This window comes from Kogia breviceps, chromosome 8 (genome assembly GCF_026419965.1).
Source record: "Kogia breviceps isolate mKogBre1 chromosome 8, mKogBre1 haplotype 1, whole genome shotgun sequence".
Classification (NCBI taxonomy): Eukaryota; Metazoa; Chordata; class Mammalia; order Artiodactyla; family Physeteridae; genus Kogia; species Kogia breviceps.
The window spans coordinates 58,097,169-58,241,347 of record NC_081317.1 but is presented as its reverse complement, the minus strand read 5'-3'; the positions used below and the strand labels follow the sequence as shown (position 1 = coordinate 58,241,347).

Below are 144,179 nucleotides of genomic sequence, written 5' to 3'. Positions count from 1 at the left end.
TTTTTAAAAGAAGCAGATGACCTTGATTTCTATGACCTTTCCCATCCCTCCTCCTAATCACACACTTTCATCAACAAACATAAAAACATATACACATTGCAGCTCAAATGGAGTAGTACTATTATATATGCCAACCTCAAAAATAGTAAGAAAGTGATTTCTGCTTCTCAACAAGATAGAGTAAGAAGGCTTAGATTTATCCATTTGTCTGAAATGACTGAAAAATCATGTGTGTAACAATTATGTGTGAAAACAATGGTTTTTCAGACATTGTTCATCAGGCAATGCAAGACAGTGGTCCCTGAAAAATAGGAAACAAACCAAGTAAGCCCTATAGTTGGCCAACCTTACTATCCAGAAAGAGTTTCCAGGCTGCAGCTTAGGGTTAGGGAAACTGGAGGAAGCCCAATAGCCTCCCTGAATTGAGGAGAAAGATGAAAGCACAGGGAGGCCAAAGTAGCTTAAGTTCACAGAGCAGAGGATTGGAGAAAAGAGAGTTGCAGAGAGAGAGAATTCTGGAAATCTGCAGAAGAACCCGCTTGAGTCCACAGCTAATTAATCATCACTGTATTAGTGATTAGAAGGAGCAATCCTGGGAGATCATACAGTGCCAGTAATTGTTCATGTTACACTATACAGAGTAAAATATCTCATAATTCATAGGACATCAAGTAGAGTACTTAAAAGGGAATTGGCTCAGTTGTGGGGCAGATTTAGCCCTTGATCGAATGCTGCTCTGGTCCTGCTTAACAAAGCTTAAAAGCAAGACCCAGAAGTATACCAGTGTTTCCAAGTAGCTTAACTGTGTCCCAGAACAAAACTCAACAATATTTATAGGAATACTAATATATACAGCACTCAACAGGTTAAATACAAAATGCCTGTTGTGTAAGTCAAATCATGATGCTGTACACCTTAAACTTACACAGTACCGTATGTCAATTATATCTCAATAAAACCAGAAGGGAAAATTGTCTGTCATGTTGCCATGGAAAATTACCAGGCATGTAAAGAAGTAGGAAAAAAATAACCCATAATGCAGAGAAAAAAAAAACAATACATAGAAACAGATCCAGAAATGATAGATACGACAGAATTCATAGACAAGAACATTAAAACGGTTATTATGATATTCCATATATCTAAGAAGGTAGAGGAAAGATCAAGCATGTTAAATAGACACATAGAAGACATAACAAAAGACCCAAATGAGATTCTAAAGATGAAAAATGTAATGTTTGAGATAAAAACTACTCTAGATGATAGTAACAGCAGATTAGATACTGCAGAAGGCAATATTAGTGAACTTTAAGACACAATTAAAAATGATATACAACAAACAGAAAAAGAAAAAAAAATAGTAAATAGAGCAACAGTGAACAGTAGGACAATGTCAAGCACCCTAATATATGTGTAATTGGAGTCACAGGAGGAGAGGAAGGAGAGGGGAGAATAGAGAAAATACTTGAAGAAATGGCCAAAATTTTTACAAATTTGGAGAAAACTATAAACCCATATATCTAAGAAGGTTAAACTTCTTAGGTTAAACAAATCACAAAAATAATAAGAAACTTCTCATGGTTTGACTAAATAATACAGATATCCCCTACTTTCAGAAACTTAATATGTTCATTATTTATTGCTAGTTAACAAGTCATCCCCAAACTTCATGGCTTAAAACAATAGTAATTATTTATTTTCTCTCACAATTTCTATGAGTCAGGAATTCAGAAGTATCTCCCTCTGCAGTTCTGGTTCACTCTCCCAGGTGGTTGTAGTCAGATGAGAGCTGGAACAATTCCCTGAAGACCTGACTGGGACTCACTCATGTGACTGGCAAGTCGGTACTGACTGTTGTTTAGGAGCATCGGTTCCTCTCCACACTGACCTCTCCACAGGGCTGCTTGAGTGTCCTCGTGACATGATGGCTGGCTTTCTGCTGAGCAAGTGGTCCAGGAGAGTAAGGCAAAAGCTACAATGCCTTTTATTACCCAGCGTCAGAAGTCACACAGGGGCAGGCCTAATTCAGTGTGAGGGGAGACTATATAAGATGTGAATACCAGAAGGCAAAGGTCACTAGGAGCCATCTTAGACTTGGCTACTGGACTCAATATTTTAAAAAATTAAAATTACCGGAAAGGTAAAGCATAAAAATTGTTATAATAGGAGCAGTCACTAAAAGTTTCCTTAAAATAACAAGGAAACTTTTTTTGAAACATGATTCAATTTGTTAAATTCAGTATCTGACTAACTTGGAAAGCATCAAGCAGAGCACACCTGTAACTGACCATGGGTTACATATAGCGAGACTGATGTTCAGTTATGTGAAGGAACTCCACTATAAGCATTATGGTCTGAATGTGTCATCTCAAAATCCTGGTGCCCAATGTGAAGGTATTAGGAGGTAGGGTCTTTGGGAGGTGTTTGGTCACGAGGGTGGAGCCCTCATGACTGGGACTAGCGCTCTTATAAAAGAGATCCAAAAGAGCTCCCATGCTCCTTCTACCATGTGAGAAATCTGCAACCCAGGAAAGCATCCCTGATGGCATCCTGATCTCAGACTTCCAGCCTCCAGATATGTGAGAAACAAATTTCTGTTGTTTGTAAACCACCTGTCAGGTATTTTGTTATAGCAGTCTGAAGGGATGAAGACAGCAGCCTTCGAGTGCTTTTTTTTTTTTTTTTTGTGGTACGCGGGCCTCTCACTGTTGTGGCCTCTCCCGCCGCGGAGCACAGGCTCCGGACGCGCAGGCTCAGCGGCCATGGCTCACGGGCCCAGCCGCTCCGCGGCATGTGGGATCCTCCCGGACCGGGGCACGAACCCGTGTCCCCTGCATCGGCAGGCGGACTCTCAACCACTGCGCCACCAGGGAAGCCCCTTCGAGTGTTTTTGACTTAGTACATTCATCCTGGAAAAACATCTCTCTGGATTTAGTCTTCCTACGTCAGCTGGCCAATGATAACTGACCATCATTTATAAGCTACTTTCATGGTGGAGCGTCAGTCTTAGGCAAGATATCAGAGAAAGTTGTCTTCACTTGTGATCATTCAGGTCAGCATGACACCCCTTCTTCGGGTCTTATCATGATCATGTTCCTGTAACCGAACAGGACCCTGTGGGGCCTTCCCCCATATCCTCTGCTTTAGCTCCTCTCTGAAGTACCTGGAAAACAGTATTTGATGCACATTTCCTGAGTTGTTTTACTGATGTGAAAAACCCCCACCAAGTGGAAGATGTTAACTACTTGATGACCATGAGCACATCACCCCAGGCCTCCTGGAGCTTAAGGACTAATAATGTTAACCCCTGTGGCACCACCTTGTTACCTCACCATCAGCCAATCAGATAACTGGGCATGAGCTGATCACTTACCTGGTGACCCCCCTCCCTCACCTGGCTTTTAAAAATGCTTTGCCGAAACCTTTGGGGAGCTCGGGGCTTTTTAGGGCATGAGCCACCCGCGTCCTTGCATGGCCCTGCCATAAACCTTTCTCTGTGCCAAACTCTGAATTTACGGTTTGTTTGGCCTCACTGTGTGTCAGGCACACAAACTTGCTCTAACATTCCTGTCCCTCCCTTACCTGAAGGGACCTGCACACCCTGACATCTGGAACCCTGGCACTTACTCTCCCCACCCCTACCCCACCGTGCTCTGGGGGGGGTCCGTCTAGAATCACCTGACAGAGCCCAATGTCTCCCTTCCACCTTCTGCCGTCCCTCCCCTCACCCCAGGGCCAGGTGCCCCTGCATAAACTTGACATGTTTTGAATCTCTGGGAATAGAACGCTCTTTATAACAAGTGAGTCTGACACTTTGCTTTCAGGTACTCAACTTAGAAACACATTTCCAAGAACATGTGATGTACGAAAGTAGAGACAGCCTGTACTAGAAATGACAAAAACTGACCAAGAGTAACATAATGAACACATTGTGTTTGTTTGTTAGGAGGAACCATCCCTGAAAATATAAGAAGCAAATTAGAAGAAAAAAAATCCGTGAACATTATTTATAATGTTTAGTGCCAGTCCGATTTATACCTCTGAGGTTTGGAAGGAAGAAGGTATGACTGGAAGAGTAGTTACACCTACTCTTTTGATCATCCCTCTGACCAACACACTCACAAAATACCAACACATTCGTAAACTTTTAGCCAGGAAACATAGAATGTCATACACATGCACATACCACCCACAAGCATTTATACACTCACCATTCATTTTGCTGTTCTAAAATTTCCACACAGTTCTGTGAGTGGGGTTTGGAATGGTAGTGGAAAAAAGCACTGATCTGAGAAAAAGAAAAGTAACAGCCATCACTGTGCAGCAGTAGGAGTTTGACTGCTAACTGAAATTTAGTCATCCTCTCTAAAAGTGCTTCTTGCTCATTATAAATGACAAGGCAATATGTATTTTCTGTGCTGAGTTAAGCTGGAGACCCCTGTGAAAATCCCAGTGGAAGCAGCAATCGGTCTCATGCACGCGGTCTGGGCCAGCATGGTGGCAGATGCGGTGGCAGGTGAAAAGAGAGTGAAGCTCAGTCCCTGACCTCGTTACCAAACCACACTTGGGTCCTCTCACCCAATGCATAGTAAAGCCAATTTACTGACAATGGGTTGTGGTAAAGGAGGGTACAGCACTTATTGCAAGGCGCCCAACGAGGGGCCAAGCAAGGAGAATGGGCAATTTGTGCTGAAAAGACATGAACTCCCTGATGGCTTTCACAGAAGGGTTTTTTTTTTTTAACTTATTTTATTTTTATTTTATTTTATTTATTTATTTTTTATAGAGCAGGTTCTTATTAGTTATCTATTTTATACATATTAGTGTATATATGTCAATCCCAGTCTCCCAATTCATCCCACCACCACCCCGCCTCCCCCTTTCCCCCCTTGGTGTCCATACATTTGTTCTCTACATCTGTGTCTCTATTTCTGCCTTGCAAACCAGTTCATCTGTACCATTTTTCTAGATTCCACATATATGTGTTAATATACAATATTTGTTTTTCTCTTTCTGACTTAACTTCACTCTGTATGACAGTCTCTAGGTCCACCTACATCTCCATAAATGACCCAATTTCATTCCTTTTTATGGCTGAGTAATACTCTATTGTATATATATACCACATCTTCTTTATCCATTAGTCTGTCGATGGGCATTTAGGTTGCTTCCATGACCTGGCTATTGTAAATAGTGCTGCAATGAACATTGGGGTGTATGTGTCTTTTTGAATTATGGTTTTCTCTGGGTATATGCCCAGTAGTGGGATTGCTGGGTCATATAGTAATTCTATTTTTAGTTTTTTAAGGAACCTCCATGCTGTTCTCCATAATGGCTGTATCAATTCACATTCCCACCAGCAGGGCAAGAGGGTTCCCTTTTCTCCACACCCTCTCCAGCACTTACTGTTTGTAGATTTTCTGATGATGCCCATCCTAACTGGTATGAGGTGATACCTCATTGTAGTTTTGATTTGCATTTCTCTAATGACTAGTGATGTTGAGCAGCTTTTCATGTGCCTCTTGGCCATCTGTGTGTCTTCTTTGGAGAGGTGTCTATTTAGGTCTTCTGCCCATTTTTGGATTGGGTTGTTTGTTTTTTTAACATTGAGATGCATGAGCTGTTTATATATTTTGGAGATTAATCCTTTGTCCGTTGATTCGTTTGCAAATATTTTCTCCTATTCTGAGGGTTGTCTTTTCATCTTGTTTACAGTTCACAGAAGGGTTTTTAAAGGCAACATTAGGGGTGAGGGTTGTATGGTGCCTGATTAGCTTGTGGACATTCTTGTGATTGGTTGATGATGAGGTAATAGGGTGGTATTTTGAGAATTAACACCATCAGCCGGTCTGGGGTCTTCATGCTTGTGGTCAGCATGCAGTTAACTCCTTCCACCTGGTGAGGGTTTTAGTTTCTGCAAAACAACTCAAGGATATGGCTCAGGATATTATCTATAGCCCTTGAGGAGGAACTAAAGATCCTTGACTTTGTTTTATGGCTAACCTATTATTATTTTGTCTTGTTTTGATAATAATAATAACCTATTATTATTTTGACTGTTTTCCTTTGTTTCTTCATTTTCTCACTTCTCTGATTAAAATTGCTCTTTGGAACTTGGGGAAGGCCTAGAAGGCTAAAGCTTTTCTACAAACAAGAGGTGGGGGATAGGGGGTGTGGTAGGAGTGGTGGTCTGTCCCTGGGAAGGCCCTACAGGGTCCTGCTCAGTTTCAGCCTCAAGGCTCTTGAACACTAATGAGAATCCAAGAGGCAAAAGGGGGAAGGAGGAAAGCCCAGTGGCCCCTCCCCTAAAAATGTGCTTGGGATGTGGACATAGACTATAAACCACTTGGAAATACCTGGAGTTGGATCAGTACAAATTGTGACATAAATGATCTTATTTTAAAGATAAGGACAATCAGGCCATAGTGGAAGTTTGTCACAAGTCATACTGGGTGCCCAGGTGGAGTAGTGAAATTATTTCCAATAGCTACCTTTAAATGAGCTACAATTACTCAGATATTTTTTGCCCCATGGCAGGCACCTGGATCAGGCATCCATCAGAGGACCATGGGCTTCTGTCATTCTGGGGTGACTTGGTGGTAGAGCACAGGGCTTGTCACCATCAATTGAAAACTGAAAAAAAATACACAACCTAAAAGTTGAGAGTTATGTTTTTTTCGGCAAACATTCTTAGGACTTCAAGCTCAGGAGACAGCATCTCAAATAACTCTGAGAGACCGCTCCAAAGAGGCAAAGGGCTCAGGGAGCCAGGATATATAGGAGATTTAGCAACAAAAGACCAGGTATTGGGAACATCAAAAGATTACTGTTACTAAAAGAAAACCAGACATCTCAAGTTAATGAAATTAGCACTTTTCTATGTATGGGAAGATGCAAAGTCTAGGCCTATTGAAATTATTCCTTTAATATGCACCTCAGCTATTGGCAGGGGGTTGGGGGGCAGTATCTTGTGTTTTCTCATCCATAGTCTCCTCAGTGTGCACCACTGGGGGTGGCTGCAGTCGTTGACTGCTAGAGGTAGGCATTCTTTGTTTCCATCCTGAGTTCCCTCAGGACTCACTGTCAGGGTGGCTGTAATGTGGTGGCTTGATGGCTGCAACATCCTTTGCTTACGATACAGCAGACGGCATTCTTAGTTCACATCACCAATATGAATTCACAGAAGGAAAGTATGACTGACAATCTGCATCATGCCCTTTAGAGGTACAAACTGTGTCCGAGGGGAACAGTGTCCTGAACATTTTCTTTTTACTTTCTTTCCCCCAGAAGCAAACAAAGACGGGCTTTCCTCCTAGTGCCTTCTCTATCCCAGCTCCTGGGCATATGTCCTTAAAATTGCTTTGGAAATACAAGATGGTCTTATGAGTTTGTGAGAGGTGGCCATAGCCATAAACTCAGCAAACTAAGCTTCAGTAATTCCACCAGATATACATTTCTCTACTCAGCCTTCAAGACCTCCGTAATCTGACCTTATTTCCCAGTACCCCACACCCCGCCTCTCAGGTTGTCTCACCAATCACCCAAACACACTAAGTCAGAACCTGGGAACTCTGCCCAAAATGGTCCCCTTCTTCTGGAAAGTCCTATTCGCCCCACTCTTCTACACTTTCTTTAATCACCCTTAATCAATATTACAGGGCTTCCCTGGTGGTGCAGTGGTTGAGAGTCCGCCTGCTGATGCAGGGGACGCGGATTCGTGCCCTGGACCGGGAAGATCCCACATGCCGCGGAGCAGCTGGGCCCGTGAGCCATGGCTGCTGAGCCTGCGCGTCCGGAGCCTGTGCTCAGCAAAGGGAGAGGCCACAACAGTGAGAGGCCCACGTACCACACACAAAAAAATTACAGAATATCTGTGTTCTAGAGAACACGACATCCATCAGTCACCCACTGTTTTCCAAACCCATCTTTCAAAGTGATGTTTAGGGAGAGTGATAATTGATCTATTCACCCATTTAACAATAGCTGCCATTACTGATTCTCAACCTTGACCAGCCATGTGTTAAGTGCCTGCCTGCACTATCACATTTCATCCTCACAATAACCCTTCAAGGTTCCCTGATCCTCATATGTTGTCCCTTTTATTGTTACTTAATATTATACATGGACTCAAATAATTTGTAGAAAAAGAAGAATAAACAAATAGTTTAAAATCAAACACAAATCATGTTTTCCACATGAGGTTAAAAATAACCAGTCATCAGACCATGAATGAATCTCATAGATCATCTAGTCCATGGCTCTGAACACACACGTTCTGACTGATCAGTTTCTTTCTTCTTTTTATTTTTTTTTATTTTTTATTTTTTTTGCGGTACACGGGCTTCTCACTGTTGTGGCCTCTCCCGTTGTGGAGCACAGGCTCCGGATGTGCAGACTCAGCAGCCATGGCTCACGGGCCCAGCCGCTTCGTGGCATGTGGGATCTTCCCAGACCGGGGCACGAACCCGTGTCCCCTGCATCGGCAGGTGGACTCTCAACCACTGCACCACCAAGGAAGCCCTCTTTCTTCTTTTTTTAAGCTCCGAAGATTATTCTGTTAACTAGCCAGGTGGTAAAGCAGTAACCCATTCCAATTATCTCATTTTATAAGAGATTGGAAGGAGAAAGATGGCGCTAACATTTACTGAATGCCTACCACACTGTTACCTGCTTACCAAACTTAGTTAACAAGGGGTGAACTGAAAGTAAGGATGTCAGGGAATTTGCCCAAAGAAAATGAGCTAGGTCATGGCAGACCCATGTTTCTTCTGTCCTAGCTTCAAATTCTTTCCTGTACCTAACTAAAACCAACTATTTAATTAGCATAAGTCTTTTACATAGATGATCACATTTAATTTTTGTAAAAAAAAAAGATATCACAAAATAAGTACTGTTATTATACAAGTGAAGAAATTGAGGCCACTACAGATGTAATTAGCCTAAAGTCAGTTAGCTAGTACATGGTGAAGGTAGGGCTTGAATCCAGATTTTTTTTTTTCCATTTTAGGGGTAAATTTTAATAGAACATGGAAGTTTTAACTCTTATACCTTAAACAAAACTTTAAAGTTCCTGCTTGTTTCAGAATGATTTTATGGGGAACCTAATTTGTAACAAAAAGTTGGCATTCAGTGCAAAGGTGGCAACGTTTTTCAGCAAAGTGTACAAAAGTTCTCAGGGGCATGGGGCAAGGAGTGAGGTGCTCAGACATTTTCAACAGCAGGCGTTCTCTCATCCTCTTGACGGGAGATGAGAGAGAACCACTGGAGGAGCTTCATCAAACACCATGTAGCAATCTCGCTGTGTCAGAGCCCAGCATTCTTGGTGTGGCACAGCACAGATTTCCTCAACCATGGCTACACATTGAGGATACCTGAGGGCAGTCAGCCTTTCCTTCAGTTTCAGTCATGTCTTTATCATCCCTAAGGTCAAGTTTAGCTCCCATCAGGACCAGGAGCGTGTTGAGACAATGGTGTCACACTTCAGGATACCACTTTGCACGGACACTTTCACAAGATGCAGGACTCCCAAGAGAAAAGCAAATTAAGAATACATCAGCTTGTGGAGAGGACAGGGTTGTGATCTGTCATCATCTTCTTGTCCAGCTGCATCCATAAGCCCAGATTCACCAGTTTTCCATCTGCCATAACATGGGAAGAATAGTTGTCAAAGACAGTGGGGATCTATTCTCCAGGAAATGCATTGGTGGCATCAGTAGGCAAGTTTTACTTACCACTCCGTCTCCCACCACCACCCACTCGACGACCTCCATCTGGGCATCAGAGGTGGGGCACAGGGTGCCAGGGTCTCTGCCACCTTGGCCTCACAACTGGAAGCTGAAGCCCAGTGGCGGCCACCACCCAAACCTCCAGATTTTTTATTTCTCAGTCTTGTGCTTCACACTCACTGGCTTCCTTTGCTGAGTAAAAATGTGCAGATCTCATGCTCTTTCCTCTACCTGCCTTTGACACTTCATTGTGTTTTGCACCTATTGCAACTTCATATTGCAGTATCGTGGCATTATTGTTAAATCCCCACCAGTGCTGCAAGGTAGAGAGGAAAGTTCATGGTTCTGGAATCAGATAGCCCTGGCTTTTAATCCCCTCTCTTGCCAGTTTTGAGATCTTGGGCAATGACAATAATTTCCAACATTCATTGAGAGCTTATATGTTCCAGTGATGCTGAGAGCTTAATATGCATTAATTCATTCACTCTTCAAGAAAGGAGGTAAATGGGAGGGAGACGCAAGAGGGAGGAGATATTGGCATATATGTATATGTATAGCTGATTCACTTTGTTATACAGCAGAAACTAACACCATTGTAAAGCAATTATACTCCAATGAAGATGTTTAAAAAAATAAAATAAAATAAAGCTTATGGACTTAAAATATGAAAAAAAATAAATGTTATCTGAACTGTCAAAAAAAAGGAGGTAAAAACCATTAATATTCCCATTTTGTGGAAGAAGAAACTAAGAGAATCAGTTTTCTTATGTGTAAAGTGATGATAGTCACATCTAATGTGCCAGGTTGTCATGAGGCTTACATGCGATGAGCTATAAAAAATGCCTAGAACACACACATAAATCTTTGTCACCATTCTTCCCCTCCCCTTCACCTTTCTCCATTGAGCACAGAGACCTCATCTCTACTGCTTGTGCTTCCACCCAGAGTGGAAGTGGTGAGCATATAGCAGAGACATGTAAGTATTATCAACAGTCAATTTGGTAGATTGGAAGTCTCCTAAAATTTGATCTTAACACCTCTTTCACCAAAGATACCAAATAAACCCATGCTGACCTTTGTCATTTTCTCTGACTTTCACTAGTCATGCAATAAACACAGCTGGTGAAACAGCTACACTTCACTGGTAATAACAGCGACTTGACATGTTCCATCATCATGTTCTGGACGCAATTCTGGACTAAGAAAAACCCACATCTGATTACGACAAGATGCAAACGATGTAACTCAGTGTTTTGCCACTCTGGCCATGAAAATCACCTGGGAAGCTCTTTAAAAATGTTGATTCCTGGCTCTGCTCCAGAGATTCTGATTTGTTTGGTCTGAAGTGGGGCCCAGACTTTAAAAATACTTAAGTTCTTTGGATGACTCTAACGGGTAGCCAGGGTGTCAAGTAACTAATTTACCTATGCACATGAATGAGAAATTCATTTTAGCCAGTCAAATTACTATTTAGGGTGAAAAATCTGTCTCCCTGTGTAGGATATCATTTGGACTAAAGCCACATATTTTAGCATTGTTCAGTAACCACAGAGGGAAACTGAAAAAAATCCAATCTAGACCAGGATCAGTAAATACATGGCTGCCCCCTTGTGCCCATAATCACAGTTCCCTTCCCCACTCAGTCATGGTCTTGCATCCCTTCCCAAGAGAGCATCTTGGTTGTCACATGAGATGGAGCTTAGTCTTGCACAAGATATACATACACTTAAAAAGCTATTATAAGGACTTCCCTGGTGGCTGTGGTTACGAATCCTCCTGCCAGTGCAGGGGACATGGGTTCAAGCCCTGGTCCGGGAACATCCCACATGCTGCGGAGCAACTAAGCCCGTGTGCTACAACTACTGAGCCTGCACTCTAGAGCCCACAAGCCACAACTACTGAAGCCCGTGCACCTAGAGCCCGTGCTCCACAACAAGAGAAGCCACTGCAATGAGAGGCCCGCACACTGCAATGAAGAGTAGCTCCCACTCGCAGCAACTAGAGAAAGCCCTTGTGCAGCAACGAAGACCCAACGCAGCCAAAATTAATAAATTTATTTTTTAAAAAAGTTATCATAAGACAAACAGTATTTATCAATAAACCTCGATCAAGAACTTATGTGCCAGGAGGTGGGCTCTCTGCTAGCAATACGAAGATGGGTACGATGTGGTTCCTGCCCTCATGAATTCAGTCTACCAGAGAAGAGAGGATGTGGAAAGCGCACTAATGTAAACAGAGTTTTTGGAAGAAACAGAACAAAGCACCTGTCTATGCCTGGGAGAATCAGGAAAGACAAGGAGAGTTGTCAAGTGTGTTAGATCACAAAGGATTGAGTAAGAGGAATTCATCAGGCCCTGTTCAATGGAAAGGGCCCTGTTCTGTGGAAAGGAACTCACCAGGCCCTGTTCCACTGAGGGAACAGCATGTACAAATGCAGTGACATATGAACAGCTGTTGGGTTTAGATATATAAGTGGTACACTCTTAGTGTGACTTCAGCCTAGAGGGAGCATGAAGGACTGACAGAAGGTCAGGCTGGAAAGAAAAGCATTATGGCTTTTGCATGGCATTTTGGTATTTGGATGACAGCCAGCACTGTCCAATAGAACTTGGTGTTGGTGGAAATTAAGAGGGTGGTTCAAGTAAGAAAGTGGATGGTAATTCCAAGAGCAGGCCTAAAAGGGAAAATCTTAAATCTATCAAGAGTTTGAGAAATCAAGATATGATTGTATGTTTTATTTTAAATAGAGCATTCCAATTATGCATATGTCTTTAATCCACTTGACAGTGACATTTGAAGATATCAAATCAACAGTCAGCTTTATGTCATTAGCCTTTTTAAAAATTAAAATAACCCTTTTTCTTATTACAAAAGCAATGCTTTGCATTATAAAAAAAATCTGAAAATGCAGATAAGGAAAGAGAAGAAAGTTACCACTGAGGTAACTGGACTTCCTGCTAATAGGTTAATTGGGACTTGAGGGTTTAAATAAAAAATAGAGAAAAACATCTAGTGATGTTTTATAACTACTACTTAATCGCACAGTATATATTAGTGATTAGCACATTTTTCAAATTTCCAAAACCTTTTCTTCAAATGAATCTTATGTAGGAGGTCAATATGTAAAACAGATTAAAAAATGGAGAGTGGTGGCCTGAAAGCCCAAGGGGTTGGCCCTCAAACAACCACCAAGTTGAGCCCTGAAGCACCTCTTGGCATCTTAGAGTTCTTCAGAGCAAAGTTTAAAGTCCATTGGAATTTATCATTACAGACCTTTTTCCATGAATGATATTCATATGTATTAATTTATAAAATGAGGTTCATAGGAAATATGCATTTTTATCACCTAGTTTCATCTCACAGTATTATAAATCATGAACAGCTTTCCCACGTCAAAATATTTCCTTCTATAACATCATTTTAAACAGCTGCATTGTATTCCTTTGTTTTGATTTACCATATTTATTTAACAATCCCCAGATATTAGACATGTCATATGTACCCAGTTTTTCCTATTTTTAAGCAACACTGTGACTGGCATCTTTGTAAGAAGTTAAATATGTGTGTGAATTCTTCTTTATTTAATAAAGATTCACATTTTAATGTGTTTTTCAAAATGCCTTTTAAAACATGTACATTGACAAGTATTGCTCTGGTGAACCCGTATATATGACCTGGAATAGTGGTCCATGGAGAGACAAACTGACGAAATAGGGATAGAGAAGTACTGCTGACTGGCATAGACAAGAAATGGTTGTCAAGAAACACTGGGGATAAAGATCCAGCAATGGCTGTGTGCCTGAAACATGTGTTAGGAATCTAGTCCTGGCTGACACGTCAGGGTGGCTGTGGGTCCCAAGACCAGTTTTGCTACATACTAGTGGTTAAGAGACATCCAAATGAGTGTTCATCTCTTCCAGAACTTTGCAATTTGCTCCATACAGGGGATACTCAAAAAATGTTCAGTGAATGTTAGGCCCCCGTTTTGTTTTAGGAGGCAATACACTACTTCTCATAACCTTATCACTACTACACATATAATTTTAATAATTCCTCATCAAGATAACTCCCTTCAAATTTTGTCTTTTATTTGCTAAGGATTATTATTTAAGGATTATTCATTTTGGAAAAAGCCAGAAGTCACTTACAGCTGATTTTAGAAAAGCTGGGGAGGGTCCAAAACAATTTTAGAAAAGCCAGGTTATGAGCCTGGATGCCACTGTGGGTTTTTTTTTTTTTCCCCTCACTATTACTCATAAAACCATTGGGTCGAACCATTAAGATGTTCTGACTGATAACTTTTGCTTACAGGATGTATTCTTTTTTTTTTTTTTTTTTTTTTTTTTTTTGCGGTATGCGGGCCTCTCACTGTTGTGGCCTCTCCCGTTGCGGAGCACAGGCTCCGGACGCACAGGCTCAGCGGCCATGGCTCACGGGCTTAGTTGCTCCGCGGCATGTGGGATCTTCCCGGACCAGGGCACGAACCCGTATCTCCTGCATCGGCAGGCGGACTCCCAACCACTGCGCCACCAGGGAAGCCCTACAGGATGTATTCTTGATTGTCATAGAAGCTTTTCAACATAGATTCTGCCTATGATTTTTTTTTTTTATTCTCTGCTTTTTATTGAAGTATAGTTGATTTACAGTGTTGTGCTAATTTCTGCTGTATAGCAGAGTCACTCAGTTATACATGTATATACATTCTTTTTTTATTCTTTTCCATTATGGTTTATCCCAGGAGATTGGATATAGTTCCCTGTGCTATACAGTAGGACCTTGCTGTTTATCCATTCTGAATGTAATAGTTTGTGTCTACTAACCCCAGACTCCCAGTCCATCCCTCTCCCTCCCACCCTCCCCCTTGGCAACCACAAGTCTGTTCTGTGTGTCTGTGATTTGGTTTCTGTTTTGTAGATAGGTTCATTTGTGCCATATATTTCTTTTTATTATTATTATTTAAAAATTCATTTATTTTATTTACTTTTTTGGCTGTGTTGGGTCTTTGTTGCTGAGTAAGGGCCTTCTCTAGTTGTGGTGAGCGGGGGCTACTCTTTGTTGCAGTGCACGGGCTTCTCATTGCTGTAGCTTCTCTTGCTGTGGAGCATGGGCTCTAGGTGCACAGGCGTCAGTAGTTGCAGCACACGGGCTCAGTAGTTGTGTTTCATAGGCTCTAGAGCACAGGCTCAGCAGTTGTGGTGCATGGACTTAGTTGCTCCGCAGCATGTGGGATCTTCCCAGACCAGGGCTTGAACCCATGTCCCCTGCATTGACAGGCAGATTCTCAACCACTGTGCCACCAGGGAAGCCTTGTGCAATATTTTAGATTCCACATATAAGTGATATCATATGGTATTTGTCTTTCTCATTCTGACTTACTTCACTTAGTATGATAATCTCTTGGTTTCCATAAACCACATAGGAAGCTTATTTCTTTAGAGATATACCCTGAGTTGAGAAACTCCCAACTATGTCAACAACTTTCAAAAGTCTTTACTTTCAAAATATCTTCATTCCATTTTATTCCTACTAAATAACATTATGGGACAAAAATAGCTATGAAGGATAAAATAACAAGTCTATCCTGGGATAAATTTGCATATAGCAAATTAGTTTGTAAGCAAATTTTAGTAGAAGCAACAGTTCCTGATTGCAATGATCATTTGTCGGTGGACATTGTTCAGAATACGACATGCAGTAACTGCTCTCTCTGTTTTTTTTTTTAATAACAACTAATGCCACATTTTTAAAAACTTAATTAATTTATTTGTTTACTTATTTTTGGCTGTGTTGGGTCTCCGTTTCTGTGCGAGGGCTTTCTCTAGTTGCGGCAAGCGGGGACCACTCTTCATCGTGGTGCGCAGGCCTCTCACTATTGCGGCCTCTCTTGTTGCAGAGCACAGGCTCCAGATGCGCAGGCTCAGTACTTGTGGCTCATGGGCCTAGTTGCTCCATGGCATGTGGGATCTTCCCAGACCGGGGCTCGAACCTGTGTCCCCTGCATTGGCAGGCGGATTCTCAACCACTGCGCCACCAGGGAAGCCCAGTAACTGCTCTTTAGTTGGGAACTTTAATAGGTGTGCTCAGAGGGTGGCAAAGAGTAGAACAAGACTCGTAAGTCAGACTTGTAAGTCAAAAGGCCTATAAAAATCTCCTAAGTTAAAAGAGAAAATCAGGATAGTGGTTACTTCTGTAGGGGTAGGAGGGCTACATAAAAGCTTCAGATGCATTATTAACTTTTATTTATTAAACTTCATGAAAAGAAAGAGGAGGAAGAGGAAGAGACAGGAGTTTGATATAGGGATTTTAAAGAAAGCCCAAATTGACCCTATCTCAGAGATTCTGATTTAATTTTTCTGGATTGAAGCTGGACTGGGCTTTTCTTTTTTAACTATCCAAGGGAAGCCAGCGTTGATACAGCTCATTCACAGAACAGAAGAGTTATTAAGTTAGGAGGGGAAAAAAATCGGTCAGTGGTGCCACCATTTAAGTCATTTTAACCATCTGTCATTTTTGCAAAACAAAGGCAGTCAGTGTAATATTTGTATTTCTCAGTATTGTTTTAAACAAAGTGGCCCTAGAGGCCTGCATCAGGCAAAAAAAAAGGTCTAAAATGAATGCTTTATAGATTCAAAAATGTGATTTAGTACAATCAAAGCTAAGATGTACCCTTTTGACAAAAAGACTTCAACCGATGACACATTAATCAGTGGGAATAGCTGTTGTTCAAGCAGTACTTTATGCTTGGGAGGCTCCCAAACTGGGAAAGGAGGAGGAATGATCATTTTGGTGGACAGTAGATTCAAAGGAAGACATTTTACAAAGGTTTTAAACATGTAGTTACCTATAATGAGGTTACCAAACATAGAGAAAAAATTATAGGGAATAATGTAGGAGATATCTGTGGATCCAACTCAAAGGTTTATCAGATCTTTCCCTTATGCCATATTTGCTTCAGATATTAAAAATGAAACATTACAGATACTCTTAAGGCCCGCTGTGTACTAAAAATGTAACTATTATCATGAATTTGATGTTTATACTTCTCATGCAGGTTCTTATTCTTTTACTATATCTGTGTATCCATAAACAATATATAGAATTATTTTGTGAGTTTTAAACTTTATGTAAAGGGTAACATGTGCCACATGTACATGATTTTTCATAACATTGTTTTGAGATTTACCCATGTAGATACATGTAGCTATAGGCCATTTTTTTTTTTTTTTTTTTTGCAGTACGCGGGCCTCTCATTGCTGCGGCCTCTGCTGCCGCAGAGCACAGGCTCCGGACGCGCAGGCCCAGCGGCCATGGCTCACAGCCCCAGCCGCTCCGCGGCACGTGGGATCCTCCCGGACCGGGGCACGAACCCATATCCCCTGCATCAGCAGGCGGACTCCCAACCACTGCGCCACCAGGGAAGCCCCTGCTCAGTATTCTTTTAAATGAATGTATAAAAGAGGGCCAGCAATGAAGATCCCACACGCCAAAATGAAAGATCCCGTGTGCTGCAACTAAGACCCGACACAGCCCAATAAATAAATAAATACTGAAAAAAAAGAAATGTTAAAGGTACTTCTCTAAGTGGAAAAGACCATTTCTTCTAAGATCAGAACAAGACAATGATTCCCACACTTGCCACTTTTATTCAACATACTATTGGTAGTCCTAGTCACAGCAATCAGTCAAAAAAAAAAGAAATAAAAGGAATCCAAATTGGAAAGGAAGAAGTAAAACTGTTAGTATTTGCAGATGACATGATACTATATACAGAAAACCATAAAAATGCAACAAAAACTATTAGAACTAATAAATGAAATAAATAAATTTGTAGGATACAAAATTAATGTACAGAAATCTGTTGTGTTTCTATCCATTAATTACAAGCTATCAGAAAGAGAAATTAAGAAAATAATCCCATTTACAATTGCATCAAAAAGAATAAAATACCTATTTTATTCTTTTTAACCAGAGATAAAAGACATGTACTCTGAAAACTATAAGACGTTGATGAAAGAAAATGAAGATGACCCAAAGAAATAGAAGGATAATCTGTGCTCATGGATTAGAAGAATAAATGTTGTTTAAATATCCATATTACCTAAAGTAATCTATAGACTCAATGCAATCCCTACCAAAATTCCAATGATATTTTTAATGGAAATAAAACATATAATTCTAAAATTTGTTTGGAAACAGAAAAGACCCCTAATAGCAAGAAAGAAGAAGAGCACTGGAGGTATCGTGGACCCTGATTTCAAACTGTACTGAAAAGCTACAGTAATGAAAACAGTATGGTACTGGCACAAAAACAGATACATAAATCAATGGAACAGAACAGAGAGCCTAGAGATAAACCCACACTTATAAGGTCAATTAATCTATGACAGAGGAAGCAAGAATATACAATGGAGAAAAGATGGCCTCTTCAATAAGTGGTGGTAGGAAAACTGGACTACTTTCTCACACCATATAAAAAATAAACTAAAAATGAACTAAAGATTTGAATGTAAGACTGAAAATTATAAAAATCCTAGAAGAAAACATAGGCAGTATGCTCTTTGAGATCAGCCTTAGCACTATTTTTTGGATATGTCTCCTTAGACAAGGGGAAAAAAAGCAAAATAAACAAATGGGACTACATCAAACCGAAAAGCTTTTTGCACACACACAAAAAGCTTTTGCACAGTGAAGTAAAATATCAACAAAAAGAAAAGGCAGCCTATTGAAAAGAAAAGATATTTGCAAAAGATATGTCAGATAAAAGATTAACATCCAAGATATACAAAAAACTCGTACAACTCAACATAAAAAAAAAAAACCCATTGACCAAATGGTCCAAGTACCCGATTAGACATTTTTCCAAAGAGGACATATGAATGGTCAACAGACACATGAAAATATGCTCAACATCACTAACCATCAGGCAAATGCAAATCAAAAGCATGATGAAATGCTACTTCACACTTGTCAGAATGGCTAGCATCAAAAAGACAATAACAGAAAAAGTTTTGGCAAGGATATGAAGATTTTACTTCTGGATATTTTCCCAAATAAAACAAAAACACTAATTCAAAAAGATACTGTCTCCAGTGTTCACTGCTGCATTATTTACAATAGCCAAGATATGGAAGCAACCTTCCATAAGTGTTCATTGATAGATGAATGAATAAAGAATATGTGGTATATACATACATATATACATATATATACACACATATATATACATTGGAATATTATTCAGCCTTAAAGAAAATGAAATCTTGCCATTTGAGACAACATGAATGTCACTAGAGAGTATTATGTATGCTAAGTGAAATAAGTCAGAAAGACAAATGCTGCTTGATCTCACTTATATGTGGAATCTAAAAACCAAAACAAACAAACACAACAAAGCAAAACAAAAACAGACTCATAGATACAGAGAACAGTCGTGTAGTTGACAGAAGGGTAGGGGTTGGGGGATAGAGAGGGAATAGGTGAAGAGGATTAAGATGTATAAACCTCCAGTTATATAATAAATAAGGCACAGGGATGTAACATACAGTATAAGGAATATGATCAATAGTACTGTAATAACCTTGTGTAGGGACAGATGGTTGCTAGACCTATAATGATGATCATTTCATAGTATCGTATATGCAGACATCAGATCATTATGTGGTTGCTATTGTAAATGGGGTTTTCCTCATTTTGTCTGATTGTGATTTGTACATATATGTTAAGTATTAAGCTTGTACCTAACATTTACTATAGCAGGTAGTTTCTTGTTCAATTATTTTGGGTTTCCTAAGTTTTACAATAATAACATCTGCTTTACTTTCTCCTCTCCAATTTTTATACCTCTAATTTCTTCTCTTATCTAATTGCATTAGCTAAAATTCTAGCACCCTGTTAAATAATAGTAGTGATGATGGACATCATTATCTTGTTCCTGACTTTATTGGAAATATTTTGAAGTTCTGTCATTAAGCATGACATTGGTTTTAAGCTGAAATTAATTTATTTCACCATGTTATCTATATTTTATTCAGTATTTTTATCAAGCATAGTTGTTGAATTTGGTCAGATGTACTTTCAGGACCTATGGAGATAATTATATGATTTTCCTCCTCCAATCTATTAATATGATAAAAATTGTTAATATATTTCCAATATTCAAATTTCTAGAAAAAACTCCAGCCCATATTTCATTTCCTCCTGCTTTCTGGCCATGTTCTCCTTTTTTTCGCCATCTCTTTCATAAGTTCGTATATTCCTGCTTTTGTGTCTTCCTTAGAGAAGCAATGTTTTATGATTTTTGAAAACTCAGCACAATGTCTGGTGATTTTCTTCACCACTATTTTCAACTGAATCTTCTCTGGTTAGTTTTGCTGCTCTTTCCCACTTTTTATATTTTAGGATCTTGGTATTGGTGTCATGACAGCTCTCTCGTTATTACTCATTACAGAATAAGTTGAGTTTTCCTGGCCTTGCTATTTGCAGTATTTACTTCCACAGAGTATATTTTTGCTAGCATTTTTCTGAGGTCACTGAGCCACTGTGCTATTTTTACATATCTTTGTTGCATGCCCTGAAAACTTGTACCCCTCTCCAATTTTTTCCTTCAGTCTTATATATTTCGTATTTATAAAGGCTAAACTGCCTGGATTAGCTATGTTTACATAAATAAAACTGTAATTATTTTCATGTTTTTAATGATTTGGTGATGTGTGGGGAACAGTAGACAAGTTTTGTTTCTTTTACAAAGTAGAAATAGATTTGTTTTTCTAATTATAAAGTATTTTAATTGTTTAAATGCAAACAATATGGAAAGTGTTGGCTCTGTAATCCCACCATAAGTAACTAATTTATCACTGTTCATAGTCTGTTGTTCTGAGCTTCCAAACTTTTTTCCAAATACACTCACAAAATAAACATACATTCACATACATTTTTTTTTTTTTTTGGGGATGTGTTCGGTCTCCATTTCTGTGCAAGGGCCTTCTCCAGTTGTGGCGAGCGGGGGCCACTCCTCATCACGGTGCACGGGCCTCTCACTGCCACGACCTCTACCGTTGCAGAGCACAGGCTCCAGAAGCGCAGGCTCAGCAGCTGTGGCTCACGGGCCTAGTTGCTCCACGGCAAGTGGGATCTTCCCAGACCAGGGCTCGAACCCATGTCCCCTGCATTGGCAGGCAGACTCTCAACCATTGCGCCACCAGGGAAGCCCCTCACATGCATTTTTTAAAAAATGAAATCATAGCATATATTCTGCTTTGTGGCCTGTTTTTTCACTTATTATATCATACCTTTCTGTATTAATAAATATAGGCCTATAGCTTTTTAATGAGTACAACATTACTTATGTCACCAATCTTTTATTGATGATCATTTAGGTTATTCCTCATTTTTCACTGCTATAAGCAAAACTCCATGAATGTCCCATACTCTTGTCTAATTGTCTTCTCAGAATATACTACTAAGTAGGAAATCACTAGGTCAAAGGATATAGCTATTTAAAAAGCAAATGTCTGTTTACTAAACATAACTTCAGTTAGCTTAAAAATAACCTACCAATCATGCATTGGTTTTTTTCCACTACATTAGTTACAAAATGTTCCTATTCTAAAATAATCTATAAATAAATGTCATATAAATGAGAATTTCTAGTTCACATAAAATTTTTGTTATCCCAGAAAAAAATGTTTTATGTTATAGTCCATCAAGTATCAATACTTCTGTCTCCCTGAAAAATGCAATGATTTATTAGAATTAATTTTTTTACCATGTCTTCCCACAGAATAAGAGATTACAAGAATGACCATAAAAGGACTGAGGTATTTTTTTAATGTCAGAGTCAATAAGGTATAATTTGTGTACAGTAAAATTACCCTTCTTAGTGTATAGATTTATAAGTTTTGACAAGTACATATGGTCATGTAACCACAATCAAGATGTAGAACAACAACAACAACAAATGATGTAGAACAGTTCCATCACCTCAACAAATTCCCTCATTCTTTTTTTTTTTTTTTTTTTTTTTTTTTGTGGTACGCGGGCCTCTCACTGTCGTGGCCTCTCCCGTTGCGGAGCACAGGCTCCGGACGCACAGCCTCAGCGGCCATGGCTCACGGGCCCAGCCACTCCGCGGCATGTGGGATCCTCCCGGACCGGGGCACAAACCCGTGACCGCTGCATCAGCAGGCAGATTCTCAACCACTGCACCACCAGGGAAGCCCCCTCATTCTTCTTTGTTGGCAATCCCACCCCCAACTCCAGGCCCTGACGACCACTGACCTGTTTTCTATTCATATAGTTTTGCCTTTTCCAGAATTTCATTTAAATACACTCATGCCAAAAAGAAAAAAAAATAGACTCATGCACACTTTTTAAGTTTACTTCTGTTGTTCAGCATGATGCCTTTGAGATTTATCCAAGTTGTGTGTAGCAATAGTCTTTTCCTTTCTGTTGCCAAGTAATATTGCATTGCATGGATGAAACACAGTGTGTCTCTTCATTCACCAGTTGGAGGATATTTGGTTTGTGTTTCCATTTTTGGCGATTATGAATGAAGCATATAGAAACATTCACATACAGGTCTTTATTTTACCATATTTTTTCATTTCTCATAAGCCTAGGATTGATGAATTGTATGGTGTATTAGGTTCTCCAGAGAAACAGAACCAATAGGAAATTCTATCTACATCTATACCTACTGATACTTTTTGAGAGAGAGAGAGATAAGAGTTGATGTTGCAATCCTGAGTCCAAAATCTGCAGGGCAGGCACTGGCAAACAGGAGACTCAGGGAGGGTTTCTGTGTTGCAATCTTTTTTTTAAAAATAAATAAATAAATTTATTTATTTATTTTTGGCTGTGTTGGGTCTTCATTGCTGTGCGTGGGCTGTCTCTAGTTGCGGTGAGCGGGGGCTGCTCTTCGTTGCAGTGTGCGGGCTTCTCATTGTTGTGGCTTCTCTTGTTGCAGAGCACGGGCTCTAGGTGTGCAGGCTTCAGTAGTTGTGGCACGTGGGCTCAGTAGTTGTGGCTTGTGGTCTATAGAGCTCAGGTTCAGTAGTTGTGGTGCACAGGCTTCATTGGTCCGCGGCATGTGAGATCTTCCTGGGCCAGGGCTCAAACCCGTGTCCCCTGCATTGGCAGGCGGATTCTTAACCACTGCACCACCAGGGACAACCTTCTGTGTTGCAATCTTGAGGCAGAATTACTTTATCTTCAGGAAACCCCATCCTTTGCTTCTAAGGCTTTCAACTGATCAGATGAGGCCCACCCACTTTATGGAGGGTAACTGGCTTTACTCAAAGTTTACTAGTTATACATATGAATCACATCTAAAAAATGTCTTCATGGCAACATCTAGACTGGTGTTTGACCAAATAATTGGGCCTTATTACCTAATCAAATTACCAAACTGTTTTCCAAAGTGGCTGTACCCTTTTGTATGCCCACTAGCAAGGTATGAGTGTTCATGTGAGTGATTTATTAAAAGCATTCATTTAATCAATGCTTATACATATACTATTTGCCACAAGTACTGGGGATATAAAGAAAATGTCAGTACTATCCTCAGGACTTTGTAAACAAATGTCCAAAAGAGTGTTTTCTACTTCCAAGTATCAACCTTAGGAGGAAATACATGTATTCTTATACAAGTTTAAAAGGTAGAGTATGCTGTTCAGTGTGACATAGCTGATAACCTAGTTTACTAACCAGTTTATCCCATCCTTCAAATTTTGGCTGACATTTTAAAATTTAACCACTTTATACATGCCCTCAGCAGAAACCAATATCTTTTTTTTTTCTTTTTGGCCATGCCACGTTGCTTGCGGGATTAGTTCCCCGACCAGAGATTGTACCTGGTTACCCCCTACCTACAGTGGAAGTGTGGAGTCCTAACCACTGGACTGCCAGGGAATTCCCATCAATATGTTAATTAGAAGCTTAAACCAGAAAACCAAGATGGTGTTGGTTGAAGAGGCAACCCTTTCCCACCTTGACCATTGTTCTGACTTTCTTTCCCAGTAGATGTCAGCTTTTAATGAAAAATGAAGGGGTTATGTAAATCAGCTATGACTCATGGGGAGAGAGTAAGGAATGACTTCTTCCTGCCCTTCTATAGGAGGGTGCTTAGCCTTGTGCTCAGCCAGTCATCTCATCACCACGGTAACACCATCCCTTCCCACTCTGGGGAGCTCTGCCTGCCTCAGCTGATGGAAAGGGCACTGCTGCATTTGCATTAGAAATCAAATAATACTTTCCAGTAAAAACCTCAATGACTAATGCTTGCACAAGGACCAAGGCACAGGGATCATGGGCAGTAGCCTGGATGGAAATGAGCAGAATTAGCCCAATGTCTATAATATTCATCTTAGCATCATTTCACCCTTTAGTAGCATGGGAAATCAGTGACTCAGAACTCAGGAAGCTCATAGATGAGCAGAGGTTAGTACCAAGTAGGAGAATTCCCTCTTGTCCAAGGAAATAACAGAGAACTGGAGCTTTCCCCAGCAAGCCTGCCAGGTTTGTAGGACTGCTCCCAGCTGACTTGGCCCCCAACACCTTGCCTCAGTGCTTGTTCAGGACCTCTCTCTCTCTCTCCCCATCTCTCTCCCTCTCTCCTCTCTTTTCTTGCCTTCATTCTCTTCTGTTCGCTTCTGTTTCCTTTCAGGTTTGATTTTGAGTGACTGCTCGCCTGGATGATTCATACATCCTGCTGGGGAACTTGGTCCCAGGACATCCCCCCACCCCAGCTCACTGCCCCTCCCCTCCCACTGAGTCCCTGGGGGTGGGAACTGCAGTGTCTGGAAAGGGAACCTGCTTATTCCTCATCCTGGCATTTGTTTTCACAGTTTATCCTTTGCTCCTGTCCTCGTCCTCATCCCCTACTCCCACAGTTCCTTTCTCTTTTCTCTCTCCCGTTTTACCTTTGCTGCCCTACTTCTCACACTAAGCCTTAGCTGCCCTACTTCTCACACTAAGCCTTAGCGCCCTTACAAAGAGTTTTGCTCCATGGGGGATGCTGAGGTCTCTTGTGGATGGCCAGCCACCAACTCCACGCCATACCACACTGGCCCCAATATACAATCCTGGTGACTAGATATCCATAGTCCAAAGGTGTACCTTCTTCACAGACACAGCCATGTGTTACAGAGCCATACGAGTCACTGAGTCAGAATAATTAGCTACACTACCCTGGTCTGGCCAGATCATTCACATATCCATTTCCTCTTCTTCACCAACGCAAACCCAAGTTTAGTAAGTGAAGCAGCCATGTGTCAAGTCATAGAAAACTACATTTCCCACCTTTTCATGAAGAACGACCTGACAGGTGAGAGTGACAGGTTTTGGGTCGCGGCTTCATGGAAAACCCATTAAAGGAGGGCTGCCAGCTGAGACCCACCCTTTTGCCTTTCCCCGCCTTGTTACGGGCTGAATTGTGCTCCCTTCCAAAATCATATGTGAAAGTCCTAATCCCTAGAATGTGATTGTATTTGGACATAGGGCCCTTAAAGAGGGAATTAAGTTAAAATGGGAATTAAGTTATAAAGTGGGTCCTAATCCAATATGACTGGTGTCTTTGTAAGAAGAGATCAGGACACAGACAAAGAGGAACACAGAGGGAAGACCGTGTAAGGACAAGAGAAGGGGGCCATCTACAAGCCAAGGAGACAGGCCTCAGAAGAAGCTAACCTTGCCAACACTTTGATCTCTGGCTTCTAGCCTTCAGAACTGTGATACGATAAATTTCTGTTGTTTAAGCCACCCAGACTATGGTACTTTTTTTATGGTAGCACTAGTAAACTAGTAATATCTGTTCCTCCATCTTTCTGCCTCAAAGTGGATGTGGTAGGAGGAGCTGCATTTCCCATCTTGAAACCACGAAAGACCTTGTGCCCCCTGTTAAGGGTGTGGAGCAGAAAGTTAGAATAAACCCAGGACACGGATGACACTCTGGAGCCACTCTAGCCCACCTTGTAAAGGCCTCTGTTGTTTCGGTTCTCTGTGTTGGCAGGCAAATGCAATTCCTAAGGAAAGTACCTGGTTACTAATTTGGCACTTTTTACTCAGACAGGCTCTCTAACCTTCCTTGCAAAATCCTCTCTCCACCTCCTCTCTAATTTTCTGGGCAATATGCTGGCTTCCTCTCCTTGTCTTCCTCCTCGGACAGCCCCTGCCTTTTATGCCACTTGGAATATCTCCGCCAGGGCCACTGCTAATGGTATCTTTGGGAGATCTCCAAAGCCAGCCCCAAATGTGCTATCTCACACATCTAACCTCAGTGCCCAAGAAGGCTGGCATCTGCCCTGGCTCTGTGCCATCATGTGTCACCAGCTCTGAAGGACCAGGGTCCCAAGACCCTGAAGTTTCTCAACAAATCAGCTCCTCCAGCTTCCAGCTTAACCCCTGCAGAGAGCTCGGCTAGAAGCATACACCACACCATCCTCCAATATTAAAGTCCCTGTCTTCAGTTACTTCAAAGTCAGGTTATCGTGTATTCACTTGTCCCTTTCCCAAAATGTTTGCACCAGTAGAAGCATTCATGGAAATCAGTTGCACTTAAATCAAAAATATCTCCCCCCAAAGCCCTTAAATTCCAAATTCCGGAGCTCTACTGTAATATTCAGGAGTATGCCTAATTGTGAAATAATCTAATGAAGTTGACATTGGACTGGTATTGCTCATTAATGTAGCCGCGCTAGTGAAAAGATTGTATCTGTGAGAGCCTGAAAGCATTTTGCAGCAATCTCAAAGTTTACACTGACCTCTGTTACTAAGAAATGATTATATCAGAGCAAAGGTAGAAGCATTAAATGATTACCCAACCAGTTCACCTTTCTTCCTTGAATTTTGAACAATCACCTCACTGATTATTTGGCAGCAGGATTCTTTTCATCTGAAAAAACCTCTTTGCCAGACTGAGGGGAAGCATACACTACAAGGTTCACAGTGGCACTTTCACGGAGGAAGAATTTTGAATTGTTATTTCTTCTTTATATTTTCCCGTAATTTTCGAAGTTTCCGTAACGAGACAGCATGGATGCTATATGTATAAAAAGATGCTCTTTACCTTTCAGACTTATATATACATATATATTTTTTAATAAGTTTATTTATTTATTTTTTTTGGCTGTGTTGGGTCTTCGTTGCTGCACAAGGGCTTTCTCTAGTTGCTGCGAGCAGGGGCTACTCTTCGTTGCGGTGCACAGTCTTCTCATTGCGGTGGCTTCTCTTGTTGCGGAGCATGGGCTCCAGGTCCTTGGGCTTCAGTACTTGTGGTATGCGAGCTCAGTAGTTGTGGCATGTGGGCTCAGTAGTTGTGGCTCGTGGGCTCTAGAGTGCAGGCTCAGTAGTTGTGGCACACGGGCTTAGTTGCTCTGCAGCATGTGGGATCTGCCCAGACCAGGGCTCAAACCCGTGTTCCCTGCATTGGCAGGCGGATTAACCACTGTGCCACCAGGGAAGTCCCCAGACTTATCTTTAAAAAAAAAAATAATAATTCAAACTGTTAGGCATTTCTATTGTTTCCTTCCTGGATGGAAAAATTGATGGGCCAGCAGCTTGCATTCATGAACCCTATTAACATGACTATTAGATTCTACCCTCTGTAGGTCAGAAGAGATTTTCCCCCATTTTGCATCCTTGTTCAATAGGATTTTTTAGAGAATGTGAACATAACCTCAATAATAGAAATCATACAATTAATAATAAATATTCTAGGACCAGAAAAAACAATTGGCAATTGTGTAAGAAAGTCAGTCTGAAAAGTAGTACTTACACAGTGTCCTGGGGAAGCTGAGTGTGTGACAACATGAAACAGAATGTGCTTTTGTGAGACTGCCCAGGCAATCATTTTTTTATTACAAGAGAATTTTTGAAATCGAGAAGAGACATGTACCGAGAGCCAGCTGTCTATGTACTGAATGGCATTCTTAACAACTAGTGGGAAATAGCACTTGACTTAATTGGAATCATTTTTTAAAAATTGTCTAATCTCTTCTCCCCTTGGTTTCCTTCTCTATAGAGCAGGGATGGTAACATCAACAGAGGCATCACAAGAATTACATATGTTCTCATGCATTTATCTAATTAGTGATAATTTGATTTCAGTGTGACAAGTTGAAGAGCTGATAATAGTTTCAATATTTCTCCACCCTTTTGTTTCTGTTTCTTCTTCCTCTGTGTGACTTTTGAGAACTTCAGTTCTCCATCTGTGTGTGCACATAGGGGTGTAACAGTAGGAAAATCAGTCACTGTTGCTTCTGCTTCCACAGCTTCATGTCGGGGAGGGCTACGGAACAAATAAGGACTTTTATCCACCAGTTCCCCATTCATTTTTCCATGCTCTCTTAGTCTTTTCAACACTGAGATTCTTTTTACTAAGTGTACTGAACCAGGATATTTTGGAGGAAAAACCCCAAGGTCTTGTTAAAGACTCAGCCTCACCCACTGGAGCCCAGCGCTGGGCTTCCTCATGCTGCCTGCCCACCTCAGGGGCTGAGTTAACTTTGGCTCCTCTAGACCAGGGCCCACCTCAGCCTCCAGCCCAAGCCTCATGACAAAGATGAGAGTTAGTAGTTACTGATCACTTATAATGGACCTCTACTCCTCACTTAATAGCTTATCTCTTTGGCTGAGTCACATGTCCATTTCTGGCATCCAGAAGTAGTTGGACATTAGTAATTTCATATGGCTCAGCCTAATATTTGTCATTATTATTATGCCCATTTTATAGATGAGGAAACTTTTTTTTTCTGTAAAAGCCCTGAATCTTTCCACTCTTGCCTCCTGGGCTACTTACAGGAAAGAGTCCAGCCTGGGAAATACCATTTTATGAAGGGAGGCTCTGTCCAGGCAGGACCCCTAACCACTGGCCCTCAGTTCCACTCCTTCCTGCACCCTGTTGGTTTAACAACTTAGTCAAAACCTGGAGATGCACGGGGAGGGAGAAGGGTAAGCTGGGAGGAAGTGAGAGAGTGGCATGGACTTATATGTACTACCAAATGTAAAATAGCTAGCTAGTGGGAAGCAGCTGTATAGCACAGGGAGATCAGCTAGGTGCTTTGTGACCCCCTAGAAGGGTGGGATAGGGAGGGTGGGAGGGAAACGCTAGAGGGAGGGGATATGGGGATATATGCATATGTATAGTTGATTCACTTTGTTATAAAGAAGAAGCTAACACACCATCGTAAAGCAATTATACTCCAATAAAGATGTTAAAAAAAACAAACAAATCCTGGAGATGACACTCTTGAATTCATCATTTTCAGTCTGTACAAAGAACCACTTTAAAGCATTCTTGTTTGCCTCTGAGAGTGTTTTCTTTGGTGCCACAGCAATTAATGGTAAAATAAATAATTTTGATCAAAGTTTATTAAAGCCATATTGCCACCATGTAGAATTAAAGTAAGTGGATGGATGTATTGCCTGTGTCTACGTACATAGATTGGTCTGATTCACAGCAGATGTACGTATTCTCTCTCTCTCCCTCTCTCTCTGTCTTTTGCGGGGTTCTGATGGCTACCTGCTCAATGAACAAATATGATTATTTTATCACTTGAGAACATTGTAAGTTTGGAAATCTGTGCCAAAGCCCATTGTTCTCTTCTCTCGACTTCCGGAAGACTTATTAGACATCTGTTTAATTTTTGCAATAAATGTGTATTGAGTACTGGCATGGTTAACTTTATGTGACAACTTGGCGAGGTTATGGTGACAATTGTTTGGTCAAAGGCTAGTCTAGATGTTGCTGTGAAGGTATTTGTGGATTAACATTTATAATCAGTTGACTTTAAGTAGATTACCTGCATGAAGCCTCATCTAACCAGCTGCTGAGAAGAAGCAATTCGACCTCAAGACTGCTACAGAGAAACTTGGCTTGAGTTTCTAGCCTGCAGGCCTGCCCTATGGATTTCAGACTCAAGACTGCAACACCAACTGTTAGCTGAATTTCCATTCTATAAATTTCAGACTTGCCAGCCCCCACAATCATGTAAGCCAATTCTTTAAAATAAATCTATGTATCTGTGTATCCGTGTATTTATGTATCTATGCATCTATGTATCTGTGTATCTGTGTAACTATGTATCTGTGTATTTGTGTATCTGTGTTTCTGTGTATCTATGTATCTATGTATGTGTGTATCTGTGTATCTATGTATCTATCTACTATCTATCCATCTCTATCTATCTATGTAATTGGTCCTATTTCTCTGGAAAACCCTGATGAAAACAAGCACCTACTGTGTGCTGGGCACTGTGCTAATCAGTGAGGACCCAGATAAACCCATCGATGAGATGGCCTTTCTTAACTGCAGAAGAAACCTGTTCAGAGAGAAATTAGATCTCACGGTAAGGTCTGTTAGAGTGAGAATAAAGTGCTGTGTAAGTCAAAAAGGAGGTGACTAATTGTGCCCGAGGGGATGAAGAAGTTGACCTCGTAGAGGTGACCTGGGTGTCAAAGGGTAAGGAGGCATCCCAGGGCTGATTAGGGCTAGAGGAGGTGTCATCCAGGGAGAGGCACTGTAGGAACCATTCACCAAGCCCAGGGGCTTGTGACTCAAGGTCACATCTTAAAGCTTGGATACTGCAGGTGCACGTTACGAAGTGCTGTGATCACGAGGTAGAAGTCTGAGAGCAAGCTGTGGAGGCTGTATTGAAACTGAGATGCCCAGTGCTGAACATTGCTAAGCCAAGGCTGGCAGTGAAATGAAGTTTAGAATGAAGTGCTAGCTGGGACTTTGAGGTAAAAGGCAACATAAATGTCATTTCAGTATAGGAAAAGCCTCTCCATTCTACAAATAGAAAAGAATGAGTCAAGAGACTGCAGCTCTTCATTCAACAAACATTTAAGGAGTACTTACCCTAGGCCAAGAAATGTTCCAGGAGCTAGAAATAAAGCCACGTGGAAGATATAGTTTTTAGGCTTCGTAGTCAAGGAGGGGAGGGGGCAGAAAGTAGTTACGTATTTCCCAGCCCATCCAACCCAGAGTTGATCAAATGGCGGTCACGATCTCAGTGTCAACCATCTCCTTGCAAAGTCTCCCAGTTATTTTCAGGAACCCTGGTAGCATATGTTACTACCTTCATGCTCTGCTGTGGCTCCTTTCAAAGATGTCTGCTGCCGGGGCATCTGCTGTCAGGGGATCTGCCTCAGGCCACTTGCACTGCTCCCACTCCACCTCTTCAAGGCACACACCTCCAACCTCTACGTTGGAGAGGTGGTTTCACAGATGTATACTTAATGTAAAAAACAAATCATCAGGGCTTCCCTGGTGGCACAGTGGTTGAGAATCCGCCTGCCGATGTAGGGGGGCACGGGTTCGTGCCCCGGTCCGGGAAGATCCCACATGCCGCGGAGCGGCTGGGCCTGTGAGCCATGGCCACTGAGCCTGCGCATCCAGAACCTGTGCTCCGCAACGGGAGAGGCCACAACAGTGAGAGGCCCGCATACCACACACACACACACAAAATCATCAAGCGGTTTGTATTCGTTTTCTATGGCAGCTGTTTAAAAAATTATGACATACAACTGGTCATTAAGAATTAGAATGATAGATACTAAGTTTTGGTAAGGATGTGAGGAATGGGAATACAGTTGGTAGTGAAGGAGTTCAGGATACACTACCCCAAAATATGGCACCTTGGCATATTGAATCTCTTCAGGTGAAGGAATCTGAGAAAACAGCAAAAGCAAAAACGTCACTCTGACCCCCATTCTCCCTTGCTCTTCTTTCCTGAAACAAGGCATAAAACTCCCACGTGAGAGGTACTCTCCCTGCACCAGGAAGAAGACATTCTTAACACCAGACAGGAAATCTGGGGCCAAGAAACCTGTACAAACAATTCTTGTTAAACTAACCCTTATCTTCCCAGTTACTGCTTCAATGTGTACTACTCCCAGCCCAAAACCCTTTATCTTGTCAATTCTTCACAGTTTTTTTTGTTTCTTTGTCTAAAAGGTATAAAAGTATCCTGCTCTTGTTACTTCTTCGGGTCTTCATTTTCTTGTGACGTTTCCCATGTACATGTGAAAATTCAATAAGATGTGTATGCTCCTCTCCTGTTCATCTGTCTTTGTCCGTTTACTTCTCAGACCCAGCCAGGGACCCTAAGAGAGCCAAGGAAAACTGTTTCTTCCCCTGTAGTAGATGACTCCTGTGACCATTCTAGGAGGCGATATGACAGTACTTACATTGAATCAGTGTATTCTGTATGTCCCAGCAATCCCACTCCTCATAAACCATACCAGAGCCATTCACCACAGGTGAGCGTAAGGCCACATGTACAAAGGGGTTCATTGCAACATTTATGTGTTAGAAGGAAGTTTTAAGCCAGAGACCTAGTGTGGAAACAGCTCCATGCATCAGTTAAATACAACACACTAGATATACAAAACAGATTTTTAAAACTTGGTGCTGAGTATTTTTAAAGGTACAAAAGAAAAAAAGCTCCTAGCAAAATACCATTTATGTGAACTAAAACACATGCATACAAAACATTACACATTATATGAGAACACATTCAAGTTCAAAGATATAGTTAATACATTAGAATGGTCGCGGATTGGAGGAAGAAGGAAGTGGGAGTGGAGAATTCATCAATCAAAGGTGGTATTCAGTTCAAAAATGAAATTGCGATGGTCAGAGCTCTTAGCTGCAAAGAGCAGAAACCAACTCTGATTGATATAAACATAAGGGGGAAAAGATCTAAGGCTGTTGGGTAGCACATTAAATCACCTGGAAGGCCTAGAGGCTACGCAGTCAGAATCACATCCACAAATCGCACCACAGAATTGGTTGGGTGAGGCCACCACCAGTCTCTGCAGACTAGGCTACTTGCAGTGCCTGAATGAAAAGACACTGAATACTGCAGGCATGTTCTCCACGATCAGTGAGAAGTCTACTCTCTCTGTTCTTTGCATCACTAGCTGGAATAAGTGTCTGAAGCAGATGCATCAGAATAGCCAAGCCTACCTCACGAGCTGTGCCCTCTATCAAAGAAGCTGGCAATGACTCTATTTTTAGCATCCATCTCGAGATGTAGTATCTACCTCCCCCAAGGTTCATGGAGTGAAGAAATCATTCAGCAGAGGAGGGTTCTAAGTTGGGCAGCCGAAATAATTAGAAAAGCCCTCTAATGAAAGTGCGACCAGCTTTCAACAACAACAGTATGTATTGAGATCAAATAAGAGTTCATTGACTTCTCCAGAAAGGCCACTGATAACATTTTCCAGAACAGTTTCAATGGAATACTGCAGGCAGGAGACAGATGGTAGAAAACTGGAGAATGAATGGGAGATGAAAGCATAGAGATAAGGAGTGTAGACCTGTAAGGAGCTTCACTGTGAATGGAAGGTTAGAGGGGCTCATGTGTAGAGGAAAATGTAGAATTAATGAAGAACTTTGGTTTTATTTTTTTTGAGATAGAAGAGATTTGATCACATTTTTAGGCTGAGAAGAAGGAGGTAGCAGAGAAAGGTCAGAAAGAAAACAGATGATTTTTTAAAAGCCACAACCTAATCAGAGCCCAGGTGGAAGGATTAGCCTGAAATCGCTGTAGGGAGAAACAGCTGCTCCTGTGAGTGAGAGAAAAGAAGTAAGGATGCACGTGTCTGGGTATAAATGCTGATGTGGGGAAGCACAGGTAGTAAGTAAATGTCTGTGGGACAGACCCTATTTTATCTATGAAATAAATAAGCAGGAACAACTGAGGGAGGCAGAGCTGGGGATGAGTTAGAAGCCTGGAGAAGAATGGTGAAATTTTCTAACTGCTAAATAAGAGAGGAGCTTGTTGTTATCAGGTAAAGAAATTATTGAAACATGAGTACAGGGAATTCCCTGGCAGTCCAATGGTTAGGGCTTGGTGCTTTCACTGCCGGGGCCCAGGTTCAATCCCTGGTGGAAGAACTAAGATCCCACAAGCCTCCGGGCCAAGAAAGAAAAAAAAAAAAAAGGTGAGTACAGTTAAAATTGAAGATTATGAACCTGAAGTGGTTCCAATCTGCTTAATGAGTGTTCTTCCTTCAGCAAAACTGCTGCCTTTGTGTGGAAGCGAAGAAGGCCAAGGTCTGGTTCATGGAAGTTCAGGGCAAGTACGGAAGAGCACTAGGATGTGAGTCTTGAGCCTCCTAGTGAGAGAGCGGTTACGTGTTAATCCACCAGGCTATGGATTAGGTGAGGGAAGTAAGGCCAGGAGTGGGTAGATAAAGGGATTAAGGTATTTCAGAGTTCCTTTGAGATTGAGGGTTAGGGGTTAGAGCTGGAATGAGAGCTGGAAGGATGGGAGTTTATGGTCAGAGCATGGACTTTTAGAGTTTTCGATTTTAGAGATGGTAGCTCATAAGGTCCAAGATGTGCCCATTAAAAAGCAGTAACCTAGGGCTTCCCTAGTGGCGCAGTGGTTAAGAATCTGCCTGCCAATGCAGGGGGCCCGGGTTCGAGCCCTGGTCTGGGAAGATCCCACATGCCGTGGAGCAACTAAGCCCGTGCACCACAACTACTGAGCCTGTGCAGCAAAGAAGACCCAACACAGCCAAAAATTAATTAAATAAATATATGTTTTTAAAAAGCAATAACCTTTGATATGATGTCCCGAGGGCAGAAACTATTTAGAGAAACATCTACAGACAGATAACCATCTGGCCCTCTGCTTGGAAGCCTGAAATTAAGAAGCATAGCACTCAGTGAAAACTAGTCCTAGAGATCAGGCATTCCCATCTGGTAGCTGTAGGTGGTAGACATGGCCCAAAGTGAGGATTCGATAAGAAATTGGAGATAAAGGGAAAAATAAACGCCCTCTGTGAGCTGGATTATATCATAAGCAAAGAAAGAATTGTATCAGAGGTTGGCAATCTTATGGTAAAGAGAAGGATGCCAAGATTTCTAGGCCAGCCAAGGTAACCATAACTTGAAGTATCTTTGTTAACACACCTAAAGAAAGAGTGTCTCTCTGGTTGTGGTTGGGTTGGTAAATGAAACATGAAAGAGAGTCAGAGACACAGACACGGACTTGATGCATCTAGCACGGGGCCAGGGTGCACACTGCTGTCCCCACCCTTGGGTCAAGATAGCCTAACAGCCAGATTCTTGCCATTTATCATTCCTAGATGAAATTAGCCATTAAAGTCATCAAGTTGTTTTCCTTTCCGCTTATTCTGTGCTCCCTGAGTAATCTTCTTATTGGATTCTGGCTTCCCACATAGATTTTGCAAATAGGACAAGAACATGTTGATCAGCAACATAACTCTTTGGTCGTGATCAGTATAGATCTAGTGGTTAATTAACAAATAGGCATTTTAGGTTTATATATGTGTGTTTGGTCAAAGGGAGTCAGGCCCCCAAGCCCAAACACTTTAGGATGCCTTAACAATTGCATTTCAGATGCTAAAACGCTAAGTATCATCCCTTGGAAAGTAGCACAAAATATGGCCATGATATGAAGTTGGATTCGGTGATGACAGTCCTTTCCTAGGTCGTGCTTCTGTGATCCACCGCCCTCCTGCAAGTCCACCACGGATTTCTGCATGCAGTCTAAACAGGAACAACACTCATCTTCTCTTTCCATCTAACCAGAGAGTATAGATTAATAGTTAAACTAATCAAGCCATGGTGATTTGTTATATGGTGCTATATAAGTATATAAATATTATACATCTTCATGTCAGTGTGGCATTTGTAAAAGATTATACCAGGGCAAAGAAATAGGAAGGAAATGTCCTCTGCTCATAAAATAAGGAAATGAACAGGTTGCCATGCCAGCATAAAGTTGATGATTTAGCAACAGGTCTAGAGCTAAGTAGATAGGCAAGCAAAATCCAGGTTGGGACCCAACTCCATGACCTGTGCTGTGTAAATAAGTCTTTCTAGAGCTGTGATTATGTAAGCATTATATTGAATAGCATGCCGTTAGTGTATAAGAATTAACAAATTTATCTCCCACTCTCCTTTGAAATATACTCACTGGGGCTTGTTCTTCCTCTTCCCCTGCATAAAAATGGAAGCAGATCCTATGGCTTTTCTAATTATTGTCAGGTAATTCAAGATTCCCTGGTCAATTTTCAGTATTTCAAGTCTCATGTAATAGTCAAACTTTGAACTTCATGTTCAGCTTGGGCCTCTCCTCCCATCGCCCAGCTCTGGCTTATTGCCAGATGTTATCAGCTTCTTTCCTTCTCTCACTTTGGGCTTTTACTCCTTCGCCTCTCTTTTACTACCTGTGTTTCTTGTATTTCCAGGAAAAATATTACTTGCACTGTTACAGTTAACTAGTTGGCACTCTTTGAAACTGCCTGATAATCAAAGCTTTATCTTTCTCTAGAGAGTGCATTTATGAGTTTTGGGGAGACCCCTGATCTAGCAGACAATAACATTTGCCCCAGATGGTTCAAACAAAGAGACTCTAATGAAAGGCCTGCTTATAGAGGTGAGCCCAGGATTAATGGAACACAGAAGGGATGATGTCACATACAGATTTGTAACAGTGAAAGCCATTACCACTCCAGGTAGGAGAGGGCAAGGGAAGGGAACAGCACCAGAGCCCAGTGAAGGCTGAGATTGCAAAAGAGGAGACGCCTCGCTGTAGTGTAGTCTTGGAAGGATGCAAACATTGCCAAAGACACAATACCTATGCAAGGAGGCAGTGGGAAGAAATGCCTAGAACTCCCTCCTCTTGCTCAGTGATTTCCTACCAATGCTTCACATTGGCCAAACCCACCTGGTAGCTAGCCAGCAACGGAGCTCAAGTAATAGAGTTCTCAGGGGTTAGCATCCTGGGGAGAATAATGGATCTAGGAGGATATACAGCATAACCAAGACACCCCCGCCACTGGGGATCTCTCCGCATCCCCTGATAAAGGCAAGCGCATCTCTATTGTGATGAGTTGCTTACTCTTTCCTAACCATCTGGGAATTTAATCCTGCAATGTCACCACTTCCCCATATGGAGAGCCACAGAAAATGCATACATCCTTTACATAGCATATTAACGATTTAATCTGCAACGTGTGACATTTAACATCCTGTTACATATAATATTTAGTACTCACTGAACTACTTGGAGCCAGACATTGTGCTAAGGTGCCCTGCATGTGTTCTCTAAACCTCACAATTGCTCATCAAGACAGATATTATTAACCTTAAACAGAGTGGGGGAGAGAGGACAGGGAGAGAGAGGCCAACCCAGAGTGGTGAGTGACTTAAACCACAAAACCATCTTTCTGTACCAGGTTGCCTCTAAGAACAGCAAAACACGTATTATCATCCTTTGTTTAGCTTTTTGCTGCCGCTCCACCTCATCCTTGAAGTTGGTATCAGTATATTTAGCTTAGATTTTGCAAACAACTGAGCTTAGCTCTGAGATTTTTGCTGGGGATTGCTTTATGTCAAGCTGGTTAAAGAAACTGAATCCTGTGTGTCCTTTTCCTCCATAATTGCTGACTCCTGCTTTTTAGCTCATTGGCTCTTTTATTCGGAGTCCTTTATTTCTTTTTTAAATTTTTTTTGTTTGTTTTTTGCTGTACGCGGGCCTCTCACTGCTGTGGCCTCTCCCGTTGTGGAGCACAGGCTCTGGACGCGCAGGCTCAGCGGCCATGGCTTACTGGCCCAGCTGCTCCGCGGCATGTGGGATCTTCCCGGACCGGGGCACGAACCCGTGTCCCCTGCATCGGCAGGCAGACTCTCAACCACTGGGCCACCAGGGAAGCCCCGGAGTCCTTTATAGGAACGACTGCCTTTCTTGTTCTCCCTTGAGTAAAGGTTCTTTCATGCATTAAGACATAATTTAAAGGGCATCTCCCAAGGGCTATGAACAACATATGGTATAGTTATTTCGTGCTAGAAAATTCTGAAATGGTAATTTGTAGCTTTTGCCAAGAGATTGGTTTTCATCACAAGCTGTCTTCTTTCCAGATCAGACATTTAAAGGAGCTGAATGTGGGCCTATGTTCAGCCCTGCAGGAACCCTCCAGAGCCATCCCAGGACAGAACACAGCCTGTGTTTCCATTTCCAAGTATGTTCCCTTCAGGCTGAGTGTGGAGTGAAGATACCTAGCAACCCTCTTCTGATACCTGAATTTAAGCAAGGTGTGCTGAACATGAGCAAGGCAGCCTCACCTTGACTGCCAGGTGTTAATAAGGAAGCCTCTATTGAAAATTCAGGGAACACAGATCTATTGTGAGATGTGGTTAAACCTAGTGAATCAATTCCCAGGGAACTCTCTCTAAGCAGCCTCTTTGTCTCTTTTTTTCTAGTAAGTCTTATAGAGTTTCACTCTCAGTATTATTAAACACAAATTGAAGCTTCTGAACTTGATATTGTATTCAATTGCTATACTTTAAGAAAAGCTATAAGGGCTTTATTTGATTTAATAAGTAAATAAAATTACTCCTTTCTGTAAAGGCAATATTTTTTTCCTAAATATGAGTTTTACTGAGATGTAATTTACATGCAATAAAATTCACACATTTTAAGTGGAGTTTGATAAGTTTTGACAAACATAGACAGTCCTATAATCATGACCCCAAACAAGATACAGAACATTCCATACCCTTAAAAAGTGACCCATGCCAGTTTGCAGTCATTCCCCTCCCCCAACTCTCAGGCTCAGGCAACAACCAGTCAATTTTCTGTCACAGTGATTTTAGAAATATAAGTTCTTTTACTCAGCATAATCTTTTGAGATTTATCTCTGTGTTGGTGTATATCAGCAGTCTATTCCATCTTATTGATGAGTAATATTTCATTGTATGGAATCGAATTGGTTTTCGTGATTATTTTTTCACATTACAATATGTTTATCCATTCAACAGTTGCTGGACATTCGAATTATTTCCAGTTTTTGCTATTGTGAATAAAGCTGCTATGAACATCTGAGTAGAAGTTTTGAGTGGACAAATGTTTTCATATCTCTTGGGAAAATATCTAGCAAGATTGCTGGGATGTATGGTAAGTGTATTTTAACTTTTTTTTAAAAAAGTCCAACTGTTTTTCAGAGTGGCAGTTGCTTCATATCCTTGCCAGAAATTGTCATTTATTGAATTTTATCATTCCAGTGGTTTGTAGTGTTGTCTTATTGTGGTTTTAATTTACATTTCTCTAGTGAATAATGATGTTCAGCATCTTTTCATGTGCTTATTTGCCAGTTTTTAAAATATTCTTCAGTGAAATGTCAGTTCTACTCTTTCGCCCATTTTTAATTGCATTGCTTATTATTGAATTGTAAAGTATATATTTTAGATACATGTTTTTAATAAGATATGAATTTTGCAAATATTTTCCCTACATGGCTTGCCATTAATTTTCTTAATAGTGTCTTTGGAAGAGCAAAATTTTTCATTTTGGGGCTTCCCTGGTGGCGCAGTGGTTGAGAGTCCACCTGCCAATGCAGGGGGACACGGGTTCGTGCCCCGGTCCGGGAAGATCCCACATGCCCTGGAGTGGCTGGGCCCGTGAACCATGGCCGCGTCCAGAGCCTGTGCTCCGCAGCGGGAGAGGCCGCAGCAGTGAGAGGCCCGCGTACCGCAAAAAAAAAAAAAAGTTCATTTTGATGAAGTCAAATTTATTAATTTTTCTTTTATGGTTATGCTTTTGTTCCCTACCTAAGAAACCATTGCCTAACCCAACACCACAAAGATTTTCTCCTTTATTTTCATGTATAAACGTTACAGTTTGGGCTCTTATGTTTTTATCTATGATGAATTTCAAGATAATTCTTATAAAGGATGTGAGGTAAAGTTCTAGGTTCTTTTTTTTAATACATATATATTTTCTTGTTGATCCAACACCCTTAAGACTATGCTTTCCTGCATTGAACCTTGGCACCTTTGTTAAAAATCAGTGGCCATATATGTGTGAGTCTATTTCTGAACTTGATATTCTATTCAATTGCTACCATTTTATAAATATTACACGGCAGGTGAATTGTAAGCCTTTAAATCAGGAAGTACAAGTCCTCCGATTTTTTCCCACTTTTTCAGGATTACTTTGGCTATTCTAGGTCCTTTGCATTTCTCTATAAATTGGAGAATCAGCTGATTATTGTCTACAAAAAAAACTGTGGGGATTTTGATTAGGATTTCATTCAATCCACAGATAATTTGAGGGGGTGGGATTAACATTTTAATAATATTGAGTCTACCAATCCCTGAACATGTATACATCTCCTAAATAGGTATTCTTAAATTTCTCTCAGTATTGTTTTGTAGTTTTCAGTGTACAGTTATTTCATTAAATTCATCCCTAAGTGTTTCAGTTTTTAATGACATTTTAAATCCTTTTGATTTTTGATTTTAAATTCCAATTGTTCTGTGCTGTAATACAGAAACACAGTTTATTTTTTATTATTCAACTTGTGTCCTACAATCATGCTAACTCATTTATTATTTCTAGTAGATTTTTCACAGTTTCTGTAGGAATTCCTATGTAGACAGTCATGTTGTTTGTGACATTTTTACTTCTTCTGTTCCACTCTTTATATTTTTTATTCCATTTTCTTGCTTTATTAAACTAGCTGTGACCTCCAATACAATATCAAATAAAAGTGGTAAGAGTAGACATCTGTCTTAGTCAGTTTGAGCTGCTATACCAAGTTACCATAAGTGGATGGCTTATCAACAACAGAAGCTTATTTCTCACTGTTCTGGAGGCTAGAAGTCCAAGATCATGGTGCCAGCATGGTTGGGTTCTGGTGAAAGCCCACTTTTGTGTGGCAGATGACTGACTTTTTGTGTCCTCACATGGCAGAAAGAAAGAGGAAGCAAGCTCTCTCATGACTCTAATAAGGACACTAATCCCATTCATGGGGACTCAACTCTCATGACCTCATCAATCCTGATTACCTTCCAAAGGCCTCACCTCCTAATACCATCACATTGGAGGGTAAGGTTTCAACATATGATTTTGAGGGGAGACAAACATTCAGTCCTTTACAGCATCCTTGCCTTGTTCACAGCCTTAGGGGGAAAGCATTGTCTTTCATCATTAAGTATAAAGTTAGCTATAATTTTTTGTAGGTGATCTTTATCAGATTAAGGAAATTCCCTTCTTTTTGTAGTCCGCTGAAATTTTTCATACATGGATGTTGAGTTTTGTGAAATGTTTTTTCTGTATCTATTGAGATGCTGTAACATTTTTTACCTTTATTCTGTTAATGCAATGAATTATACTGATTGATTTTCGGATGTTAAACCAATCAAACTTCCATTTGTAGATAAATTCTGCATGGTCATGATGTATTATCCTCATATATATATTTCTTGATTCAATTTCCTCATATTTAGTTAAGGTTTTTGTGTCTCTATTCATGAGAGATACTAGTCTGTGGTTTCTGTTTCTTGTGATAATCATGTCAGGTTTTGTGATCAGGGTTTTGTCGGCCTCATAAAACAATCTGGAAGTGTTGTATTTTCCCTTTTCCTGAGTTTGTGTAAGATTGGTATTATTTCTTTTTAAAATTTTTGATAGAATCACAAGTAAAATCATCTGGGCCTGAGTTTTCTTCTTGAGAAGGTTTTTTAAATTGCAAATACAATTTATTTAGCAGTTATAGGGTTATACAGGTATTCTATTTCTTCTTGTATTGGTTTTGGTAAGTTAGGTTTTTCCAAGAATTTGCATGTTTTATCTAATTTGTCAAATTCATTGACATAAAGCTGATCATAATATTCCTTAATTATCCTTCTTTATATAAGATTTATAGTGATAGCTTTCATTTTTTATTCTTTTTTTAAAAATTGAAATATAGTTGATTTATAATGTGCTAGTTTCTGGTGTCAGCAAAGTGATTCAGAGAATATATTATATATATTCATATTCATATCTTTTTCATATTCTTTTCCATTATGGTTTATTACAGGATATTGAATATATTTCCCTGTGCTATACAGTAGGACCTTATTGTTTCTCCATTCTATATACAATAGTTTGCATCTGCTAATCCCAGACTCCCAATCCACCCCTCCTCCCCCTTGGCAACCACAAATCTGTTCTCTATGTCTGTGAGTCTGTTTCTGTCTTGTAGATAAGTTCATTTGTGTCATATTTTAGATTCCACATGTAAGTGATGTCATATGGCATTTGTCTTTCTTTTTCTGACTTACTTCACTTAGTATGATCATCTCTTATGTCCATTCATGTTGCTGCAAATGGCATTATTTCATTCTTTTTATGGCTGAGTAATATTCCATTGTATATATATATACCACATTTTTATCCATTCATCTGTCGATGGACATTTAGGTTGTTTCCATGTCTTGGTTATTGTAAATAGTGCTACTATGAACATAAGCGTGCATGTATCTTTTTTTAAAATACATCTTTACTGGAGTGTAATTGCTTCACAATACCGTGTTAGTTTCTGTTGCACAACAAAGCAAATCAGCCATATGCGTACGCATGTCCCCATATCCCCTCCCTCTTGAGCCTCCCTCCCATCCTCCCTATCCCACCCCCCTAGGTCATTGCAAAACACCTAGCCGGTCTCGCAGTGCTATGCTGCCACTTCCCACCAGCCAACTATTTTACATTCAGTAGTGTATATATGTCAATGCTACTCTCACTTTGCCCCAGCTTCGGCCTCCCACCCCATGTCATCAAGTCCATTCTCTATGTCTACCTCTTTATACCTGCCCTGAAACTAGGTTCATCAGTACCATTTATTATTTTTTTTTAGATTCCATATATATGCGTTAGCATACGGTATTTGTTTTTCTCTTTCTGACTTACTTCACTCTGTATGACAGTCTCTAGGTCCGTCCACCTCACTACAAATAACTCAATTTCATTTCTTTTTCTGGCTGAGTAATATTCCATTGTATATATGTACCACATCTTCTTTATCCATGCATCTGTCAATGGACATTCAGGTGGTTCCATGTCCTGGCTATTGTAAATAGTGCTGCAGTGAACATTGTGGTACATGTATCTTTTTGAATTATGGTTTTCTCAGGGTAAATGCCCAGTAGTGGGATTGCTCAGTCACATGGTAGTTACATTTCTAGTTTTTTGAGGAACCTCCATACTGTTTTCCATAGTGGTTGTTTCAATTTACATTCCCACCAACAGTGTAGGAGGGTTCCTTTCTCATTACACCCTTTACAGCATTTATTGTTTCTAGCTTTTTTGATAATAGTCATTCTGACTGGTGTGAGATGATACCTCATTGTAGTTTTTGTTTGTTTGTTTGTTTGTTTTTGTGGTATGCAGGCCTCTCACTGTTGTGGCCTCTCCTGTTGCGGAGCACAGGCTCCAGACGTGCAGGCTCAGCAGCCATGGCTCACGGGCCCAGCTGCTCCGCAGCATGTGGTATCTTCCCAGATGAGGGCACAAACCCGTGTCCCCTGCATTGGCAGGAGGACTCGCAACCACTGCTCCACCAGGGAAGCCCCTCATTGTAGATTTGATTTGCATTTCTCTAATAATTAGTGATGTTGAGCATCTTTTCATGTGCTTCTTGGCTATCTGTATGTCTTCCTTGGTGAAATGTCTATTTAGCTCTTCTGCCCATTTTTAAACTATTGTTTGTTTTTTTGATATTGAGCTCCATGAGCTGTTTGTATATGTTGGAGATTAAACCTTTGTTGTTTCATGTGCAAATATTTTCTCCCATTCTGAGAGTTATCTTTTTGTCTTGTTTATGGTTTCCTTTGCTGTGCAAAAGCTTTTAAGTTTCATTAGGTCCCATTTGTTTCTTTTTGTTTTTATTTCTGCTACTCTAGGAGGTGGGTCAAAAAAGATCTTGCTGTGGTTTATGTCAAAAAGTGTTTCTCCTGTGTTTTCCTCTAAAAGTTTTGTAGTGTCTGGTCTTACATTTAAGTCTTTAATCCATTTTGAGTTTATTTTTGTGTATGATGTTAGGTAGTGTTCTAATTTCATTCTTTTACATGTAGCTGTCCAGATTTCCCAGCACCCCATGTTGAAAAGGCTGTCTTTTCTCCATTGTATGTTCTTGCCTCCTTTGTCGTAAATTAGGTGCCCATATGTGCATGGGCTTATCTCTGGGCTTTCTATCCTGTTCCACTGACCTATTTCTGTTTTTGTTCCAGTACCATACTGTCCTGATTACTGTAGCTTTGTGGTATAGTTTGAAGTCGGGGAGCCTGATTCCTCCAACTCCATTTTTCTTTCTCAGGATTGCTTTGATATTAGGGGTATTTTGTGTTTCCATACGAATTGTAAGATTTTTTGTTCTAATTCTGTGAAGAATTCCATTGGTACTTTGATAGGGATTACATTTAATCTGTAGATTGCTTTGGGCAGTATAATCATTTACACAGTATTGATTCTTCATATCCAAGAACAGGGTATATTTCTCCATCTGTTTATGTCTTCTTTGATTTCTTTCATCAGTGTTTTATACTTTTCTGAGTACAAGTCTTTTTCCTCCTTAGGCAAGTTTATTCCTAGGTATTTTATTTTTGTTGCAATGGTAAATGGGAGTGTTTCCTTAATTTCTCTTTCTGATTTTTCATTGTTGGTGTATAGGAATGCCAGAGATTTCTGTGCATTAATTTTGTATCCTGCAACCTTACCAAATTCATTCATTAGTTCTAGTAGTTTTCTGGTGGCATCTTTAGGATGTTCTATGTATAGTATCATGTCATCTGCAAACAGTGACAGTTTTACTTCTTCTTTTCCAATTTGTATTCCTTTTCTTTTTCTTCTCTGATTACTGTGGCTAGGACTTACAAAACTATGTTGAATAAGAGTGGCGAGAGTGGACATCCTTGTCCTGTTCCTGATCTTAGTGGAAATGCTTTCAGTTTTTCACCATTGAATATGATGCTTGCTGTGGGTTTATCATATATGGCCTTTATTATGTTGAGGGAGGTTCCCTCTATGCCCATTTTCTGGAGATTTTTTTTATCATAAATGGGTGTTCAATTTTGTCAAAAGCTTTTTCTGCATCTATTGAGATGACCATATGGTTTTTATTCTTCAATTTGTTAATGTGGTGTATCAGGTTGATTGATTTGAGTATATTGAAGAATCCTTGAATTCCTGGGATAAACCCTACATGGATTCTGTTTGCTAGTATTTTGTTCAGGATTTTTGCATCTATGTTTATCAGTGATAATGGCTATAATTTTCTTTTTTTGTGATATCTTTTTCTGGTTTTAGTATCAGGGTGATGGTGGCTTTGTAGAATGAATTTGTGTTTCTCCCTCTGCAATTTTTTGGAAGAGTTTGAGAAGGATCAGTGTTAGTTCTTCTCTAAATGTTTGATAGAATTCTCCTCTGAAGTCATCTGGTCCTGGACTTTCGTTTGTTGGAAGATTTTAAATTATAGTTTCAATTTCATTACTTGTGATAGGTCTGTTTCTATTTTCTAATTCTTCCTGGTTCAGTCTTAGAAAATTGTACCTTTCCAAGAACTGTCCATTTCTTCGTGGTTGTCCATTTTATTGGCATATAGTTGTTTGTAGTAGTCTCTTATAATCCTTTATATTTCTGCAGTGTCAGTTGTGATTTCTCCTTTTTCATTTCTAATTTTATTGATTTGTGTCCTCTCCCTTTTTTTCCTGATGAGTCTGGCTAAGGGTTTATCAATTTTGTTTATCTTCTCAAAGAACCAGCTTTTAGTTTTATTGATCTTTGCTCTTGTTTTCTTCATTTCTATTTCATTTATTTCTGCTCTCATCTTTATGATTTCTTTCCTTCTACTGACTTTGGGTTTTCTTTGTTTTTCTTTCTCTAGTTGTTTTAAGTATAGGGTTATATTGTTTATTTGAGATATTTATTGTTTCTTAAGGTGAAATTGAATTGCTATAAACTTCCCTCTTAGAACTGCTTTTTGCGTCCCATAGGTTTGGGGTTGTCGTGTTTTTGTTGTCATTTGTTTCTATGTATTTTTAAATTTCTTCTTTGATTTCTTCAGTGATCTCTTGGTTATTTAGTAGCACACTGTTTAGCCTCCATGTATTTGTGTTTTTTATAGTTTTTTTCTTGTAATTGGTTTCCAAAACCATAGCATTGTGGTCAGAAAAGATGCTTGATATAATTTCAATTTTCTTAAATTTTCCAAGTCTTGATTTATGACCCACGATGTGATCTATCCTGGAGAATGTTCATGTGCACTTGAGTAGAAAGTGTATTCTACCACTTCTGGGTGGAATATTCTATAAATATCAGTTAGATCTATCTGGCCTATTGTGTCATTTAAAGCTTGTGTTTATTTATTTATTTTCTGTTTGGATGATCTGTCCATTGGTGTAAGTGGGGTGTTAAAGTCCCCTACTATTATTGTGTTACTGTCGATTTCTCCTTTCATGGTTGTTAGCATGTGCCTTATGTATTGAGGTGCTGCTATGTTGGGTTCATAAACATTTATAATTGTTACAGCTTCTTCTTGGATTGATCCTTTGATCATTATGTAGTTTTCCTCCTTATCTCTTATAACAGTCTTTATTTTAAAGTCTATTTTATATCATATGAATATTGCTACTCCAGCTTTCTTTTGATTTCTATTTGCATGGAGTATCTTCTTCCATTCCCTCACTCTCAGTCTGTATGTGTCCCTAGGTCTGAAGTGGTTGTCTTGTAGACAGCATATATATGGCTGTTGTTTTTGTATCCGTTCAGCCAGTCTGTGTCTTTTGGTTGGGGCATTTAATCCATTTACATTCAAGGTTATTATTGATATGTATGTTCCTATGACCATTTTCTTAATTGTTTTGGGTTTGTTTTTGTGAGTCTTTTTCTTCTCTTGTGTTTCCCACTTAGAGAAGTTCCTTTAGCATTTGTTGTAGAGCTGGTTTGATGGTGCTGAATTGTCTTAGCTTTTGCTTCTCTGAAAAGCTTTTGATTTCTCCATCGAATCTGAATGAGATCCTTGCTGGGTAGAGTAATCTTGGTTGTAGGTTTTTTTTCTTTCATCACTTTAAGTATATCCTGCCACTCCCTTCTAGCCTGCAGAGTTTCCACTGAAAAATCATCTGATAACCTTATGGGGATTCCTTTGTATGTAATTTTTTGTTTTTCCTTTGCTGCTTTTAATATTTTTTCTTTGAATTTAATTTTTGTTAATTTGATTAATATGTGTTTTGGTCTGTTTTTCCTAGGGTTTATCCTGTATAGGACTCTGTGCTTCCTGGACTTGGGTGACTATTTCCTTTCCCATGTTAGGGAAGTTTTCTACTATAATCTCTTTATATATTTTCTCAGACCCTTTCTTTTTCTCTTCTTCTTCTGGGACCCCTATAGTTTGAATGTTGGTGTGTTTAGTGTTATCCCAGAGGTCTCTGAGATTGTCTTTGATTCTTTTCATTCTTTTTTGTTTATTTTGCTCCTTGACAGTTATTTCCATCATTTTGTCTTCCATCTCACTTATTCGTTCTTCTGCCTCTGTTATTCTGTTATTGATTCCTTCTAGTGTGTTTTTCATTGCAGTTATTGTATTGTTCATCTCTGTTTATTTGTTCTTTAGTTCTTCTGGATCTTTGTTAAACAATTCTTGTATTTTCTCAATCCATGCCTCCATTCCATTTCTGAGAATCTGGATCATCTTTACCATCATTACTCTGAATTCTTTTTCAGGTAGATTGCCTATTTCCTCTTCATTTATTTGGTCTTGTAGGTTTTTACCTTGCTCATTCATCGGTGACATATTTTTTGCTGTTTCATTTTTTTTTTTTTTATTAGTGGGATTGTGTTCCTGTTTTACTGGTTGTTTGGCCTGAGGCTTCCAACATTGGAGTCTGTAGGCTATTGCGTAGAGCTGGGTCTTAGTGCTGAAATGAGGAACTCTGTGAGAATCACTCTGATGAATATTCCCCAGGGTCTGAGGTTCTCTGTTAGTCCAGTGTTTTGGACTCGGAGCTCCCACTGCAGGAGCTTCTGCCTGACCCCGGGCTTGCCAGTCAAGATCCCGCAAGCCATGTGGGGCAGCAAAAAAAAAAGAAAAGAACAATGACAAAGTAAAAAATGAAATTAGACTAGGAAACTAACAGATATGTTAGAAAGAATGTAAAAATAAAAATATAGATGAATCAACAACTGGAAGGTACATCAGTATCACAATAGTGAAAAAGAAGAGGAGGGAAAAGAAAAAAAAAAGGTGGGATGGGGGAACGGGGGAGGCCTTGGCTGTGGAGAGCAGGGCCTAAGCAAGGGTGAGGTTTGGGCAGTGGGTGGGGCCAATGCTCAGGACCCACAGGGCTGGAAAAGGCCCTGGGAGCTGTGGGGCATGGGGCTTAGGCTCAAGGAACAGAACGGGCCCAGGCGTGCCTTCCACCCCTGGTCTCAGAGGGCAGGGGACCTCACCTGGGCACCCAGCAGGCTTCCTGGGTTTGATTGGGTGGGGCAAACACCCTCCTCTCCTTTCCTGCTCCTCCAGTCTGGGGTCTGGGAGGGCCATTCCCTTCTGCATCTCCTGCCTGGTCTTCTGGGCCTCCCTCCTATGCCCCCAGGACCAATGTGGGCAGGGGAGGCTGAAACGGGGTGCCTTGGAGGGCAGGGGACTGGCCTGGGAGCTCAACAGGCTCCCTGTGCCCGAGTAGGTGGGGCAATTGCCCTCTGTTCCTCTCCCACTCCTCCCTGAGGGCCCCTCCCACATGACTCTCCTGATCCCCCTGGCCTCCTTCCTATGCCCCTAAGGACCCACGCAGCCTGGAGGGGCCTTGGAGTGTAGGGGATCGGCTTGGGAGCTCAGCAAGCTCCCCAGCCAAGTGGGCCAGGTGATTGCCCTCTGCTCCTCTCCTGCTCTTCCTGGAGAGTCCCTCTTGTCTGCCTCTCTTGATCTCCCCAGCCTCAGGGACTCCAATCTTGTCTGGCCTCCACTTCTCCTACCCCCTTGGTCCCCCTACATGCTACCGGTTCACTCTGGGGTTCCTTCCATCTCCTAGGGGGTCAGAGTTCCCCACCAGCAGCCGGCAGGCACCCCAGGCTAACTCCATGTCTTCCCACACCGCCATCTTGACTCTGTCTTTTTTAATTACAGTTTTGTCCAGATATATGCCCAGGAATGGAATTTCTGGATCATATGGCAACTCTAGTTTTAGTTTTTACAGGAACCTCCATACTGTTCTCCATAGTGGCTGCACCAATTTATATTCCCACCAATAGTGTAGAAGGGTTCCCTTTTCTCCACACTCTCTCCAGCCTTTATTATTTGTAGACTTTTAATGATGGCCATTCTGACCAGTGTGAGGTGTACCACATTATAGTTTTAATTTGCATTTCTCTAATAATTAGTGACGTTGAAAATCTTTTCATGGCCCAGTGGCCATCTGTATGTTTTCTTTGGAGAAATGTCTATTTAGGTCTTCTGCCCATTTTTTGACTGGGTTATTTGTTTATTTGTTATTGAGTTGTATGAGCTGTTGTACATTTCGGAAATTAAGCCCTTGTCGGTCACATCATTTGCAAATATTTTCTCCCAGGGTGTAGGTTGTCTTTTCATTTTGTTGATTGTTTCCTTTGCTGTGTAAAAGCTTATAAGTTTGATTAGGTCCCACTTGTTTATTTTTGCTTTTATTTCTATTGCCTTGGTAGATGGTTTTTTTAGGTCACTAAGAAAACATTGGTATGATTTATGTCAGAGAATGTTTTGCCAATGTTCTGTTCTAGGAGTCTTATGGTGTCATGTCTTACATTTAAGTCTTTAAGCCATTTTGAGTTTATTTTTGTGTATGCTGTGAGAGTGTGTTCTAGCTTCATTGATTTATATGCAGCTGTCCAACTTTCCCAATACCACTTTCTAAAGAGACTCTTTTTTGTTCCTGATATTTATAATTTTGCCTCTCCTGTTTTTTCTTTATCATTCCTCCTCAATTCCATTAATATTTCCAATAATCAACTGTTTGTTTTAATAATTTAATATACTACTTCTGTAACTTATCTTTCTCACTTCTCTTTTATTAGTTCTTTCCTTCTATTCACGTTTTGTTTAATTTGCTCTACCTGCAGGCTCTAGAATATAGGTTCTTTGTGTTTTAACTGGATCATGGATGGTATCTGACTGAGCCAAACCAGTGAAGTCTGGGTATGAACTTAGGAACAAAGCTAGGGGTCAGTTAGTTTAGGGAAACCTGAATCTGGCAATTGGTTATTATAGAAACAAGAGACAGGACTTGAATGCTGCTGGCTAATATCCAAATAGGAAGATGGTCCAGGACATCTAAGCTGGGAAGAGGCAGCCTATTGGCAAATTCCAAAAGAAGTAAGAAACATCACAGGTAGAGCTAAATAGATAGTAGACAAGGTGGGTGGGGGTGGGTGACAAAAGGAAAAAGACTCCCAGGCTCTGGGAACGTTGGATATCTGTAAGGATTTAGTTATTAGGGAAAATAAGAACCACATCTCTAAACTTGGTCAACCCTAATCTTTTGTGGCTTATTCCTACTGTGCCCATGCTAATTACCTGGGGACTCATTTTTGTCCATCTTTCAGTGGGTGTCACACTGGGGTCTCAACTGTTCAGATGCAGATGCCCACAAGTGGAAAGTGTGTGTGATTTCTATTTTATAATACTTGAGATAATAATAAAGTTATACCATCCCACTAAAAATTACCTTCATAGGAAACTCTATGCTCAATTAGATACTATTACTAGATGTAGTTTAAAATTTCTACAACAGACTTGCTTTCAGAAGTTTTTTTATTAGTTGTTGTTTTATCTGTAATTATCCCAATTATTTTATGAAGATTTTCATGTATTTGGGATAAGCTGAAAATCATTAAGATCCAAGTCTGGAGAAAAAAAAATCAATGACAAAGTGGGGTGATTCAGTTTAGGTCAAAAATGAAAGTGCAGCTATATAAAGCAATAACACTAGCCTGTAAACTCCGTTTTATAGGGGAGACAATGAAAATACATATAAGTAATTAGCCTGGTTTCATATAGCCAGGATGTGTCTACACTAAGAAATCAGACCTGCGCTCTTAACTGCTATGTTCTACTACTTTCTAAGATTTGACTATCTATCAACCTTACAAAGCACAATGCTGGCAGTATGTTTATTCAAGATGGATATCTTTGAAATGGATGCCTCGGCAATCAAAAGCTTAATGTCAGGCACTTACACTCAGATTTCCATCACAGAAACCCAAGAATTAAAACTTGAATATTAGACACATCCCACTCCTAGAAAAGATCCTTCCATCAGTTTCAGGGGCCTTGAGTTCCAGCCTACCACTGTACGGCCGGGCCCTTTCTCTACTCTTTTGTGCAATCCTTCCACCTCCAAATTTCCATTCACTTCTAGTGCTCAAAAGTTTGTCTCACTTTCTTTACATAGAAGCCTTTTCCAATCGAAAAACTACTTTTCCCCCAGCAGGAATTTTTTTTCTCAGCTGTTGATGTAATGACTTTTTTTCACACCCAGTTACATTTGCTTTACAGTTAGGAGTTCTAAATAAGAATTATATTTGAAAAACAATTTTCACCACTAAAAATGGGGGAGAAAGTTTTAAAATAACTTTTATGGGCCAATCCTGAAACTGAAAATGGCAATGTACCTTATCCCTGAGAAACTATATAGGTAAGTTCAAAGACTCCTTGGGAATGCCAGAGCACAGTGCTGTGGTATACAAGTCTGCTTCACTGAATCATATATGATATCATATGGAAAAAATTAGCAAAGGAATAAAGAAAAATGTCAAGAATACAACATATCTTTGCAGCGGCTAACAAAACGTAGCACCAGCATGGCGTATAGCTACAGACCAAATTAAAGTCCTCTAAAACAGAAGTGATCTTTAATTGCCTCAAAGGCTATGAAACCAGAGGCATGGCATTTTTAGAGCAGTAAAAGAGCCTTGATGTCGTCTAGTTCAACCCACTCACTTTACAGATGAGAAAACTAAGCCACCAGCTAACTGATAACACAGCTGAGCCCAGAGTTGAGGTTTCCTGATTCCAAGTACATTCCATTGCCTGTGGCAGTATGGCTGTCATACAGTCACTATCAAGAAAACAGGCCCCAGTGTGCATGTGATGAGGCCCAAGAGCCTAGAGAGTGCTGTGAAGAAGGTAATATGAGCATTGGAGTCTGAGAGAACTTTGTTCAAGTTATTAGACCTTCTGCTCTGGTCTGAATGTTTGTGTTCCCCTGGTATTCATATGTTGAAACCTAACCTCCCAGGTGATTGTGTGAGGTGACAGGGCCTCTGGGAGGTGACTAGGTCATGAAAATAGAGCCCTTAGGAGTGGAATTAGTGCTCTTTTAAGAGAAGCCTCAGAGAGAAAGCTCCCTAGCCCTTCTGCCATGTGAAATTACAACAAAAAATAGCCATCTACGAAGTGGGCCCTTTCCAGACACCAAAGTTGCCAGTGCCATGATCTTGGACTTCCAAGCCTCTAGAACTGTAAAAAATAAATATTTGTGGTTTATAAGCTGCCCAGTCTGTGGTATTTCATTATAGCAGCCTGAACAGACAAAGACACATTCCTTGCCTCAGTTAATTTATCTGTAAAAAGGGGCCTAGTCCTTCCCTCAAAGAGCTATTTTGAGGATATTTTTTAAATGTAATAATGCATATGAGATCTCTATCACTGTGTCTAGAACATAGTAGACACAAAATGAACACTAATATCCTCCCTTTTCTCAGCCACACCAGCATATAAGTTGGATTCAAGGCCAAGTAACAACAACTAGAAAAAAACAATAAACACCAATAACTGAGAGACAATGACATACATGAGCACTGTTGTTGGTACCCTTTGTTGGGACTGAGGCATGCTGGGCCAGTCCTTCACACTGCCAGCTGGCCAGTGAGTGAAGGGAAATACGTATGAATGAAGAGCTCTGCTCCAAATTCTGCGTCAAGGAATGGTCCATGCCAGGCCCAGCCTGCACATCCTTCCTACTGGCTCCCCAACTCATTTCCCAAGGGCAGGCTTGGCCTCTTCTAGTTCCCAGAGCCAATCTTGACCTGGGGCCAGATGTGCTCAGATGACTCCAACTCCACATTTGGCTGCCTGTCAGTCCACTTCAGACCTATTGTCCAAGTCTTGATGTCTAGGCTTCTGCTTGCTCTCCTATCCTATTCCTTACCCCACTGACCTGGTTTCTAGGTTTCCCTGGCTTCCTTGTCATTCTGACATACACACCTGATAAGAAACCCACTACCTCGTCACCTTGGTTCCTCTGTAGTCAAAAATTACAATGGCAGCCTGGCACATAATGGTTTCCCAAAAGGCTATGCCTATGTTACCCATTCTGTCCTTTAGTTATGCCTGAATGATCCAAGGGAAGAGACTCCTGACCCATCCGGTACTTTCCTGGGAACTCTGAGAACTTAAACAGAGACAGAAAGTGGTAAGAGCTGAGTCATCTCTGGCAATGTTCAGGAGAGAAACCCACAAGCTCTTCTTGTTTCTAAAGGACTGACCCTGTTACCAACCCTTCCTGAGGCTTGGCTGTTTACAGTAGCTCTGCCTTCTATTGTAAACTTCCACAATAAATCTAATTTTTGCTTAAGTGATAGAAGATCTGTTTCTGGTTCTTGCATCCATATGAACCTTATCCAGTACAGATCTCAACTGTTGACTACTTATCTGAGCTCAATGTATCCTGCTCCTGGTTCAGAACCTCTCTTTCTCAGTCAACTCACCTAGCCAAGCGAAATCTTAATGCATAATCATGCACACTTGTATTTAACATTGATATTTGTCCTAGGTTTTCTATAGGATAATTTTTGGAACTTTTTTCCAGTAATAGTAATTTCTTTGGTCATATTTATTTAGTCATCAATATATGCATCCATCCATCTGTATTGAGCATCTGCTGCACACTAGGCACTGTCCATGGTCCTAGAATTATAAAAATGTACAGGCAGCATCCCTGCTTTTGAACATCATAGACCAGTGAAAGTAACTGCCATACCAATAAATAATCTCAGTACAAAATCTAAGAGCTATAATGAGGGTACAAATATGAGGCAGTGAGAGCACTGATGTGGAAGCAAATAACAATCTTTAGAAAGGGGATCAGAGAGTCTTTGCAAAGTAGCTAAAGTTTAAAATGAATTTTGGAGAATAAGGATGAATTCATGAAGGGAAGAATGGTAGGACTGCTTTAGGAAAACTGCAAGAATGACAATTTGTCAACTATTCAACCTTGCAATCTTATTTCTGAGATTTGTCCTACAGATGTATTTGTACATGTAACAAATAACTTATGTATAAGATTAATCATTGCGGCATTTTTTGTAAGAGACTGAAAAAAACCCACGTGTAAATTAATGAGCACTGATTACATAAATATGGTGTAGCCATTTGATGGAAGACTATGCAACTTTAAAAAGACTGAGAAAGTTCTTTATTTACCGATGTGAAAGATCTTTAAGATACAATGCTAATTCTGAAGAACCTAGGGGCAGGACAGGAATAAAGATGCAGATGTAGAGAATGGATTTGAGGACCCGGGGAGGGGGAAGGGCAAACTGGGATGAAGTGAGAGATTGGCATGGATTTATATATACTACCAAATGTAAAATAGATAGCTAGTGGGAAGCAGCCACATAGCACAGGGAGATTAGCTCAGTGCTTTGTGACCACCTCGACGGGTGGGATAGGAAGGGTGGGAGGGAGTTGCAAGAGGGAGGAGATATGGGGATATATGTATATGTATAGCTGATTCACTTTGTTATAAAGCAGAAACTAACACACCATTGTAAAGCAATTATACTGCAATAAAGATGTTAAAAGAAAAAAAAAAGATACAATGCTGAGTAAAAAAGTAATGTTTAGGGCTTCCCTGGTGGCGCAGTGGTTGGGAGTCTGCCTGCAGATGCAAGGGACACAGGTTCGTGCCCCGGTCTGGGAAGATCCCACATGCCGCAGAGCGGCTGGGCCCGTGAGCCATGGCCACTGAGCCTGCGCGTCCAGAGCCTGTGCTCGGCAACGGGAGAGGCCACAACAGTGAGAGGCCTGCGTACCGCAAAAAAAAAAAAAAAAAAAAAAAAAAAAAAAAAAAAAAAAAAAAGTAGGTTTTATTATTATTCATCTGTGGTGAAGGCTAGCAGGTCAAGAGATGACTGCCAGTGTAAAGATGGTTTGTTGTTACTCACGGTTCCTAAAAGGGGGCATGCCACACAGCAGGGGCCACAGGAGGGAGCACCAGGATTGATCAGGAGGCAGAGGAAGCAAGAGGGAAATGCGGGCAAGAGCCCTTATTGTAGCTTCTGCAGGAAGAACCAGGCGAGGCAAGGTAAGCAGGTTTAGGATTGGCTGATTTAAATAATTTCAGTGGTTCTGGGGCATAGGGGCTGCCTGTAGTTGGCTGGTACCTGGACCTGGCTAATTAGGGCAGAGGAATAGTACCCCTGAGAATGAGAACCTGATAGAGGAGGTGGGTGGGGGGATGCCCATTCTGGGTAGGTTGGTTTGCATTTGAAAGGCACACCCAAAGGACCGTCCTTTACTATCTCTAGAAATTGGCTATCCCTGGGAGGGGCAATCTCTCCAGGCTCAGCAAGACCCCAATGTCAAATCATCTGAAGCATGTGATTAATACATAGTAATGGATGATAATCCAAAACATAAAATAAATATCCATGAGTCCATACTGATATAAATACAATATTGAATAATTAAATACGTGAAGGAGAAGAGACAAATCTCCCTAATAGGATTTCAAATAACTTATCAATATGTAACTACTGCCTGCTCCAGGAGATGAAACTTAATTCCCACTCCTTCCCCACTCCACACCCCCATGAGTATGAACTGTGCTTAGTGACTTGCTTCCAAGGAGTATGGAAAGAAAGAAAGAAACTTTACAGTGGAAAGATGCTTTCCTTCTGAGATAAGGGCAAAATCTAATATCAGAGAGTATTTCATTACCTGGTCCCACAGCTTCTAACCTTCAATCATTTTATACCATTTCCAGGATCTTTTCCTCTTACATCAGTGAATGTGTCTTATAGAGGTAGTAGGTGAACTTCAACAGATTTTTTTAAAGTATGCTTGGTTGCAGAATCTTAGGATGATACCAGCCTCACATCATGGGTGTCAGACAATGTCCTGGTTCAAGCCTCCCTCCAAAAAATGATAGCTTCTTCCAAATCTCTCCATGTCCACGGTCTCTATAATCAAAAGGGACTACAGTGTTTTCTGATACTTCTTTTCTCTGATTCTATTCTTTTCTACCAGTAGACTCTCTCACTCTCTTTGCTAATCCAAGATTTTAAATACCTTCCAATAAATTTGGCATTGTTCTTGGAAAAAGCTAATTGCCTAATTTGTACTTATCAGTGGAACAGAGGTGGGGATGGTGGGAGAACAGCAAACAATAGAGGTATCCTAAAACAATTAGTTGGAGGCAATTTAGAGAATTTTTTAAAAAATCATTATCCAGGGCTTCCCTGGTGGTGCAGTGGTTAAGAATCCACCTGCCAGTGCAGGGGATACGGGTTCCATCCCTGGTCCAGGAAGATCCCAAAGGCTTCGGAGCAACTAAGCCCGTGAGCCACAACTACTGAGCCTGCTCTCTAGAGCCTGTGCACCACAACTACTGAGCCCTCGTGCCACAACTACTGAAGCCCGCGCGCCTAGAGCCTGTGCTCCGCATCAAGAGAAGCCACTGCAATGAGAAGCCCACGCACCACAACGAAGAGTAGCCCCCGCTCACCGCAACTAGAGAAAACCCGCGCGCAGCACCGAAGACCCAACGCAGCCAAAAAAAACCACACAATGATTATTTTTTAAAATTCATTATGCAAATATATATCTATTAACAGTTATTCAGCTTTGAAAAGTATCATTGCTTAGAATTTGAAGAGGACACTCAATTCAGGTTTTCCACCTTGGTTGTTAAAATTCCTTATAATTCATATCAGGCCTCTGCAAGGTTATAAATCTTACTTCTCACTAAATTGTTATTATTATTCTACCAACCGCCTTTATGACTAAGGGTACTTCAGCTGTCTTTCCCGTCACACATCCCCTTTCCGTCCTTCTGCTACTTCTTTCTTTGGCAGAGAGAAACTCCCACATGGTTCCCTGGCTTCAGGAAAGCAATCCTCCACATGAACATGTAATCTGTTGAAGCAGAGAATCCAGGAACAGCACCAAGCGAAAGATTTTCTCCTTTTGGTTTCTTTAAGGTGTCCTGCTGAGGAAAGAGCTGGCTAGTTCTTATTTCCCTAAAGCCTCGCGATGCCTAAGGGGTGAATCAGAATTGGGCATTTGGCTCCATCCCTCTCAGTAGAAATACCAAAGAAGAGGTGGCTTTGGCCGAAGCTGTTCCACAGTTGCTCTTGCCGGGCCTTTCTTTGAACCTGTTGGGAATGCCTGTCCCACAGAACCCAAAACTAAGAAAGATCCAGCACACTGTAATTGCCACTTAAATTTAGGTGTGCTCCCTGCTAATCGTGGGTCAGATGTAAATGACTGAAAAACCAATTGGTTTAGAATATGGCCACAGCAGTGTTGCTTTGGTAATTGATCAATAGAGATTTGTGCTTAGTCAAGATAAGGTTGGATTGCAAAAGAGTATTTGTAAATTTAGAGACATCATTTCTATTTTTAGATAAAACTCATCAGTGCTTTGAAACACAAACAATGCTTAACCAATAGAATCCTTTATATGTGTATGTGTCTGTGTGTGTGTATTTCACAATGGTAAAAGCAAAGGAAAGAACAGACAAAACAAGACATAATCTTGATTATCCAGATTTTTCCCAAACAAGATGTCAGCACCTCAAGGCAAGAATGTTCCCCAAATGGTGTCCCACAATTGGAAATGCTATTCAACAAGATACGATCAACAGAGAGTCAAAAGACGATGACTAGGAGAAGGAAGTCACCATTCAATACGAAGAGCCCATTCTGACCAAGGTCAGAGTTGAAAGGTAATTTCAATGGGTGCAATAGCATTTAATACTCCCAGAATCAGTCATTTTTAGAAATATTGCTGTTCAAGTAGATGAATCTTCATGCATTTTTATTATCGAAACCAAGGCCCCCTAAAACCAAGTTGCCTTACTGAGTTGATGATTAATCTCTCTATCCAAAACTTTATTCCCTTTCTTGTCCCCTCTAACCTCAATCCTGTGCCAGCTGAACACTAATCAACCAGAGTCAGATGACTAAAATTGCTGTTGTCGATAACATCGTTAATGTACTAAAATTGCTATTATAGAATATCATCATTCATGTACAAACTCAGGTTGTTTCTCCAGGGCTGGATGAGCTGATCCTTGTCTCTTTTCATAGACCCTCCATTGCCTCTTAACTGGATTATTGCAAATGTTTCCTTAATTATTTCCCTACTTCTTGCCTCTCTGGCAAGGTCCCCTGTATAGATTTACCCTCTTAATGCATGGCTGTGTTCACCTCACTCCCTCTATGAGTTATCTATTGCTGTGTAACAGGTTACCCCAAAATGTGGCAGCTTAAATATTTATTATCTCACACAGTTTCTGTGGGTCAGGAATCTGGGAACAGATGAGCTAGTGTTGGCAGGGATGCAATTCTCTTAGGCTTGACTGGGCTGGAGGGTCTGCTTCAAATGTGGTTCCCTCAGCTACCTGACAGGTTAGTGTTGATCAACGGTAAGAGGCCTCTTCTCAGTTCCTCATCATATTAGCTTCTCCATAGTGACATTTGAGTGTCCTCATGACATACAGCCAGCTTCTCCCAGGGTGAATAATCCAAGAGAGTGCAAAAGAATACTTTTTAAATAGAGTTTTTAATTGGGGCCTGAGGACAGATAGTAATCAGCAAAATGACTGCCTGTAAGATTATTCATTGCTGCATTAATTGTACAAGCAGAAGACTACCAACAGCTTAAATGTACTTCAAGGGAGAACTAGTTAAAGAAATTTGACAGATACAGTGGAAGAAATGGGATGCTTTTTATATTTATATAAAAGGATGTCTAAGATATAACCTCACATGAAAAACATGAGGTATAGAATATAGAACAGCATGTATTGTATGCAAAATATGTGTACATGCATACATATGTGTGTGTGCAATATGTATACATACATACATATATATTTATATAAAATATATGATTTCTCTGGAAAGGTACACAAGAAATTGCTAACTGGAGGCTATGGTTGCCTCCAGAAATCTAGGAAGGGGCTCTACATGACTGGGGGAAAGATAGAAAGGGAGACTTTCACTGCATGATATTTGTATCTTTTTGTTCTTCCACTTTTATTGAGATATAATTGACATACAGCACTGTATAAGTTTAAGATGTACAGCATAATGATTACATACATCAATGAAGAGATTATCACAATAAGTTTAGGGAATATCCATCATCTTATATAGATACAAAGTAAGAGAAAAAGAAAGACTATTTTCTTCCTTGTGAAGAGAACTCGTAGGATTTACTCTCTTAACTTTCATGTATAATATATAGCAGCAATAATTATGTTCATCATGTTGTACATTATTACATCCCTTGTACTCATTTATCTTATCACTGTAAGTTTCTACTTTTTGACCACTTTCATCCAATCTCCCTCTACCCACCCCTTGCCCCTGGAAACCACAGTCTGATCTCTTTTTCTACGAGTTTGTTTTTTGAAGTATCATTGACCTTCAACACTATGGTAGTTCCTGGTGCACAACATAGTGATATGATATTTCTATACATTACAAAATGATTACCATAAGTGTAGTTACCATCTCTCACCATACAAAGATATTACATTGTTATTGACTATATTGGAATATAGTCAATAATAATACAGTTGATATTTCTACCTTTTAAATTAAGTGCTTATTCAAAAATTATTTTTAAAAATCCAGACCAGTTGTCCACTCAGAGGGAAAAAAGCCAAAGCCAGAGGAGAAGAATAAAATAAATGACTTAGCTACATGAAACATTTAGACATCAGAGAGAACTAGATGGAAATACAACTTGGACAGTTACTATTGAAATGTGGGAAACATATGGTTTCAACCCCAAGTGAGACTCCCAGTTACCTATAGTCTAATCCTGAGAAAGGAGGCCTTGGGGCAGTGGTAGAATTACTTTGGAAACCAAGATGAAAGAAGTTCACTTTTGGAATTACATAAATTGGGAGCTGGGTGAATTTTAGAGATACAATAGATCAGAGATCACAAACAGGCAGGCCACTGGCCAGATGCCTATGTGTGTTGTGTTTGGTTTGAATACTGTTTTTAAATGTTATGTGAACTGTTAAAGGATAAACTGAGGTATGTTAAAATTTTTGACTCTCTTTGAGCAAAAATCAATTCAAATAGGGCAGCGCCAAACAGGAAGAGGTTAGGAGAACTCCACTGACTGGAGCCTGGGGAGAGAATCTTATAGAGAAAAGGCAGAAGCAAAGCAATTATTGAATGGTTATAGCTTGGCTGTTTGTGATTGGTTGTCCTTAGCATTTTGATTTTGTAACCTTGAGGCATTTACAGACTTAGACTTTGGTTTTCTGAGGCAGGCTGACATTGAATTAGAGCCACCTCAATCTAATGGCCTCCTTGTTTAAGTAATTTAACAAAATTAATTGCCCATATTTGAAGATCAGGAGATTTCACTTTTTTTGTTGTTGTTGTTAAAAAGCTAAATATCTGACTTCTTTAGAAATGTTGGAAGCTGTGGTGGAAAAATCCTGCATTCCTACATGGCAGCCATGGTAGCTTTGTAGACAGAGGCTGGTACTCCCCAGTTTGCCACGGCTCCACCCAGCAAGCCAGTTTTCATCACCTGATGAGCTCATGTAAGCATCTCAAGTGAGGAAACTAATGCTCAGAGGCAAACTTTGAGAGCTCATGTCTCCCTGTTCCTACTCTCCAATCAAGAGTCATAATCTTGGTTTGTGCCACTACTCAGAATCCTGTCTCTAAATTAATGCCATGACCTCAACCCAGTGGTTGGTTCCAACATCCACAATTAGGAAACCTTTGTTTTTGTTTTTGTTTTGTTTTCCTCCCTCAGGAATCATACAAAAGTCACCCAGAATTACAAGGACTATATCTATCCTGGGATCTTAGAATCTTTCTATCTCCTTTCTGTTGTTGTCTGGTCCTACTGCCAGGTCTAAGAATGCTCCCATTTTCTGCCAAGCTTGCAACAGGGCCAGAAGCTTCCTTTGCCATGGCTGAAGAGGAAAAACTTCCTCTACACTCTTATATTGTCATTTGGGAACTGTGAATTAAACTGACAAAAGGCAGACTAATGAGAGTTCACAGAAAATGTTGACTCAAGGAGGCGGTTAGAATTTGGGCTTATGTACTATCTTAATGAGATAAGGGGAAGGGGAGTGCAGCAGTTACAGGAAAACAAATGACGTAACAGGGGAAGGGGAGAAATGGCACTTATTGGAAAACAAATGACTTTCAGGAAAGATAAATAGGTCCTTAGGAGAACAGATGGGAGATACAGCTTTGTGACAATGTGTAAGTGTGATGCCCACTTCTAGTCAATCTACTCTAGTTGTGGGAGGGAATTTATGACAATTGAGTTCTTTGGGGAGGCTCCACATTTAGGAAGATAATGGAGTTCAGGAAAAAAAGCCAATTCTCAAATGCCTTCAGCTCAAAATAATTTTTATGTTGCAGTGGTTATTCTGGACCTCTTTAGACTTATGCTAAGGAGTGGCCGCTGGCGCTAAGACTCAAAGGAGTTCCGCTGGTGCCAACCACTAACCCTTCTTTCCCCCCTGATCCCTGCGATCCACACATCTCAAGATGCTGTTCTGAAATGCCACACCTCATAGTGAACCACCTTCCCCTGCTGTGTTCTTTCTGGTCCTGACCCTTCCCACTGCTTCTCAGGAACCACTGTGGTCTCCATTCGTGAAGACAATGTTAATCTCCAGATATATGTAAGAGTTCTTACATCTGAAACGTGACTTCATTCTCTGGAGTGAGAGCTCCCCTGTTAAGGGATTTAGAGCAAGGTTTACAGGCACTGGGAAGACTTAATTGTTCTCAGGTTGTGAGAATTCAACTCAAACTAGCTGAAGATTAAATAAATTACTGGCTTAACATAATGGCAAGTCTAGGGGAGAAGATGGCCTCAGTCCCACTATTCCAAGTCACCGTGACTTCTCTATTTTCTGCCTTTGCTTATTTAAACTCTTGGCTTTTTCCCTCTAACCCTTCCACTGTCTGACACAAGCTATGTCTAAGGGCATAATCCTCAGACCCAAGGACCTGAGGATTATTGGTCCAAGGACCAATCCTCAGGTCCTCAGATTGGAGGGAGTTTCTTAGTTTACATTTAAAATCTCAGAGTTCCGACCTTGCTTCTGTTTGCTAGCAGTTAACTCCTTCCTCAACAGCACAACTGGGATGATAATACCTGCCTGGAAAAGCTGTTGTGATTTTTAAAAATATACGTTAGGGATAATACTGTACAGCGTCTGATATACAGTAGGCGCTCAATAAACATTATTCTGTGCGTGTACAGCAATGATACGTATATATATACTAACATGGGGCCGTTGAAGAGGTTCTAAACGAACCGGACCTGGAGGGCCAGTCGTGCCCCGGGTCTCAGCCTTCGACCCTCAAGTCTCTCCTTGGGGCAGTGAGGCAGCAGCTCTCGAACCCTGGACTCAAGGAAAAGTTCCGCACCTCAGGGCCGAGAGGAAAACAACGAGGGGGACCAAAGGACGTGCCCAAACCGCCCTATCCCGCATAGAGCGATGCTGCGTAACTGAGCGGGCTGAGAACCCACCCAGACAAGCTGCGGTGAAAAGAAAGCCGCAGCCGCTGTCCTGTGAGCCGAGACCAGAGAACAATGAGTTCAAGCCTTGCACGCGGAGGCTCGGGTTGCCGCGCCCGGGGGCGGGCCCAACTCGGGGCCTGACGGGAAACGTAGTGTCTAAAGCTGCGCCAGTGCAGCCCAGTTGCTCGCCGGCCCGGGCTATGCGTAACTACAAGTCCCAGCAAGCCCCGCAAGGCCTTGATCAGCCGCTTTTCGCCGGGAAGGGAGAGGGGCGAACATGGCTGAAAGCAGCAGGGGCGGCTCAACGTGTGGCGGCGGGGTGGGTGGCAGGCAGGACCCGGTCCCCAGCAGTGGCGGCTGCAACTTCCCGGAGTACGAGCTTCCTGAGATGAATACGCGCGTTTTCCATGTGGCAGCTTTCGGGGAGTTGTGGCTTGGCCGGCTGCGCGGGGAAGGGGACTTGTCGCTGAAGGAGCCGCCAGCACCGGCGCTGCCTGGGGGCTGCGGGGTTGCCGACTCCGGCCAGGAGGATGCGGCCGTTGCCCGGGATCTGGGCTGCAGCCTGGAAGCGGCAGCCGAGCTGAGGGCGGTGTGCGGGTGAGTGCGGGGCCGAGGGGCTCTTGCGGCTTGGAGTCAACCCGGGTGCAGCCTTGTTCCTGCGCGCCCCTGGGCCTCATGGGGGCGGGCCTGTGGTTTACTCCCCGGTGTAGAAGGGCCGCCCTATCAAAGCTTTCCCGGAACAACGGGAGAAGTCCCGTAATGGGAATGTACAATTTCTGCTAGTGGGATTGAACGGACGAGAGAGCTGCATGAAAGATTAATTTTAATGTTCACTAGTTTTTAAAGTGCTTATTAATGTAGGAAGGCAGTCAGAGTAACAGCGACGTGTATCTGTCTTTGACAAGACACTTTGACGACGGGGGAACCTTAGTTTGTGATGAGGCTGGAAGGAGATTTAACCACAGCAGTGTCAAAACCTTGATTATCTGTGGTCTCTTTTGGGGACCTCCTGGGTATGCTATTACTGAGATAGTCTTCAAAGTGCCTTATTTTAAATGAAAATATGAAAATAACGGTATCTTTCTCCTTTTAACAGTATTGGCCGCCTTCACCCAGCCATATATCCCTTTCTTTATAGAATATCGGCACAGAATTCGCCTTTAATTCTGGTTATCTGATTGCTTAATTATTCAGTGATGTATTTAGGACACAACCCCTGCTTGCTAAGGACAGGATGCGGTGATAGCTTTGTTTGTTTTTGTTTTAGTCTTGATAAACTGAAGTGCCTTGAGGAAGGGGAGGATCCAGAAGTCATCCCAGAAAATACTGACCTAGTGACTTTGGGGTATGGAGGACTTTTCTTTTGTTACTTGCTACTTATTTAAATATTTTTTTCAACATTATATTTTTCGGAAGTTGACAGGATGGTATTGTTATCCCACCTCCTAAATTCAACCATTGTTGACATATGGCCGTATTGGCTTTAGCTGTATGTGTTTGAGATACCTCGTGTGTCTTTTTCTATTGCTGAACCATTCAGTAAGTTGCAGACATGATAATTTACCGCTAAGTACATCAGTGTATAGCTTCTAAAAGTATGATCCTACCACTTAATCAGAGTGGTTTTATTATACCTAAGAAAATTAACAGTAACAGCATTATCCCTACTATTCAGTCCATATTCAAATTTGTGTTTATTTTTAAGTGTTTACAAAAGTACAGTTAATCCGCTTAGATTTTGGGGTGGCAAGCTAAATACTCTGATAATGTGGTAAAGGACTCGTTTTTTAAAATTTTCTGTCAGATCCATACTTTTGTAAAATAGGATAAAAATGAATTACTAGAAAAATGAAATTAAAAGCAAACGTAATAAAACTCCAAGTTTTTTATCATTAAATTCAACAATAATATTACTGTCATATAGGTGTGAACATTTCTAAACGCTTACTCTCATTGTCTGTATTAATTGGATATCAATTCCGGTCGGCCAACCACATTTTGAGAAAGGCTGCTCTATGGTAATACTATTATAGAGAAACTGCATGTAATAGTGAAATTTGTAATTTCCAATTTGTAGCCCGCTTATTTTGCACCATCTCAGCTATGTTGTCATCCTTTATCCTACCCTGTCTGTTGTCCCCCTCAAAAATTTAGGCAGGCCTTTCGACCCTACCTTGTTGTTGGGTTATTTTTGTAATTGCCAAACCTGTTTATCTTATCTCTGTTGCTAACACTTACATTAGCAACACTTGGAGCACTATAAAAGGTTCCTGTCTTTCCTAGGTCCTGTGTTTTCTTCTGACTTATCCATCCTGCTATCATCTAAGCATGCTCATTTGCTGAGAAATTGTCAATGACTCAACCTCTCCTCTATGGGAAAATTTCAGATTTTTTTACTTAGACATTTGAAACCTTCCACATAGCCCAGATCTGCCTTTCTTGACTTGTTTTCAACCATTTTCTCTTTCAGTGCCTCAGGATGCATATGGCCCCTCTTCCAACTGAACCCTAACCAGTCTTTGAGTCCCTAACATTCATATCCATATCTCTACAACCCATCTATCTCCCTTTGGAAATAGATACACTTATAATGTCTAGAATCCTTCTAACACTTTTAAAGTTCTTGAAGGCTCATTGAGAGTCCAAGCTCCTTCATCTGTGAATTCCCCTTAAGCCTGTCAGACTGCTTTACTCCATTTGGTACCCTTTAACTATTGTTGATTGATTATTTGGATTTTTTTTCTAAAATGCACATCTGATTGTCTCATTCTCTTACATAAAATCTTTCAATGGTTCTTAGGCAAAGTCCTGAGTTCTTAAATGGATCACAGGTTCTCTGTAGAATGGATCTTGCTGATCATTTCGGCCCTACATCCCTGCAGTGCTCCAGCCATGTTATACTGTTTCTCAGTTCCTAGAATGTGCTCTCTCTCATCCTAGGCCTTTGCCTAGAACACTCACACTTCCTTATCCCCCGGTCTGGCTGACTTCTACTCATCTTTCAAGTTTTAGCTGAAGGACTAAGGACTCCATCTAGCTCCCCTTTTATGCTCGTGTAGCTGCTTATACTTCTCTGTTGAAATACTCTTCACACTTATATTGTACTTATTTAATTTTCTGTTTTCTAGCTAGACTTAAAAGTTCCATAAGTTGTGTCTCTGTCACACCCACTGCCATGTCCCTCATTCCTAGAATTTTGGCATATAATAATAGGGAGTCAGTAGATATTTGTAGAATGAGTGGAATAAATGAAATTTGCATAAACCTAAGGAAGCGACTTTTTAGACATTGGCTAAAAGAAGAAAGTTGATGATATTTATAAAGCAGACTTTTTTCTTCTATAGTCAATTACATGCTAATTGGCATATAATGATGTTATTGAGCTATGTGAAATAGTAATTTTCAGACTGCTTTACGCAGCGCTTGACTGCTTTACACAGTGCTTCCCCTGGCTATTTTCTGTTACTAGATCAACTGGATCTCCTTGGTTGTCTTCTAGTCCCTTCCATAGGAGAAATGTGAATAGAATTATATGTATAATCTAATGTAAAAGGAGTTAGTGCAGCATTCCTTAGCTGGGATTATTTTGATGTACTTTAAAACTATTATATTTAAAATAAGATTAATCTTAACAGTACCACAAGTGAATTAGGCTTGTGCCAAAAGCCAAAAATCTGTATCTCTCTGCTTTCTCTTTCACTAAACCTTCCTTTCTTTTCCCTACCAATAACTTAAAAACGTAAAGTAAAAACAAAACCTAATTACATGACCCCTTTATTGTGGCATAAAATACATTTCTGTCACTTCTTCTTTTCTCCAAAGGTTAAGCAACATTGTTTTTAATATAATAGCTTGTAAATAGAATATTTAAGAATATACTCTAAGGGGGCTTCCCTGGTGGCGCAGTGGTTGAGAGTCCGCCTGCTGATGCAGGGGACACGAGTTCGTGCCCCGGTCCGGGAGGATCCCACTGCCACATGCCGTGGAGTGGCTGGGCCCGTGAGCCATGGCCGCTGAGCCTGCGTGTCCGGAGCCTGTGCTCCACAACGGGAGAGGCCACAACAGTGAAAGGCCCACGTACCGCAAAAAATAAAAATAAAAAAAGAATATAATCTAAGAAAAATTTCCAGAATGGGGAAGAAAACCCAAACAGAATTTCCAGAATGGGGAAGAAAACCCTAACAAATTAAAAGGGCTCACTGGTTACCTGGGAAAATTAACTCAGAATTATCAACTCTGAGATGTATCCTAGTAAAACAATTATATTTCAGAGAGAAAATGGGTAAAAGGGGACATTTTAAAATATATAAATACAAAGGTAACCACTGGAACAAAAATGCAAATACCAAACCTCCCTCTGCAATTTCTAAAAAAATAGACAAGCAGAAAGACATGTCTCATAATGAATAAAACAGGTAATATAACAAAATACATACAATTGAAAATGTAATAGAATTGAGGCCAAAGGCATCAGTTTTTCTGCAGTCTCATAAAAGGGTTTAGATTAGGCTCACAAAACAAAAACCTTGCAGAGACAACAGACACATCTAAAAAAAAGCAATTCAGAGAGGCCAAAAATAAATAGTGGGACAAAAGTATACCAGATAAATGGAAAGAAAAATTGAGCAGATGTAATGGTCCTGATAACAGACTAATAAAATTCAAGTCCCCAGACATTAAATGTGACAAAGGAAACATTTTAGTGCTAAAAACCACAAACCACAGTTAGGATAGAATACTTATAAATATATATACCCCAAAGAATACAGCAACCAACTTTATAGAACAAAACTATAGGGGATACAAGGAAACATAGCTAGAAACACACTAACAATAGGGCACTTTAATACACCAATCTCAGCACAAGACAGATCAACTCGCTAAAAAAGTGAGGTAAGAGCTCTAAACAACATAACCAGTAGGATATGTCTTATGGAGATACATATATATACATAAAATTTATAACCCAGTGTTAGAGACTGCGTGGCACATTCATAAAAGTTGGTTATATATTAGGTCACAGAGGAAACATCATAACATCCATTGAGTCTAAATAAAACAAACCACTCTCTGATCACACGTAATACAATTAGAATTTACTAACAAAAACAAAAATCAGGCCATTCTAACATGGAACTTTTCTAACAGGGCTACTGTTACAACATGGTAAAATATATATACCTTAGTTGTAAAGCTAGTATCTTATTTAATAGAGAAGCAGTACATGTATTTCTGCTAAGATCTGGAATAAGCAAGCATGCCTAGTATCTCACTGCTTTGCAGCATTGTATTATAGGATTAGCCATGCAGTTTGACAAGAGGAATCAATTAGAAGCATAAGAGTAGATAAAGAAGAAAAACTAGCTCTATTTGTGAATGATTTAATGGTATTACCTGGAAAAGAAATCAATGCTAAAACACACAAAAAACAAAAAAGAATTTAGTGTAAGAGCAGGATACAAAATTGATAAATTAAAAAAATAGCCTTCATAGATACAAACAGTAAACAGTCGGAGGACATAATGATGGAGGAAAATCCCATTTACAATTGTCAAAAAGGTTAAATGCTTAAGAATAAATTTAACAAGAAATGTGTAAAACTGAGGTAAGGGAAAATTTTAAACCCTCCTGAAAGACTCAGAAAAAATCTTGAAAACTTTGAAAGATATCCTCTGTTCTTGAATAGCAATACTAAGCATTATAATGTTGTTAGTTCTAAGTTAATTACAGATTAAGTGCAATCCCAATAAAAATACTAAAAGTATTGGTTATTTTATGGAGTTAGTTGATAATAAAGTTCATATGGAATATATTCAAGAATAACTAGGAAAAAACTGGGTGAGGAGGAGAAAATTGTGAGTGCCTTGTAATTTTACCATATATTAAAATATACTACAAAGTCTTTATAATTAAAACAGTGGGTACTAGCTCATGAATAGACAAATACACCAGTGGAATAGAAGAGAAAGCCCAGTTAGATTCAAAATGCATATGGAAATTTAGTATGTTGCTATACACAAGAATAAACTCCAGAGGGATTAGTATCAAAATGTAGAAAATGAAACATACCTACCTTGGTGTAGTGAAAGGCTTTCTAACTATGGTTTAAATCCAGAGGTAATAAAAGGAAAAGATTGATAAAATTGACTACATATAAAAATTTAAAATTTTGCATGACAAAACCCACGATAAACAAAGTCAAAAGACAGCTGCCAGACTTGGAGAAAATATAACATATACACAAAGAGCCGGTAACCCAAATATATAATACCTTAAAAGTTGAGGGACAAAGACCAAAAACCCAAAGGGAAAATGGGGAAAAGATATGAACCAATAACTCACAAAAAAAAGATATAAAAATGACTCACAAACATGAAAAAATGTTCATGCAGATTCATTATTAGAGAAATGCAAGTTAAAATAACAGGTACCTTTTTTCCCCTATCAGACTGGCACAAATTTTAAAATATACATTCTTTTGATGAGGCTGAGGGAAGCAGGCATTTTCAGACATTCCTGATGGAAACGTAAATTGGTAACAGCCCTCCTCTAGGGAAATTTGGTAATGCCCAACACAAAAGTACATAGGCACTTAGCAGTCCCACTTCTAGCAATCTCTACTGAAGATATACCTCCAACAGTATGAAAATTTATTATGCATAAGGTTATTTGTTGCAGCATTGTTTGTAATAGCAAATATTTGAAATATCCTAAATATACATACATAGGAGAGTGTTGAAGAAATTATAGGACATCCACACAGTGCAGTATTGTGTAGCTGTGCTAAAGGTTAAGGAAGGATGAACCAATAGAGAGATTTCTAGGAAATACTGTTACATGACAAAAGCAAAGCTCAGAAGCATACGTTACCCTTCATGTAAAAAAGAAGTTTCACTGGGTATCAGTTTATTGGCTCTCATCTAAAAGTATACCCTTTTTGCCCACTCTGTAAAAGAGTCTCAGCTCTTTAAATATTTTTCCTTTCCCACCTGGCACAGTATTAAGCTTTGTCAGTAAAGGGCACAGGAGAGACTTTGCATGAGGAAGGAGTTCTGCTTCTTGGTGCCATGTGCTGGCTCAGCAGGGTCCTGCAGCACACACAGCTTCACCAGCATCCAGCTCCTGCAGTACCCGGCAGTCAGTAACACAGAGCTTTCCCTGCCTCTCCACTCCCCTTGAAACCTCCCTGGAAAAGCTTTTCCTGGCACCCTTGAGGGCATATTTCCAGCAGGTTCCACTGATGCACCCTAGCAACTTCTCTGCCATTCAGCGAGTCACAACCATTCCCTCTCCAACAAGGTCTGGCTCTCAGTCCTGGGGGAAGAAAAGGGAGCCTTCCTTGGGTATTCTTTCTTAGCGCAAGGGGTAGGGTTCCTTGTATGCTCTTTCTGTATTCTCTAGCGTTCTCTACTTCTTACTTGCCAGTCCCTCATTACTCCACTCCTCTGTTAAAAGTTAATAATTCTTGGGCTTCCCTGGTGGCGCACTGGTTGAGAGTCCACCTGCTGATGCAGGGGACACGGGTTCGTGCCCTGGTCCGGGAAGATCCCACATGCCGCGGAGTGGCTGGGCCCGTGAGCCATGGCCGCTGAGCCTGCGCATCCGGAGCCTGTGCTCCACAATGGGAGAGGCCACAACAGTGTGAGGCCTGCGTACTGCAAAAAAAAAAAAAAAAAAAAGTTAATAATTCTTTAGATTAAGTTTTCTCTGTTCAAATTACTGTTTAGTTTTTTTCTCCTAATTGAACTCAGACTGCCACAAAAAGGAATATAAGAAAATACATTGGTATCTGTGTATTTGAACAAAAGAAATGGAGAGGGTAAACCAGAACTGTAGAGATTGGTGGCTTGCGGTGGGTGGGTAGGACAGGTGTGGAAAGAAAGGAGGAAATAGGTACAGGTTAGTACCTGTACTTCTCTGAAGTAATGATACTTCTCTGAATATGTATACTTTTTATAACTCTCTTAGAATCATAGTAGTGTTTCATATATCTTTTACACAACCCAAAAGTAATCAATTAAAACCAGCAAAGATGTAGGGAGAGACCCAGAATAGAATGTGAAAACTAACAAATGAGTCTAATTGTGTTACAAATGAATAGGATAACAACACTGAAGAGAATTAGTAAGAAAGATCTAATCTGATTCTGTATAAAAGTGTACTTGGATTCAGTGTTGTAAGGCTGAAGACAAAAAGAACTACTAATTTTTAGTGTCTTTCACAAGGGGGGTAGGTTAGCAATTCTGAAACCATGTTTTTTAAAGAACCGAACATGTAAGTGAATAGATTATAGACAAAGGGAGCTGGGTTTCTTGCTTGTGGAGAAAAGTTATAAACAAGGAAAGGTTGAAGGCTAAAATGAATCCTGATTTTAGTTTGGGATTAGAAGTATTAGTATAAACTCAATGGCTTTAAAAATACTTAACAGAGTATTGGGTTAAATAAACTACATTATTGAAGTTAAAAAATATATAAACAGAAAAATACAGAAACACAGATACTTGTACATGTGTGGTTTAGTATATATATGTATGTTTCATACCTCTCCCTGCTGAGAGTCCTGGAAGCAGTGACTGCAGTAACAATGAGAACACCTCATGCTGAGGTACAGGTGTCTAAACTTCTCTCCAGTGAAGGAGCTAGGGCTCCTAGAAGTGGTTGGTTCCAGGGCTGAGACGAAAATACAGGGTGAGCCTTGAGCATCTTCTGTGGTGCCAGAAAGTAAGGAAATGCTTAACAAGAAAAAAAAAAAAAAAAAAAAGATGACTTGTTGAAAGAACAGAGCCAAATTGAAGGAGCTCCTAGTGGCCAAAACTGGAATAATTTGAGCAACAGAATAACAATACTATTAGATTTTAATCTATAGAATAAAGTAAATATTTATGAATTCATAGTAATAATATAAATAACCAAATAAATAAATAAATAGGAAGAAAGAGGCAGGTCTTCCTCATAATACCAATGAATAAATGTTAAAGGAGGAAAATAGAGAATCACTGTTAGGTATAAACCACAGTAATAAGTGTTGTAGACAAAATCTACTGGTGAATGCTAAAATTCCTGTATGAAAGTTTGAGGAGAAACAAGATTTGCGTAGTCTCAAAGTATCTCCCCACAAACACTTATCAGGGACAAAGGAAAAGAAAGTATCTTTCTAGTGTAGGAGCCTGGCAGACAGGAGCTTAACTAAGGTAAATATCTACAGGACTAAGACATACTAATATTAACATTATGAACATCAGGATGATACAGTGAGAAGGAAAACATCATTCTTGTGGTATTCTTGTCAAAAGTTTATAAGCTTACTCCAATTATGAGGCAACAGCAATTAAACCCCAATTGAAGGACTTTCTATAAAAACACTGATTAGGGCTCTTTGAAAAGTGTCAAGGTCATGAAAGACAGAGACTGAGGAACTGTAAAAGACTGGAGGGGAAAGGAGAAATAAATACAATGTGGTGTCTGAATAGGATCCTGGGACAAAAAAAAAGAGGCACTAAAGTTAAAAACTTGTGAAATTCAAAAAAGTTCTTTAATTAATAATACTGTATTAATGTTAATTTCCTGGTCTTGATAATTATTCTATGAACATGTAAGATGTTAACAGGGAAAGTCAGGTAAGAAGTATAAGGGAATTCTTTGTACTATTTTTGCAGCCTTTCTTTAAGTCTAAAATTAGTTCAGAATAAAAAGCTAAATATTGAAGATATTTTTGAAGTCCCAGTAAAGAATGTTGAAGTTTGATTTTTCTTGTAACAGGGTTAGAAAGAGACTTCTGGAACACCGGGAAGAAACCATAATGATAGACCGGGTCTGCAGACAAGAAACATTTGCTTATGAGATGGTAAAAGTCTTATCTTTTCCACCTTTTCCCATGAAACAAACAACTCCTCGTTGATGTTAGTGATGACTGTATGGTGGCTTTGTATTGGGTGTGCTTAGTTGGAAACAAATTAGAGAAACTTCACTGGGACTGGGAACTAGTAGAAAAAGAGATAAAATTCAAGTGATGGGGAACTCCCTGGCAGTCCAGTGGTTAGAACTCCACTTTCACTGCTGAGGGCGCACATTCGATACCTGGTCGGGGAACTAAGATCTGCGAACCATGCAGTGCAGCCAGAAAAAAAAAAGAAAAAAAAAATTCAAGTGATGGCACATTTTCCTGTCAGATCTCAGCCTTTATTTTTGATTTTACTTTGGTCTTGCCCTCTATATTAGGCTAATTTCATGCCTTTCACCACCCTCTTTCTGATATTTTTGTTCTGCTCCTGATTTTGGTTTAACTATATTTTCTAATCCATTATTTCTTAGCTAAAACCCTCAGAACAATTTAAGATGGTGAATAATGAGGAATTAAGTGTTAGTAGACATGATAGGTTCATTCAGTACATGTTCTTGACAACTTATTATGAGCCAAATGCTGTTTTAGGCACTTAATAGTGCAGAAGGGCATCTGTTTTCTCTCTCACTCATTTTTATAATTGTGGTAAAATTTACACAACATAAAATTTAACATTTTAACCATTTTAAATGTTCATTTAAGTGGCATTAAGTACATTCACAATGCTGTGTAAGCATCACCACTATTTTCTGAACTTTTTCATCATCCCAAACAGAAATTCTATACCCATTAGCACCAACTCCCCATTCTCTCTTCCTCCAGCCCCTGGTAACCTCTGTTCTACTTTCCATTTCTGTGGAAATGGAAATGCCTATTATAAATATTTCATATAAGTAGAATCATGCAGTATTTGTTCTTTTGTATCTGGCCTATTTTACTTACTATAATGTTTTAATAGTTTTAATAGTTTAATAGTTAAAAGTTTTAAGTACTGTAATGTTTTAATAGTTTTAATAGTTTAATAGTTAAAAGTTTTAAGTTCCTCCATGCTGTAGCATGCATGAGAACTTCATTCCTTTTTATGGCTGAATAATATTCCATTGTATGGATATACCACATTTTGTTTATTCATCCATCTGTTGTTGGACATTTGGGTAATTGCTGCCTTTTGGCTATTGTAAATAATGCTATAATGAACATTAGTGTTACAGGTATCTATTTGAGTCCATTTTCAACTCTTTTCAGTATATACCAAAGGAGTGGAATTGCTTGGTCATATGGTAATTCTAGGTTTAACATTTTGAGGAACTACCAAACTGTTTTCCACAGGGGTTGAATTATTTTATATTCCCACCAGCAATGCGGGAGTGTTTCAGTTTCTCCACATTCTTGTCAACATTTGTTATTTTTTAGGCTTTGATAATAGCCATCTTAATGGGTGTGAAGTGGTATTCATTATGGTTTTGATTTGCATTTCCCTAATGATTATTGATATTGGGCATCTTTTCATGTGCTCTTTGGCCATTTGTTTATTTTCTTTGGAGAAAGGTCTATTAAAGTCCTTTGAGTTCTTTGCCAGTATTTAAATTGGCTTGTTTGTCTCTGTTTTTGAGTTGTGAGTTCTTTGTATGTTCTGGCTACTAGATGCTTACCATATGTATAACTTTAAAATATTTTCTTCCATTCTGTGGATTGTCTTTTTACTCTCTTGATAGTGTCCTTTGATGTACAAAAGTTTTAAAATTTGATAAAATACAATTTATCTGTTTTTTTTCTTTCGTTATTTGTGCTTTCGGTGTCATACTTAAGAAACAATTGCCAAAACCATTGTCATGAAGATTTTATTTTACCCTGTTTCGTATAAGAGTTTTATAGTTTTAGCTCTTAAGTTGTTGATCCATTTTTAGTTAATTTTAATGTATGGTATAAGGTAAAGGTTCAGCTTCAGTCTTCTGCATGTGGATATTCAGTTTTCCCAGCACAAAAGACTGTCCTTTCCCTATTGAGTGGTTTTGGTACCTTTGTTAAAAGTCAGTTGACCAAATAAGGTTTATTTCTGAGTTCTCTATTCTATTTCATTGGTCTCTATGTCTGTCCATATCCTGGTACCACATTGTTTTGATTACTGTGGCTTTGTGGTCATTTTTGAAATTTGGAAATCTTAGTCTTCCAATTTTGTTATTTTTCAAAATTGTTTTCACTATTCATGGTCCCTTGAAATTCCATATGAATTTTAGGATGAGTCTTTCTATTTCTGTAATAAGAACAAAAAAAAGCACTGAGGTTTTGATAGGGATTGCATCAAATCTTTATATTGTTTTGGGTAGCATTGTCACCTTAACAATATTGTTTTCCAATCCATGAACAAAAGATGTCTTTCAGTTTGTTTAGGTTGTCTTTAATTTTGTTCAGCAACATTTTGTAGTTTTTTTGTGTGTACACGTCTTTCATCTCCTTTGTTAAATTGTTTACTAAGTATTTTATTTCTTTCCTTGCTATTTTAAATGGAATTGTTTCCTTAATATTCTTTTCAAATTGTTCATTGCTATTGTATAGAAATACAACTGATTTTTGTGTTGGTTTTATATCCTGCAACTTTGCTAAATTTATTAGCTCTAACAGGATTTCTTGTGTGTGTGAGTTCTTTAGGATTTTTTACATAGAAGATCATGCATGTCATCTGCAGAGATAACTTTATTCTTTTCCAATTTGGTTGCTCACTTGACCTGTCTTCCTTCCTTCCTCCATCCCTCCCTCCCTCTCTTCCTTCCTTCCTTCCATCCTTTTCTCCCTAATTTCTCTGGCTAGAATTTCTCTAGTACTTTGTTGAATAGAAGTGGCAGAAGTGTACATTCTTATCAATCTTTAACTATTGAGTATTAGTTTAGCTGTGGGTTTTTCATATATGACTTTTATCATATTGAGTAAGTTCCCTTCGATTCCTATTTTATTTAATGTTTTTATCAAGAAAGGGTATTGGATTTTGTCAAATGTTTTTTCTGCATCAGTTGAGATGATGTGTTTTTTTCCATCATTCTATTAGTGTGGTATATTGCATTGATTTGCATTTGTTGAACTACCCTTGCATCCTGAGGATGCATCCCCTTTGGTTGTGATATGTGATCCCTTTTATATATATGCTGTTGAACTTGTTTTGCTAGTATTTTGTTGAGAATTTTTTTTCTTTTTTTGTGGTACACGGGCCTCTCACTGCCGTGGCCTCTCCCGTTGCGGAGCAGAGGCTCCGGACGCGCAGGCTCAGCGGCCATGGCTCATGGGCCCAGCCGCTCCGCGGCACGTGGGATCCTCCCGGACCGGGGCACGAACCCGCGTCTCCTGCATCGGCAGGTGGACTCTCAACCACTGCGCCACCAGGGAAGCCCGAGAATTTTTATATTTGTATTTATAAGGGATGTTGGCCTGTAGTTTCTTTGTCTGACTTTGGTATCAGAGTATGCTGATCTCATAGAATGAGTTAAGAAGTATTCCATCCTCTTCAGATTTTTTGGAGGACTTCAGGAAGGATTGATAAATTCACCAGTGAAGCCATTTGGTCCCGGGCTTTTCTTTGTTAGGAGGCTTTTAATTTCTGATTTAATTTTCTTACTTGTTACAGGTCTATTCGTATTTTCTATTTCTTCTTGAGTTAGTTGTTTTTTTTTTTTTTTTTCTTGCGTTACGCGGGCCTCTCCCTGCCGTGGCCTCTCCCGTTGCGGAGCACAGGCTCCAGACGCGCAGGCTCAGCGGCCATGGCTCACGGGCCCAGCCGCTCCGTGGCACGTGGGATCCTCCCGGACCGGGGCACGAACCCGCGTCTCCTGCATCGGCAGGCGGACTCTCAACCACTGTGCCACCAGGGAAGCCCTTGAGTTAGTTTTGATTATTTCCTTCCTTCTGCTAGCTTTGGGTTTAGTTTTCTTTTTCTGGTTCCTTAGGTTATTGGTTTGAGATTGTTCTTTTCTAATGTAGATGTTTAGAGCTGTAAGTTTCCCTCTTTGTACTGCTTTTGCTGCATCCCATAAGTTTCTTATGTTGTGTTTTTGTTTTCATTTGTTTCAAAGTATTTTGTAATTTCCCTTGTGATTTTTTGACCCATTGGTTGTTTAAAAGCACGCTGTTTAATTTCTACGTGAAATTTTTCAGTTTTCCTCCTGTTACTGATTTCTGGTTTCATTCCATTGTGATCAGAAATAATACTGTTTTGTTTTTTTTTTTTTAAGAAATGATACTTTTTTTAAAAAAATTATTTATTTATTTTTGGCTGCGTTGGGTCTTCGTTGCTGAATGCGGGCTTTCTCTAGTAGCAGCGAGTGGGGGCTACTCTTTGTTGCGGCGTGCAGGCTTTTCATTGTGGTGGCTTCTCTTGTTGCGGAGCACAGGCTCTAGGCCCTCGGGCTTCAGTAGTTGTGGCTCAGTAGTTGTGGCTCATGGGCTCTAGAGCTCAGGCTCAGTAGTTGTGGCGCATGGGCTTCGTTGCTCCATGGCATGTGGGATCTTCCTGGACCAGGGCTTGAACCCCTGTCCCCTGCATTGGCAGGTGGATTCTTAACCACTGCACCACCAGGGAGGTCTCAGAAATGATACTTTTAATGATTTTAATTTTTTTAATTTATTAAGACTTGGTGGTCTATCCTAGAGAATGGTCCCTGTGCCCTTGAAAAGAGTGTATATTCTGCTGTTGTTGGATAGAGTGCTCTATATATGTCTGTTAATTCTAACTGGTTTCTAGCCTTGTGCTATCTTCTTATTGATTTTCCATATGGATGTTCTACTTATTGTTGAGAGTGAGGTATTGAAATCTCCAAGTATTATTGTAGAAACCATCTGTTTTCCCTTCATTTCTGTCAGTTTTCCCTTTATATCTTGTGAAGTTCTATTGTTAGCTGCATATATTTGTAAGTATTGTATCTTGCTGGATTGTATCTTTTATCAATATATAATGCCCTTATTTGTCTCTTGTAACCTTTCTTTGACTTAAAGTCTATTTTGTCTAACAGTAATGTAGCCCCCTCAGCTTTCTTTTGGTTACTATTTGTATGGAATATCTTTTTCCATCTTTTACTTTCAGTCTCTTTGTGTCTTCATATCTAAATTGAATCTGTTGTAGAGAGTGCACAGATGGATCTAGTTTTATCCAACCTGCCAATCTTCTGCCTTTTTAATAGGAGAGTTTAGTCCATTTACATTTAGAGTAATTACTGATGAGGATTTACCTCTGCTGTTTAGCTATTTGTATGTCATATATGTTTTTTGTTCTTCAGTTCTTCCATTACGTCCATTCAGTTTGTATTTAACTGAATTTTTGTGGTGTATCCTTTTGATTCTGTTCTGTTTTCCTTCTGTATGTGTTCTTATTTTCTTAGTTGTTACCTTGCAGATTAAAAGTAATGTCTTAAACATAGAACAACCTAGTTTTAGTAATACCAACTTTTTCAGTAGTGTGTGTATATATATATATATACACACCCACACACACACACACACACACACACATATATTGTCTTATACTTCTCTGTCTCTTCCCTTTATATTGTGATTGTCACAGATAACATCTTTATATATTATGTGTCTGTTAACATAATTTATAAATATTGTTTTAGGCATTTGCTTTTGAAATCACATAGGGAAAAAAAGAAGTTACAAACCAAAAGTACAGTAATTCTGACTTTTATATTTACTTATGTTTTTACCTTTACCAGTGTTCCTTATTTCTTATAGATTCAAGTTACTGACTAGTGTCTTCATCTCAGGCTGAAGAATTCTCTTTAACATTTCTTATAGGGCAGGTCTACTGGTAATGAACTCCCTCAGCTTTTGTTTATCTGAAAATGGCTTAGTTTCTCCTTCATTCCTGAAGGCTAGTTTTGCAGGGTGTAGAATTCTTGGTTGACTGTTTTGGTTTTTTTTCCACAACTTTAAATATATCACTGCACTGCCTTATGTACATGGTTACTGGTGAGAGACCATCTTTTAAAAAAATATATTTGTTTGTTTGCTTATTTATTTATTTATTATTTTGGCTGTGCTGGGTCTTAGTTGTGGCATGAGGACTCTTAGTTGCGACATGCAGAATCTTAGTTGCGGCATGTGGACTTCTTAGTTGTGGCATGTGGACTTTTTAGTCATGGCATCCCTGTGGGATCTAGTTCCCTGACCAGGGATCGTACTCAGGCCCCCTGCATTGGGACCATGGAGTCTTACCCACTGGACCACCAGGGAAGTCCCGAGAAATCATCTTTTAATCTTATTGAGGAACCTGATTTCCTTTATTTCTTTGCTTATGGTTTCCTTTAGCTAATTGAGTGCATTTAAGATAGCTGATTTAATGTCTTAGACTAGTAATTTCAATGTTTGGGCTTCCTCAATGGTAGTTTCTGTCAAATTCTTTTTTTTCTGGTGAATGGGCAATATTTTCCTGTCTGTGTATTTTATAAGTTTTTGTTGAGAGCTAGACATTCTGAGTGTGTTTTTCACTTGTTGAGAGCTGGACCTGTTTGTGACGTTTCCAAAATATTTTTCCAATGTGTAGTCCGTGTTGTGTACAGGCATACCATATTTTATTGCACTTTACTTGATTATACTTCACAGATATTGCTTTTTTTTTACAAAATGAAGGTTTGTGGTAACCCTCCATTGAGCAAATCTATTGGCACCATTTTTCCAACAGCATTTGCTCACTTGATGTCTCTGTCACATTTTGGTAATTCCCACAATATTTCCAGCGTTTTCATTATTATATTTATTTTCGTGATCTATGATCAGTGAACATTGACATTATTACTACAACTTGTTGAGGCTCAGAAGATAGCATTTTTTAGCAAAAAGTGTTTGAAATTACAGTCTGTACATTGTTTTGGGGGGCATAATGCTATTATTGCACACTTAATAGAGTTCAGTGTAGTGTTAATATAACTTATGTGCATTGGGAAACCAAAAAATTCATATGATTCACTTTATTGCAGTATTTGTTACTGTGGTGGTCTGGAGGTGAACCTGTGATATCTCCAAGGTATGCCCATATGGTCACTGATGTTTCTGATTAATTATCACTTTGGTCAGCCAGTGACCTGACCAAGATTTCCTTAAATGTCTGACTCCACAAAGGGTCCTATGTCTTTAAATTTTCCAGTAGATGCTGCTGGGGGAGGCCACTGCTGGTAAAACTGAAGGCAAGTATCTGCACCAGGCCCTCAGGGCACTGCCAGACCAACCAAAACACACTACTCCTAGCTTTTGGAGAACAAGATCCCACTGCTCGTCCTGGTGTCAGCCACCTTTTCCAAGACCACAGGCTGCTGTCTCCACATCTGCAACAGGGCTAAATAATGGTAGTTCTTAGCCCATCGTAGTTAGTTTACACCCTCTGCTTACCTAGGAAAGATCAGCAGCTTGCTCCTTCATCAGGCACTCACTTGGTTGATACAAGTGTCTGATGAGGTTCCAGAGTGCCAAAATAGTTGATTCCAGTCTCTTTCCATCTTAATGGTTGCTTTGCTGGAGGGACTGATCCCCTAGAGCTTCCTGCTGTGCCATTTTGCACAATGTCACTACCACCTGTTTTTAAAACATCTTTTGCACCTTTACTTATTAACCAGTCCTCCCTGCTGGCCTGTATTTTATAGTTATTAAGCACATATAGAAGAGAGTGTGATGTATTGATGGATTAAAGATGTGACAGTGTAAAAAAATGGGTTTTAGAGTCAAACAGATTTGTATTTGCATTCTAACTCTGATTTACCTTGGGTAAATTGGTGAACCTAAGCTTCATCTGTCAAATAGCTTTCATGATAATATGAGAGGAGGTATGTAAAAGTGTTAGTAACTGCCAGTATTATACCAACATTAGGTGATACTCCTGTTTTATCATCAGTTGCTAAGCACTTAGTGCCGAATGTCTTATTAGATGCTTTATTATACATTTCCAGCAACCATTCTGTAAAATAAGTATTTTCTGTTTTTTATAGATGATGAAACTAAAGCTTAGAGAGGTTTTTGACAATTTTCTTGAAATGGAATTAGGAGTCAAAACCAGGGCTGACTCAAGCCCTTGCTTATAGCCCTTATTCTACACTGCCTCTGATCTGGGTCACAGTGTCTGATTTTAATGTCTTATTAACTTGTTTTCCTTCTTCAGGAGTCACATGCCATAGGAAAAAAGCCTGAAAATCCAGCAGACATGATTGAAGAAGGAGAGCTTATCCTATCTGTGAATATCTTGTACCCTGTTATATTTCATAAGGTCAGTAGTAAAACCTTCTGGATTCACAGATAATATGAGTGACTTTTGTCAGAGAATTTAATTATTTGAAGTTTAATTATTTGAACCTTATTTGAGCCAAAATAAATGCAAGCATATGCTGTCTCATATGACATTCTGTCTATATTCTTGGGTTCTTTTTTATATAAGGAATATGGTAAATAAGGTCAGATTTCAAATTATCTCTTGAGTAATAGGATTACAGTTACAGTGTTGGAATGTATACCTGATTTCTGTATTAGTAGCAACTGGAAGTGATGTAAATCCACAGTGATTCTGAAAATAAATATGAATTCTTAAGGATCTTTTTTTTTTGCAGAAAAACTGGTGAAGGAAGGGGGTGGGGTTTTTTTTCACCAATTCAAAATTCTTGAACTAGCTAAAGACAGCTCTTCTTAGATGAAAATGCAGAAAGTCAACAGGTCAGGGGTATCCAGGAATTTCTTAGGAGTATCTAATAAAGAGAACTCTATCCCAGCCCAGAGTGTATATATTTTTGATTCTCCAAATACATGTATCATAAACTTTAATAAGGTTTCCTTGAAATATTACTCTATATAAATTGCACTTGTGAATAAATAGACTTTTATGAATTATCTGGGAAATAGTACTAATTACCTTGTTTGATTAAGATCTCAAATTATCAATCAAAACAAAGCAAAACAAAACCAATAAAACCAAACCTCTGCATTTATAACATGTGGGTATTGTATAGATTGCTTGCCTTCAATGAGGTAACTTACAGGAAAATTTAAAAGACAGTGAAGTTATATTCCAAAGGCTCTTCATGTTAATGTCACTTTAGTAGCATCTTGATTTTAAAATTTAGCTTAAACTAAAAATGTTTTATTGCCAAGTGTATTAGTCCATTCTGGCTGCTATAACAAAATAGCACAGACTGGGTACCTTATAAGCAACAGAGACTTGTTTCTCACAGTTCTAGAGGCTGGAAGTCTAAGATCAGCATGCCAACATCTGGTGAGGGTCCTCTTCTGGGTTACATCTTTCTTATAAGGGCACTAATCCCATTCGTGAGGGTTCCACCCTCATGACTTAATCACTCTCAAAGGCCTCACCTCCTAACACCATCACATTGGGTCTTAGGATTCCAGTGTGTGAATTTTGGACAAACATGAGCAGTCAGACCACAGCACCAAGTATCTCAATTGTACTCATAGGATTTTAATTTATGGAAGTGACTGAGTGACAGCACTAGAGTCCAGTGCCATTGAAAGATTTTTATTGTTTACCTTTCCTGAGAGGAAAGGGTATGCCACATCACGCAGGGCCACAGGGGGAAGCACCAGTATCAGTCAGGAGGCAAGGGAAAAGCATAGGCCGCAGCCTTTATTGGGTTTCCATGGGAAAGACATGGCAGGGCAGAGTAAACAGTTTAGGGTGGGCTATCTTGAATAATTCCAATGGGCTCTGGGCTATCAGGCTGTCCCTAGTTTCTGGTACCTGGCTCTGGATTGACTTAGGATGGGAAATATCGGCTTGGTATATGAGTTAGATAAAAGAGATGGTTTTAGAGTATAGGCTGTGGATCACAGGGGAGATGTAAACAACTTTGGCGATTAGTTTGGAGCTATAATTAATCGATGCTGAGTAGACAAATGTAGAATCTAAGAAAACACAGGACACCATATTATGGGAATAACTTAAAGTAAGAAAACTAGTAATTTAGATCTGGTCATGACAGGATTTATAGTTTAATTGCTTTGTCTCTAAGTGAACACTGATTTATTTACTGTCTGACTCGTAGCACAAAGAACACAAACCGTACCAGACGATGCTGGTATTGGGCAGTCAAAAGCTCACGGAACTGAGGGATTCAATTTGCTGTGTCAGTGACCTCCAGATTGGTGGGGAATTCAGCAACACTCCTGACCAAGCCCCTGAACACCTCAGCAAAGTAAGGTGATTTTTTTTTCTAACGCTCATAAAACAAGAGGAAATAATAATAATAAGCTAAGGAAATAGTGATTTTAGGTGAACAGGCTCATAAACATTCTGGTAAATGCTTTCTTCTTCTGTGCCATTCCATCAAGCTTATCTCTTCCCTTCTATTTTTTTTTTTAAATTTATTTATTGATTGATTGATTTTTGGCTGTGTTGGGTCTTCATTGCTACGCGCAGGCTTTCTCCAGTTATGGCGAGCGGGCACCACTTCATTGCAGTGTGCGGGCTTCTCATTGCGGTGGCTTCTCTTTGTTGCTTCGCACGGGCTCTAGGTGCACGGACTCTAGGTGCACGGACTTCAGTAGTTGTGGCACATGGGCTCAGTAGTTGTGGCTCGCAGGCTCTAGAGTGCAGGCTCAGTAGTTGTGCCACATGGGCTTATTAGCTCTGCGGCACGTGGGATCTTCCTGGACCAGGGCTTGAACCTGTGTCCCCTGCATTGGCAGGTGGATTCTTAACCACGGCGCCACCAGGGAAGCCCCTCTTCCCTTCTTTTTGTCATCAAGACTTTTTTAAAGATGAGGCTTTATTCAGTTTTGATTTCTTCATTTCCCATTTATTTCTCAACCATTTTCTGTACACTCTTCTTTCTAAGGTCATAGGCCACCTAATTGTCTAACCAGTAGGTCTCTATTTCATGTTCATACTCTTTGACCTTACTGTAGCATTGGAATTTGCTGTTCACTCTCTTCTCTTTCAAACTCTGTATGAGTTTGTCTGTCATAACTGCCCCCAGCAAAGTTTGGGAGTCCACCCGAGAGCATCAGTGCCCATAGAAGAAGCTGTTAGTTCAAGGATCAAAGCAAACAGGGACGTAATATCTGGTAATGGTCCTTGCTGGTGTTTCCCAGGGTGCTGCTCTCAAAAGAACAGAGAAACCCTGCATACTCATTGGATCAGGATAGAAAGGACCCAAGTGGCAGACTGGCCACCTACAGTTTCCAGAAGGGATTGCTTACTCAATAACAGTAGGGCCTTGATCCTTCTGAATTTCATCATAGAGCAAGCTTGACCTAATTCTGTTACCTGGTACACCTCTGGCAGAGGACCTCAGATTTACTGGCATACGTAAGAGGGGCAGCATCTCCTGTGGATCACTAAGAAGATGTTTGGAACAACTAGAATGGAGATAAGAGTTTGGACAAGAACCATCACAATCTCTTCTTTTTGCTCATTGCTTTATCACCAGCCATATAGATATTATTATAACTTAGGTTTCATCTTAATTCTTATTCTAAATTGTTCTTCTGGGCTTTCCCCGCAGTTTTCATGGTTTTGAGTATACTCCAATCTTTGTAAATCTCTTTCTCTCTTGGTTTCCAAACCCATTATTTGTAAGCGTCACTGGGCATTCTCACTTAGCCTCAGTGCTGCCTGGCATTTTTACCACCTCTCTATAGTTGATACACTCTGCCACTTTTAAAGGTAACTGTTTTATTCCTTCTGAAACTTCCAACATCCTTTCCTTGTGGCTTACCTTCAGCTGAAAACCTTGCTGTTAATTTCACTGAGAAAATAAGTTATCAGAAAAGGATTTTCCATTGTCTTTTACCCACATTTACCCATTTGCCCATGCATTCTGCCTTCGCACCTGTTACAATGGATGGGCTAAACCTGCTGCTATCAAAAGCCGATCTAGGTGTCTATTGGATTCCATCCGCCATTACATAACCAAGGACTTTGTTCTTGTTTTTATCCCCTCTCTTCCCTGCATCATCAGTTTTTTCCTTTCTTTTGGCTGTCCCATCAGTAACAAGTGGGCTGTAATATCTCCCATCTCCCATTCTAAACCTCTTCTTGACCTTGTATCTTCCTCTAGCTATCATCTCATCTTTCTGCTTTCTTCTCAGTAAACTGTCTCAAGAGTTAATGAGTTAATAATAATAAGAATTAATAATAGTACCTCAATTCATTGTTTCTCTTTTTCTCCCACCACTTTGTCTTACAATCACTTTTATTCATCACCACTCCACCAAAATCACTTTACTGATGCAACCATTGACTTAGTTCTCATCTTATTTGACCTCTCATCAGCACGTGACACAATTGAATATTCCTTCTTACTTGAAACACTTTCTTTACTTGGCTTTTAAGATGTTACACCTACCGGGACTTCCCTGGTGACGCAGTGATTGAGAATCTGCCTGCCAGTGTAGGGGACACGGGTTCGATCCCTGGTCCAGGAAGATCCCACATTCCATGGAGCAACTAAACCCGTGTGCCACAACTACTGAAGCCTGTGCTCTAGGGCCTGTGAGCCACAACTGCTGAGCCCGTGTGCCACAGCTACTGAAGCCCACGGACCTAGAGCCCATGCTCCACGACAAGCCACTGCAATGAGAAGGCTGCGCACCGCAACAAAGGGTAGCCCCGACTCGCCACAACTAGAGAAAGCCCATGTGCAGCAAGGAAGACCCAATGCAGCCAAAAATAAAATAAATTTATTTATTTTAAAAAAATGTTACACCCACCTAATTTTCTTCCTATCTGGCTTTTAATTCTTGTGCTGGATGCTTCTCATCCTCCTGACTTATAAATGTTATTAAGCCCTTTGAATCAATCCTCAGACCTCTCCTCTGTGTATACTCCCTAGGTGATCTCATCCAGATTCCTAGCCCAGATTTTCATCTCCAATCCCAGCATCTTCTCTGAACTCCAGACTTATTTTTTCCAACTGCCTCCTTGACAATTACTGAATGTCCAATAGCCATTTCAAACTTAATTTGTTCAAAAACAGACTCTAGTTCTCTTTTCTTCCTCAAATCTGTACTTTCCCCAGTGTTCCCATCTCAGTAAATACACTCATTCTACACCTCGTTACTTAGCTAAAAACCTTGGAATCATCTTTGCTTCCTTTTCATCCCACATTGAAGGCATCAGCAAGTGCTTTGGCTCTACTTTCAAATTATATTTAGGATCTGCCCATGTCTCTGCTCCTTCACAAGTAACAGGCTGGTTAAATCACCATCATCTGTTGCTCGGACTCTTGCAGTAGCCTAGTGACTGTTCCTCCTGCCCCTTTCCACACTTCTGTTTATCCTTTATACCAGCCAGATGATACTGTAAAGTATCAGTCAGATCCTGTTGCTTTTCAGCTTGAAAGTCGATAGTGGCTTTCTCTTATATCTAGAATAAAATACAAAGTCCTTACTGTGGTCCATTATCTGGTCCCGTCTGCCTCCCAGCTTCATATCCTAACTACCTCTTTGTCACTTGTTGCCTTCAAACAACCTGCCATTCTTGCTCTTTCTCATGTATGCTAAGCAGGGTCCTGCTCAGAGCCTTTGTATCTTATGTTCCCTCACCCTAGAATGTTCTTCACCAAGTATTCAGATGGCTCACTCCCTCATTTCTTCTTCTCGTAGATGTTGCCTCGACAGAGAGGTCTTTCTCTTCATTAGTATTCTCTTCCCCTGACATGCTAATAACACTCATCACTACCTAACATCATGTTATATATTTGTCTGTCTTCCTTCCCTTGAATCATGAGGGCAGGGACTGTGTTTTGTTCAGTGATGTATTCCTGTGATGATGTGTGATGCAGAGGAAGTGCCCAAGTCTTTGCTGAATAAATGAACCGAGATACCTCAAGCTCAATTAGTCTTAAACTCATTATTCTACCATCTCCCTTTTTCTTCAGATGAGACTCTCCCTTTCCGTTGCTGTTTATCCTGCCATAATAGCTCCAGACTCTTTTTTTTCCACTGCTGTATGCTTTAGTTTGGGCCCTCAGCATCTTCTCCTGGAACTATTACAGAGACTTCTTAACTGGTTTCCCCACCTTTAGACTGTCCCATACCTGCCACTCAAGATGTCTTTCAAAAACAAATCGAACACCAAGAGTGAACTGCAAAGTAAGCTGTGGACTTTGGGTGATTATGATGTGTCAGTTTAGGTTCCTCCTTGGTAGCAAATGTACCACTCTGGTGAGTGGTGTTGATAATGGGCAGGCTGTGCGTGTGGGGGGGTATGGGGTGTGTGGGAGGCCTCTGTACCTCCCTATTTTATGATAAACGTAAAACTGCTCTAAAAGAATAAATCCGTTTGTTTGGTTGGTTGTTTTTTTGCGGTACGCTGGCCTCTCCCGTTGCGGAGCAAAGGCTCCGGACGCGCAGGCTCAGCGGCCATGGCTCACGGGCCCAGCCGCTCCGCGGCATGTGGGATCTTCCCAGACCGGGGCACGAACCCGTGTCCCCTGCATTGTCAGGTGGACTGTCAATCACTGCGCCACCAGGGAAGCCCTAAATCCGTTCTTTTTGAAAACTTTTTAAAAAAATTGATACTGTCATTCTCCAATCTAAAAGTCTCAGTGGTTCTCTGCTGCCTGTGGTCCAGGCTCCTTAGGCTGACATATAAGGCCTTTTGTAATGGTGATTCTCAAGTTAACTTTCTATATTGTTCACCCCCTTCTTTTACACCTTATCTTTCAGGCACAATGAATTTATCTGGTTCAAGCGTACCATACTTTTTTATGCCTCTTGAGTGTTTGAACATGGGTGGGAAGCCCTTTCCCTCACTTGTTATATGAGATTCTTCTCGACTGTCCTGTTTGCCACTCTGGCCCCATTTCGTTTGTCCATTATAGTGCTTTATTGATGCTATTTGATGTGTTTGTCTGCCCCACAAGGCTGGCTGTATTCCAGTCTTTTGGGTGACTGGCATGGAGACCAGCATAGTTGTTTTTTTTTTTTTCCAGCATACATAGTTTTTGAGTTAGATTGAAAGTGGTTTTAAGATATTTGGGTTCTTCAGGTTTGCCAGCTTGGTGCTTTTGAAGGTAAACATTAATGAGAAACAAGTGGAATCTCAAGGCTGTATGCACACCAGGGAATAGAAGATTTATCTTTTCTTTTAAAGGAGAAGCAGTCTTCTGCAAAGTTTCTCCACCCTGTGGGGGAAAAAAGGATAACAAGGTGTAGCTATAAGTTTATACGATCAATTTAAGAAGAAAAATCTGAATTCACCCTCCTTATTCTGACCATGTCATGACTGCTCACAGTGGTGAGTCAGATCTGGGAATCAGTCTTAGCTCCAGGAATCCTAGAGAGTGTTTTTAACCAGACTTGTTTAGTTTATTGTGTTTGTGCATCATTGCTCATGCCTTCAGCAGCTTTCTAAGCAGGGGACTAAATGACCCATAGTCCTATTTATACATCTGCTGTTTCATTGTTTCTGCCTCTTCCATGTATTAAAATAATATCCTCTGATTATTTAGCACTTATCGTGTGCCAGTTGTATAGTACACTAGTTGATAGTACAGTATCTTTGGAAAGAATTATCACCATTTTACAAGTGAGAAGAAGATGGGTCAGAGGATTGTCATGAGTTACCTGTGTTCAGTCAGCAGTGGTAGAGGCTGGTTTCAGACCATTGCCAGCTTGCCTTCAAAGCCCCACGTTCTTTCTTTGCCATGTTGGTACTCTGCCTGGCTTTAGACATCTTTCCCTACCCTGTTATTTATTTGGTGAACAAACACTGAGTGAAAACTTGAGCTGTGCTGTGATTAATGGCAAGATTCTAGTACATGGGCTTTGTGGAATCTTTGCCTGTTCAGGGACCTGTTTCATTTGCCTCCTTGTTCTAAGCTATGTTTTAGAAAGGTGAACTCATAGTTGTTTGGCCTGTGGAAAGATTTTTATTTCAATGATTGGCATTTGTATTTTACAGTGTTTTTTTTTTTAAGTTTTGCCTTGGAAAATTTTTAACATACACATGAAAAAGAGAATAGTATAAGGAGCCCTTATGTACCCATTAAGTTCTCAGCATTTTTCCAGAATTATTTCATCTGTTTACCCCATGCCATTGTTACACCTAACAAACTGAAAATAGGTCCTTAAGTTATAATGGTTTTTTTGACGGAGATATTTGGCATGTATTTCACTGGTAATCATGGAACAAATTAGTGACTTGCAGCTCTTGTAGCTGAGGAAATGAGAATCTTATTTCCATCCAATAAACAAGATTTGAACAAAATACTTTCTTTGATGAATTTGGTGTGTGAGAGGACTAGGAGAATTGGGCCAGTGTATTTAAATCTCTTTTAAGAGCCATGTCTAAAATAATGTTTTGCTAATGTTTGTTTTAGACTATAGTAGTTCAAGAATGAAGTACATTTTTAAAATATATGTATAAAATCAGTGTCAGTATTTTCTGCTCAGGTTTGTTTTTGTTTGTTTGTTTTTAATGGTCCTTCAGGTTTTAATGTCTGATCTATCAATCTTTTTTTTTTTTTTTTTTTTTTTTTTTTTGCGGTACGCGGGCCTCTCACCGCTGCGGGCTCTCCCGTTGCGGAGCACAGGCTCCGGACGCGCAGGCTCAGCGGCCACGGCTCACGGGCCCAGCCGCTCCGCGGCACGTGGGATCCTCCCAGACCGGGGCACGAACCCGCGTGCCCTGCATCGTCAGGCGGACTCTCAACCACTGCGCCACCAGGGAAGCCCTATCAATCTTTTTAACATAGCTCAGATTAGTCCATCTCTTTTTTGTCAGTAGTCTCTTAAGGGTCGTACTTAGAGGAACTTTGAGAAAATACTTTACACACATTTTATTGTTACTTATTATAAGTAAAGCCTGGGTATAGGAAAAATGGTAACGTGAATTTAAGTTGTAAAAATTTTCTTACCCAGCCTTCTCTGACACTTCTTTCCCCCCATTACTATTTTCCTCACAGCAAATCTTAGGAATATTGCTGAGCTTGTAACACAGCTGTCTTGAATGATAGCAAGAGAGTACATGATTATTAGATGGTTAAAATGACATATAGATAATGACTTTGTTCAAATGATCATACAGTTTATCCATAGTTACTTTGTTTATAAATTTGAAATAGTAACAGGTAGACCTTTAGGTTACATTAGATTAATAACAGAAGTAACTTCTTATACTTCTTATAGTTTTTCCACGTCAGTTGGTTATTTCCCTCCCTTGCAAGTTGGTCAGCTAAACTAGCTGACAAATAGGGAAACTAGTTAGTTGAGGATCTCTGGTTACCATTGAAAATGAAAATTAACTGATAGTGAGACTACATCTTCTTTTCTAGCCATTTATATAATGATATAATGAAAAGAGTTTTGTACTTTTAGAGTCCCCCTTCTAATTAATAATTACACCAAAGGTTTTAAACTGCCTCAGTCACTTAAGATGAAGTTCTGTATGAACATATTTTTATATACACTAAACTTTCTTTGTTTTGTTTCCAAAATAAGGCAGTAGTGATTCTTTCAGAATCTTTATTTTGGACCCTAGCTTACCTTTGAAGGTTTAGAAGTATAGTAAGTGGTGTATTTTGTGTTACAGCAGCCAGGCATGGCATTATAGTACATTATATCCTTTAATCTCTGCAACCACATGGGAAGAACGTATTGGCTTTACTCAGATTTTACATGGGGAAACAGAGGGTCAGGAGATTCAGTTGAGTAGTCTGAGAAGAAATAGCATAGCCAGTCTTAGAAGGGTGTCTGACACCAGTGCCAGGTGATCTGTAAATGGGGGAATGAAGAAAAATAAGAAAGAAAAATCGAAGCTTCGAAGAAGGAGAGAAATTAGGCTCTCTTAGGGTGATATTATTTTAATGCCTGAAACTTATATATCTTTTATAGTTCATAAACTGCTTTTGATTCTCACCACAATCCTATAAGATAGCATGGCAGGTACTGTACAGGTGAGGAAACTGAGGTCTGAGGAGTAAGTGTAGGAAAAAGACATAGGTCTTCTGACTCTCACCCAGGGGTCTAATTCTAAGCAAATGGTGAAGGACAAGTTGAACAGAGTGCTTCTCGGCACTGATCGCACATCTGAATTTCCTGAGGGGGCTGGGAAAATATTGGTGCCTGAGCCACATCATCAGAGATTGTCACTTAATGGATCTGAGGTGAGACTTGGTCTGTGGTATTTTTATGATTCTGTTATAAGGTCAGGATTAAGAGACCACTCCTCTGATGGGAAGTCTGGTAGTCTGAAAGTTGAAACCTGAGGGTTTTATGGTACTTTGGGCAAGATTGCTTGAATAAGAATAGATATTCACATTCTGCCTGCCTAAGAGTTATTGAAAATATAAAGAGGGAATTTTTATAAAAGCCCATTGAAAATACAAAAAAGGACAGAACAACATAGCTCCATGATCATTGTCATTAACACTGGGGAAACATCAAAGATATGGCTTTGTTTAGTTTTTAGTTCTGGTATCCAAAATAACTGTCACTGCCCTGTATGCATATAATAAAATAATATTAAAGTTTATTTCATTTCTAATTGGGTTCCTTTCATGAATCTCAAGACAATATACAAATTTAAATCAAACCTAGTGATTAAAACTACAAAAGGATAAAATTGAAAATAGCAGCAAGGATTGTGTCTTTATATCTTTATCCCTGGTAACCAACATAATACTTCCCACATAGGAGGTTCCTGTTAAATAATAAATTAATGAACTGAACATATTCTATGAAGTTGCATGACATTACTGTAAAACATATTAGTGTGATTTTATGACACACAAATGTGGAATTAATACGTAGAGCAATTTTATAATTGTTAATACTGTACTTTCTCTCAATACCATCTGTTTTCTTTCAGGACCTATATAAATCAGCCTTCTTTTATTTTGAAGGAACATTTTACAATGATAAAAGATACCCTGAATGCAGAGATTTGAGCAGGTATAACTTTCCAAAAATCCTAAGGTCTTTCCTCTTTCTCGTTGTCAAAATAGGGTTATCACCACAAATTCTATTATTGGTCTCTTAAGAATCTTTGTCAAGGAATTATTTTGTTAGATTGTTTTTCGTTTGTTTGGGGGTTAAAAAGTATCTCTCAATTTTTAAAATATTTTCAAAGTTACCTGGTTGGCCTAGGTTGTAGTAAGTTAATCAAATTTTTACCCCAAGAAGAAAATTTTCTTACCAAAGATATACATAGACCATTTCAAGATCTTTGCCAGCTATCTAGAATTATTTTTTACATATATTATCTGCTGTTTCAGAAATTATAGTAAATCTTTTGTTGAGCCTTAGATACAGCTGCAAAAAAGATTAAATCCCACTTAAACACTTTATTAATCTCTGTTCTTCATGTTTAGGTGATAGTAAATTAATCTTTCACTATTTTTTTCTGCTTGTCCAGTGTGTACTGTTTGGAGTGGATATGTATATATGTAAGGTTGCTTATGTGCATAACATGAAAAGTTTATGTCTGACATGTTATCTACATAAAAGTATTACCATACTTTTATTATTGGTATCCTGGCAAATAGAGTATATATGTATATTTTTTCTGAGTGTTAAGTAAATTCTTTCATTATAGCCATTTGTATCTATATTCTAATGCAGCAGTTCTCAGACTTGGTCTCTGTACTCCTTTATACTGTAAATAATTGACTCCAAAGAGCTTTTGTTTATGTGGGTTATAGCTGTAAATATTCACTGTATTAGAAATTGAAACTAAGAAATATTTTAAAATATTAACTAATTTAAATAGTCCAGTTATAGTTACCATTAATAACAATTTTGTGAAAAATAACTTTTCCAGAACAAAATAAAATAGTGAGAAGAGTGACGTTGTTATACATTTTCCATTCAATCTGAGGTGATAACACACATCACATAGCCTCCAGAAAACTGGTGTTTATGAGAGAATAAGAATTGAAAAGAGTTTTAAGATTACCGTAAAGATAATTTTGACCTCACAGACTTCTGTGGGAGTCTCAGGACCTTTCTTTGAGAACTGCTGCTCTAATGGATACAGAAAAATTCAGAGTTCCTTCCTACTTGCAACATGTATCAACCACTCTGGTTTTCATTCAAGTTGGTAGCTGTCCAGTTAATTTGGTGAGCCGGCTTTTGTGAAATATGCAGTTGCAAACCCCTTGGAGCAGTGATAGATACATCCTTGCCGTTTTCCTCCTCAGAACCATCATTGAGTGGTCAGAGTCCCATGATAGAGGCTATGGAAAGTTTCAGACTGCTAAGATGGAAGATTTCACCTTCAATGACTTGTGTATTAAACTGGGTTTTCCTTACTTATACTGTCACCAGGGAGACTGTGAACACGTCGTTGTCATTACTGACATAAGGTAAGTGGTAGAACTCAGAACATTTTGTTATTTGTCCTGTTTTCCTTTTATTTCACAGTATAAAAGCACAGGTAGTTTTGTTTGTTTAAAATAAGAGGAATAAAAGTAATCACTGCAGCTTCATTCAGGAGCAGCAAAAATAACTGCTTGCTATGCAGTGACCAGCTCTTTATCCATTTGCATCTTCTGTTGTTTTTCTTTTGGAAAATCTGTAATAATTACTTCAGTGATTAACCAGTGTGAGCCATTTGAAATGATAGAATATGCCAAAAATCAAGAAAAATACCTGAAGCGTCTCCTTTGCCCGAGGACAGTATATGACTTCTGTGAGTCTCCATGGGCCCCTTCCTCCATTAAAAAATATTAAAAATTAATATTTTATGACAGTGCTGGTATAAAGACAAACAATACAAGCTGGATTTTTATTATAAAAAAGAAATACTGTTTATTAAATGGTTAAAAATCTGAAAATAAAATTAAGTATCTTTGTATATTGGACAGCTATTATTCAGGTAATAGTCATGCACTTTGTATATCAGATAGGCCCTTTGCTTTGCAAATCTGCAGCTATATTTCTAGGTTTCTTCTCTTTTTGCCAAAATTTGAAGGAGGTAAAAGGGAACTGGGGGAAGAGAAGAGTAATTCTAACCTTTGACAAAAATGAAGGCTTAAGGCTTTGATAAAGATTTAGAGTGGTCAGGAATGAAATAGTCTAAAATGATATTTAGGGATTAGTTATAAATTTTGTATAGCTGGTACCTCTAATGAATAAGGCTATTCATTTCCTTATTTAGGAAATCTCAATTTATGAAGGACCACTGTATAGGAATAAGCCCTGCTCTATCCTTGGCTTGATTTCTTCTGAGAGACGATTCAGACTTTTTTATGGAGCAATGATATACTCATTCTAATGGTTTTAGAAAGTCCCTGCTTCCACTTTTTTGGGGTTTTAGTGACTGGTCTCTAAAAATTTACCTCCCATGGCCTCATTTTCAGGAAGCTACCAGAAGTACTTTACACAAAGAGTAAACCTTGAAAAAGGAAAACAAACATGGAATGCAAAGCAGAATAGATAAGACATAAAAGGAACTCTCAGAATGTGGGGAAAGCAAAGTCCCAGAATGATGGCTGTAGAACAGACCTAGAGAAGAGCTTAGTCCAGAGATTGGAGCAGGACAGGGGACAAAGGAAGCATGTCCTGAGACTGCTAGACCTCCCGTTGGTGTGTAGCCCATTTGGAAAGCATGTTTACCATTCTGTCAGCAAATAGGGAACTGAATTAGTGACAGGTACACTGAAACCTAAGCAAATGCAAACATGAGAGAATTAGTAGCTAGAAAACAAAAGTGTTACACAGTAAAATGAACCTGTAGTCAATTCTGTGGTTTAGGGGGATGTTCAATTCATTTGTCATAATTTAAACATTAAATATCTATTTAACCAAAGTTTAGTAGTTCTGCAGAGGGATGTTGAGGAGCTAAATTAAAAAGAGGCAGTTAAAAGAATGGAAAACAGTTGCCTCTAGGGAAGAATTAGTGAAGCAAGAGCCAGGAGAGCTCATAAACCTCACAGATTTATATTACTTAAAATTATATAGGTTTACTTTTTTGATAAAGTGTTCTTTAAGTTTTTATAAAATGTTCTGCTTGCTCTTCACTCAAATGAGGGGGTGTGTGCTTCAGTATAAGCATAAGATGGAAGACAGTCGACCTTTCTGGTGATCTGAGTTTCCTTACATTTCTTACAGTGTAGGCATATTGCTGTAGTGTCATTCCTTAAATTCAAGGCAACTTGGAAAAACAGTTTACACTTGTTAAGTATTTGCACTGTAGGACTTTCCTAAGGAGTTTTTTAATGTAACTGACTACAAGTAATTTTTATCTTACAGGAGGATTTAATCATTCAGTGCCATTCCATAGTTTAATAGTTGGTAAACTATTAAAAGTTTATTAATCATTTTCTGATGGTGAAGTTAATGTATTGCTACCCTTTCTTACTAAAAAAAAAGGAAAAATCAAATTTTATAATTATCAAGGGCCTTTAAAATACTGTTGTACATTCCATTCATTTTTCAGATGAAGAATCTGGGGTCCAGCATGGTTAATGGATTTATCCAAACCCACTAAGCTGATTAGTGGCATAGTGAGAACTGACTCCCACTTAAAATTTCTGAATTCTGACGCCTAAAACTGAAGTCCTACCAATTCACATTATAACAGAAGCCAGATTTGGATTTTTTTTTTTTTTTTTTGCGGTACACGGGCCTCTCACTGCCGTGGCCTCTCCCATTGCGGAGCACAGGTTCCGGACGCGCAGGCTCAGCCGCAGCGCAGCATGTGGGATCTTCCCGGATCGGGGCACAAACCCGCGTCCCCTGCATCGGCAGGCGGACTCTCAACCACTGCGCCACCAGGGAAGCCCCCAGATTTGGATTTTAATGAGAGCTCTTTTAATTAAAAAAAGAGCCATGCTTGTAACACAGAACCACTTAATCTAGGTAAAATAGCACTGAGGACACTTGCTCAGACTGTGTACTACATGTTGAGCAAAACAAGGATTCTCTGAAGGAATACATTCAAGAAATGCTGCCTACAGTATTTCCCTCTTAAGAGTCATAGTGCACATGGCCATAAAGGGATTTGGGAAGTTTCACAGGAAAGAAAACATTGTTTAATCCCAAATGCTCTTTTGGAGAAAGAGCATTTATTATTTATTATTATTTATTGTGGAACACAATAAATTGAAAAATATACCTATTATGTTCTTAATTTTGAGGTAAGATCACAGAAATTTGTACTACAATATCATTTATTTTTTCATGTACAAAAGGCTTGTGCATCATAATGACTGCCTGGATAGGACACTCTATCCCCTTCTTATCAAGAAGCATTGGCTCTGGACCAGAAAATGTTTTGTTTGTAAAATGTACACAGCTAGGTAAGTGATTCTGTTTTTTTCCTTGAAAAGTATTGGTTTTTAACAGTCAAGTACTTTAGATTTTTGGTATTTCTGTTTTTTTCCTTGAAATGTATTGGTTTTTAACAGTCAAGTACTTTAGATTTTTGGTATTTCAGTTTTTTTCTGTTTTGAATTGAGGATTTACACTCCGGAATATAAATAATATAAAGGGTTTTATCTAGTAGGAAAGCAGTACAAACAGTAGTACAAATCAGTTTAGTAGGTTAGAGCCATGTTTTAGACAATAAGGAATTATGTATAATGGAAGTCTAGGGATTAGGTCAAACTTTAGTTTGGTTGATAATTTATGCTGGATGATGTGTGTCATCAGGGAGCCATATTCTTTCTGCCTCTTGTTAGAAGTTTACAAAATTGGCTTCATCCACAGCTTCTCAATGATAAAAATAACATTGCATTTCATTTTTAATGAGGTCAAAATACGGTTTCATAAAATTTTGTGGTTTTGCATGTTTAGATTTTGTTTAACTGTGGCTCAGAGTCAAAAAGCCATTTAGACGAAAAGGGAAGAATTTAGTGTCATCAGTTTGTTTTGGGTTCCCCACCACAATTTTTTTTTTTTAAACATCTTTATTGGAGTATAACTGCTTTAAAATGGTATGTTAGTTTCTGCTGTATAACAAACTGAATCAGCTATATGTATATATATATATCCCCATATCTCCTCCCTCTTGTGTCTTCCTCCCACCCTCCCTATCCCACCCCTCTAGGTGGTCACAAAGCACCCAGCTGAACTCCCTGTGCTATGCGGCTGCTTCCCACTAGCTATCTGTTTTACATTTTGTAGTGTAATATGTCCATGCCACTCTCTCACTTCGTCACAGCTTACCCTTCTCCCTCCCCGTGTCCTCAAGTCCTTTCTCTACATCTGTGTCTTTATTCCTGTCCTGCCCCTAGGTTCTTCAGAACCATTTTTTTTTTTTTTTTAGATTCCATATATATGTGTTAGCCATACGGTATTTGTTTTTCTCTTTCTGACTTAGTTCACTGTGTATGACAGACTCTTGGTCCATCCACCTCACTACAAATAACTCAGTTTCGTTTCTTTTTATGGCTAAGTAATATTCCATGTATAAATGTGCCACATCTTCTTTATCCGTTCATCTTTTGATGGACACTTAGGTTGCTTCCATGTCCTGGCTATTGTAAATAGAGCTGCAATGAACATTGTGGTACATGATGCTTTTTGAATTATGGTTTTCTCAGGGTCTGTGCCCAGTAGGAGGATTTCTGGGTCGTATGGTAGTTCTGTTTTTAAGTTTTTTAAGGAACCTCCATACTCTTCTCCATAGTGGCTGTATCAATTTACATTCCCACCAGCAGTGCAAGATGTTCCCTTTTCTCCACACCCTCTCCAGCATTTATTGTTTCTAGAGTTTTTGATGATGGCCAATCTGGCCGGTGTGAGATGATATCTCATTGTAGTTTTGATTTGCATTTCTCTAATGATTAATGATGTTGAGCATTCTTTCATGTGTTTGTTGGCAATCTGTATATCTTCTTTGGAGAAATGTCTATTTAGTTCTTCTGCCCATTTTTGGATTGGGTTGTTTGTTTTTTTGTTATTGAGCTGCATGAGTTGCTTATAAATTTTGGATATTAATCCTTTGTCAGTTGCTTCATTTGCAAATATTTTCTCCCATTCTGAGGGTTGTCTTTTGGTCTTGTTTATGGTATTCTTTGCTGTGCAAAAGCTTTTAAGTTTCATTAGGTCCCATTTGTTTATTTTTGTTTTTATTTACATTTCTCTAGGAGATGGGTCAAAAAGGATCTTGCTGTGATTTATATGAGTGTTCTGCCTATGTTTTCCTCTAAGAGTTTGATAGTGTCTGGCCTTACATTTAGGTCTTTAATCCATTTTGAGTTTATTTTTGTGTGTGGTGTTAGGGAGTGTTCTAATTTCATACTTTTACATGTACCCTGTCCAGTTTTCCCAGCACCACTTATTGAAGAGGCTGTCTTTTTACATTGTATATGTTCTTGCCTCCTTTATCTAAAATAAGGTGACCATATGTGCGTGGGTTTATCTCTGGGCTTTCTGTCCTGTTCCATTGATCTATATTTCTGTTTTTGTGCCAGTACCATACTGTCTTGATTACTGTAGCTTTGTAGTATAGTCTGAAGTCCAGGAGCCTGATTCCTCCAGCTCCGTTTTTCTTTCTCAAGATTGCTTTGGCTATTCGGGGTCTTTTGTGTTTCCATACAAATTGTGAAATATTTTCTTCTAGTTCTGTGAAAAATGCCATTGGTAGTTTGATAGGGATTGCACTGAATCTGTAGATTGCTTTAGGTAGTATCGTTATTTTCACAATGTTGATTCTTCCAATCCAAGAACATGGTATATCGCTCCATCTGTTTGTATCATCTTTAATTTCTTTCATCATTGTCTTGTAGTTTTCTGCATACAGGTCTTTTGTCTCCTTAGGTAGGTTTATTCCTAGGTATTTTATTCTTTCTGTTGCAGTGGTAAATGGGAGTGTTTCCTTAATTTCTCTCTCAGATTTTTCATCATTAGTGTAAAGGAATGCAAGAGATCTCTGCATTAATTTTGTATCCTGCTACTTTACCAAATTCATTGATTAGCTCTAGTAGTTTTCTGGTAGCATTTTAGGATTCTCTGTATAGTATCATGTCATCTGCAAACAGTGACAGCTTTACTTCTTTTCCGATTTGGATTCCTTTTATTTCTTTTTCTTCTCTGATTGCTGTGGGTAAAACTTCCAAAACTATGTTGAATAATAGTGGTGAGAGTGGGCAACCTTGTCTTGTTCCTGATTTTAGTGGAAATGGTTTCAGTTTTTCACCATTGAGGACGATGTTGGCTGTGGGTTTGTCATATATGGCCTTTATTATGTTGAGGTAAGTTCCCTCTGTACCTACTTTCTGGAGGGTTTTTATCATAAATAGGTGTTGAATTTTGTTGAAAGCTTTTTCTGCATCTATTGAGATGATCATATGGTTTTCATCCTTCAATTTGTTAATATGGTGTATCACATTGATTTGCATATGTTCACAATATGCTTTTCTAAATGATCGATAGGAAAACATGATAAATCAGTTATCAGATCAAAGTGGAAATCAGGGGATGTCAAAACATTCCATGGGATGCAGAATTCAGATACACTGAAAAATATCATTTTCACTTAATGTGAATTTCAGGTCAAAAACCAAAATCTCATTTGAATAATGTTGCCCATATTCCCATTTGTATACACTCTGTAACATTTTAATCCTAAATTCTAGGTTAAAAACCTGGAGTTTTTACAATGAGGTATCACCTCACACCGGTCAGAATGGCCATCATCAAAAAATCTACAGACAATAAATGCTGGAAAGGGTGTGGAGGAAAGGGAACCCTCTTGCACTGTTGGTGGGAATGTAAATTGATACAGCCACTATGGAGAAGAGTATGGAGGTTCCTTAAAAAACTAAAAACAGAACTACCATATGACCCAGCAATCCCACTACTGGGCATATACCCTGAGCAAACCATAATTCAGAAAGAGACATGTACCACAATGTTCATTGCAGCACTATTTACAATAGCCAGGACAAGGAAGCAACTTAAGTGTCCATCGACAATGAATGGATAAAGATGTGGCACATACATACAATGGAATACTACTCAGTCATAAAAAGAAACGAAATTTATTTGTAGTGAGGTGGATGGACCTAGTCTGTCATACACAGTGAACTAAGTCAGAAAGAGAAAAACACATTCTGTATGCTAACACATATATGGAATCTTAAAAAAAAAAAAAAAAACTGGTTCTGAAGAACGTAGGGGCAAGACAGGAATAAAGACGCAGATGTAGTGAATGGAATTGAGGACACGGGGAGGGGGAAGGGTAAACTGGGACAAAGTGAGAGAGTGGCATTGACTTGTACCAAATGTAAAATAGCTAGCTACTGGGAAGCAGCTGCATAGCACAGGGAGATCAGCTGGGTGCTTTGTGACCACCTAGAGGGGTGGGAGGGAGACCCAAGAGGGAGGCGATATGGGGATATATGTATATGTATAGCAGATTCACTTTGTTATTCAGCAGAAACTAACAGAACATTGTAAAGCAATTATACTCCAATAAAGATGTTAAAAAAAAAAAAGCTGGAGTTTTCAAGTTAACCAGTATTAATTTACCAGTTAGAAAGATTAAGCAAAAAGTTTATCAAGTCTGTAGTATCTAATATTAAGCATTTTCAAGATGGCCTATTAGAAGAAAACATTTTGTGTTTGTTATTTGAAGGATAGGTATGTCGTGGCAAGTACGTGATGCTTTCAAGTATGGATTTACATTGTTTTTTACTTACCTTTAAGGACAAGTCTTTCAGAGCACATTTGTCCTTTTGCCTTGTTGGGTATTGGTAGTGATATGTCTGCATATATACATCTGTATATAAAATTATATAAAGGACTATATAAATAAGCTAAAATAAGGCAATAGTGGGAATGTTACATATACATATTATTACAGGTCATAACTACTGCAGCATATTAAAGCATGAAAAAGTCGATTATAATAATATACATCTTTTTTAACTACAGATGGGTGACGAACAATGACAGTTTTGCACCAGAGGACCCATGTTTCTTTTGTGATGTTTGCTTCCGAATGCTCCACTATGATTCAGAAGGCAACAAACTGGGGGAATTCCTCGCTTATCCTTATGTTGATCCTGGAACCTTTAGTTAATATCAAAATGTGTTCCCTTTACTTTCAAGAAATGCCAGTGAGGAGCAGGATCTACCTGAAACAATCAGCTGAAGTTACCACCCCAGCAAAGAAAGTTCAAATCACAGGTCTTCTTTTTAAGCAACTTGAATGTATTTAAATGTTGTGAAATATATTAAATTATTTTAATATTCCAAAGTATAGTTTTTATTCAGTGCTTTTTTGCCCATTTTTGAGTTGTCTCATTGATTTGTAGGAGTGCTTTATGTATCCCGAGTACAAATCCTTTGTCAGATACAAGTATTCTGGTTTTCTCCCAGTCTGTAGTATGCCTATTCACTCTTTGTCCAGGGGGCTTTTTGCTCATCTATCATTATACATCAAGTGATGGAAGTGTTTTGAAAATTCTTTGAAGAATGTGAGCGCTACACCTTGTACCATGAGGCTTCCAAGGTAAAGATCCTTCAAATATCTGTAATAAAAATGAGGGAGAAGTTAAGAATAAAAGCAGATTATTTAATAAATACAATATTAAGAGTAGCTATTGTGTAATTTAATCTTACACTGAGAGCTTTTGTATTGTTAGGTTTTGTTTGGGTAGAAACTAGGCACACTTAACACTTCAGAAAGACTCACTACACGAATAACGAATGTATAAAGATCTTGAGTATGCACTCATACCTTCACAGTAGTAACACTTAAACTGAAGCTTCATTTCTTGACCAGAAGTTTTTGGAATCACAAATGCTATTAGTTTAAAATGTATGTCAATTTAATATTTTTATGATTTAAAGAAATAGATTTTATCTAATATGACCAATGAATGGACATGGGAAATCAAGATCCTATGGATTGCTAGCTGTGGATCACGATTCTTAGGCAATATTATGCAGCATCCTGTATGCAAAAACACAATTGTTTTTCTATTTCAGCTCTTCATTCTTCTGGTTATGATAGTCTAGTTATCCTATTCTCATTCTGGGCCAAAGGGCAACTTTGATAAATTCTGAGGTCCAGATCCATGAAAGAAAATTGTAGCTACCTATATTGAAATGTTTTCTGGAAATCTTTTTTGGTGGAAAATTTAATTGTTTAATACTTTTAGGAATGCTGGAAAAATATTAAACAGAATTAAACATTTAAAATGTGTTGTACTTAAATTTCACGTTCTCTCTTCTAGGTTATATTTAAATTCAGCTGGATTCCACTTTCCCTGGATGGCTAAGAACATTTACCATATAAATCAAAAACTGATGAAGCCTAAAAGACTGTGACTGTGTGTTTTAAAGTTTGACAGTGAAATGTTTTATGGACTTAAATGCCACATAAGTCAATTAAGTCGATTGGTATGTAGAAGAAAAGGAGCTGTTTCTAGCGGTGGTCATATTCACTGATTCAGTCAATACACCAGAAAATCAGCATAAGGAAATAAGAGGTCCCTCCATGGCTGGCTGGCTGTTATTGCCTACATGTTTACTTTCATGTTTCCAATGATGCTGAATTAGAACAGATTGAAAACCCTGCTGGGAAACCAAAGATTTAATTAATTCTTTAAAGTTCCACAGGTAAAAATGAACTTTTGCTTCATTTTTAAACTGCATTCCTTATAGGTCTTCCATGAGTATGCAAGGGTCTGTTTACTTTTATTTTCATCATTTCATATCTCAAAACGGCAAATTCCAGAAAGCGGATTGTCATAAAGCAGCATTAATCCATGCGTGGTACCAATCAATTTTACTGGCAAAGAAGGCCATCAGTTAAAACATTGGTATATACTGCTATTGAAATTCTTATTTTGTTCTTCTTTGAGATTATTATCCTGTTGGTTCTTAAGGTTAACTTCTTCACCAAAGTTACGAAGGCTCAGATATCTATTATCATTTCGTGGTGAGGTCTAAAGGCCTACCATACTACTCTCAGAACTTGCCAATGTATTGCATATCAGTTAAACAGGTTCTCCCACTATGTTCAACTGAAAAGAAACCCCTAACTTTGAAGTAGGCATATTTAAGATGCCCTGAATCAGGGATTCTGTAGCTGTAAAATTGTTTTAAACACATGACAAACTACAGTCAACATTTTATCTAAAGAAGGCAAATATGAAGATGTTATGAACTTATTAATCACCATCCTCTGTAGTTAGAAATGAATGAAATTTTGATATACTAGTGAATGGACAGGCACAAAATGATTACCTAGAAAAGCAATACCTATTTCAGGCTTCAGTATCCTTTAAGGATAATTTGACCTTTCTCCCAAATTTCAGTGTCTCTATCATCTCTAAGGTTGGAAAATTACACAGCATAAATATGTAAACACATTTTGGACTATATAGCAGCTTCTCCATTTCTTAATATGTAATTATGGGTTTGCTGTTTCCAATAGATCCTTTCTCTGGATAAGTTGTATTAGTGAAGTCCTCAAAGAGCCCTGTAAAAAGCCTTTGCTCTTGTACAGGATTAGATGGCAGACCTGATCTTGACCTGACGCCTTTAACCAGGTAAGTGTGTATGGGTACACTACAGTCAATGTATCAGCAAAAACTGGATAAAATCTATCATCCTACTATTTGAAACCATTCCAATCAAGCTGTTTCAGGTTCTCCGATTTAGATGATACATCTGAAACTTCTCTAGAGCAGCTGAGAAAACATGCAACAACTGATTCTGCCAAGTCATTTGTAACTTACTCTTTTAAACGTTATCTGATGGTTAAACAAAAAAAGGAATCACAAAAGAGATGTTGCTTATATATTTAAAAAAATACGTTTGGGTTGGGGCTAGCTATCTCATTTAAAGTATCTCTTACTGACTTGTTCAGCTATATAGTTTTGGTCAAATACAAATTTAAATTGAGCCAGTGCTCCCGAAAATTGATACCTGTTTATATGACTTTTTCTTAAGAGTTTTGAGAATAGTAGTTATCTGTGAATAAACCTATGACAAAAAATTTTTTTCTTGAAATGAGGGTAAAGAGAAGGCAAGTGTTTTAACGCTACATGAATCAATTGGCTAGAGCAAGGTCAGCCCATAAAAGCAGACATAAATAATCAGAATGCTACCATATTTTTCTCCAGCATTTGAATAGTTTGTGGTTTCCTGGTAAAACTATATAGATCCGTTGGGTCACCGAAAAAAAGGAAGGGTAAACCAAAAGATAACATTTCCTTTATTTTTATCATTTTGAGCTTACGTTTTAGTAACCCTGTGTCCCCAAATAATACAGTTTCTATGACCAAGTATACTCTCTTGGAAGCAAATCCAGAATTCCAGCACAGTTTTATAAATGGTAAAGAAGTAATTTACTAGTAGACTTTGATAGAAAAATTCTTTAATCAAAACAAGTTTACATGTTGACACTTATGGCTTAACTAGAATAAATCTGTCCAAATTTAAATTGTATTAAGGACCAAACAGATATAATAGCAAGAGTTCCCTCAAAACAGTGGGTCCTAGTTCCATTGTAAGACCTCTCAAAAGCAAAACTCCAATTACTGAAATGTTTCAAACTTTTCATCTATAGATGAAAACAATTACCCAAGAGGTCAAAGCATACGATGCATGTCACATGCAAACACTGGTAATTAAGCCTTTTTCCCATATTCAGTTTCTAAACATGAGAAGTGTCTTAAGCTACTGCAAACCACCAACTGACCTAGTATTCAAAATACCTTAGATATGCTATCTGTTAAGTTACCCTTAAATCTTGTGTTAACCTTGGTTCACCCTGATTTAGTCCATATCCATGAATATACAGACAACTCCTTTATTTTTGTCTATGTGTTTCCACTTTTTGCAATCCTGTCACATGTATGACATAGAAATAAAAATTCCCTTCTGGTATAGCCATGTTTTCAAATAGGTTAGTTTCCTTATATAGTATTTACTTTTATTTACTGAAAAAGCATTATGGATTGCATTTTTTCCAATTAAAAAAATACTTAGTGACCTCTTTAATGTGTGACTTCTTAAAAAATTCAGAAACTCGAGACATTTCTCAAAAATAAGCTTTTATCATTTAGTTTTCAGTTTCAGCTACTAGTGCCTGTAAAGGATCTTAAATGGTTGAACCCTAAAGCCAGATTCATTTCTATATATACTCCTGCTCGCTGCAGGAAACTCATGTGACTTCACTGAATTCCCAGCCACAAAACTAAATTACCTTCAAAAGTTAACATGAGTTTTGTACTCCATAGAACAGTTCAATGTCAGTTGGATATCTAGTTGTCATACAAAAAGGCATACAGACCACACATTGTTACAAAGCAGCAGGATAATGTAGCACAATGTAGACTGAGATTAAAATTAACTTTTGATAAAAGAAGGGAGGGAGTGAATACTTGTATAGAAGTAACATTTTATCTACTGTAAAAATGATTAACTTCTACAAAACCCACAAACAATGAAAAGACAGTCTGGTAAATCCAAGATTTGTAAAAACTATGCACAAAACCCACAGTATTTGGGAAAAGAGGAAAGGTTTATACAAGTAGCAGTTTAAAAAATGTAACCTTTTTCTACTATCAATTACACATTAACATACACACACTAATTGAAAATATACTACAACCAATGTCTGGAAAAGCAGTTTAACATTTCCTAAAATGGACTTTCCCTCACATTTACTGTATAATGTAGCTGTTAATACTGCACAAGTACAATTAGCAATGTTTAGTCACTTTTAAACAAAGATAAGGAGATTTCTCCCTCAAAACAAGTTTTAAACATCAAAACCTATGCTTATAAAAATTTAAAACTTTCAGCAGTCTAAATATTTCGAATGAAAACCATTAAACTTCTCAAATGTTCTTTATATTCCAGGTATGTCAACCTAGTTATCTAGTGTAGAATCCTTCAGAGATATTTCAGTCTCTCTCTCTTCACTGGATGGCCTAAAGAAAAGGGGGAAAGAAAGGTGTGACAACTGGGATTAGGATTTTTTTTTTCCCTCAGGAGGAAAAAAGATATTAAACCTGTGCATTTGTTTTTAAAATCACCAAAAGAATTTTTTCCGTGACTTATTGTTCTTTTGTTCAAAATTTTATTTTACCATGTTGTGTCTTCTTCCCAAAGTAATATGCCCATCAAGCAAAATAACTCAGGGAAGCATCATGGCCCAGGCTCTTTCCCACCATTTCCAGCTTTAAAATGAATTCTCTTTAAAGAACACAAAAATGTTATATCTGTGATACCAACATATTACAAATCTTAAGAAGAGAAGGTAACATACACACGGACAAGACTTCCCTGAATTTCAGAATTAGGAAGTCCTTCAAGTGTACATTGGACAAACCAAGATTTGGATAACTACGGTTATATATCTAGTTATTTTAGGGTGGGTATGATAATACAACACAGCCTATGATTCTAGATCTAATTTCTCTATCCTGTCAGAATTCAAGAAGTATGGACATGGGTCATTATTTAAAGGTGCTATCAGTGGAAGAAGTCCAAGAAATAGTTATTTTTTAAAACAGGATTCCTGCCTTGCTCTATTCCCTTGAATATAGTGGCATATTAGTTTTAAGCAAAGTTTCTTTACGGCTTAGCCATTTTAATTTGCGTCTTGAATCCTGAATTCAGTGAGTGAGTGATGAAAATATAATCCCTTACACAAATCACCTTGGAACAGCAATGTGATTTAAAAATTAAAACATACATTACAACCCACTAAAACATGTCCTCACTTTTTCTTACTGCTGGCCTCGTGGTTGTCTTTGCTTTCTTCATTGCTGTCTCCATTATGTTGTGGTTGATTATTGTCTTGAGCATCCGATCCTCCATTTAGAGTCTTTGAACCTTTATAAAGATTTCAATGGAAAAACTGTTAGAGCTTCTCATATTTTAAGATGTCTTGAAAGACCCCAAATCAAAAATAAAACATAGTCCCAAAGTTTCTAATAACTGTATTTTATTTGAAATTACACTGTAATCCTTTGGGTGGACAAGGCACAATAAGAAATGGGGTTACTACATGTATCTATCCATATAAGAAGTAGGTTACTAATCTGATTATTCCATTTGTTACTGTTATCAGGAACACAAAAGGGTGGTCCAACTCTTTGGAGCATTATGATTTATTCTAGTTCCTATAACAAATCTATAAGGAGGCCTATATCATTCCCTAATGTGAGCAACAAAATTCAACTCCTTTGGAACATTTTCTACATTAAGCAGTTGCTGCTAAAATGTTTTAAGCTGCTAATTTTGGGGGAAGTGGCTAATGGTACAGGAAGACCTCGATTTATTGCTCTTCACTTTGCTGTGCTTCGTAGATATTGCATTTACAAATTCAACGGTTGTGGCAATCCTGCATCAAGCATGTGTATCAGCACCATTTTCCCAAAAGCATTTGATCACTCCACTTCTCTGTGTCACATTTTGGTAATTCTCACAGTATTTCAAACTTTTTGACTTTTGTTGTATTTGTTATAGTGATCTGTGGTCAAGTGATATTTGATGTTACTACTATGACTCACTGAAGGCTCAGATGATTTGCTAACATTTTCTTACGAAGTATTTTTTTAAAATTAAGGTATGTACATTGTTTTTTTAGACATAATCCTACTGCACACTTAATAGATTACAGTATAGGGTAAAAATTTTTTATGTACCCTGGGAAACCAAAAAACTCATGTGACTCACTTTATTACAGTAGTCTGGAACCAAACCTGTGGGGTATGCCTGTAACTATGGATTCTGTTTTAAGCGTCGGTCATATATACATCCTAAAATATTTGATTGAAATAGTATATCTGGAATTTGCTTCAAAATAATCTTCAGGGGTGTCACAGAGAAACTTGATGAGGATATAAAAAAAGCAATGCTCATGTATTGATAATTGCAGAAGCTGAGTGATGGGGACATGGGAAGTTCATTTCCCTCGACTTCTGTGTAGGTTAGAAATGTTTCCTAATTTAAATGGAAAGAGAATAGCAACCACTACTACTACTAATTTAAACTTGATGAAAAAGAAACCCAGAAGCTAAGGCTGATCATGTTCTGCTAAGGGCTTTATGAGACTTTCTCATCATTTAATATAGATAAGGTATTAATAGGATTAAATATTGAAGCCATTTTTTAAAAGTAGTTCCAGTGAACAGCTACCACATACCTGTTTGTTCCTTTTCTAGCTTTTTGTTTGGCCCTTTCTTCCCTTGATCTTTGGTTTTATTTGCTTCCTCATGCTGTCTTTGTTCGGCAAGAGATTTGTTCAGCACTTGTGTGATCACAGAATCTCCTTCACCAACCAAAAACATGTTCTTAAACTTGTTATACAACATTGTAGACTTTTCCATGATTACCTGACTAACTTTGAATCGCCGTATCTGAGAAAAGAAAACATATACTCATAATTTTCTTAATTTTTAAAATGTCACGTAATGAAGTGGCGATAATGAGGAAATTTTAAAAATCGACATGACTCAAGATCACTTACTTTTTTCAGTGTTGTAATCATCTCTGTGTGTTTTTGAGCTTGCTGCATTGTGACCTGAAGTGAAGCAAGTTCATCCAAGGCCTCAATACATCTGTTCACATCCTTCATGACAAAATAGTAATTTCATAACTGTTAATTATCACAACCCATATAATCTATTTCTAGAGATTATTTTTAAAATCTCAAATAACAAGGCAGTACAAAACAGCCAGTAATAGTCTGTTATCTCAAATTTACACTTATAAAATCATGTGAGAAAATAAAATATGAAGCTATAAAAGCACTGTATTTTTAAATGAGGCATTAAACACTTACAAGATTATCAATTTTGAGTGAATTTTTAATTTCAGCATGTATCCTTTGAAGTCGAGAATCCATTGATGTTTCTATAAATTAAAATGTGAAACACAGTAAATAGATTTTCCAAAACCAGTATTTTTATATAATCTAAGCAAAGTATAATGGAAAGATTTGGTAAATTTTTTAAAATGTTCTTTGTAATCTGCCTACATCATTAAGTTATCATCTACCATTTTTAGTATTTAGGAAACCAACATTCATCATATAAGCAAAGAATCACCATCTAGCTGCATGTTGCTAAAAAAAGCAGTCTGCATCCAATAACTCCTCTTCTGCAATTCTTAAGGCACTGCTTCACCCTTAACACATTTAACTTAAACTATAAAAAATCCATCTGAAACCAGATTTGTCAGAAATGGTAAAACATCGAGCTTTAGGCAATGTTATAAAAATTTGACTTCATCACATATTGAGCAGTAAAATAATAAACATGACTCCTTAGCAAGTTCACCTGATAACACTTAAAAACAATGCAAGGTATACAGAATCCATTAGGGATTTGAAATGTGTACTTGTAGGATAAGAACATAAAATGACCAACTTCAAAACCTATACAGTTAAGTGTCTGTAAAACTTCCTTTCTGTGTAGAATACAATTTTATACATCTTAGAAAGTGAAATAACTAACCTCGCTTCTTCTCCACTTTCTTAACTTCTGGCTTCTTTCCTTCATCTTTATTCTGCCTATCAAATGTTAACACAAATATTTCAAAAACATTGGAACTTTGTGACTAGTTACCAAATGCCCACAATCCCTTATGTAAAAGTTAAAATTTTTTTTCTTTAAAATAGTCAGTGGCCTAGATCACAAGGAATTGACTAGAACTCGGTAATGCCACATTAGTATTAATTAGTATAAATATAAGCAAAACTCAAAACATAAAAATTAACATGCTAAAGTAATCTAACAATCTAATTTTTCAGTGGCATTACAAATTTTAATGGCTGCCTCGGTGAAATTTTGTTCCAACAATACTGTGTTAAAAGACCGACTTTAGGGTCGGTCAGTGGATAAACAGGCCATAGTGGGAAGAGAATGCCTATAAATGTTTCATGAATTCTACATCACAATTACTTTTTAAAATAGCACGTCAAAATAGACTGATTTAATTGTTCCCACATCTCCCAAGGGTAGATAATTTGAGGGGTTCAAGGTTAGTTTCAAAGTTAAATAGACTGTTTATAATACTACTAGATTAAAATGGAGTGGGATTTTTTTTGCGCCAATGTATCAAATTTAAATGACATTCACTAACATTTACATACCATTTCACAAATGAAAAGGTACCGTTTTACTGTAAATCACAAAAATAACCATTTAAAAATGAATCCTTAATAATTTCTAGTACCTTGACTTGGAGTTCGGGCCCTATTATAATAAACCAATTGAAATAGACAAGAACAAAAAAATATCTAAAAATCAGGTTTTTTTTTTTTAAAAAAACTTTATTTTAAAATTTTGGTTACAGTTTCATTTTTGTTTTCTTAACAAGTCTACTGTTTAATCTCTCAGGATTAAAAAACAATTATTAATCTTCTAAAGAACTGAACAACAAAGGAATGTCAAGGGGAAGGGCACAACTGCCCCGTTCTCTGGGGGTATAGTAGCTACTCCAGTTTAACACCTAGCTTCAAAACAAAATGAATTTTTATATTTTCTAAATGAAATAATGTACAACCACCATCTTCATCTGAGCTTATTATAACTTTCAAACACAAAGCTTCATTTTAAGCTTGGTAAAAAACTTTTAACAGGAATGATGGCCGACCTTAGTATGTAGTGTGTATCTTACAGGAAATGTTTTTAACAATCATAACACAGTAATAATGCCATTACTGAAGTCCTCAATTTAGAATCTGGAACATTCTTCCATCAAGGGGGGGGAGGGGGAAATTCAGTCCAATGAGTCTGTCTCAAGATCTTCATCTCTTGTTTGCTCCACTTGTATTCTCTTTTCAGTAACTGGATTAATGCTTTGAGCCCAAAATGAGATATATTTTTTATTACTGTAGATTACATGTTGTTTGGCTGGGAATACAATACAATAAACTTTATTTTGCATAATGCATTTCATACAAGCTGCATCTGAAATGCTTTACAGAGCAAAACTGTCCAAGTACAAAGTTTTGTAATAACAGGAGAAGGAAAGAAAACACACATATTAGAATTTGAGAAAGTTACATTCGGAGGACATTCAAAAAGAAATTGAAACACATAAAGATTAACTCTGAGATACTGAAGAAGGGTTGGGCTAGATTTACTAAGCAACAACTAATTTTATATCTTAATTTGGGGAGCACAATAAAGTTAAAAGCAACAAACAGTCCAACAACTTTTCAGTGAAAGGACAAGAAAGGATAGGTAACAAAAAATAACTCTAGTATTTACATAAATGGTCAAAGTCTAACAATAAAGGGAGTAACATTTCTGAGCTTTAGATCAATTTAAATTACTCCCTCAAGTAGCTAAAAGTGCTTATATATCCTCCAAAAAAACTAAGAAAGCAGATGGTCAGATGCTATACTTATCAAGAAAGACTTTTGGCTTACAGATTTATTATATATTAAAAAAGTACAAAATTACTTAAGAATAGTTTTAAGAATTTCACTGGTTTTTATTGTTTGTCTTAGTGACCTAGAGCATGTTTTAAAAATCACCTCCTCACTAAAACAACAAAAAAACAAAGTTTAGTCAGAATAATGCAAGACACGCTTCACAAAGAAAGAAAGGCTTTTCAGAGAAAGAACTCAGAAGTGACAGTCTAAAGATAACTAGGAAAACAAATGTAATGAACATATGAAGCCTAATCATCATTGGCATTGCTATTTTCCCTCTTATAAAATTATTTTATAGAATAAACTTAAAGGGGAAAGAAATTCCCCATGGTAAGTATATTATCTCCAGGTATCAAAACTTCTTGATTTATATTGCACACATCTAATGCAAACCCTGTCAGCCTTTAAATTTTCTTTTACTGGCTTCTTGGGTTTCCAACTGTGCTTTTGTTATTTTTGCTGGTCTTCTGGGGGAGGGCTGCTGGTGGTATGACAAATATGGGTATTTCTTTCATCCTTTCTCCACCAATTATCTTTCTCTATTTAATATTATACAAGAAAAGAGTAGAGGATAAGGACATTTTCTACAAAGCCACTTAACAGTTAAGCCCTATCTGCACTTTCAGTTTAAATTAAAAATAATTCACAGGGTGATTATCTCAGTAAATTTCATCCTCTTTACTCAGAAAAGAATGAAGCCTGAAACATGATTACAATATACTGAGGACATTTTTCTAACACACTGGAAAAGTCACTTCTTTAAAAGGCTTCAGAAAGTCTGGAAAATGAGATTCTATTGTTTAAACATTTCATGCTAGCTTAAAAAAAGAAATCGAAATTTAGAAAAAGAAAATACTTACTGCTCAGTTTCCATTTGTTCCTCTTGCTTGCGTTTTCTATCTGCTGCTTCTTTCTCATGTTGGCCTTTCAGCATATTCCTTCTATGAGCAGTCTGAAAGTTTCTTCCACCTTTTCTCTTCTGTTTTATTTGAGAATTAGGATGGTTTTAGTTAACTATCAAGTCAGTGACTAATGCTTCTATGATTACAATCTTGGGAGAAAAGAAGCAACTAGTTTTCTTAAGGGATGAATAAATTACTAATTTTAAAAAAACCCCTCAGAATTACACGTTGTTGCTATCTAAATTTAACTTTCCCCTTGATGATTTTGGGATTTATAATCTATTTACTGCACTGCTATAGGAATGATATGCTTTGGTTAAGATGGGTTAAAATGAAGTACGTCAGGCTATTTGCCTCTGTACTATGACTTTGACTTCAGCACCTGTTTACTGACAAGTACCTGCTCAACCTACCGAATTTAGTTTTGGGCTCCTGAAGTACTAATAAATTAGATAAACATAAATGAAAGACCTATACAACCTGGGTCTGTAGATTTCCTACACAAAACTTGTGTTTTTATACAGAAAAGAATGTATAGCTTTAATGAAATTCCCAAACAACTGTTGTATTCAAATAAAGTACCACCAATAAAATGTACCCTAAATAGGCCTGAGTGTTAAGAATTTCACTGAGGTAAATAATAAAAATCTATGTATAAATGTACCTTTTTACATCTGTCTTCACTGGTCACAACCTATCTGGCTTAATTCTCTACTTTCCTACCTTTTCTGTCAATAGGTAGGTGGGGTTACTGGAAGTTTATCATGCAACATTTAATGTCCATGTAATTGTGAAAAGGTAAGATAAACTTAGGATGTACAATAAAGTTTCAAGTATGCTTTTTTAACACAGGTAATTCAAGTTTATTCAGAAAGGTAAAGAAATTCATTTTAATTTTAATCACATTTGTAGACTTTCATAAAGATACTGAAACTTTCCTAAAGATTAAGAACTACATAGGAAACTAAAAATAGAACAAATATTTTATTTGATATGCAAACGTTCTACCTTTTCACCTTCTTGATCATCCCCTTCCTCTTCAGAATCAGAGGTTGATGTAAGCCCTGTTTTAGCTAAATTTTTCCTTTTTGATTCAACTTCTTTTTTCCCCTCTTTTTTATCTGGCTCTTTTCTTGGCTTATCTTCTTCCTTCTGGCCCTCTTCATCCTTTTTAAGCTGCTTTTTAGGTTGTTTTTCCTCTTGTCCCTTTTTCTTACTTTTGTCTTCTTCAGTTACCCTATTTCACAGGCACAACAATGAAAAATAATCTTTTATGTATCATTAGTACTTGTCATTCAACCACCTGAGTTAATTGAATAAGTACTCTGGATAACAATAAGCTACATGTAGTTTGTTTTTTATTTAAAAACAAATTTTAAATATCTTTAAAATATAATGCAGTGTCATTATCAACCAGTCATAAAGGAAAAGAACATCCTTTTACTATAAATTAGAAGGTAGAAAAATTACAGTGGCATTAGGGTAATAGAAAAGTGATTTTTTTCCCTTTGTTTTCCATGTTTTTTGTAATGTGACTCATTCACTTAAAAATAGTATTGAGGGGCTTCCCTGGTGGCGCAGTGGCTGAGAGTCCGCCTGCCGATGCAGGGGACGCGGGTTCGTGCCCCGGTCCGGGAGGATCCCACGTGCCGCGTAGCGGCTGGTCCCGTGAGCCATGGCCGCTGAGCCTGCGCGTCCGGAGCCTGTGCTCCGCAACGGGAGAGGCCACAACGGTGAGAGGCCCGCGTACCGCAAAAAAAAAAAAAAAAAAAAAAAAAAAAAAAAAAGTATTGAGTACTATCTCATATGCCGCGGTACTGTTCTTGACTTTGGGGAACAGCAGTGTATAAGATGTGTAAGATGCCTAGATTTTATGGAGCTCATATTCTACATATTTATAAAAGTAAATAATGTTTTAAAAAGTAGCCATGCTGGGAAAAATACAATTGCAGAATCGAACTGCATAATGGTGAAATACGGTCATTTTAAAATTTAAAGAAATATGCTTTGCAGTGTAAAAGGCTCCCAACTGACACATATGTAAAATACATGGCCAATTAACCTTAATATTAAAGTGTTCAAGGAATTTCATTGAGATTTACACATATAATTACATCAATGGATTTGAAAGCTGGAAGGGACCCCAGATCATTTAGTCCAACCCATTCCATTTAACAAATGAGAAAATGATGGTGCAAAAGGTCAAATAGCGCAGTATCTCAATTCCAAATCCACTGACGTACCAGACAACTGCTTCCTTGAACCGTTAAGATTATTAAATTGGAAAAGAAAAAAACATCACTTTATTTCTTTAGAAATTTTTTGTCACATAACTACCATTGGCTATGTTTATTTTTAAATGTTATATAGCTTTCATCCTTTACTTTTAATCAATGGAAGAAAAAGCAGGCAAGTAAAATCACTTAACTTTCTTCAATATTTCCACAAGGGGGTAAATATTTTAATAATGATCATTTTGTGGAGATGGGAATAGAGAATCAAATATAAAAGGCATTCCCATGGCTCTTAATAGATACTGATGAACTGCCTTCCCCAAAATGTTACCCCTATGCAAAGAGGCAGGTATTAAAAATAAAAATATCCTTTTAACCCAGCAAATCTGCTTCTAGCAATGTATTCTAACCAATATATTTGCACATGTACAAAATGACAGATGACAATGTCTAAAAAATGTATCCCCACACAAGAAATAAACTTTTAAGAATTATGATACATACACAGTGGAATACCATGCAGCTGTTTTTTAAAGGTAGATTTAGAAGTGTATCGTTAAGTTTTTAAGAAATGGGATTATTATTTCAAAGTTTTAAAAACAGCGTCAAAGCAGAAAACTCCCATAAACGTAACTATCACTGCTTGCTGCAATTAAGTCTTTTACCCAATGGTCCTCCCTCCTTACCATCTTCCATGAAAAACAGACCTCATGGTGATAATTCCCTTTTTAATAGGTCAAGGTACAATAGGAAACATATTAAAAGACTACAGAAAATTATAAATACATGTTAATCCAAAAATTAATGCAGACACAACCCAATATATCTCAGTGGCTTATAACAAATATTTTAACTTTACATGAGGATTATGAGATGGTTTCAGCTCTTCTGGACTCTATCGACTGTCTTGTCATTTCAGGGCCCACAGCAAAGAAGCTGTCACTAGCAGATACACGCCGTTCTCATGGTGGAGAGCTTAAGTTTCAGAAGAGCTTATATAGTTTTGCTCTACACTCCACTGAGTTTTTGCCCAGATACAAAGCTGAGAGTAGCTATAACAGCCAATGCCCAGCCTACATATAGCACAAGTGAAAAATAAATATTGTAAGCTACTGGTATTTTGGGGTTGTCCATCATCAAAACCTAAAATGTTTGACACTTGCTTTGCATTTGAAACCCTAATATATTATACAATGGGTAAAACTGTCATCTGTGATAACTGGAGAGAAAACTTATTCAGTGAACTTGTGGCTCTGGGTGAAGAGGTTTTAAGATAGAATATTGGCATTTTGAGTTGATTGTTATCAACATAAATTTGATAGGGTACCTTCAAGAAACAGGTAAGTTTAAAAAATAATAGGACGACAAAGGAAGGAGAAAAAAATTCCATGCATTTCAGTGCTGAAAGTCACTTCCATCCTATAAAAGATTTTCAAATTCAGACAAAGACTAGAGTCAAAGATCCAATCAAGGTTGTAAGTCGCCAGCCTTTCCTTAAGAATTCAAATTGGGATACCTTGATCCTTCTGATGAACAAATGGTTCTATGAAAAAGAAACCAGGGAGTAGGTTTTCAGGAAAACCTATAAACTCAAAAGTGCTTTTAGTTAAGTATAAAAAGATAAGCATGTCTGGAGAAGTCTTATGAGTGAGACAATGGCAAATGAAGCTGACTAGAATTAAACAGATACATGCTAACAATAAAGTATTATTACTACCAAAAGGGATGCTAGCCTGCATTAAGAGAAACTAATGGAGATTTAAAAAGGAATCTTGGGCCCAACTCCCTAAAGTATGAAAGCAGAATAAGAAAGCTGTTCAGCTAATAAGGAGGGTTAATACTTTCCAGTCCAAGAATCAGCCAAAAACCATGGAGAGAAATGGACTAGGAAGATACTCTCAGGGAAAACTGGGACGGACCTAAATCAAGGAAATACTCCTTATATCTAAAACAGGAGGATCTCACAATATTTTCCCAACAGAATTTCATATTTCCTGGGGAACAATGACTGCTCTGTGCCTCTTAATCTTCTCCTTGGGAGTATTTATTATGGTTCCCTATCCCTCCCAGATCAATGTGCATATATAAAAAGGGAGAGGGGAGCAGATAACCTGTGTTTCAGTTCCTAAGTCTCTAGATCAAGGCCTTATGTTGATCATAAAATCCTAGACTCGATGCTTGATGCCCTTATTAGAGAAGACATCTTAGGGAGGAGATGAGTGAGATTTACTTGCTATGTTTAAAAACATAAACTCATCTGCATGTACCTAATTTCTAAATTTCATTATAGTAGTGAAAACCATGTTGTAATTTTTGGCCACCATTTTCGAGAATATTTAAACCGCTAGCTTGGCAGTAAAATAAAACTCTTTAAACATATATTGGCTGAAAAGTACCAACACTTCTATAACTGAAATTTCCAATAAAATATTTTCATTCAAAACACTGTAAATCCATTCTTAAATGACACTCAAGCCTTTTCTATAAAATCTTTAAACACAATAGCTACAAAGTTTTGCCCTCTGTCTAAATATATATTCCTGCTGGTGAAGTTTCTACCCAGAAAAGCCAACACAAACAAGATCCAAAATGGAAAAGAAAGATGGCAAGAAAAAAAAAAAGAACTGATTATTTTGTTAATAACTAGTTATCATTCCAAAATACTTTAAAACTTTAAATTTACAAAAATAATGTTAAGTGTTATTTTAAATAAAGATTATTCTGGAGGAGCAAGATTTGTGGAAATTACTTCAAAAATACTTTGTCTAAAACTTCCCTTAAACAAAGGGAACGATTATAAATTTTATGCTGCATTATCCAAGTATCTTATATCCTAATATACAAGAAAATGTCTTAGATTAATGAAATGATAATCGTGTCAGATTTTTCTTGATTCCCTATCAATTTTAACTTTTTATATAATGAAAACTATTTTTCAACTGTTTTGCCCATAATTCTTAGAAATACAAAATAGTAATAGCAACAAACACTGTAAATAAAACTGGCAAAAATGCAAAGAAATTTATACATATTGAAAGTGAAATGTCTCATTTACTGCATAACTAATTATACTCACATGTCACTCTCCGAAGGACAGGGCTGTTTTACCATTTTGGGTCTGCCTCTTGGTTTTGGAATCTTGACTTCTGTAGCTAACATTCACAGGAAAAAAATTTTTGTAACTACCAGCTTTCCCATTAAGATGTAGATCTCACATATAAAAGTTACAAATGATATATACTAAGAATATTAGTTTATTACAGATAACAATTACTTTAAGTTTTAAAAATCATATCCTTCAGTGGTTCAAATGAGCTAACAGCAGAAAATTTACAGAGGTGAATCAAGAGTATTTTCAGTCTGTCCTTAGTATGGCTGAGGGCTTAAAAGAACATCCCTCATTGTTGTTTTATAGGAATGTCACAAAATTCAACTTTATAGTAGATAACAGCACTTAAATTCAACATTCATATACATATTACAGTATTATTTGTATATGTATGCTCACGTATTTGAATATTTGTTATCAGAAGTCATTGAATTTTCTAACAACACCATTAATGTGATCCATTACACTATTAAATTCCAAAGTAAAAATTAGGTAAATTTTTTTTTTTCTTTTGGGGTATTACTTATTTTATCCTGTTTCATTAAGAATCCTATGTTATGGGACTTCACTTCCCTGATGGTCCAGTGGTAAAGAATCCGCCTGCCAATGCAGGGAATGCGGGTTCGATCCCTGGTCAGGGAACCAAGGTCCCACGTGCCGCAGGGCAACTAAACCTGCGTGCCTCAACTTGAGCTAGCACACCTCAACAAGAGAGCCTGCGTGCTGCAAATTACAGAGCCCAGGAGCCCGCATGCCACAGCTAGAGAGAGAAAACCCTCAAGCCACAACTAGAGAGAAGCCCGTGTGCCACAATGAAGAGCCCGCATGTCGAACTAACACCAGATGCAGCCAAAAAAAACCCAAAAAAACCAGAATCCTATGTTATGAAGTAGAAAAAAAAAATTGGCTCTATCTTGGCTAATATTCTTTGTTTTACTTTGTATCAGAGAAGGATCCTTCCAAACTATTTCCTATTTGCCAAATTAGGAAAATACTTTAAGTAGGCAGTGCTGAAGACATCTGCATATTGTACAGGCCCTAATAAAGAAAGAATGCAATAATTTAATAGCTTTGATTATTCAAATGCTGTTTTTCTCTTGTTTTCATTATGATTCCATTTGGAAAACTTAATATTTCTAAAGTAAGAGGTAAAATAAACCCATTGTTCATGGATTTTAAATCTCACCACAGCCTCATTTGCTGCTATTAAAGGAAAATGTAATGGGGATAAAACAGAAAATGAAAGTCTCAAGCAATTATTTCAAATTTAAATACTTTATTACAAAGAATAGAAACCTTAATGTTTATCTCCTTTGAAATTTATATATCACACATAACCAAGTACCTATGCACCTATTCCAAAGTAGCTGAGGTACAACACTTTAATGGATTAGAATATTAATCACAAGCCAGCTATTTAAACATTAATAATCCTACCTGCAGGTCGTCCTCTTTTAGGACTCACTTTTAGATTAACAGATGCTGTTGCTGTAGTCACTACTCCTGCCTCCTCGGTTTCTACTTGTTTTTCTGCCTGAATCACAAAGATTTAAATTAACTTATTTAGCACATAGTAGGCATTCCAAATTTAGTTCAATGGCAAAAACGTGCCACTAGAGGATAACAAGTTCAAATACAAGTGTAACATATACCGATCTTCATTATTTTTCAACAGTTGACTCATCAGAGTGATATCCTCAAATTTAGCTTATAATTCTAGTGAGTAATTCTAGGAAACAACTCACTTTTTAGATATTCTCAACCTAAAAAAGTCATTTATAAAAATAAAATGAATATTCTTGATGCAAAATGTTAAAGTATAATTATGTAATTACACTGTAATATCCCACACATTGCTTATAAATGTACTTTCATTGAGTATCTCAAAATGCTAACACTTTATATTGCGTACTTATGATGAACAACCTAAATTAATGTTAAAAAAGGCAAGAAATTAAGTTGCTGATATTTCCATTCTTTAACTTTTTAATATGTACATGTTTTATTTTTGAACTGAGACATCTGCTGTTCTTCCCTAGGATTTATTCTTATTTTCCATAAAGAAGGATTTACTACTGTAAAGAAATCCCAATGACCCTTTGCAAACTATAGTGCCCCAGGTAATAAGACAATAGCCCCAAACGATAATCAGTTTAATCAATTCAACCATTAGAGTAGAACAAAGGTTAATAACCACCAATTAGAAAGGAAATGCAAACATAACATCATAATCGGAAAGAGAAAATAAATAGCAACGAGAACAAAGAGAAGAATGGGAGGACTACTATGAGCTGCTGCTCCCCTACCCCCAATTATTGAGAATTCAGCCTGAACTACCTCAATAAAAATAAAGGCAATAAAGCATCATGCCAAAACTTGCATAATCCAACCTTACTGATAAAAAATTTTTTAAAATCTTTTAATCGACAATCTGATTTGCAAACACTTAAGAGGTAATGCCCAATTTTGGTATGAATGTGGAGAATTACTCATATACTGATTAACGGTGATCAAATCAATAAACTGGTAATACATTTCTGATCATTATGAATATCAGCAATACAGATATGCAAATCCGACTCAGCAATCCCACTTCTAAGAATTTATCCATTTCTTTGTTCTTAGTTTTTAAACATTTTTGCCTTTGTAATTGCAACATAATAATGTATATTCAAAGCATTATTAAAAGTCAAGAAACTCATCTAAGGTAACCCTTGAACTGTTCTCAAGGAACATTACAAAAATTGCTTCAAAAACATTAGCTCAAGTTGTATTTCTAATTTTAGGAACTTACAGATGACCTACCACCCCCCACCCCAATCCTGATTTGATGATAGCTCTGGAGTAGGGAGCCAGGCATCTGTTTTCATACCAAAGGCTGAGACCCCAAGACTGTATGTATGAGAGCTCTTCTGAGTTAGGGTGAGCAGTTAAGACGGCAAAAGTTCTCCAAAATTCAGTTCAAACTGATGAACTCTTCAGGGCAAAAAAATCCCCTCTTCAATTACACTTTCAACTTTTGGAAATAAATCATGACATCGCATAGAATTACAGGTATGAATCTTTTTGAGGAGATACTAATAAGAGGTAACAAGGTCATCAATAACTAATGCCACAAACAAACACACACTATACAAAGCAAAAATACAGCCCTTCCATAGACATATATTCTTGACTATTATAGCAAAATCATGCAAGTCAAAACCATTCCTCGTGAAAATATTAACTCAAAGAGTAAGAAATATTTTATCTAGAGAAAGGACTATTATTTCAAATATATATATTTAAATATCTCAAATACAAATATTGACTCTAGATTAATTTCTTCCATATTTTACTTTATCTCACTGAGACCTCTAAGCCTTCGACAAATTTTCTCCCCACTTTCTAGCTCTAGTCCCGTTGTGACTTTACAAAAAGGCCCCCCCCATCCCTCAAAAACCTCATGGAACTACTATTCATCTGCATTCGTTTTGCTGCACCTGTCCCGCAAATCTCCAACAGAGAGTTACTATAAAACTCTACCTTCCCTGCTCTATTATTCCCTGCTGCTGAGCCCTGCTGAAAAAAAATTATACAAACATGCATTCATTTTATGCAACTTCATTTGTGATCTCAAAGCCATCCATTAATCCTTTACCCTGTCTTTTGTCATGCCCTTTCCTTCTCCCTCTAGCATAAACTTTCAATCCTTTCTTTCTGCCTTACACCACACATGCAGTCTTGCTTTGAATTTGGTGAGGGAGAAGGGAGATACTAAGGCCAGCAGGAAGGGATTCCCTTAATTTCCAAGTCTCCCTAGAAGTTTGTAATAGTCTTGCCCACCCTTCCCTTCAATGTCTCTTTCCCATCAAGTAAATTCCCTCAAATGTGTCCTCCCTTTTCTCTCACCCAGCATTATTCTTAACTTACAGTAATTTTATACTCTTTCCACATCTTTGATCTTTTCCGGTTTCACAAAGAAAAAGTGTTAAAGCCTCTATTATATTTTTTCCCTTTTAACACCCTCCCTTAACCTTGTTGCTGCATTCTCTCTCCTCCCCTTCAAAGATTTCAAAAGCACAGTGTAATTTCAACATTAAACATTTTATTCTTTAACCTGCTTCATCTGTTCTTACCATTTGACAGTAAGGTATCCTGGGGGATCCTGTCAATTATTATTGGACCCCTTCTGCATCAGGACACTACTAACCACTCCCTCATTCTTAAAATTCTCTCCTCCCTTGTTTAGCTTGATATCCTTAGATTTTTCTCCTGACAGTTCATTCTCAGCCAAAATTTTACAAGGCAGCCTTTCATTGCCATTATAATCCCTCAGGATTCTGGTTTTCTGCGTTCTTCTCAGTAAACTTTCTCCTGACTACCTATCTAAATCCTATCTTTATGTCAGAGACTGGAACTGTAACTTCTACATTTTCCCCCTTTGGTGTCAGAGAAATCCTCATGCCTCTGCTCCCAAAACATCTCCTGCATTCTCAGTGTATAATCTAGTCATCCAAGCAACACCCTGAGTCATCCTAGATTCCTCCCCCTCACTTCACACCCACTTCCAATCAACTATTAACTTTACCTCCTAAGGTGCTCTTAAAATCCTATCTCTCATCTATACCACTAAAAATGTCATGCTAACTCTTTAGAAAGGCCTTCATAATTTAGTTACCAAGTCCCAATCATAACTCCCCATTTTAATTCTCTTGTTTTATGTATTTATTGTCTGTCTCAACAAATATAAGTTCAATAAGTACAGAGACCTTATCTTCCTTATTCGCTGCTGATTTTCTGTCTGGGCCAGTGAAGTGAGTACCAAGATTCTGAATGAATTTATCAGTGAACTGGTCTCCCTGCTGCAGTCCAATCCCCATCATTCATATTGCTTTAAAAAGAGAAGTACCTGAAATTTAAAATAATTCAGTGGCTTCCCACCAATTTTCTAAGTTGAAGTTCTTCAGGGTAACACACTGGGGATTTTTGTACTTGTTTCCCTCAAACTTTATGGTCTGATAATACTGAAATGTAATACTTGAAATGCTTGAAGCAAAATTTTCTCTATGACTCTGTAATTGCCTCACACGCTCCTCCCCTCCTCCTTCATCTGCCTAAAATTCTGCCTATCTTTTAAAATCTTTTAAAAGTTATCATAGCCCCTTCACACACATCCCACAGGGAATAAAAGGCCACTGTAATTATTTGTTTTCATTTTACTTCCTTATGACACTGAACTCAGAATACTACAAAAAAAATTTTTTTTTAAAGACTGAAATCTCGGGCTTCCCTGGTGGCGCAGTGGTTGAGAGTCCGCCTGCCGATGCAGGGGACATGGGTTTGTGCCCCGGTTCGGGAAGATCCCACATGCCGCAGAGCAGCTGGGCCCGTGAGCCATGGCCACTGAGCCTGTGCTCCGCAAAGGGATAGGCCACAGCAGTGAGAGGCCCGCGTACAGCAAAAAAAAAAAAAAAAAAAAAAGACTGAACTCTTAAGTTTTCTTTGTAGCTTTGTCATATAATATAACAGTCTGAGACATAAATAGGTCAGAAAAAGGTGTGAACAAAACTTCACATAGGGAAGAAGAAACACTAATTAAAAGCATAAGAGGTACTTTGTCCTAAACTGTCACATACTCTCATTTCATGCAACAATGCTGTAAAGTAATAACAATAATGGACAACACTTACAAAGCACTATGTACCAGGATTTATTATAAATTTTACATGTATTAACTCATTTAGTTCTCTCAACAGTCTTATTAGTATATATATTATCCATTTTATAGAGAAAACTTGAGACAGCATCATTAAAAGGAATGAAAATTGGTGCATTTTATTTTGTATACCATTCAGCTTAAGGGTGCTGTATCACTAAGAAAAGAAACAGATAGTTTTGATAAGTGAACAACATAACCTATCCTTTAAAAAAATTAAAGGACTCAGAGTGAAGGGCTACGTCTAAATTAAATGGTACCGTTTCATTATCTACACTCCCTCAATCCAACTAAAATAAAAATTCTTTTAAGATCTCTGTGGTTAAGCAGTAGAATTACCTTTCTCTTTCTCCCTCTTCTGGCAGCTTTTGGGGTGGTTATGTCAACTGCTTTAGTCACATCCTTAAAAAAAAAAAAAATACACAACAGATGAAATTGATAATTAATGCCATGACTGAAAGAAAATTTCTTAAATTAAAAATCACAAGCACGTTTCACTAAAAGTACTATGGAAACTTGTTTTGCTTCTCTGACCTTTGAAATTATAAACATTAAAAGTCTTAACATTAATTCATTATAACATGGAAGTAAAGTAATCACCAGTATCTTCACCTAACAACAACAAAAAAAGCTTTCCTCTATCAGATCAAATATAAAAGTCACACTTGCTCGTACACTGGGAGGTTTGTCTATTTAAATTTACAAAACACTCTTTTTATAGTAGAATCCTCAGTTTTAGGATTGTGAATGTTAAGAGGCAGTTGGGACTCTGGAGATCAAGTAACAACTTCATGAAGCCTAGAAAGGCTAAATGAGTATCCCCAGTCAGATAATCAAATACAGAGTTGGAAATAAATCTAGGTTTTTAAAAATTCTGTTCAATATCCTTTCCCGTACATCCATCCAACAGTAACTCACTTTAAAAATATTCCTAACAGGGCTTCCCTGGTGGCGCAGGGGTTGAGAGTCCGCCTGCGGATGCAGGGGATACGGGTTTGTGCCCCGGTCCGGGAAGATCCCACGTGCCGCGGAGCGGCTGGGCCCGTGAGCCATGGCCGCTGAGCCTGCACGTCCGGAGCTTGTGTTCCTTGTGTTCCGCAACGGAAGAGGCCACAACAGTGAGAGGCCCGCATACCGCAAAAAAAAACAAAAACAAAAACAAAAACAAAACAAAAACAAACAAACAAAAAAAAATATTCCTAACTAACAGTAAGCGACTCTCCTAGTTGCAGCTCATATTTTGCACAGCAAAGTAACTTCAAATAAAAATATCCATGCATCTTAAAGATGCAAAAATTATTTTACAATACTATCTTTAATATTTATGCAAGGAAATAAGCCTTTAATATTTTCCCATTCATTACTCAACTACTTTAAAGATTACTTTCTACTGTGCCACAATCAACTCATTTTACAATTCTTCCTTGCAACAAAATGGGTTTAGAATGCAAGAGAAATTAAACACACCTCGTTGCTGGCTTTTTCTTCATGGTCAGTATCTTCCTTTGAAACACTAGTTTCTTTTTCTTCAACTTCAACATCAGATGACGCATTTGATTGTTTAGCTGATGCCTATGAACAATCAAGTCTATTAGTTTCACAAAATAATATTTTACGCCAACTTTAAAATTTTGTACCCATGAAAAATCAAAGCCTGTTTGTAAGAAAGCTAGAAAAGTATCCTCATTTCTGTTGCACAGGATACTTTTAATATACACAATTTTGAAAAGTTTTAAATGCTACTATTTTATTTAGGAAAGTCTTACATGGAAATATATTCCTGCAATTGATGCATACAATCTCAGCATGGTGAGGCAGAAATTAAAAGTACAATTACAAAGAATACCATTCTGATGTTCTAACCAGCAAATGCCCAACAAGATACAATGTAAGGTGATTTAGAGGAGCACAGACCTACACTGTATTCAACTATTGAAATATTCTGGATAAAGAAGCTAATCTATGTACTCTAAGACAAACAGCCTTAACAAAGGATATATATCACAACTTTAAGGACTCTTATTGATCTATATCTCAAACTTAGTTTATTTAAAATGCAGATTCCTGAGACCCAAACTTAAGTGATTCTGATTTAACAGACACTGAGTGGGAGAGTCCAGTAATCATTAAATTTTAAAAGTACCCCCATATGAGAGATACTTAAGCATGTAACCTAGGGTCCCTAGATTTTCATAAAACCAACCAAAACGATGAATACCAGAGGCAACACAGTATACATTGGGAGGTGAGGGTAAAGCTCCCAATCTACAAGATGAAGGGACTGTAATGCAAACTGTGCACCTTTCTAGCTATTTCCTTTGGCAAGTCTTTAAACTGTAAACCCATTTCCTTTTCTGTAAAAAAAAAAAAAAAAAAAAAAGGCAATGCTGATAACCCATAAAGTATAATGGTATATAAAAAATGTAAAAATGTGCCCAAAATTACTTATAGCACGATAGAAATATTTATAAATTAGGATGGCCAATTATTTTTTGTATAGGCTTGGACATCAACGCTTGCACCAAACCACAGGAATGTGCCACTGGGGATGTCTGGGCTGGGAACACAGAGTACATCACACCACCATAATCATTCATACTTTCGTTAAGAACAGAAAATTGCTGGGTTTCATGCACACAACCAACGAAAAATTTCACTCTGAAATGGAAAATTCCAAGTATGTACTGTGAAAACTACGTGGAGATTAAGTAAATAGATAGGAACAAAGGATAAAGTGACTATGCTAGGCAATCTGGAGGATGAAAACGACCTTGAAAGCACAATCATAGGATGTATGATCCAAATTAAGTTACAAAATGTTATTTTCAGGAACCAGTCAACTCAGTCTCCTTGGACTCCAAGGCAATAAGGATGGGAAACCATTCATCCATTCTTACATTTGTGCAACAAACATTTAGTGGATAACTATTCCTTCCACACGTGTAAGAATACCAAGCACACAGGACACATACAACTTTCTTGTTTATGGAACTAATAAGCCTGCAGCAGTTAAGATAAGTACAGAAGCAATTATGATGTGATATGATGAATACTGTAGGAAATAACTTTTGGGTGGATAATGAAGGCACTTAGGATCATCTAATTCAGCCCTGGAACATCAATGAAAGATTTCAATGTTCCAGCCAGAACAGCATCTGAAAAGTTCTCAAACATGAGAAAAAAGCATGGTACATGCAAAGAACTAAAAATTATATAGGTTTAAAGGCAGAAAGCTGCAAAATTTTCAGTGTGTTATTTCCTCCTTTAGGTTTACTCATACTCATCCTAGTTTTTACTAATTCAAGTCTGGACACACACACACACACACACACACACACATAGAGAACAGGATAAAAAGAAAGTTTAAAGGTTGCTCTTCTAGGAACCAAAAATAAGTAAGTATAATTTGCATAGTGCTATAAGTATTCTTGTCACATATTTAATTTAACCCACATGAAGTTCATATTCTAATAAATTTTATGGATTTAGAAATTGAGAAAAAAAACACACCCTTCAAGTTAACCTGAATTTAAGGAAACAGTACATATGACTTTAAATTCAATACATTAAATAAACTCTCAATCAGGATTTAAATAACTGAGTGTTTCCCAGTTTTCTGAGATCTATTTGACCACAAAGGCAAGAATTTCATCAGTTATCTAGATACAAAAGTCCAAGGTTCAACCTCACAAATAAGAACAATTTAATCTGAAATTGATAAGGCTCTTCAATCATTTTCCTGTAGCTAGAATAGTGATTATTCTCCAAAACTGAGTAAATAATACTAAACTAAATTTTATGTATTATCACGCACCTGTTGACTTGAAAATTTCACTTTCGGATTGTTATCTATCTCCCATAAACCTTCATTAAAGCCTTTTCGTTTATTTGGTTTGCCGTACTTTTCCTTATTTTCTGAGTAAGGAAATATGTCCTTTGGGCCTAAAAAAGCACTAAAAAAGGAGGGGGGGGATGTGAGTGTAAAGCAATCTCAAATATAAGTGATTAAATAGCACTACCCTATGAACGCAATTATCAAAAATTCTTAATCTAAAACGCATTAAAAATCATACATAAATTAAAGGTAACCACAAATAATATTTAATTCCAAATGCTTTTATTAAATTCAGTCACAAACTCCTAGGTCCATAATCCTAATTTTAAAAAAACACACACACACAAAGAAAAAAAAAAAACACAGATTGCACAACAATGTCAATGTACTGAATGCGACTAAACTGCACACTTAAAAATGGTAAAATGGTAAATTTTGCTATAATAATTTTACAGATTTTACTATAAAAATGCATAAAAATGAAAAAAGATGTCACAAGACGGCATTAATCTATACATTTAAATGCATTCTACATACAGTTTTATTACAAAGTAGTTTGGAATATTATACAACTCAAAAAACATTGTCAATAAGGTGTATTATATGTATGTTTTAATATTTGTATATACATACGTGTAGATTTTTAGAATAAAATAAGTATGTTAAGACTTTTACTTTATTCAGTGAGGGAATCAGATGTAACTGGCTTGTTCATTCATACACACACACACACACACACACACATTACAGCCAATTCTTGCATTCATGGTAATTATATTCTATAATGTCAGCATGAACACTGAATTAAGGAATACTGTACTACTGTTCCAGGGTAAATACGGGGTAGGTTCCTCTGGTCACAACATTTTTGTCAACCAATCAGTACATAACATCGTTTTATGTGTGTTTGTTTAAAGACACCTTATTTAATATACACTGGTAATTCGTTAACACTGAACTCACAGCCAACAGCTTATGTAACACGTATTTTCTCCATAAGGCAAAGCACAGGCTTCTTGCACTTAGGAACATAAATGGCACTTTAGCACTACATTTGGGTGCTATTATAAATGGCAAAATGACCAAGAAAAAGCACAAAAATACAAAAGCCATGGCACTACACAGACTGCAAAAAGGACACTTGTTTACAATATGAGAGCTGAAACAAGGTAAAGCATGGCCTTGGTTCAGCCTCAGCTAGGAATGTGTGCATCAAGTTACTCAAATTTTTTGCCATTTCACACATAGACATGACCGTGAAGGCACCACAGGTATTGATTTGGGATTATAAATTTTAGTGAGCAGGCAAATTCATAAATATGGAACCCGTGAATGATGACAACTATTTTTTTGGTGTGTATATATACATATATATTTAGATATAATCCCCAGAACAGCCCCATTATATATCTCCCTATGTCAGTCAGTTCTGTAGAAGTCTGTCAATACTATAAAGGTAGATGCAGAGAATGTATCAGTTTTTTGCTATAATGGCTGATATATATGTATCCTCCAAAGCAAGAGGAAAATCAAATTACTACTCATTTCCTCTAAAATATGCTACAATTTAAGATTATTAATTACTAATTATCTATCACAAATTCCATATCTGCTGAAATTCTTTAAGAATTAGGGACCTAATGACTATAGCTCACATTCCAGTTTAGAATATTTTAAAAGGCTTTAAGATAAAATTTCAATAAAAAAGAGACTTAGGGCTCTACTTAAATATAATCAAGTGCATATAAAAGTCAGCTTTATTATTTCAATTCTGAAGTTTATAAATACTCAAAGTATCCATGTATTTTAACTGCACATCAGTTAAGGCACACTTAAATCATCACTATCTCATTTGATCTAGAAATTCAGACTTTTACTAGGCATCATTCATTCCTACCCATAATCTAAAATTAGAAAATTTAACACATTTAGTTGAAACAGTAAAGCAATTCCTCCTGCATAATCAGCTTCAAATTCCAAGTAGATGACTCAAGTTAAAACACCATCAAAAATAAAACATACTTCTACTTAGAACAAAGCAATTCTCTGCTAAAACCCCATAACTCATGAGGCTAAAGATGACAAGGGATATTATCAACAGGTTTGAAAGCTGGGAAGAGTAAGAAAGCTGGATACTAAACAGCAATATAGAAGAAAGTGAGACAGTACCCTAAATTTATAGCTCAAAATCCCCAAAGGGTTCAAATCTGGTGGCATCGGGAACTTGAAGAAGTGGAAGGGACCTTAAATACTTAATAAAATTGCAGAAAAATGTCTTAAAACTTCAAACATGGGCATTTTTAGATATGATTCTAAACCAAGAAGGTATTCAAAAGAGAAAACTGAGTCTACCATGATGTTATTTAGCATGTAAAGGTTTGACAGTTCAATTTATATACATTATTTTGCATTCCCCAAAATAGGCATTCCTCACTTTGTATGACGATGAGAGAACACAAAAATGACTGTGCAAGGCAATCTTACTGAACAATGGGAAAAATTACAGTTGTTCCAAAACCTTCAAAAATTGTCAAAACACTAAATGCACTATTACTGACAGTTTGTAAGGAAATCTTAAATACAGTAAAATACTAATTATTTAGTACACTGTAATTTAAAACATTAGAAACATTGAGATTAAAGTGTTTCATGTCTTTGTAAAAAAGTTAATAGTTTGAACAGAGCTTGCCCCTTCTGATCACATATCTTATGACATGGAGTAAGCATATTTTCTATGCCTAAGGCAATGTGTCATACTCCTTTCTAAATCTGATCAGTTTCTAACATTTTGTCTTTTGTACTTTCAGTGTTATGGCATATCTTTAATGCTTTTGTTGGCGTCACTTCCTCTGAGACATCTTCATCCTTTTTATTACAACCACTTTCCTCATTTATGTTGATAAGCTTGCCTTCCCTAAGGTGCTCTGTCTGTGTATCTAGTCTCCCCATATACAGCACATCTACATTCACAAGGTTATTGTTCACAAGACTATTTATTCTATAACTGCATTTACATTCAATTCAAATTTCACTTCTGGCATTATCAGTTTCTTTGTTGGCTGATTCCCCATCTTGTTTTTTCTTTAAATGTAACCTGGGTAGGTATATCATTGAAAGACAAAGAGGCAACAACACTACACATTGTGCTATCTATGCTTGAGCTGAGAGATGCACACTGACCAATCACCAAGAAACTTCAAAAAAAAGGTGACATGCTATGCATCTGTTATTTACATCTTGATTTGTGTAGCAACAAATTTTGTAGTCTACACAATTACAGTTAATATCCCAGAGTAAGTGAAATGCCGTATCTTTCTCTCCTCTTCATGCTTTGACTTTAAATTCTACTTTTATCAGACAGCAATGGTCCCATTCTTGCTTTCTTTGTGACATTATATTGTTACTTAGCCATGACTTGTTTTGAGCCTTGTCTCAGAAAATAAGACACAGGTAGTTTAATAGGATTAATCCAATCAAAAGGTCTTAACAGAAAATTCTATTCACACAGTGTAGTCACTTATATTTGGTCTTATTCATACCCCCTTGTTTTACATATACATTTTTATTACACTTGGTTAACCTTTATTCTTAATTTTTTTTTTTTTTGCGGTACGCGGGGCTCTCACTGTCGTGGCCTCTCCCGTTGAGGAGCACAGGCTCCAGACGCGCAGGCTCAGCGGCCATGGCTCACAGGCCCAGCCGCTCCGCGGCACGTGGGATCTTCCCGGACCGGGGCATGAACCCTCGTCCCCTGCATCGGCAGGCGGACTCTCAACCACTGCGCCACCAGGGAAGCCCCCTTTATTCTTAATTTTGCAGAATAGGTTTTAAAAAACTTCTCTCCCTGCTCCTCCTCCAGTCAGGTTTTCAAGCACTACTTTCTATTATTTTACTATTATGTTCATATTATAAGTCATACTTAAATTTACATGTTTATCAATATACCAAAAATTAAATAACTATGCCTTCCCAACTAAGAGAAGACCTTTGCAAATCTAAATAATTCATGTTATATATAGATGGTTAAAAAAAATTCACACATGAAAAGATGCTGAGTGTCATTAGCTATCAGTGAAATGTAAATCAAAACCAGAATAAGATACTACCTTCACACCCAATAGGACAGTTGTAATAAAAAAGACAATACAAGTCATGGCAAAGATATAGAGAAATTAGAATCCTCACACATAGCTGACAGAAATATAAAATAGTGCATAGCTGATTTGAAAAATCTTGCAGGGACTTCCCTGGTGGTCCAGTGGCTAAGATTCCACACTCCCAATGCAGAGGGACTGGGTTTGATCCTTGGTCAGGGAACTAGATCCCACACGCCACAACTAAAGATCCCACGTGCAGCAACTAAGAGCTAGCACAGCCAACAAAAAAACCAAAAAAACAAACAAAAAGCCTGGCAATTCCTCAAAAGATTAAACACAAAGTTACCATGTGACCCACGAATTCCACTCCTACAGAAAAGACATGTCCACACAAAAACTTGCTCACAAATGTTCATAGCAGCATTTTTTATATTTGTCCAAAGTAGAAACAATCCAAATATCAACTGATGAATGGATATAGACCAATACAATGGAATATTTGGCAATAATGTAAAGACAAAGTACATGCTACACAATATAGATGAACCTTGAAAACATTATGCTAAGTTAAAAAGAAAAAAAAAGGTCATTAAAGACCTCATATTGTATAGTTCAATTTATATGAAATGCTCAGAACAGGCAAAGTGATTAGTGGTTCCCTATGGCAAGACAGGAGGGAGAAAGGAGAAATGCAAAATATCTGCTAATGCGTACAGGGTCAGTTTTTGGAGTGATGAAGATGTTCTAAAACTGTGCTAATGTCCACACTACTCTCTGGATATACTAAGATCTACTGAATTGTACATTTTAACTGGATTAATTGTTTGGGATATGAATTACATCTCAATAAAGCTGTTAAAATATTTTTCAGTGAATACCACATCCCATCAAAGAAAACAAAAATGATCCAGAATTTTACCAACTACAGATAGCCACTGTTTTCACCCACTTGTTCGTTGCATATATACAGATATAAACATGTCATTTTAATGGATATGATACATACTCATCCATAAATACTTTCTCAAATTACAATGAACATCTTTTCATGTCAACAATTACTTAACAGCTAAATACTATTTCACTGAATAGCTATCCCAAAATTAATCTACTGTTGGACCATTTTCTATATCAAATTTTCTATTATAAAATGCAGCTATAGTAAATAATGTATTGCTCAATCTTTTCACGTATCTTCCTAATAAATTCTAAGTAGAACTGTTGGCTCAAATGATATGCTCAAGACTACGGAGATCCTTAATGAGACTCAAAAAACTAAGGTGGATGAAAAAAGAATCCTCCCATGTTGTCACCACAAAAAAAGACATGACTAATTAAGGGACCTGATGGAGATGTTAGCAAATGCTACGGTGGCAGGTAATCATATATAAATGTATCAAAATCAGCACACCTTAAACTTATACAATATATATCAATTACATTTCAATTTTTTAAAAAAAGAACACACACACACACACACACACACACACACACACACACAAAATCCTCCTCAGGGATGCAATCCCACAGGTTTGGTGCACAGGGCTCAGATTAGTTTTTAAACAGCCAGAGCTAGTCCCCAAGGGCACAACCTTATGTGGCTGTGGCTCTGATTCATTCTACAAAGCATTCCATTTTTAAATGACATAAAAATCTCAAAGAAAATATACTAAAACAGTTAACAGGTTTAGGGGTTGTTTCTAAAAAATAGTAGTAAAAATGACTGTTTCCTTTGTAGAGAACTCTTTTAACATTGTTTTTAAAATTTTTACAATGAAAACATATACATTAACTCAAAGTACATTACCCACCAAATTCCAGAGCTGAAAGGAACACTTAGGGATCACCAAGATCCTCCTTTTAAAGATTAGAAAACTGAAGGCCAGAAAGATTAACTGACGCAGGCAAGGTTATCTAGCTATTAAACAGCATAGCCTCCACTCTGTACAATGTTCCCTTAAAAACGTTTCAGGGTTTCCTTTAACCACTGTAATACAGTCTTTGAAATATCTACTAATAAAATATTGATGTTATATCCCTATACGTATGAACTCATTTCAAATACCAATGTCAAAGCCCACAAGGATCAAAGCTCATGTAAAATGTCCTAAGAAAATAGCAAATCATTAACTACAGTACTAACGTTATAATTCTGAATTAACTTAAAGCCTGCAAGTGTGTTTCTTACGTGGCATATGCCTGAAGACCCTAAGTGTGTTTCTGTGTATCCCAATTTTCACAGAATGTAAGTAAACAGAAAAGCAGTTCTCTCTCTAAGGTCACTTCTTGGAAACAATGTACATACCCACGAGAACATACACATATATGTCTCACAAAAACTCAGTTATCACACACCTAGAACCTTTCCTTTAAAGCAAACCAGAGTTGCATATAAAAAATGGGATGCGAATGCTTATCAGAGCTAAAAACATGAAGCTCAGTACTCATTTAACTGTTGCCAAGTCATATTATAATACAGAAACGTCTACCTTTTAAAACATTGATTCTAACTTGCTGCTTCATTTCTCTATTATTGTTAAATCACAAAATAGGAAACATACTGTTTTAAACTAGATTTTATAACAGCATACACTATTTTATAATAGAAGATGATGCAACAGACAATTGATACATCTACTATGTGCCATGAACCTGACAGTACAGAGATGAAAAAACAGTTCCTCTCATTATGTAAGGCTCATGAGAAACCGTACAAGCCCCTCACCAACACACACAGCGATGTCTGTAGTACAGAAACTGTATAGAAAAACTAGTGTAGAAGAAAATAAAATCCTATCCTTATGATTCATTTCTTTATTCCTTTCTTGTGGACAGGTTATACAAAAAACCAACCAACAAGCAGGACCTCCCCATTCACCTTCACTCCTAAAACTGTACATTAGGCAGGTTTTGAAACAGCCTGTGATGGATATTTTTAAGGTTTTTAGAACTGTGCATCTAACATCTTTGAATTAAGACAAGAGCAGTAAGGAGATAAAAGCGACAAAAACACCATCTTCATTTAAAATTTTCTGACTTTAGAGAAATAAATAGACCTTAGATGAGAGTATTCCCTCAATTAACAATGGTAATTAGTCAGCAAAACTCAAACTGCACTGCAAACAATTTAATAAACATAAGTATTAGTCATGAAAAAATAATATGCAACATTACCTTTAACTATTAATATCTGACATATACTTAGTGTTTAATACATGCCAAGCACTGTTCTAAGCATCTTTCATGTAGTATCTTATTTGCACCTCAAATTCTGAGGTCGACTATTTTATTATTCCCATTTTACAAGTAAGGAAGAAAAGGACACAAGGCTAGGTAACCTGCCCAAGGTCATATAGCAGATAAATGGCAGGATTCAAAGACAGCCTTACGATCAGCTGTCTTAAAAACTATACAGGGCTTCCTTGGTGGCGCAGTGGTTGAGAGTCCGCCTGCCGATGCAGGGGACGCGGGTTCGTGCCCCGGTACGGGAAGATCCCACATGCTACGGAGCGGCCGGGCCCGTGAGCTGTGGCCGCTGTGGCCGCTGGGCCCGCGCGTCCGGAGCCTGTGCTCCGCAACCGGAGAGGCCACAACAGTGAGAGGCCCGCATACCGCAAAAAAAAAAAAAAAAAAAAAAAAAAAAAAAAAAAAAAAAAAAAAACCTATACAAATGCTAGCTAATGGACAGCAAATTCATAATCCATAAATGATTTTATGTAGGTCATAGACCTGTCAATCTCTCACCAAACATTTATTTAACAGCTACTATGTGCCAGGCACTTAAGCAAATGATGACAAACAAGATAGACAAGGTCCCTGCTCTCCAAGCTTTTCACTTGTAGGTGAAGGAAAAGAAAAAAATATCAGTCATCAGTGCAATGGAGAAAAAGCATAAAAAGGAGGATTTGAGCTAAGATCTAAATGACTGAAAATCTGAAGACATACCTTTCCCAACAAACAGAAAACAGTCAAGAAGGACTTGAGACAAGATGAAATATATTTGTGTAACAGTGAAAAAATGTAATGAGGTTGGAAAGGTAAACACAGACTAGTTCATATAGGGTCTCATAAATAGCATTTGTCGACAAAACTTGGGAGTTTTGTTTGTAATAAGGCAGCCATTGATGGGTTTTGGACAGAAATGACATGATCTGACTGGAATATCAAGTTCACTTTGACTATACACGAAGAGAGAAAACTGAGACCAAGATAGGATTAGGGGGTTTCCCTGGTGGCGCAGTGGTTAAGAATCCGCCAGCCAACACAGGGGACACGGGTTTGAGCCCTGGTCCGGGAAGATCCCACATGCCACGGAGCAACTAAGCCCATGCACCACAACTACTGAGCCTGCGCACAACTACTGAAGGCTGCGCACCTAGAGCCCGTGCACCGCAACAAGAGAAGACACTGCAATGAGAAGCCCACACACCACAATGAAGAGTAGCCCCCACTCGCCACAACTAAAGAAAGCCCGCGCACAGCAACAAAGACCCAATGCAGTCAAAAATAAATAAATAAATTTATTTTTTTTAAAAAAAGATAGGAGTAGGACACTATTTCTAACACTAACTGCAGCATGAACTTAAGTGGTAGCAGAAGAGATGGAAAGAAGTAGATCAGAATTGCACATTAAAGGAAAAGAACAAGACTTGCTTACTGACTAGATGTGGGGAGGAAGGGAAAATACTGTAATAGGAAATCAAGGATAGCACCACGATTTTTGCCTCCAGCAAAGCACTGCATCCTTGTCAGTCTCATTTACTAAGAATCTGTTTTGAATATATTAGTTTTAAGATATCTAGTAGACCATGATGTTTGGTATACATAAGGGCTCATTGTTATCTAATATTCAAAACTTGGCTGCATGAATTTACTGTGAAAGGTATAAAACACTATGAAAAGTCAGATGGTTGCAAGTCAGGAAAAGAAAGCAATTACAAAAGGATTCTGCTCCAAATTAACAATAAAAAAATTTAATCTATAAGTAAGTTATGAATAAGTACAGTTTTCTAAATTGCCGTTTCTTCTTCTATGTTCTTCCTTTCCCATCTCCCTAATTACAGGCTATTAGAATAAACTCCCATTTATACAAATTCCAAATTGAAAGGTTCACATAACTGCCCTCCCAACTTTTGAGGGGGGTGGGGGAAAGGCAAATAATCAGAGATCTAGTTTCTAAAAATCAACCTGAAATACCAAAAAGTTAAGTCACCAGACCAATAGATACAACAGCACTGCCTTTCCAAAGGTAATGGTGTACTTATGAGATCACTAAGGCACAAAAATTACAAGTGCATTCTGAAGTGAAAATTTATTATTAGCTTAATTTTTTTTAAAATGTATTTATTTTTTATTTTTGGGTGCACTGGGTCTCTGTTGCTGCACCCAGGCTTTTCTGTAGTTGAGGCGAGCAGGGGCTACTCATTGCTGCGGTGCACCAGCTTCTCACTGCGGTGGCCTCCCTTGTTTTGGAGCGCCAGCTCTAAAGCGCAGGATCAGTAGTTGGTGCCACACACTTAGTTGTTCCGTGGCATGTAGGATCTTCCCAGACCAGGGCTCAAACCTGTGTCCCCTGCATTGGCAGGCAGATTCTTAACCACTGTGCCACCAGGGAAGCCCCATTAGCTTAATTTTAAAGTTATACTTTAATTTCCTGAATATATTCTAATTCTTGAATATTAGTAATTCAGTATCTTCATTAACAACTTAATACCACACTGTTTTGTTATTAACCAAACAATGCTTATGAAAATTTAATTATTTGGTGTAGTCTGTTCTGAATTATAATTCACAGATATTTACAACATAAAAATCCTCATTTTTAAATGTTGGGGAAGGGATGATCATTCTTCTAAATTTAGCATAAAAATTAACTATGTGTTCTATGGTACTATAAACATACATAAAAATTCTAGGGAATGTCTACTCACGTTACTCTGATAAAAGTGTTACCAAACTTCACAGGCACCTGAAGTATCTGGAAGGCTAGTCAGAACAGACTGCTGGGCCCCACACCTCAGCTTCTGGTTCAAGTGAGGTCCAAGAATTTGCATGCCTACCATCTGAAGTTCCCATGTGCTGTTCCCATGTGGGGTGCAGCTTGACCTGGTACCACACTTTGAAAACCCCTACTCAAATAGAGTACACAGTTTTTCATTAAAAGATACCTTTCCCTATTAAATTTATGGAAGAGTTTTAAACAGTAGATTATCCCAGAGAATCAGAAACTCATCATTTTTTTACAAATTGAATTTTTATATTCAGAGGATATACCTGGACCCAACTCAAAGTAATTACGGTGAAGGCCAATACAATTCTGGACTCAAAACTGTATTTTAAGGCAGATGATTATGTGGCATTATATGATATCATTAACATGAAATGTTCAGAATTGGCAAAAATAAACAGACTAGTGGGTATCCTGGGCTGGAGGGAGAGGGAATGAAGAGTGACTGCTAATGGTTATGGAAATAAATATAGTAAAATCCACTGAATTAATTACACACTTTAACAAGTGAACTTTATGATGTAAAGTACATATTAATAAAGCTATTTCTTAAAATTATGGGAAAGTTCATACAGTAGCTAAGCAACATTAAACCAAATGTTGCCACTGTACACACACTCTAAGGAATACATAATTCTAATTAGAGTATCACCAGTTTTGTTTCACCTGATCCCACGTAAACAAGTCTACTTTACCAAAATTATTGCAAATTCTAAACTTAAAGTTCAAAATCAGCGAGGTTATATACAACTTGTAAGGCTATTAAAATACAGGCACATAGTATACTATTTTTCAAAACTAATGAGATAGCCCCTGGAGTAATCCTCTGCACTCAGAAGTAACAGTTCAATATTCCATTGCAATTTTTTTTTTTTTTTTGCTATTTTTGAAAAATTAATTTGCTTCACCAAATCAGTTCTCTGCCCACAAATCCACCAGGGGCAGCAGAGCAGTAACAGTGGCTCTCAGGACCATATAAATACACACAGAAAGAATCATCCAGATTTCTTGTCACCTTTCCCACAATATACCATTTGTGTGGCTAAAATCAAAGCCTAAAATAGGGTGCCAGGTTGTCATTATGAAAAGCACTAATTATACTAAATATGAATACTGAATGCCTTGTTAAAACTTCCCTTACATATTTTCATCCATCAGTTATTCTTCTGATTGATGAGAGGATCAATGTACAATCATTCTTTTATGATTAAGGACATCCACTTCAATAAAAGTTAAATCTACAGTGTCTAATTTTTCTACCATAAAAATAAATTTTATAAAGGAAACCTGAAGACTTTTTTCCAAGTTCAAAGATGATTTTAACGTCTCCTGTTACTTTATTATTTTCTCTCTGAATTAATCTCTACTTGTTTTTCGTTATATGCCCAGTGAACGTGCTAAATTAACTCTGATTTGCTTTTAGAGCTAAAAGGACTTACGTCTCATGAGTTCCAAAAAAGAAAATGGGTAGTTTGTTTGTGGGTGGTTTTACAGCTCCATCAGGAACTTCATCTACCTAAAAAAAAAGATCAGAAAAATTAAAATCTTTTAAATCATACACACCTAAACACATCAGAATAAACTGAAAACAAGACATCCAAAAGGGATCTGCTATAAAATGGACCAGTTCTACAGGTCAACAATCCCTTACCTCCAGTTGTGAAACCCAAGAAGCTCTGAAAACCAATATTTCTCTCAAAACTCATTTGGTAGCAAAACTTGGATGGACACTGAAGCTATTCCATCATTTCTTTTATCCACCTAGCATTTCTACTGATGCTTCTCCACAGAAATATGGTGTTAGATTACCATGTGCCATCCAAGACCCTACTAGGAGCAAGATATATGGCATTTGTACCATCATTACCTTTCTAAAATTCCGAAGTTCTGAATTTTTAAACACATCTGGCCCTAAGAATTCCAGGTAAGGGAGTCTGAAGCTATTCAAAAATTTTAAATGCTATTTCTGCAGGGAGGCTATCCAAATATAGGAGATATTAACAAGTTTAAAACAGTATTTCTCCAAGTCTGAAACACATATTCTGAAAAGATCTTAGACCTACATGGGTGAATCACATGAGGTTACCTGTTCCTTTTTCATTTCTCTTTTAATACTTTAATACTTCTAATTAAGTAAGGAAGAAAGTATCAGGTACTGTTATGTCTAACACATCTTTAATACTTGATATTTTTGCTTACCAGAGTTAAGGCCATCAGGCAGTAGTATTTAGCCAGAATGTAACATTTCTACTTCATTATTTATTTATTTAAACTTCCTAATAACATTTCTATTTCAGAACTTCCATAATTTCAACTTTAATGTAAAAAATCAGCTATTAAGAAGGGTACAGACCACCAGCAGACCTATGATGCTCCACATGCATTATCATGTTTAAGAAAAGATCATGAGGGTGATGTTGACAATCTGAAGGTTTCAGACATCAATAAGAATTGTTAGCACCCAACACCCTCGGGAACTTAACTTCCCCACCTATATGAAGATTATACTGTCTTTTCAACTTTGTGACAAATTGTTAAATTGTGAAAATCCTTAGAGGACTTAAGATAAGGGATATATTTGTCACCTCGGCTCATAGGCTTTCTGCCAGCAAACAGCTTTAAAAGTTTATGCAAGTGTCTAGCACCTAAAGAGTTTAATAAATGCTAGGCAATTTTTTAAAGTTTACTTTAAATACGATTACTACTGGTACAGGATTACAAGAATGTGCAAGACTTAAAAAGTAAAGAAGGCTGGGATACACAGACAGAAAACGTTAAAATCAAAACCGGAACAATGATTGTCACCTTCACAGCTGAGACCTTAAATACATATTTAAACTCTCTAAAGCAAAGACTTAGAATTCATAAGATTGGAGAGAAGATAGAAAAAGGAACATAATTCTTAGACATAGACAATATCAAAACTAAATTCAACTTGTTCTAAGAAAAAAAGGGGAAAAGGAAAGAGACTAAAATTTCCCATTTCAATCCAAATTAAATTGTTAAATATACTTTATTAAAGAAAGAAAGAAAATACTCTGGCCCTCCTAAGGCTATTCTATTTTGCTTTTATTAGCATTCTTAGTCACCTAATAAGACTGAAGCATGTGGGGAAGATGATTTAGAAGAGTAGATAATTTTTAACCAAACATTTTCATTTGGTTTTTAACTGCACTGTCACATAAAAATCTGAATAAAGATGTACCCCATATGCTCGGATTTTATAACACCTCAAAATAAATGATGCTAAAATCACAAAAAAGTATTTTGCAGGGGCCTTAAACGTGCTCAGTTTCCCTATGCTCTTAAACATGAAATAGTGATTTTAGCGTATGATTTATGTACTAAGGATTGGGGGGGTGTGTAATAAGGAAATTCAGTTTGTATCTATTGCTCTGGAAAAGCTTACAAGCTACCTGGAGGTCAAAGAATGCACATAAGAGTTAAAATAAAAGGTTATCACAAAGGAAATAAAGTGTCAAATATACAGACGAATTACGATTAAGGATTTTTTCAATAAGACTCTACTGAAAAGGTAGACTTAATAGGCTAGGGAAAAAAAAATCTTTCCAGGCTGGGGAAGGAAACCAGTAAACCTGAGTCTGTAAAGAGCCGGATGGGAAAAATTAAGAAACAGTGAATATTTTATACTTGGATAGCACTCAGCAACTCACTCCATGATTCTCTGTAACCAATGGTTACTTTTCCTCCCAACTGACATAATTAAAACTACAGGATTTAATTATCTTTAAGAAATACAATCCTCAAAGAAGAGTAAATTAGTGGAAGTTACAACTTTAGGATATCTCATGTTTATTATTTAAGAAGGACCTTGAGCTTACTAATCTAACTGAGCTCAACATTTGCTAGGTTCTATCAGTACCTAAGAACCTGAGTCCTACCATAACCTAAAAGATCTTCTGAAAATGGTACTTAGATATTTTAGACGGTCTCAATTCCTAAATGTTACAAAAAACCCTCAGTCCTTAATCAACTCTCTGCACTACATGTGAACCCAGGAATCTGGGTCTACTCCTCCTTTTGACTGTGGGAAACAATCAGAGGTAAAACAACTTCTTCAAGGTCATAAGGCAAACTTCACCAATAAAAACGTGAAAATGAACTTTCTAGACGTTCCGTGATGCTACCTTATTGTAAACTTTTCAAGAATATCCAGTCCTATATCTTATTAAACACGTCAATCCAGAAGGTCTCATCAACCATAAAACAAGAAAGAATACCTATGTTAATTTAATCACGTAGAACTCTTTTAACACCCAATAGTTTGCATAGATTTCACTGGTATTTTGCATTTTACTCAAAGTTAAGAAAATGTCTGTTTCCTTAATTTTTAAACACAAAATCCATACTTGATTATTTTCACCTACAATGGAACACTAATGGCATCACCTTGAAGTATTTCATATTAAGAAAACCTGCCAAAGTCTGTCAGAAACAAACCATAGGAAAAAACCTAAGTATGTAGAAACACCTGAATTTTTAAATTACATGGAAGATTACTGGGCAAAAAACTAAAATAAAAGGTCAGGTTACAAATGACACTAAGTGAAAGCGAGAGAGAGAAAGGACACGAGAAAAAAAAATTAAGAGAAAAGGGTATAGGAAGTAGGCCTCTGAGGAAGGTAGCACCGCTAAACGCGAAGGTTAAAAATCACTTACTCGAGCTGGCCAATGAGGGTAACCTTTCATCTTGGCGAAGATGAGGTCCCCAGGTTTGAAATCGCGAGTCATGTTTCGGGGGCGAGGCCGGGGGTCCGAGCACAGGGAGGAGGTGTGGCGGTGCGGACTGTGAGGGGATGCGGGAGGGCAGACGGCAGCCGAGGCTCCCGCGGCGACAGGAGGGGAAGGATGCCTCAGGGTGTCCCGACGCGCCTGCGAGGGAGAGCATGGAGGGCGATTAAAGCTCAGAATCCCGAAGGGAGGGGCCGTAAGGGAGGGACGGGGGAAGGGGAGGAGGAGGGGGAGGGATGGGGAGGGTGGGGAGGGGGAGGGGGGTGGGAGAATGAGGGGAGAGCCGCCTCCCGCTCCTCCCGCGCGAGTGCGCGGCCTCCGCAGCCCGAGAGCTAGCCCTCCAGGCTTCGCCAGGTCCACCGCTCGACGACCGAAAAGACGCCACCACCTGAGGCAGAGATGCTTCTCAGCCCCGAATTCCCCTTTCTCCCGCCCCATCTTTCCTCTGGCTTTTTTCCCTCAAGCTTAAGCCCAAGAGGGTGGGGGGTCGGGGGGAAGTAAAAGATGGCAAAAGGCAAGGGAACGTTCCCCTCCCATCCACACACGGCCTCTCTCCCAGGCTTCTTCCCTACGGTCGCAGCCCCGGGCCGCACCTCTGCTCCCGGGCGGGCCGCGGCCACTTCCCCGCTACAGCCAGGAGTGAGGCCACCGAGGGGGGGCGGGGCGAGTCCCCGCCGCCCGCTCACCTGCCGGGGCTGCGGGCGCTGAGGCTACGGTGGCGGGCCGGCCGCCTCTGCCCCTGTCCACGCAAGCCACCTGCGCCACCAGCTGCCGCAGAGGCGTCTCAATGGCTCCGAATAGCAACCGCCGCCGCCGCTGCCGCCGCCGTCGCTGCGCTGCTCCCGCGCGGCTCCCGCTCGGCGCCCGCTAGCACTGGGGCGGGACCAACTACTAGCCGACGGAGGGGGGACAACGCAACACCCGCCGAAGGTATGTGGCTTCGAAACGGGACTTCAGGAGACCCTAGATCCCCAAGTTCGCTTTTTCCTAACAGGTACAGCCTGATGGAGAGAGAGAAGAGTGAGAAGGAACAAAGAAGGGGGAGCAAACAGCTTGGCCCTCTGTGGCTCCCCCCTGCGATTTGCGGAGTGGTCGGGCCCGGCCCGCCCCTGCTGGCAGCTCTGCGTGTGTGTATTTGTATGTGTACTGTATGTAAAAGGCGGGGAGGGAGGAAACGATTGTTGTGGACGGGGTTTGGGGGCGGGTATACGGGCCTCCAGCCCTTGGCTGTGTGTTGGAGAGAATCTGGCAGCCTAAGCTGCATGTTCTTGCATCGTTTCCCAGGGTGGAGAGGTTTTTAATGCTGCACTTGCGCGGTTTGCACCATCCAAAAAAGAACTGTACAAAAACCCATAGATGAAATCGGAGCATGAGGCGGTTGCACGGGTGTGCAGCTTGTAGGCCTCTTAAACCTTGCTGAAGGGGCCCTGCGGTCTCCTTTTCCTTGAAACTGTAATATGAGAAAGCCCCATTTATTTTCTTTTAAATTTAAAGCACCAAGAACTATTAAGAAATATGCAGTCCTAACGAATGCAAAACGTGCAGTATAGAAAGCAATGATAGGAAAGCATAAGCCTTTTCGATAGGATGTGGGTTTGGGCCCATACTGTATTTTAAATGCATCTAAATTTTATTTCCCTAGTAGAATGGTAGCTGGTAGGTAGTACAGGGTAAAGTGGTGCTAAACCTCAAATGTTTATCTCTCAAAATACTCTTCAAGGGATTTCTAAAATTATTTTTTTTTATCCTGTAGCCAGTACATTTTTTAGTGTTGGTAGTTATTACTAGCCTTCTGATGTGAATTGATACTTTAATATTTTTACTGTACCAGAATTACATCACCAGAATTGTCTTATTTAACCATTACCGTTCACCCAGTTTCCCAATAAATGTAGCAAAGAAAGCATTTTGAAAAGTAATAAAAGGTGATCTTAAATTGTGTTTCATCCTTCACAGAGTCCCCTCCCAAAGTACCTACTGTGTGTCAAGCACTCTTAGGTGCTAGGGATACAACCATGAACAGACACTTCCCATTTAAAACTAAAGAAAAATATGAAAAAAGCAAAAAAATATAAAAAATAATAGTACGTAGCTCATACTCCTTTAAACGAAGGACTCACATATAAATCAAGCAAAGCTTAACATTAAGTAGGTAAAAATCGAGAATTTTTTGAAAGAGATACACATAGGCCTTTAAAAAGAATGAAAGAAGACATTCGCAATGCAAAACGTCTTGCAAGGAGACTGACTCATACCTCAGCAATATGCAGAGGGTTCCAAGTGCTGCAAAAAGAGAAATTGACTAGCCAGCGAGAGGGAAGGGTTGGAGAAAAGTCTTGAAGCTTTTCATCGTGAATTTGAGTTTGATATAATGTATACTAGAGAGCTACTATAGGTTGCTGAGCAACAAAGGTAAAGATGATTCTTTAAAAAGTTATTCTTGCTTGCTACAAAGTAGATGACAGTAGAAAGAGGCTGGAGATTACTGTTGTACTCCTTAAGTGACTGGTTTCTGGATGAGACTGTTGACTGTGAAAACGGGAAGGAAGGGCACAGCTAAGTACACAAAGGAATAATTGTGTTAGTCATAAATAGTGCACAGGAAAAAGTGGAGAAAGATGTATTGAAGAAAATTCCAAGCACTGAGTAGGAGAGACCAAGGCATCATCCAGCAACCATTTCTTGTGTACCTCCTTTGTTCTAAACCCAGTAAGGCTTTGCATCTCCAAGTGTGGTCCAGGGGCTTCACCTGGGAACTTGTTAGAAGAAACGCAGCCCCTTCCCAGACCTGCTAAATCAGAATCTGCATTTTAATTAGATCCCCAGATGATTCTTATGCATATTCAAGTTTGAGAAACTACTGCTGTACAAGATACTACAGACCATAGGAACTCAAAATCAAGTAGGGAAGACAGATATATATTAATAGATAAATTATAATTAATATTAAAAGATAACTTTTTATTAGTGCTTAATGATGGTGCCAACAAGTAAAATTATTGGGAGTGGGGAGGTCCTCAGAAAAGGAATGGAAATAGAGGGAAAATGAAAAAGCATTGATGTTTTAGTGTTAGTATTTTAAAAGAAAGAAAGTACAAACTTAGCTC

At 38.4% G+C, this 144,179-nt stretch overlaps 2 protein-coding genes and 1 pseudogene across 9 annotated transcripts; 1 reads left to right on the top strand and 2 right to left on the bottom strand.

Moving 5' to 3' along the window:
• Positions 1-9,229: 9,229 nt before the first annotated feature.
• LOC131760815 (ras-related C3 botulinum toxin substrate 1 pseudogene) lies at positions 9,230-9,770 on the bottom strand (annotated as a pseudogene).
• A 52,320-nt stretch (positions 9,771-62,090) lies between these two features.
• Positions 62,091-100,283, top strand: SNAPC3 (small nuclear RNA activating complex polypeptide 3). Of its 2 annotated transcripts, XM_059072955.2 has the most exons (9): positions 62,091-62,907; positions 63,578-63,655; positions 72,070-72,154; positions 80,286-80,390; positions 82,174-82,323; positions 90,945-91,027; positions 92,275-92,439; positions 95,269-95,376; positions 99,959-100,283. In XM_059072955.2, the coding sequence occupies exons 1-9, from the start codon at positions 62,588-62,590 to the stop codon at positions 100,104-100,106; spliced, it is 1,242 nt and encodes a 413-aa protein (XP_058928938.1). In that variant the 5' UTR covers positions 62,091-62,587; the 3' UTR covers positions 100,107-100,283. The 2 variants fall into 2 exon arrangements, with proteins under 2 accessions (XP_058928938.1, XP_058928941.1); XM_059072958.2 differs by lacking the exon at positions 63,578-63,655 and having other exon boundaries at positions 62,538-62,907.
• Positions 99,764-141,949, bottom strand: PSIP1 (PC4 and SRSF1 interacting protein 1). Of its 7 annotated transcripts, none has more exons than XM_059072948.2 (16): positions 141,759-141,947; positions 141,001-141,213; positions 137,760-137,836; positions 126,196-126,334; positions 123,849-123,953; positions 122,721-122,783; positions 118,121-118,217; positions 116,651-116,726; positions 112,349-112,577; positions 111,299-111,417; positions 108,511-108,566; positions 107,838-107,908; positions 107,523-107,624; positions 107,199-107,412; positions 105,772-105,883; positions 99,764-100,557 (listed from the first exon to the last, which is right to left on the bottom strand). In XM_059072948.2, the coding sequence occupies exons 2-16, from the start codon at positions 141,070-141,072 to the stop codon at positions 100,449-100,451; spliced, it is 1,641 nt and encodes a 546-aa protein (XP_058928931.1). In that variant the 5' UTR covers positions 141,073-141,213; positions 141,759-141,947; the 3' UTR covers positions 99,764-100,448. The 7 variants fall into 7 exon arrangements, with proteins under 7 accessions (XP_058928931.1, XP_058928932.1, XP_058928933.1 ...); XM_059072949.2 differs by having other exon boundaries at positions 100,225-100,557; positions 141,666-141,938; XM_059072950.2 differs by lacking the exon at positions 99,764-100,557 and adding an exon at positions 103,237-104,976 and having other exon boundaries at positions 141,759-141,949.
• Positions 141,950-144,179: the final 2,230 nt, after the last annotated feature.

Excerpts from the sequence above, each read along its gene's own strand:
- SNAPC3 (XM_059072955.2), top strand. The coding sequence starts at position 62,588 with ATGGCTGAAAGCAGCAGGGGCGGCTCAACGTGTGGCGGCGGGGTGGGT. Across the intron at positions 63,656-72,069 it reads ACTGACCTAGTGACTTTGGG|GGTTAGAAAGAGACTTCTGG; the intron begins GTATGGAGGACT and ends TTCTTGTAACAG. Across the intron at positions 95,377-99,958 it reads TGTAAAATGTACACAGCTAG|ATGGGTGACGAACAATGACA; the intron begins GTAAGTGATTCT and ends TTTTAACTACAG.
- PSIP1 (XM_059072948.2), bottom strand. The coding sequence starts at position 141,072 with ATGACTCGCGATTTCAAACCTGGGGACCTCATCTTCGCCAAGATGAAA. Across the intron at positions 112,578-116,650 it reads TGTCCTTCGGAGAGTGACAT|GGTAACTGAAGAAGACAAAA; the intron begins GTGAGTATAATT and ends CCTGTGAAATAG. Across the intron at positions 111,418-112,348 it reads ATGATCAAGAAGGTGAAAAG|AAGAGAAAAGGTGGAAGAAA; the intron begins GTAGAACGTTTG and ends CAAATAAAACAG.